Below are 105,326 nucleotides of genomic sequence, written 5' to 3'. Positions count from 1 at the left end.
CCACACGCAGGAAGGGTTTTCCAGTGACGTTTCCTGAGGGAACTCCGCTCAGTGGCTGGAGTCCACGGCCCCTGCTTGTTGGTCCAACGTGCACCCTCGTAGCACAGACATCGGCCCCTGCTTGTTGGTCCAACGTGCACCCTCGTAGCACAGACATCGGCCCCTGCTTGTTGGCCCAACGTGCACCCTCGTAGCACAGACATCGGCCCCTGCTTGTTGGTCCAACGTGCACCCTCGTAGCACAGACATCGGCCCCTGCTTGTTGGTCCAACGTGCACCCTCGTAGCACAGACATCGGCCCCTGCTTGTGCACGCACCTGCGTTTTCTTGAAATTACTTGTTGACTTGCCCCATTAGCAGTGTGAGGGCCAGGTCTCCAATGCACTCCATTTGACTCCAGACCTTAGCAAGTGCCTGGCTCATGGAAGACACTCGGGACACGTTTACTGAGTCCATGTTCAGTTGTATAATTAGTCATGAATGGGAAGGCAGGATGAGGTACCAGGTCAAACACATCTGTAGTTCTCTGCTTCAAACTTGGCTGCTGTGGTCTGTGTGTTTTAGGGTTGGTGAACTCCCATGTAACTCCTCCGTAGTTTAGTATGGTATTCATCAGCCACATGTAGCTATTACATTTTAAAGCTAGATGAATTTAAAAGTCCACTTCCTCAGCCTGACCAGCCCCATTTCTAGTTGCCAGTGACTGTCCTATCAGCCAGTGTGAATATAGAACATTTCCATTATCACGGAAAGTTCTACTGGAAGTGCTGCCATAGGAAAGCATTCTGGACGGTTCCTCTCGCTTTCTCTCTCTCTTGTTCTCACTCTTTCTCTTTCCCTCGCCCCACCGCTACCAAGGGGGTGGTGGTCTCGTTAGCAGTGACTTAAATGGATGCTTTGGAACCAGAAGACGCTGGCTGGTTTTGATGACTAGCCCCGTCCCCTCGTTTTCCTTTGACAATTCTGAGCTCTTGTTTCTTAGCGCATTCTTCTACTCACGTTGTTACTAAGTCTGAATGTTGCTTGGGTGGAAAGTGTAACTACTTTCTTTTCTGGGTCCTTAAACCCTCTGTTGATGTTCCTGTCTGAGCATGCCCAGAGCCAGGGTTCTAGGAGGGTTGGGCGCCTCTGAACAGCTGAACCATGAAATAATGGAGTAGGGCCGGAGGGGGGTGAGCAGCACATTCTGTCGATAAAAGAGCTTTCCGTCTCTACACGCATGGCCAGTTAATTGGCCATTCTGGGAAAGTCCGGATGGGAAGGGGGGCTTCTGAGAATCGCTGGTGACAGTTAAGTGGCCTTTTGTTGACACTGTCTGCTGAACAACTTTGTTGAATTTAGTCTTGCCTTTTTCCCACCTGCTGTGGATTTTCTGTTTAGGTCATCATTTGTCATCCAAGCATCATCTCCAACTTTCTCCTCCTAATACGAATGCTCTGTGTGCTGGCTCTGTTTTCTCCCTACTATTCCCACACCATGAAGGGGGTTGTGTGAGAAAGCAGCTCTGTTCTATGTTGAGACCTGGAATAACTACCAGGGTGGCCTTCCTGTCCAGCAGAAAGTGCGTCGGTTGTCCTAGCCTTTGGTGACTGCCTGGAGACAGAGCCCAGGGCCTCTCAGCTGAACTGCTGCTCACACAGCACATAGTCCCTTCAGTCTTCCCGTCCGCTCTCTTCTTCACCCGATCTGCCCCTTGCGATGGGAGGACTGAGCTAAAATGCAGCGCTGACGAGAGTCAGTGCCTTTGAAATAACGATCTATTACATTTTGCAGGCTTTGTCAAGCCAGTTCACCAAGCTGTCTCATCTACTAGTCCCCAAGCCTTGTGAGGTAGGGAGAGGGTGTATCATCAGCCGGGTAGGCTGAGGTTACAGAGGCTCTGAGCTTCTAGACAGGAATGCGGCATGCGGCTGGCTCTTGGAGGGCAGCGGGCTTTCAGGGATGCCTGTGCCCGGGGACAGGGCTGGGAGACTGGGAGGGAGCTCACTGAGCAGGGAGGAATGGCATGACTTCTTGGAGCCACCAGCCACTCCTCTTCATCTGCAGGCCTGAGGCTGGCTCTGCCAGGGCCCCTACTCCCAATAGGAAGGGAAAGCAGAGGGCCTTGTCCCCCTGCGTCTGCGTTCCTCCAAGAGACGAGAGGGGGAGGCTCTCACTCTCCCAAGGCCTGGTGTGAGGGAGAGCCTGGCCCCTGTCTCAGGCCAGCCCTCCCGGTCTTTAGGTGCTGCGCTGTGTGAGGCCGGGCCATGCCTGAGCGGCAGGGGAGGCCCTGAGCGCCTGCAGGAAGCAGCATGCAGGGCCCTGCCTTGCCTGCCACCGGCCTGGGGCTGCCTCCCGCGCACGCCGTGCCTCTCGTCTGCGGCTTCCTCTTGGCAACAGCTTTGGGCCAAATGAATTTCACAGGGTGAGTGGTGAGGGGGAAGAGGACAGGGCAGCGCGGCCAAGGGGAGAGGCCACTGTGTGGCTGGGGCCTGACCAAGGGGGAGACACAGTGGCTCGGGTTCCCATCCTGTGCCCACTTCCAGCTCTGGAGCTTCCTTCCCGGGTGCTGTGTGGCAGACTAGCTGACTGTTTACAAACCTCTCAAATGCAAGCTCAGGCTGCAGGTCTCCCCGAGTGCCCCCAAACCACTGGCAACTATTTCCAGACATACATTTTTTTGGGGGGGAGTGAAGAGTTCAAACTTCTCCTTAGATTATTAAGGAAGTTGGTAAAGCCTCAACAACTACTTATCCCGGCCAAAAATATTGTCTTCTCTCCAGGAGTAGAAAGTTCTAGAATGACATGCTTCCCCTGGGGAAGGTCCCAGAGCAGAGGTCGACACAGCTTTGAGGGGGTGCTTGCCCTTGGGGTCTGAGCCAGTCAAGGGTCTACCCTGGCCCTCATTCTGCATGGCTCTTGGTTAGACAGGGAAAGGACTCAGCTGCCCTTTGATGAGATGGAGTGGGATTATCTGGTCTCTCCTTCTATGGGGTTTGGACAGAGCATGACCTTGGGGGCCCATGAAGAGCACTTGGGGTCACTGTTGACCCTTCCAGTCCCATGTCTACTCTGTTGTTGCCCTCTTGTACACACACACACACACACACACACACACACACACACACACCTGTTACCCTGCACCACACTCGTTCCCCATCCTCCTCTCCCTGTCCTGGCTTTTGGCTCAGCAGTAGCACCAACAGGCTTTATTTGCTCCCCTGGGTGGTTTGTCCTTGGGGCTCTATCACTCCCAGCCTCTTGGGTCACTCCTGCCTTCCAGAACTTCTTGCCAGTCTTCTCTCCCGAGCCAGCCGGCCTGCCAGGAAGCACCTGCACAGCATCCATGCTTCTCTCTGTGTTTTTCCAGAGACCAGGTTCTTCGAGTCCTGGCCAAAGACGAGAAGGAGCTTTCGCTTCTTCGGGATCTGGAGGGCCTGAAACCCCAAAAGGTGAGGCCTCCCTCGGGTCCCGGGGACCCCCACTTGGCAACTGGAGCTGCTCTTCCCAGCCCCCGACCTCTGCCCTGTTTGTGTCTTCTGCTGAAGCTCACAGAGCTATGGGAAAGCCACACATGGTTCCTCTTCAGGAATGCCCGGAGACACCTGCCGGGGACCCAGGCAGCCTTTCTGGCTGTGTATTTCAGTTTTCTCTGCTGTCCTGGGTAACGGCCCCTGACTGGGAGGCTGCTCTGTAAACAGCAGGAGTGTTCACAAACCACCTGGAGACACGTATGTTCCCGAGTGAGATAGCGTGTGGCTTGTAATGGACTCCCCCGTCCCCTGCTGCAGTGGCTCATCTCATTGTTGGGTTTGTCTCCATCAGCTTGAATGTTTGTTTCCAGGAACATTTTGTTCTCTACAAGTTTCGCAATGGAAAAAAACCATTTTCTCTATTACAATGCGGCGGGGAGGGCAGCAGTGTCTGTGAGAGAGCTGTGGGAATGACCAGGTGTTCTGGACATGGCCTCAGCCCTGACGCTGCTGAGGAGTGTTCCTCACAGAACGCGCACAATTCCTGTAATTCTCTCCTTTTCCCAAACTGGAAAGCTTGGGCAGAGCGAAGGACAGGGTGGGAGCCAGGGCAGTCTTCCCTGCACCTGCTGGGGCTAGGCGAAATGCTGGCAGCTCTTCTTCTTCTGTATTTTTTAATTAATTTTTTATCTGGAAGGCACAGTTAAAGGAGGCAGAGAGACAGCGGTTTTCTCTCTGCTGCTTCACTCCCCAAGTGCCTGCAACAGCCACGGTTAGGCCAGGCTGGTGCCAGGAGTCGGGAACTCTGTCCAGGTCTCCCACAGGGAGACCAAGTACTTGGGCCAGCACCCGCGCTTTCCAAAACTGGTAGCCACAATGAGACGCCAGCACCACCAGGAAGGGCTTGACACGCTGCAGCACAGTGCTGGTCCTGGCATTTGCTCTTGACTTGGTTCTTGTCTGTATTGGCATCTCCGAGGATGAGTGTTCTTCCCTAAGCAACCATGTAAAGAACCTCTGGGGATCCAGGCACTGCCATGTGTGAGTGAGGCAAAAGGTGCCTGACATTAGACAAAGAAATTCCAGGACTGGGCCTGGCACAATGGCTCAGTGGCTAAATCCTCACCTTGAACACACCAGGACCCCAGATGTGCACTGGTCCGTGTCCTGGCAGCTCTGCTTCCCATCCAGCTCCCTGCCTGTGGCCTGGGAAAGTAGCAGAGGACGGCCCAAAGCCTTGGGACCCTGCATTCATGTGGGAGACCCGGAAGAAGCTTCTGGCTCCTGGCTTCAGATTGGCTCAGCTCTGGCTATTGTGGCTGCTTGGAGAGTGAACCAGCAGATGAAGAGCTCTGTCTCTCCTTTTCTCTGCAAATTGACCTTTCCAATAAAAATAAATAAATCTTAAAGGAAGAAAGGAAAGAAGGAAGGAAAAGAGAGAGAGAGAGAGAGAGAGAGAGAGAGAGAAAGAAAGAGAGAGAGAAAGAAAAGCAAGCAGCAGACTGTCTGGTGTTGTGCTTGGCTCTCGGACTGTCAGTCCAGGTCCAGAGCCCTTCTGTGTTTGGAAGAGAAGGTCACTGGCTCTCCCCAGGATTGTGTGTCGGAGTTTGCAACCCAGCTGTTTCTGTTTCTTTCCTTTGTGAATGAGGTGGACTTCTGGCGTGTCCCAGCCAGACCCAGCCTGCCCGTGGACATGAGGGTTCCCTTTTCTGAACTGAAGGACATCAAAGCTTACCTGGAGTCTCACGGCCTTGCCTATGACATCATGATTGAGGACATCCAGGTGAGGCGCCCCACCCCCACCTGCCGTTCTCCCCCCAAGGCTGAGGACCGCCCTCCATATTTCTTCTGGGTGCAACATGGAGGGAAAACACACAGGTCTAAAAACGGGCACTGTGTGGCCTGTATTTGTGAGCATGAAAGCTACGCTTCTCAGAGAATAGTGGGGCCCAGGCCGGAGCTGGTGAGGCAGGAGGCACTCGCACAGTCACGATGGTAAGGAGCCTAATGTGGACTTCCTTTGGCAGGGATTGAGAGCCAACAGCAACGCGGTAGGCCAGGGGGCCAGGGAGGGCGACAGTGCGGCAGCTGCGAAGGGTCTGGGAACCATTCGTGCAAAGGTATAGCAGTAAGCTGTGCAGAGTCCACACTTCAGCACAAAATAAACATGTGTCTCGGAAAGGCAGAGTGACAAGAGACAGGAATAATAAGACAGAGATCTTCCATCTGCTGGTTCACTTCCCAAACGCCCACAACAGCTGGGGCTGGGCCAGGCCGGAGCCAGGAGCCAGGAACTCCATCTGGGTTCTCCCACCTGGGGGGCAGAGACCCCACGGCTCGAGCCATCCTCTGCTGTCTCCCAGCTGCATCAGCCGAATGGCAACAGAGCTGGGACTTACCCAGGCACTGGCAGCTGTCTGTCCCGGAGGGTCCTGATTCGACCCTCTCAGGGAGGCTGCTATCTATGACCCTGTCTGTGTTCAACTGCAACGACTTAACCCTTCCACCTTCTCCAAACACCCTACAGAAAACCTGCAGCCTAAACATCCCAGCCTCCCTGCCCCCACTCTATAAGATACTTTATGGGGTCTTCTCTGAACATCATGGGATTGTACTTTAATCGTTTTGACCCAAAGTGTCTCTGAACCCAAGCCTTCTTCCTCCTTGCTCGTTGGGGACGCCTCTCTCCCAGGATGCTCCTCCTGGCTGGGTACCTGTGGGATTGTGTTCACACGGCCTCATGGCCAACCACGCTGTCCAGCTCCACGCTCCTGCAAGGGCTCAGAGTGTGGGAACACAGTTTTCTGGAGTGCACACTTGACACTGCATGCCAAGGGATAAATGCATTAGGCTGCATTCCTTTCCCAGACGCAAGGGCCGGGCTCCTGGGGCCACTCAGAGGCGGCTGCCCCTCCTGAGGCACAGCTGTTTCCTGCTCAACATGTGGGAGGGGACTGCTTCTCTAATTAAATCCCCCACCAGAAAAAAAGGGGGTAACTCCCACAGACAAAAGAGGCCACCACATCAAAAGAAACAGAACTGAATTCTCCTGTTGAGGCCAGACTTCTAGTTTCCAGTTCACATCTTCTGGCTTCTGCCCCGCCCCGGGGAACCCCCGCAGCATTTGGCAAACAGATTCGCAGAGGTCTGCAAAGCCTTTCTGCCAATCTCCCTGTCAGGGACAGCCCTGGAGTCACCTCTGAGCCCCAGCCCCCACCCTCGCCAGGCTGTCCTCCTTCCTCAAGTCCTCTCCAATGGTGCTCCCAGCCCAGCCCAGCCCAGGAAAACATCCTCTCAACTCTGAGCGCTAACCTGGTCAGGAAGGGCGGTCTCCAATGTGCTCTGCCCTGCCCTGCTCCAGGTGACAGGGCAGGCAGGGGCTCAGGCGCTGCACGGGGCAGAGGCTGTCCTGTGGGGTGGACTTATGGGGTGACGGGGGCCCAGTCCAGAGAGTGGAGCTCAGGCTGCTGGCTTGCAGGTTGGCTAGGGCCTTTGCGCTGCGTGGCCTGTCAGCTGCGGGCTTCTAAATGACACCCAGGCCTGGTTGCCCTGTCCTCTGCTTGCCTCTGTCTTGGCATCTGGCACAGTGAGCTCTCAGTCACTCTGTGGGCGGAGTTCACCTGGTGGCCATCTCAGGACAAGTATGTCCAGGGAGGGACCTTAGTGGACAGTGCTTTTGGCTTCCAGGGGCCCCTGGCTCCAGCAGGGGGTGGGGCCAGGACCTAGTGTGGGGGATTTTAGCATTGGTGGACAGGAGATGAGGAGGGGAGGCTGGCAGGGCGGGCTGGGGGAGCAGGGAAAGCAAGGTAGCTTTCTGCTTGGACGGCGGTGGCGGGGAGGTGATCAGACCATTCATTCCTGGCCCAGTGCAGACACGCCTACTGTGTGCTGCACACGGGAAGCTGCCAGCGACTCAGAGAAAACATCAACACCCCTATCCAGGGCGCCTGGGGGCCTAGTGGGGGATGGGACCGTGGCAGGCAGGAGGAACCGGGAGCTGACAATGGCAGGACGGAGAATGGGGATGGGGGAGAGCGGTTGCCATGGAAGCACATGGAGAAAGCTGAAGAGGGGCCAGGGCTGGGGAGCGCAGCCCTGACTGGCAACAGGCTATCCTCGCGCTGCAGCAAGCTGGGGCTTTGCCACTGACCACCGGCAGGGCCCCCGGCAGAGCCTGGGCACAGTAGGACCTGCATTTCACAAACACCATTCCCACAGTGACAGCACTGAGCTGGCCACGGGACCAGGGAGGCTGACAGGCGGGAGGGCGCTGAGGAAATCGCAGTGGGCCAGGCAAGAAATTATCTGATTTTGAGTGAGTTCTATTTGCATTTCATTTTTCTTTACCTCCTCCTTCTTTGAAGCTCCTTGGTGTTTTTTTTCCCCCTAGGATGAGTCACTATGGAAAAACCTCACTTGAGCAATTAGCTCTGTGGATTTTAATGGCTTTTTTTTCTGATTACAAAATTAATAAATATTCATGTTAGATAATTTGGAAAATAAGGAAAAAGTACAAGAAAAAAAAAAGAAACAAAGAAATCACCCAGGCTCTGGCCATCCTGAGTGGAATACAATTTTGTGTAAATATTGCTTCACCAGCCCCTCTCCCAACTGGCTGTCTCCCACCAGCATGCAGAGGTGTTTACCCCATCATGAAAGTCATACCTGGGTGTCTTCCTGGCCCCCTCTAGCCACCGTCCCTCTGCTTCCCTGAGAGCAGACCTCCACGCAGGACCGACCCACTTGCCATGCCCTCCCGTCCTCTGTGCTAAGTCTGTCTAGCCCTCATTTCACCAGTCAGCTTCCGGAACGTCTGCTCTGGCTTGGTGGTCATCTTTGGCCAGCACAGCTGAGGCACGTGCCCTGTCTGGCGTCCGGGTCACTGCTCTGCCCTGGAGGGTGCTTTGCTTGGTTCCCACGTCCGGCTCAGCCTTGGAATTCTCTTCCTTGCCCTAGCCCAGGATCGCTGTGTTCTGACCCCACACCTGCTGACGACTCTCATCTACGCCTCCATCAGCACCTCCTTCCTGACTCCTGGATTCTTTGGGCTTACCCCTGCGCCGTGTTCCCATGTGGTGCCAGCTGGGCATCTCGGACTCGACAAGTCCCAGCAAGCATGCCCGTCTCCCACGTGCTCCTGCACAGCTGCCCCCAGCTCAAGAACAGCAGTGCCCACCTTTTGCTCAGACAGGAAACTTGTAGCCATTCTTTTATTTTTAAATTTTTAAGAATTACTTATATCGGAAGCAGAGAATCATACATTTTCTAATTCATTTCCCAAATGCCTGTACCAGCCAGGGACTGGACGTGCAAGGCAATCCGCGTCTCCATACAGGCTGCAGGGGCCCCAAAGCCGCTGAAGCCGTCAGCTGCTGTGTCCCAAGCTGGAGTCAGGAGCAGACTTGGGTAGCGAACGAACCTCATCACTCTGACGGGGGACACAGGTGTCCCGGCTGCGGGGAGAGACATCTACTCCTGCTTAATGTTCACACACCTTACATCCCACCCATCAGTAGAGCCCGTGAGGTCCCCTGAGCTCTGCCTTCTCAGCGTACCGAGAGCCATCCGCTGGCCCCGCTCATCTCGCGTACTCCGGCAGCGCTAACTGTCCACCCCCTCCCTGCTCTTGCTTCTGTTTTGTCTGGTTTCAAAACAGCAACCTTGAAAAATATGCAGGTTCACTTAGAGTCACTTCTCTGCTTCAAGACCTCCAGTGGCTTCCATGGCAGGAGTGAAAACTACAGTGCCTGAGATGGCTCTGAGACCTCGTCGCCTGCGCCTTCCCCTCCTCCTCCAAGGCACCAAGCATCCCCTCGCCCTGATCCACTGATCAGGGTCCCTGATCAAGGTCCCTGATCAAGGTCCCTGATCAAGGTCCCTGAGGCGGGACCTGCCTGGCCTGTTCCTGCCTTAGGCCCAGCACTGGATTCCCACGTCCGGGCTTTGGGCTGACTGATCCCTGTTTCTGAAATGCTGTTCCTGTACACGGCCGCATGGCTTGTTTTCTCGCTGCTTTTCCAAGCCACACACATGGCATCTTCCCCTTTGTTTTAAAGTATACTCTCATCTCCTTCACTGACTCAGTTCCTACTTCCCTTTTCCTGCCGGACTTTTCTCCCCAGCATTTGTCATGTTTTAATATCCTCTTCTCTCACTTATTTTCTGCCTTCCCACTAGACTTAAAGCTCCACGTGGACAGGCAGTTTGTTCTGTTGGCTGCTGTATGCTCAGCACCTGGCACATAATGTGTGCTTGACAGTGCTTGCTTGTGGGATAGCAACGGGTTAAACCGGAAGTGCTGTGGACTATGTCTGGCCGGGTGGAAGTTCTAGACAGGAGCCAGGAGAGCAGGCAGGACCAGAGAAGGCTGGGAAGAAAGGGGCGGTCATGGCGAGACGAGGGGCCCACGAGAAGTGGGCACTGCGCTCAGTGTTGTTGCCTGCTGTCCAAGTAGCTGGGATGCCACGCTCTCTCGGGAGGGTTCCTGCAGAGCCTGGAGCATCCCAAGGTTGCTACTGTTAGCATTTACGACCTGCTCAACAATGTTTGAAGTATTTTGGAAGTATTATCCTTCCAACCCTGTGGAAGCACTTTTCAGGGTTGGCTGAAACATGTGATAACGCGGTCCTCACCACTGCGAGGAAGCTGAAGCCTGGGCACGTTAGTAACTTGCCCCAGTTGGTGGCACTATCAGGGTTGGGTCTGAGACCCCAGACCCAGGCTCTCTGCCTTGGTCCCGTCGCCTCCTCAGGGGTCAGCACTGGCTTTTCAGCAATGTTGTACTTTTACTCGGCCCTTCTGAGCAGCGAGCCACGCTGCAGGGGTCAGCCTTGACATTGTAAGGACATTGGTTCTGGGCTGCCTCCGTGTCCAATGGCAGCTGCTGCAAACGTGGGGCCTGGAGGAGAAGGCCTGAGGTGCTGTCCAGAAGAGACCACCTGGTTGCAGAGCTGGCACTGCACCCTGTGTCCCCATGTGGTATGCCTCATACCCATGGCGGGAGTTTGACTGGCTGTCCAGGCCTCAGCTTCACCTGGGGAGGGGTGCAAATTGCCCTTCTTCCCCACCCTGGGGCTGCTGCTCTCTGCCTAATGCCCTCTTCCTTCCTGTAGAAATGATCTCACACAAAGCCTTTACTTCCTCTGTCTGCGGCTTCCAGGGAGGCAGGTGGCTGACTTCTGGGCTGGTTGAGTTTTTCCTGCAAAGCCCTGCATGGCTGTGATGACCCGCTGTGCTTGGGACCACTGTTGCCTTCCTGCTGCCTCTTGGGCCTGAGCCCTGGGAAGGCAGCACACGTGTGTGCTTTTCTGGCCAGAGTAGATGAATGTTCCTGGGCTCGGGGCCCAGCCGTGAGGCCCGAGGCCCCAGTGCGTGAGAAGCTTAAGCACATCCTTGGGGCTCTGAGGGTGTATGGGAAGCTGTCTGCATTGGGGGCTGACTTCCCATTTGCCTCCCAGCTCCTCTTCCTGTGGGGGTCCCTGGGGCTGCGGCTGCGTGGGAAGGACCGTTCTCGGTTTCCTTCCAATTTCTCATCAAACCTTTGGAAACTAGACTTTGGGGCCCTTTCACTTCAGCCTGCCCTGGCTCCCTGTGCCTGGCCCAGCTGCTGTCCCCCTGCAGCTGCTGCCCACAGCTGGTGATATCAACCCCCAGTGGTCACGCTGGACGGCTAAGATTTGGGGCGGTTTTCTGGGAAGAAGACAGATTGCTTTTATTGGAGCCTCCCAGGGTGGTGCTTGCAATCGCTGGTGGGAAGCAGGTCACTTCCAGCCATGTTTGTCTCACCCAGAAATCCCAGCTTTGCAAAGGAATGCTCGCAGTCCAGCCAGTCCGGCTGGAACTCAGTGCATGCACGTAGTCGGAGCTGCTTCCAAGTCCCTCCTCACTGAAGCAGGAGGAACACAGAACTCAAGTGTAAACATTAAGAAACAAAAATTGCTTCAAATCCTAATCTGTGGTATACGTTGGGTGCAGCAGAGGTGCCTACAGGGCGCCTGAGCACCTCACAGAAATTCAAGCTGGGAAAAGGGTCCCAGGGTGTCTGAGCAGTGAGTGACTGACCCAACACCAGGCCTTCCACTGTCCTCCCTGTGGCCTGGGGACGTGTCAGGTGAGGGCTGAGTGCAGACATGCCCAGGGCAGACTTTCAGCACTCCTGTACTTATGTTTAGGAAGCATGTGACTTGATAAATGGGGGGGCCAGCAGCTTAGCATGGTGGGTAAAGCCTCTGCCCGTGATGCCACATGGTGCCAGTTCACGTTCTGGCTGCTCCACTTCTGCTCCAGCTCTCCGCGAACGCTCCTGGGAAAGAAGTGAAAGATGGTCTGCGTGGTTGGGCCCCCCGGGGAGACTCAGATGGTCTGCGTGGTTGGGCCCCCCGGGGAGACTCAGATGCCGCTCCTGGCTAATGGCTTTGGCCTTGCTCTGCACTGGCCAGTGGGGGGCCATCTGGGGAGCAAGCTAACAGAAAGGGGATCTCTCTCTATGTCTTTCCCTCTGTCTCTGTGACTGCCTTTCAAACAAACAAATCTTTAACAAAGGAAATGAATGAGCAGGACTGGCTCTGGCTTGGATGCCAGTTTCTGGGCTACTTCCTGGTAGTGGAGTCGATGCTGCTGTTTGGGCAGCCCTCTGCTCCCAGCCAGGAGCTCTCTCACCCACGTGGTTCCACCTGGCCCTGACTGCACTGTAAGCAGTGTTGGCAGCGGAACCGTGAACATCTTCAAAACACCTTCCCACCTGCTCCTCCCGTTTACTCTAGGCGCTAGCAAGGAAGATGTTGCTTTCCCAGTGTTAAAGCTGAGGAAGCCGCAGGAACAGACATAGGACCTGGCTCTTTGCCCTGCATGCCCCGGGCCCCTGTGGGAAATGGCACCTGTCACCCCGTCTGCTGCAGGGGCTCGTTTTTCTGTGTTGACACTGTGTCTGCACAGCCAGCTGGGGTAGCGTGCAGAAGGGGCTGTGCTGGAGTGCTCCAGCCCTGCCTTGCTGTTCCTGTTCCAGTTCCTGTTCCAGTGCGTGTTCCAGTCTATGTCCCTGTCTCCCAGGTCCTGCTGGATGAGGAGAGAGAAGCCATGGCAAAGTCCCGCCGGCTGGAGCGCAGCACGAGCAGCTTCAGTTACTCCTCTTACCACACCCTGGAGGAGGTGGGTCTTCCTCGACCATGCTCTTTCGTCACTTGCTGTGTGTTCCCTTCAAGTCTCTGGTCTGAGGGAGAGACCAGGGAGGACTCCAGGGTATGGGGGAGCCTGTGGGGGTGAGTGGCAGACAAGAAGTGACATTCGGTTAGAAGGGACTGTGGGTCAACAGTACAAGCCTGAGGCAGGTACAGGACTCAGCAATGCCCTGTGATAGGCCAGCACGGGGCAGCGCGGAGGAGGCCTGCTGACCCAAACCTCTGGCTAGAGACCTAGGGGTCTCAACCTTTCCAGGACCAGGGATGGCGCTCAGTGGCCACAGCTGTGACTGCTTGAGGGTAAAAGGAGCAGGAAGCCAGGAACGCCGGAGAGTAACTCCCATGGAACTAGAATTGTCTTCATTTAGAGAAGTTCGTGGGTATAGTTACAGCCAGCCAGGGAAGGTGAGCAGCTGTGGCTTGTTTACACAGGAGGGCACGGGGACACTCATTCTGAAACAGACCGAAGGCACACTTGATGCATGAAGCAGGACACTCTTGGCACTGTCCACTCTGTGACCCTCACCACGATCCCCCTTTCCTATGACCTGTCCTGGAGGACTCGGTGTCCTCACATAGATTGGAAGACAAGGAGCAGGAGTAAGTCTGTCATTACTTAGTGATGTCTGAAGTCACTAAAGCCCGAATCCTGCTCGTGGGGGACCCTGCCAGCGACAAAAAGGTAAAAATAGATTCAAGGCCTGTGCGCTCAGTCAAGCGGCCTGCATGGGCCAAAGGCTGGAGAGCATTTCCAAGCAGAGGCACTCAGGCAGCGCGTCCTGGCTAGCCGAGCAGACTCAAGGGACACAGAGCCTGGGACTCCAGGCTCACCACACTTGATGCCTTGGACAGCTTGGATTTTGTAATAAATTTTTCTCTTTTTTTTTCAAGGAGTTTGTCTAAACGTTTTTTTAAACTTTATTTGAAGCCCTGGCATGTGGAGGGAGTTGAGGAGACGGGGAGAATGCATGGAAGAGCCATCTCATTCTCTAAATGCCCTCAGCAGCTGGGGCTGAGTCAGGCCGAGGCAGCAGCCCGGAACTTCATCTGAATCTTCTGCGTGGTGGCAGCAACCAACTGTTTGGACCGTCACCTGCTGCCTCCCGGGGCCCACAGCAGCAGGAAGTTGGGATGAGAGTAGATACAGGAGGTGAAGTCAGGCATTCTAATACGACCCACAGGTGTCCCAAGTGGTGGCTTACCGCTGCACCAAATGCCTACCTTGATTTTTAAAATTAAGTAATTAACTTATTATTTTTTAAAATAATGATTACATGGTTCATCAGGGTGGGAAGGATCGAGGTTTAGGGAAAATAGGGGGAATTCATTGCTTCCAAATTTGCTATTTCTTCTTGTTCCCGGGGAAGGGGAGAAACAAAGGGGAAAACCACTCACGACTTTCCACACGTCCAGTGCCCAGGGATGAGGAACCCACCTCATGTCAACCAGAGGCTCCACGTGGACATACTCCGAGGGTTCTGTCCAGGCCGCTTGGATGGTTTTGAAATGCTGCTGATGTCACAGATCCAAGGATGACGTCACCCTCCCAATGTCCACTGGCTCCACTCACCGAGACTTTTTTGCTGTCATTGTTTGTTTAGGATAGTTGTCCATTTAGTTCTGTTCTCCTGCTAGAGCACCAAATGCGCTGCCATATTCTCCTTTTACAACAGGGCCTGGTTGGTTTCTCTTCAGACTGTATAAATCTCTCGCCTGTTACTACCTTGATTTTTGAAATTTTCGATCGCTGTTCTTTCAGACCCGTGGGAGACGGGAGCACGTTGAGTAGCATGCACTGAGGAGAGCATTCAGAGAGGGCTCGGGGCCACTTTTCTCCCTGTTGAATGGCTATGTCACAACAATATCATTGGTTTCAGATATATAACTGGATCGACAATTTTGTCACTGAGCATTCAGACATCATCTCAAAGATTCACATTGGCGACAGCTTTGAAAATCGCTCCATCCTTCTGCTGAAGGTAAAATCTCACTGTCAAGTGGCAGTTCACATGGTGAGAGCCTCTGTGGCAAGGTCAAGCTCCTGGCAGGTGGTGGCCAGGTTGGAGCTGTGGGGAAAGGCAAGGTGCATGTGCAAGCTGTAGGATTGTGGCAGTAAGGGTCCCACCCTTGTTGTGCACGGATAGGTGACAACGGGATTCCCACCAGATTTCTGTGCTCATTGAAGAAGCACTTAATGTGCTTTCAACCCTAGGAAGTGCTGAGCTCCGCCAGGCTCATTCTACCCAGCACGTGTGCCACTGCAGGGCCAAGGGACCTCACATCTAGGCACAACACAGGGTGTGCGGAGGCCCCTGCATGCACACTCTCTCAAGCCAAGCACACTAGGTCTAGTGGTGAGGAAACCCCTGGTCTCCTTATGCTCAGACCCGGACAGACCACTGCTGCCTTGCTTAAACTTCTCTCCTCCAGTTCAGCACGGGAGGTTCTCGGCGTCCGGCCATCTGGATTGACACAGGAATCCACTCCCGGGAGTGGATCACCCATGCCACAGGCATCTGGACTGCCAAGAAGGTCAGGAGGATCTGTAGCAAAAAGCTGAAATGGGGCCGGGGGGGCGAAGGGGTGGGGGGCTGCCTGCTCATGTAAGGGCACTCACTGTCAGCTGAAAGATTAGACTGAAAGGTGAAATGTAGGGCGTTTAGTCCCCTCCTGCCCTTTAGAACAGCCACCACATGCAAGCCCTTCTGCAGCACAGAAGCCACATAGATGCCTTCCAGCTGTTTGACAGCCAAGTCTTTGGACCTGCACAAAGGCTGTACTTGACAGCCTGTTGCTGCGTCTCCTTGGTGCCAGAGGCTGTGCCTGTGTCCTGCTCCGTGTCCGGGGAGAGCCCAGAAGAGCCTCCTATCCCTCAAGCTTTCTTGCAGATTGTCAGTGAATACAGAAGAGAAGGTGTGCTGATGGAGATCCTGAATGCCATGGACATCTTCATAGAGCTTGTTGCCAACCCTGATGGGTTTGCTTTTACCCACAGCATGGTGAGGGCACTGGGATGCATGGTGGGCAGGGGAGGTTCCTGTGTCCTTGTGAGCCAGCTCCTCCAGGGCCTTCTGACAGACAGCCTCCTGAGGGTGGGAGGTCCTGCAGCTGTAGCCTCTTGGCTTCCGGCCCCCTGCCCAGGGAAAACTACCACTAGAGGTCTGTGACACGGTTTCTCCCCAGACCGACTTCAACCAAAAGTACCTGCTCTGCAGCCTGGCTCATTCCCACGCCATCCCCAGCCTGTCTCTAGAGGGTCCTTCCCTGCCCCACCAACCCCTTCATAGGCCAGGCTGTCAGAGGCTCCTAGCCCTCGGAACCAGCCCAGTGGTCACCTGACCTGGGCTTTCTCAGAACCGCTTGTGGCGGAAGAACAAGTCCACCAGCCCTGGCGTCTTCTGCATTGGTGTGGATCTCAACAGGAACTGGAATTCAGGCTTTGGAGGTACAGTGGCTGCTTGTCCTGGGGGCAGGCCTAGAGTTCTTGGTGCTCGGCGGGCTCTCCCACATAGTCAGATCATGTTGACGCATAACTTGGAAGGCACGGGACGAATGTCATCGTTAGCTAATCATGTTTGAGTCATGGCCCAGGACAGGCGAGCACGTTCCTAAGATTGGCGTGGGAGGGGCGGAGAGGCAGCACGTGTGTTCTACATGCAGACTGCGCACCACCTCGAGGGAGCTCCCGGCTCCTGAATCACCACAAGCTGCAAGGGTCAACTCCTAAATTCTGCAGAGTGACGTATAAGGAAGCATAATGCAGTCTTGCCAGTTGTTCAAAACCAGGAGCTTACAGTGCCCCAAAATGCCTCCAGCCCTTCCCTGAAGAGGATACCACATGGAAATGCCTTGCAACTACTTTCCTTTCGGGAAGCTAAACAATCGTTCAGCCTAGAGTGAGTCAAATCCTTACCGTCAAGGCTGCTTTGACTCTAGCTTCCATTACAAATCAGTACGTACTTGAAGGGCTGTGTGAACCCAACGAAGGGCAGGCGGCTTCCTCCTGGGCTCCTCGTGTTCCTTCCTGAGGGTCTCATGCAGGGGGCACAGGACCAGCCGGGAGACTGACAGGTCCATGGGCTCTGGAAATGCAGCAATGTGATGAGTAGATGGGTCCAGCCAGGAGGGAGTGTCCAGAACAGCCACAGCTCCTGCCCAAGAGGTGGTATTCACAGTCCCAAGACCACAGTGCCATTCTTTGGACAAGCAGATCCACAGGAAGGTGGCCAAATCAGGGCAACAGCATCAGAACATTCTAGATCCGGTTGTCCATTGTTTTAAAAATTTGGCTTCTTGGGGCTGGTCTATAAAAAAAAATAAGGATGGTCTGAGGGCATTGGGCGTGAGGCCCTGCTGCAGGGCTGAGTGTGCCCAGTCATGGGAGGGAGACGGGCTGCCTCCACATCACCACCACATCTAAATGGGCCGCTCAGAGCTGACTGCACTGAGTGCCCAGAGGTGTACCAGCTGGCAGAAAGACAAACTACCTCTTAAAGAAAATAACCCTTGTGGACCTTTTCACGGGAAAAAAATCCATGTGCACACACTACATAAAAAACAAATACAGCAACAAACCAAACCAAACAGTAACAGAACAGAAAAGCCCAGAGGGGCCCAAAACGTCCATGCTTCCATTGCAAAGGTCACTGCTTTGAATAAGTCACCATGTCCTTCCAGAGATTTCCCCTTGCTACAAATTACATTTTTAGAGAAGGAAAAAATAAATAGCTAATGAATCCATTAGCAGGTACTTGTGAAAGAGGCAGGCTCAGAGGAAGTTGACTGTGAACGTCAGGGAGCCAGGCAGCTACCTCCCATCTGGTCAGGGGAAGATTAGTTTACTCTGCTTAGCCCGAACCAGAACTAATGGCCTGAAGTGCTTCTCCATATTTGGACAGAGCCACCTGGTCATTGGCAGGGGAGCTGTTTTCTGTGTGTGGGCTGCAAACGCAGACAAAGCTCTCAGCCTTTCCGCTCTGCTCATCTGTTGCTCTCTGTCATGCATCGAGTGTAGCAGGTGCAGAAGCTCCCAGCAGACACAGCAAGCAAGACCACTGTCAGCTCGGCCTACTGCAGCCTGAGGGGCTGCCCACTACCCCGCTCTCTGCAGACACATCCCCTTCAAGCCTGGATCCCCACTGCAGGCAGAGACAGGCAAACCAGGAAGGGGCACTCCTGGTGACAGACTGGCCTCTGGGCCGGCTGACGGCCAGAAGTAGTGTGTGTGTGCCTGGGCTGGCGACTCGACGAGGAAGATTCTGTTTATTGTTTTAATATTGCTTTAATTTAATTGCTGTGAACTTGTGTGTAGCCCATCTTTCTCCTTCATGCCCAGCCTTCTCCTGGGGGAGGCCAGGTTGCTGTGTCCCCTGCAGCAGGAGCTGAGCTGGCCTGTGGAGCAGCCTGCTGTCCAGGCTGGCTGAGGCCAGTGCTCTGGCTTCCTTGGGAGGGGACGCTTCAGAAGTTGGAGTGTTTGGCTTGGCAGTTAGGATGCTTGAGTCCTAGCTCCACTCCAGTTCCAACCTCCTGCTAACACAGGCAGGGAGGCCGTGGCAGCTGGCTCCAGTCTTCCGCGTGGGAGAGCTGGACAGAGTTCCTGGGTTTTGACTGTGGCCTTGGCTGTTGCAGGCTTTGGGGAGTGAACCAGCAGAGGGAAGGTCTTAAAAAGGAGGCAGGCATTTGACACAGTGGTTAAGATGGCACCTAGGTCGCCTACACCATCTATCAGAATGCCCGGGTTCAAGTTTAGCTTCTTGCTAGTGTGTACCCTGGGAGGTGGCAAGTGATGACTCAAGGACTCACGTCCATGCCGCCTACAGAAAAAACCCAGATGGAGTCATCCTGGCCCTTCCCTGGCTGTTGTGGGGATCTGGGGAGCAAACCAATAGACAAAAAAGCTTTCTTTGTCTCTCTGCCTCTCAAATCAACAGTAACAATCAACTGAAGCAGGAGCTGGGGAAAGCCCTGACCTCTGGGCCGGGCTTGGCAAGAGGCAGGAAAGGAGGAGCTGAGATGGCTTCTCCCGCTACTCCTCTCGTCTGAGCAGCCCAGCCCAGCCCTCCATAGCAGGAGAGGCGGGCAGCAGGAGAGCTGAAGAGGCAGAAAGGAGGTGGCAGAAGCAAAGGCTCAAGGAAGAGATAGTGACAAACTGAGCCCGTGCAAGAAAGCAGAAGCCACAGCACCCAGAGCAGGTGCCCAAGAAGAATTGGCACACCTGTCTGCCTTTGTGGCTCCAGGCCAGCATGGAGCAGCCAGGGAGATTTCCCTCTTCTCCTGGTCCCCAAATCCTCGGAGCTCCTGGGACCAGACCTGTGCAAAACCCAAGCAGACACCACATGTGAACACTCGAGTGACAGTGAACCCAGGAAGGTCAGGTCAGTAGGGCTGCTGCTTAGAGGCAGAAGTGGAGACGGGAGAGGCCTCGTCTCCTAGTTCGCCTCCTGGGGCAGGCCTGCCGTTCTACAGAGTCTCAGTGAGGATTTGACTGAAAGAGCAAGCCAAGCAAGCTCCCCCAGCGCTCTGGAGTTGCCGGGCTGTGAGCGGCCGCATGCCTGCAGGGTGTCAGAGTAGAGTATGCAGCAATAACCAGTAGCCTTCCAAACCCAGGGACTTCCCCGTGATAAGAGCTTAGTTTGCATGCATGCAGAGTCCAATGGGCCTGGGTAACTGTCGTGAGCAGCTCTGTTCAGGGACGCCAAGGGGTTCAGGAGGCTGCTTGGACCTAACATGCTCTGCTCCACCCACACAGGGGAGATTGTGCAGAAGTTACCCTTGGTTGTAACAGTCAAAACCCGGCACGACGTCATCATTTCTGCTCACATTTTCTTTTCTTTTTTTCTTTTTTTGAAGATTTATTTATTTTTATTGGAAAGTCAGATATACAGAGAGGAGGAGAGACAGAGAGGAAGATCTTCCGTCCGATGATTCACTCCCCAAGTGACCACAACGGCCAGTGCTGTGCCGATCCGAAGCCAGGAACCTGGAACCTCTTCCAGGTCTCCCACGCAGGTGCAGGGTCCCAAGGCTTTGGGCCGTCCTCGACTGCTTTCCCAGGACACAAGCAGGAAGCTGGATGGGAAGTGTAGCTGCCGGGATTAGAACCGGTGCCCATATGGGGTCCAAAAGCGTTCAAGGTGAGAACTTTAGCCGCTAGGCCACGGCACTGGGCCCATCTGCTCACATTTGTATTGGTCCAAGGTAGTCACATGACCTCTGCAAACTGCAGAGCAGCCTGGGAAACATGGGATCTTTTGTGAGTCCTGAGTGTCTCTGCCACACTCAGGAATTGTGAACTTTTGGGTGGTGTTCTTTTACTTTTAGGAAATGGTTCTAACAGCAACCCCTGCTCAGAGACTTACCGCGGGCCTTTTCCTCAGTCGGAGCCGGAGGTGGCTGCCACTGCGAACTTCATCACCAGCCACGGGAACTTCAAGGCCCTGATCTCCATCCACAGCTACTCGCAGATGCTCATGTACCCTTACGGCCACACTCTGAAACCCGTCGCAAACCAGGAGGAGTTGGTGAGACTTTGTGTTCTGGATCTGGGGGAAAGGAGGCCCCGTCCCTGGAAAATCTGAATGTATCCGAAGCCCAGAGACAGAGGCCAGGGCCCCCAGACATGGCAGAAGGCGGCTGGAGGCTATGGGCCGCATAGCAGGTGTGACGCCAGGGCCCTGGCACATGGAACTCCCAAGGCTCACTCTGAGGGTGTGGGGACGTGGCGCCCCGCCCTGAGCCCATCCTCTCAGCCTCTGGGTGTCTTCTTTGCAGTTTCAGCTTGCCGAGGGCGCAGTGAAGGCCCTGCATGAAGTCCATGGCATCGAGTACATGTTTGGTAGTATCAGCACCACACTGTGTGAGTGAGACTGCCTTCGCAAGTGCTCCAGACCCCACAGGCACCTGGGGCTGGGGGCACGGGGCACATGGAGGACACCTGGGGCAGCTCCAAGCTGCCCGTCAGTTCCCTGAATCTAGCAGGGTGACCAATGCCTTCCACACCCAGATAGAAGGATAGACGATGGCTGTTCTGTGCAGCATGAACTTAAGGCTCCTAGTTCCTGTCTTACTCTAAAATCTATTGGGATGGGGGGGAGAGGCTTTCTTTGCATAGAGTTCCAGGTGATCTGGATGGTCAGGGTGTCATCCATGATGAGATCCGAGCTAGGCAGTGGGGTACAATCTGGGCTGGGGGGTTGGCTCCAGGACCCCCTTACACCATTTGGGGTGCATCTGCGCCTGTAGCTGCGCCCTTTTCTTTCTCTTGGGGGCACCTCTCGGCCCTTTCTAGATGTGGCCAGTGGAATCACCGTGGACTGGGCTTACGACACAGGCATCAAGTACGCCTTCAGCTTTGAGCTACGAGACACCGGGCGCTACGGCTTCCTGCTGCCGGCCTCACAGATCATCCCCACGGCCCAGGAGACGTGGCTGGCGCTCCTCACCATCATGGAGCACACTTGGACCCACCCCTACTAGCAACCCTGCCCAGCCCCGAGCAGGAGGGCTCCTCCTCCCCTCCTCCTCCTTGGGGCAGGACTCCTCCTGAAACCCAAGCTTTACAGCCTCAGCCCACACCCTTGCCTGGACCCCATAGGAAATAAAACACAGTTTGAACATGCTTTCTAACAGCTTGCCATTCCTGTGGGCTTAGAATTGGAAAGGACACCAGGTTGGGCCTCACTCCCCGGACAGCTTGCTGTGCCTGTGGAAAGCACTTCCCATCAACCTTCTCTCCATCTCTGCACTGCCCCCGACCCAGGACAGAAGTTACACCCCAGGGGCTTCCCGGCTGCAGTTGTCCCAGCGGTGAATCATGTTTGCTTTCCACTGGGGGAGCCAGATCCTTTTTGGCAGCCTCCCTTCCTCCTCCGGTCTCCCTCACGAGGGAGGGGCAAGGGTGCATTTCAGGGGGCTGCACTCAGAAGATCCCTCTCCCAGAAGGAATGCAAGCAAGTCACTGGTCCACGAGCTCCTCCTGCAAGGTCCCTCAAAGGCACCCGTGGCCTTGGGAGCACTCATAGCAAGTGGGTATAAGGAGTTATTGGAATCTCCCACCCTGGACACGCGCCACTTCCTCTTCCTCACAGCTCACGAAATTCGCGCCAGTCCAGCTGTCCACCAGTCAGGCGTTTCACCTGAGAATCCCACCCCCAACCCTACAGCCCCTTCCCCAGTTCCGCCCTCTTACTAATCATCCTTAGGCAATCACCTGTGACAGTCCCAGGCACCAATCCCCTGCCCTCAGTCCCTCCCAGTCCCGCCCCCACACCTTGTGGGCGCACCTGAGTGACAAAAAGACCCCCAGGTGCGGCTCTCTCTTCTCCTTCTGGCTTCCCCCACCACCACTTCACCTCCCTTCCTCCTCACCTCCCCACTACCCCATCCTGTTCCTGCCCCGCTGGAATAAACCTCCTAAGATACCTCGTTGCGTCTGGTGTTTTTGGCTCACGGTAAAGAACCAGGCTGTGGGAATTAACTGCGCGTAATAATAACGTAAAACCAGAACTTTAACTTTTTAAAATACCTAGCAGTGGGCGCCAGCACGGCGTGCACCACTGTCCTCTCCCTCCTCTTCATCATGGCGGTCATCACGGCCGTCACTTCCGCAGCCGCTGTCCCAGGCCAGCCCAGGTGCGAAGGGGCAACTTTGCCTAAGAGGGTTAGAGGGTGCCACTCTGAGGGCCAGTGAGGCACCTTGTGGCACTACTGGTTTCCTTGGGCCTTTCATGTTCCCCATCCTTCAGAAGCAGGGGTGTAGATCTTTGCTCTTCCCTTAAAGGTGGGGGCTGGAGGGGTAAGGAGAGAAACTCCTTAAATCCCTAAATGCAAGTTGAGGAGCTTAATGGGCTTGTGCAAGTTTGAGGCACAGTCTTGTAAACAAGTCTTTCCTTGGGCCAGGCTGTGTGTGTGTGTGTGTGTGTGTGTGTGTGTGTGTGCGTGCGCGCGCACACACTCCTGGGCCTGGAGGACACAGCAACAAGAGCAAAAGCAGAGAAGAGGCACCAGCTCCTTTCCGTCGTGACCTATGACAGGAGAACACCGTTGGGCCACTTGACGACGGACAGGCCGGGCAGATGATCCAAACCCCGTCTTCAGCCTGGCACCAAAGCAGCATGATCTAGCACAGGTTGTGTGCTAGCCCGGGCTACAAGGACGCTGGGTGAAGATGAGGACTGGACCAGATACGAGAGGCAGCCTGAAGAGCTGGGATGGTTCTGCCGGCAGGTGAGGAGGCCTAAGGCAGAGGCAAGAAGGCCAGGCAGGTGGTACCCAGGTGTGGGCTAGGCCTGGAACCACACAGGGCTGGCTTCAAGTGCTAAGCATGTGCTGGGGACCAACCCCTGTGGGACTCGGTTCAGCTCCTGGGGAGGCACAGGCAGCGGATCAGAGTTCTGCACTGGTAGGAGTGCTCCCCCAAGAGAGGCCATTTCCTCAGGGCTGGACGTGGTCTGAATGAGCTCTAATTTCCAAGCTGTTAGTGGAAACATGACGTTATGGGCTAAGTTAATATAAGCTATAGACAAATAAAGCAAGTTATGCCTTTGCAAACTATAGTCTGTGATTACAACTTTGATGTCCTCAACGTAAATATTTTCTTTTCATCCTTATGAGGAGGCTATTACTGGCATTATTAAGAAGTTCATTTTTCAAATAAGGCAAACAAGATCTGGTGTTTCTTTTTTAAATGCAAGGGTTTCTTTTCCCTCTTTTTTTTTTTTTTTAAGAAAGTAGTGTGTTTTAAATATTTAGGTTGATTTGTTTATCTAAAAGTCAGGGTGACGAAGTGAGAGACAGTCACTTAACTTACTACACTGCCTGCTCTTGCAGAAGCGCTAAGGGCCACGCAGGGCCAACTTCCATTTGCTTTAACTCCACAGGCATGATGTCTCTGTTCGCTCCGGTGTGGCCTGCGCCCAGCCAGCAGAAGCCATGGACACCTGTGTAACGTGTAGGGTCTGGGCTGCAGCCCAGCCGGAAACAAAACGGCAAGGACCAGTGCCCAGCCGATTCTCTGGCCACAGTGAAAACTGCCTCCCTAGAGGCCCAAGTCCCTGGACTCCTGTGGCCACAGTGAAAACTGCCTCCCTAGAGGCCCAAGTCCTTGGACTCCTGTGGCCACAGTGAAAACTGCCTCCCTAGAGGCCCAAGTCCCTGGACTCCTGTGGCCACAGTGAAAACTGCCTCCCTAGAGGCCCAAGTCCTTGGACTCCTGTGGCCACAGTGAAAACTGCCTCCCTAGAGGCCCAAGTCCTTGGACTCCTGTGGGTTGCCCAGTCCCAGGGACAATGACCTAGGACAGGCTGCGTGCCAGGCTTGTTACTGGCACGATGCAAACCCAGCGCCTCGGCTCTTCTGTCCGAAGTGCTGGACACTCGCTCTCCTTATGGCCGAGGAAGAGGCTCCGGTTCGGAGAACATAAAACCATTGGGTGGCCGCAGCCCGCTGTCTTCCTTTAGACTCCAGGGGCCTCTGGAAGCCTCTGGAAGACTTGATTCATGTGCCCAGTCAAGCTGGCAAGATTGTCTTGTGGCCAGCTGGCCCACAGAAGCTGGGGTGAAACTGTTTCCCACACTGAGGTCTTACTAAAAGGCAATGGCCCTCTAAAGCTTTCCGTGCCTGAAAACTGGGTCCAAGCAACCTGGCGCTGTCTACCAACCCTACTGTGCTTCAGTATCGCTTGCCTTCCGCTCACCAGTTCCAATCTCGGCAGTTCCTTGCACAGTCTAGCTCCTTCACAGCCTTTGCAGATGCTGCTCCGGTCCGTCTGGAACCTTCTTTCCTCCTGTTTCTTCCCCCAACCCCCAACATTTCCTCAATAGTCCTAGGATCACCCAGCAGATGTGGATCTTGAAGTACTTTTTTCCTTTCAGAGCAAAATCAGCAATGACTTAGGTCAGCACTGTGGCACACTGCGTAAAGCTGCTGCCTGAAGTGCCAGGATCCTGCGTGAGCACCAGTTCAAGTCCCAGCTGCTCCAACTCTGATCCAGCTCCATACTTATGGCCCAGGAAAGCACAGGAGGATGGGTCAAGCCCTTGGGACCCTGCACCCACGTGGGAGTCCCGGAAGAAGCCCCTGGCTTCAGCCTGGCCCAGGTCTGGCTGATGCAGCCATCTGGGGAGTGAACCAGCAGATGGAAGAGCTCCAATTCTATGTTGGTCTCCCGGAGCAGTCCAAGTGCCTGACAGGAGGGCAGGGTTCTGCCCAGCGGCTCCCCTCAGACACCCTCCCTCAGCCTCCTGCGCAGCAACGCTGGTCTTGCTGTGTGTGACCCAAGCTCACCTTTCTGTGGTTTACCCGCTCAGGGGGCTGTTGTCAGGCAACAGGGAGAAGCTCACACACTGGTTGGGAACCCTTCTGCAGCCCGATTCTGTCACCTCCCCGCCAGAGAAGGCTGCTCGCCCGCTCTGACTGAATTCCAGGCAGGAAAAGCCACTGGCTGGCAGGACGCTGGGAGATGGCCCTGCCGCCCCCTCGGTGAGCCCAGAGGGAGCATGCATTCTGGGAAGGTGGCCTGCAGTGTTTGAGGGGTGTGCTGGGATGAGGGGGTGTGGTTTGCACTAGTTCATGAAGTGACTTAGAGAGCCAGAGAACTTTCTAGAAGTTTCAGTCCACCGCGTGTGTGTGTGTGTGTGTGCGCGCGCACGCGTGTGTATTCTGCACTAGTTCATGAAGTGACTGGTTTAGAAAGCCAGAGAACTTTGTTCTGGGCTGGCTCTCCTGTCCTCCCGCCCGTGTTTGGGCGGTGCTCCCAGCCAGGCCCCTGGGAGAGCCCTCAGCGCCCTGCTGCTGCCCGAGGCCGAGGGCCAGGCGCCCCCGATGCCAGGGGCAGCACCGGCCGAGGTCTGAGGGCATCCATCAGTAACAGCAGAGACAGCCATGACGCCCCAGGCTGCTGCCCGCCTGGCTACAGCAAAGCTCCAGCCTGAACAGGAGCTCAGCTTCTCTGCATTCTGCCTGGTGGCTGCTTTTTAATTTTCTTTTTCTTTTTCCACACACTGCTCTTTTTAAAATGTTTTTTCAACCATTTCACTAGTAAAATTTATGAGCATTTATTTAAAAGAAAAAAACCCACTGGAAAAACTGAAGAGAAAGAGTGATATTACATATGGAGAGCCATAAAGAACCACAGTGAAGTTTGCTGTGGTTATTGCTTGCTTAAAAAAAACAGAACGCGGCCGGGCGGGGTGGAATGCAGACCTTGGGCCAGGGGCCGCGGCCAGGGAGGCCCCAGCAGCCGCTAGCTGACGGGAAGAACTCCATCCAAGATGCAAGTTTTAAAATACTCTTTTGGGGAAGGAAAAAAAAAAAAAACCCTGAAGATTCAGACCAGGCTGGGAGAAAATCCCGAGGCAGCCCCACCTGGGAACGCTTCATCAGCAGGGCAGAGTCCAGCAATGCAGAGAGCAGGACCGCCGGGGCAGCCCAGCAGCGGGAGAGCAGGGCCAGCGGGGCAGCCCAGCAGAGGGGCTTTGTGTTTGATTCCCAAGGCTTATGCCCCCACTTCTGCCTGGATTTGTTTTTCAGGGTGCTCCCTTGCTTCCCGGCCCCACACACATGCACACCCCCCACCTGATGAAGCTAAGGAGGCTCTCTGTTGGAGAGTGAGCCGGCTCCTGTGCTGTAGCCTTGGCGTCTACCCATGCAGTGACCAAGCTGCCAGCCTCCTCATGCCCCTACCTCGGTGTGGACTGTCAGGCTTGCCCCCATTTCTAGTTTAGATGGCAAATCACAATTTGGGGGTGGGGGACAGATGTGATCTTCAGAAGTTCTTGTCCCTCCCCCTTCCCCTGCACCCATGTTGTTCAGGACAAGCCTTGCACACGGAAACAGGTAAGGCCCTTCTCTCTGGCCTGTCCCTCACCAGCCTCCCGTCCCAGGCTCTGCAGTCTAGCAGCCACCTGCACCAATGCCGCGTCTCCACCCATCCCTACCCCCTCAGCTCACCTCAGCTCAACACCGCAGGGGGTAGCGTGCTGAGGGGCTGCAGAGAGCATTTCTCTAAGTTCTATTTAAGTTCTATTTGGGGAATAGAAGGGAAATTCAACATAGGAGGGTACCTCAGAAAGTTCATGACAAAAATGGAGTTTAAACAAAAGCTTTGGGCCCGGCGGCGTGGCCTAGTGGCTAAAGTCCTCGCTTTGAACGCCCCACCCCTTTTGGGCACCAGTTCTAATCCTGGCTGCTCCACTTCCCATCCAGCTCCCTGCTTGTGGCCTGGGAAAGCAATGGAGGATGGTCCAAAGCTTTGGGACCCTGCACCCACATGGGAGACCTGGAAGAGGTTCCTGGTTCCCGGATCGGCACAGCACCGGCCGTTGTGGCTCACTTGGGGAGTGAATCATCGGACGGAAGATTTTCCTCTCTGTCTCTCCTCCACTGTGTATATCTGACTTTGTAATAAAAATAAATAAATCTTTAAAAAAAAAAAAAGAAAAGCTTGTTTTGGTGCAAAGGAATTAAGTTCATGCGTAGTGTACTCATAATATGCATTTTCTGTAAACTTTTTGGAGGCCCCTCGAGAAGATGGAAAATAACCAGACTTGGATTGTCTCTGGTGTTGGAGGTGGGGGTGTGTGTCCCTTTGCCTTTCTGGCTTCCACAGTGTCCTTGACCTAAAGCAGTGCCCCCCCCCCAGAGGCCCGCTGACCTGCCGGTCCGGGTGCATTCCAGCACACTGTTTTTAGTGAGGGGCCCAGAGTGTTAACCCCACCTGAGATCCAAATTCTTCAGCCACTGGGCTGCCAGTTTCCTGCCAGTGCTGGCTCCAATTTCACCTTGCAACATTGAATTCATTTTTTCAGTTCTTGGAGAAAGCTCTCCCATGGCTCGAGGCCATCCTGGAGAGAGGATGGCTGGAGGCAGAGTCTCTTGGATGGCTGGCACCCTCCTCCAGGCTTGTCCCTTTTCCTGGGAACCTAACTTTCCCAGAAGCCAGTCTGAAGTGTCAATGAAAGGGCCCTCAAAGCAGAAGACTGCCTTATATTTGGAGAAACTTGTTTTGATAACTAAGAGAGGCTCTCCAAAGCTCCTACCCCGGGGGCGAACAGATCAGAGAAGCTGTGGTGCTGCTAAGAGGTGGGAGTGGCTCTTGGCCTGAGGAAACTTGGAGTGTTGTTAGATGAGAAGAACCCTCCAGGGATGGTGGAGAAGTACACGTTTCTGTCCCTGTCTGGCCACTTTCTGGGGAAGGTCTTCCCAGCGCGTCTATTGCTGTGTGCCGTGGTATGTGAATCCAGAGCCCAAAGGAGTTGTTTTCACAGCCCTAATGTCCCCTGCACAGCTGGTCCTGCGGCAGCTTCAGCCTCTTGGAGGACCTGTTGGAGAAGTGACAGATTGGTTCCTTCTGCGTTCCCTGTGGAGCTCTGACCTCCCTGAAGCGATGGGCCAGTCTTCCTTAGGCAGCATGGCAGGTGGAGCCTGGCAGCTGGCCCAGAAGTGTGCACGCGGAAAGGGATGGGCTTTCGGACAAGGAGCAGGCAGGTGGGAAGGGAGGCCGCTGGATGAAGCTGTGGCGGGGAGGGGGACCCCTGCCTGGCTTTGGGCACAGCCGGGGCCTCCAGAGTAGGCACTCTAGGTCCGCTGATGACTGAGTCAAGTTTTCAAGGTCTTCTTAGGGTTGGGCTCAGGAGAACTGTGAGTAAATAGAATGGAATTGTTCTGCCTCGGCATAGGAGGACCTGCCGGGTAAGAATATGAATCAGGAAAGGCCGCCTGGGCTGTCACGCGCGCCAAGCCCACGGCTGACACAGAACAGAGCTCCCATTGCCATGGAGTGTCCATGGCGTCTCGTGGGCCTCCAAGGGTCAGGGTGGTCTTGGGTTGAATGTGCCCTGAGGAGTGCCCAGTGCTAAGCAGGTGTTGCTTGGTGAATTTCAGCTTTGTCTGCCCTCGGGGTAGTCAGACACCCGTTCGTTCAAAGGTGTCTGGTTACAGTTCTCAGCATGGCACCCCGATCCCAGTGAAGTGTAGGGCAGCTTTGCTGTGAACCGTCCCCGGGCACAGTTATTGGTCTTCCAAGACTGGTAGGATTGGTGCTGGAAACTGCCCTTCAGTAACCTGGGCCCAGATGGGGTTGTGGCCTTGCCCAGGGCAGGGCAGCCTGGATAAGCTAGGGCAGTGAGGAACCGGACAGAGGCAGGAACTGGATAAGACAGAGGGCCCCGGCTGGCTCTGTCTGAGGAAGGACAAACTGACCTGCAGGAGTGTGGGAGAGGGGAACACCTTGCATAAGGACCCTGCAGGTGAGGCCACTTGGAGTCCTGGCTTTCACTGCAGGGTCAGTAAACAGGACCTGACACAGGTGACTGGGTGTGTGGGCTGGAAGGCCTGGCTTATCACCCCAGCTGCCCTGTTCCCTTGACGTTATCAGGCAAGGGCGAGAAGGTGGCTGAGTTCAGCACTGCCGCTCCCCTCGCTTTGGGACAGGCCCAGGTGCACAAGCGGAACAATTTCCCAGGCTTAGCTGTGCGATGTCTGTCCCTGGCCAGTTTAAAAAGGCCCCACTTCGGCCCTCTCCCAGTCGGACTGCCGTAGCCAGCTGCAGCATGCTGGTGGTGCTGGTTTTGAGTGTGCTGCTGGGGCCTGCCCTGGGCAGCGAGAACTTTGTGGGGTAGGGAGAGAAGAGAGATGGGGTGCGTGGGGGTCGATGGGGAGGAGCTGAGTGCTGGGGGCGTCTAGAGGCGATACACAGGAACACAGGAAGGAAGGCTGGAGCAGCAGGGCCTCGAGGCAGGGCTGGGGCGGCCATGCTGGGGCAGGGTTGAGTCTCAGAACAGTGACTTGAGCCCTGGAGACAGCTTAGCTTCTCAGGAGAGGCCTGGCTGGCTTGGGAGACAAACAGGGAACAGAAACAGAAGCTACAAGTTTTCCAAAGGAGGCAGGGGCGGGGTGGGTGGTGAGGGGCCTGGGCCTCCCTTTGCTGAGACCCCCTCAGCCTCCGTGGGCTCTGCCCAGAGAACCCAGTCCTCGCCTGGGGAGTGGGCTGGCGCTGTGCTCCCTCCGGTCCCAGGAGTGTCGGGGTCGAGGGCAGGTGCAGCATCAGCCGCTCAGGGCCCCTCTACTCTGCCCAGGCACCAGGTGCTCCGAATCGCTGCTGCCGATGCGGCCCAGGTGCAGAAGGTAGCCGAGCTGCAGGACCTGGAGCACCTGAAGGTTAGAGGCGGGGCGGGGGGAGCGCCTGGGCCCCACGGCACATCCTGAGCCAGCTGGACCCCTACCCAGATCCCTGCCAACCTAAGGCCACCCAGGACCTGCACACTTCCTCCTCAGCCTCCCAGTGTCGGCCCTGAAATGGATCCCTCTTGGGAGGTGACCTCAGCCCTCTCCCTCATACCCTCAGTGCCTTGAGTTTCTGAGTGAAGGGCCAGGGCTGGCCTCTCCGCTGGGCTGCCCCACACTCCCTCTTCTCCACTGCACTGGCCTTGGTCCAGAATCCTTGGGCACCCCTCACACCCAAGTCCCAACCCTGATCCTGTGGGACTTCCAGCAGCATTGCCCGACCCAGGCTGGCCCCGCCGCAGCCTGCTGTCCTGCCTGTAGCTTCGGCTTGTTGTGAACATGCCTGCTCTTGTCCCCAGCTGGACTTCTGGCGGGGTCCTACCCAGCCCGGCTCCCCCATCGATGTCCGAGTGCCCTTCGCCAGTGTCCAGGCCGTCAAAATCTTCCTGGAGGCCCACGGCCTCAGCTACGAGGTCATGATCAAGGACGTGCAGGAGCTGCTGGACGAGGAGCAGGAGCAGATGCTTGCTTTCCGCTCGCGAGCCAGCTCCACGGACACCTTCAACTACGCCACCTACCACACGCTGGAGGAGGTGAGGCCACCTGCACAGCAGGCGGTCAGAGAGCAGACCAGAACCGTGGCCAGCCTGCGTGCGGCTGGCCAGCCTTGAACGGGGTATGCATGGCCGAACCACTGAAGGCAGAGTCCACGTGCCCAGTCCTGAGGCCAGCGTTTCCTTCCCCTCTCAGATCTATGACTTCATGGACAAGCTGGTGGCTGAGCACCCACAGCTCGTCAGCAAGCTCCAGATCGGCAGCACCTATGAAGGCCTTCCCATCCACGTGCTGAAGGTACACATGCATGGGCACAGGTGGGAGGACAGTCCCCGAGGGCACCCACTGGGCACCCACAGATGGGGGTAGGCTCCCTGCAGCAATGGGGGAGGGCTGGCCTTCCATTTTAATCTGGGAGTGTGCACACATATGCACACGTGTTTAAACTCTTAGGTGACCTGTGCGTTCCCAGTCCAGGGTCACATCATGGAAGTGCCATGACGTCCTTGGCAGCCCAGATAAAGCGTTTTGTTTGGGACCGTCCATGGGACACTGTTGAGGCAGCAGGACAGAGCCAGGCCTGAAGTTAGATTGAGTCACTCGGGCCCAAAGCCTGGACTGAGGACAGGAGACCAAGCTCTGTGGGTCCCCATGCTTGCCCCAGCCCCATGCCCTCCTGAGGGGCAGCCTCACAGGCAGGGCCTTGACCAGCAATTACGTGGCCAGCAGGTGTCCTCTGAGCCTATGGGCTCCCCTTTTAGGGTCGTGCGGGGTAGGGTGTGAGGCCCGAGCTGTGCAGTTTCCTGGCCAACCTCCCTCCGTCCTGCTTGTCCCACCCAGTTCAGCACCGGGGGCAGCCAGCGTCCCGCCATCTGGATTGACACCGGCATCCACTCCCGGGAGTGGATCACCCAGGCCAGTGGGGTCTGGTTTGCCAAGAAGGTAAGGCTGAAGAGTTGAGGCGGGCTCTTGCCTGGTGGGATAGTGGTGGTTGGCATTGGCTCTGTTCCATCCAGAGGCCCACTCTGACCCTTTCTTCCCCAGATCACTGAAGATTATGGGCAGGACCCAACTGTCACCTCCATTCTTGATAACTTGGATATCTTCCTGGAGATTGTCACCAACCCTGATGGTTTTGCCTTCACCCACAGCCAGGTAGAGGGGAAGCAGGACAGGCTGCTGGGCTGAGTCCCCAGGCTGCTTACACCCCGCCCCCTCTCAGCCTCCAGGGCCCCTGGGACGCCAGGCAGGAGCTGTCCTGCGCCAAGCTTCCTGCCTGCGCCGTGCACTTTTGGACAGATAGTGCTTTGTGGTTGGGGGCTGTCCTGGGCACATTAACAACCGGGTGCCAGGGGCACCACCACCCCAAACTCTGGACAACCAGAACTGTGTGTGGACATTGGCAGAGAGAGGGGGGGCTAGTGTGTCCCAGCAGCAGCCCTTTCTTCTTTCTGCGTCTGTGACAGCGGCAGCCTCTGACGCGCATCCTCTCTGTGCCCTCAGAACCGCCTGTGGCGCAAGACTAGATCGGCCACGTCCAGCCCCTTGTGTGTTGGGGTGGACGCCAACAGGAACTGGGATGCCGGCTTCGGGAGTAAGGCACAGCTGAGACCCGAGGACAGGCGTGGGGCGCCCGGGGAGGGAGGCTCCCACTGCTTTGTTTTGCCACCCCTTCCCTGCCAGGGCAGTCAAGGGAGGGTGGGGACGCTCTAAGGGAATGTCAATGATGGAGGCAGTGCTCTGAGATGTGGTCTCTTATTCTTGAAAGCGAAGTTCCTCTCAAGTGGCACTGAGATCTGCCATCCTACGCAGGGTTTCTTTTCACTTGCTTACTTACTCCTTGATTGAACGCTAAGCCTCATCTCTTTCCCTCCTTGGCCATGTCCCTGTAAGAACCGTTCTTGATTTTAGCTCCCCTCTGCCTTCTGTGGCCATGACCTTTAGCTCTGTGCATGCAGGCTGGGGAGGAGACTCCAGGTGGTGAGAGGCCTCCCACGATTTCCTAATCCATGCTGGGACTCAGCCCTCCTCCTGCCTGCCACCCCACTCCTAAATCTGTGTGAAGAACGGGGGGCTGTGGATGTTGCAGATCGCCGCCCCCACATGGGCATAGGAAGGGCCAGCTCTGTCCTCTGTCCTCCTGCAGAAGCCGGGGCCAGCAGCAGCCCCTGCTCAGACACATACCATGGCAAGTCCGCCAACTCCGAAGTGGAGGTCCAGGCCATCGTGAACTTCGTCAAGAATCATGGGAACATCAAGGCCTTCATCTCCATTCACAGCTACTCCCAGCTCCTCCTCTACCCCTACGGCTACACCTCACAACCTGCCCCCGACCAGACTGAGCTGGTGAGCATTCACCCTCCAAGGCAGCCCCGGTCGACTTCAGATTTCATGCAGCAGATTTGCGTTAAGGCCCAAGAACCCCCGTTTTGTTCCTGGACAGTGGAGGGTGGCTGAGTCACTTGTGTCCCATGACAGCGCAAGGGCAGGTTGCGTTTGGAATTTGTGACGCCATATTTGGAACTTGTGGTGTGAGCCAGGGCAGGGAATACAAAGCAGCCACCCATCAGGAGACCATGTGCTGCCAAGCCCCAGGCTGGCCCTGCAGCGTCCAGCAGGCTTGGGCTCCTCCTGCAGCGTGCCTGCCCCTGGGCCACCCTCCCAGCCCCTCTCCTCACTGCCCTCACTGCTGCTGTTCCACCCCTGGCCTCCTTTGCCATCTTCTCCAGCATCAGGTGGCCAAGTCTGCTGTGACGGCCCTGGCCTCGCTGTATGGGACCGAGTACCAGTATGGCAGCATCATCGACACAATTTGTAAGTAGTCGTGTGGTCTCTTGGGGTGGTCCAGGACCAACAGCTAGCTTTTTCCGCAGAGGGAGCATCCCTCTAAAAGAAAGTAATGAAGATGATATACAAGTTCCACCCCCACAAGCAGGGCCTGGAAACTGCTGGCCAGGGCCATTGTGAGGACGGTAGTACCTTCCCCCAGTGTGAACACTGCCTGCCTTGATGGTTCCAGACAGACATGTGAGCTCCACTGGGAATCCTCATCCCTTATTTTGGGTTAAGTCTGGCACTGCGGATGAGCAGGGTGGAGGACCGTACTGGGATGTGTCTGTCGCTAGGAGGTTCTACTTAAGCAAACACTTCTCCAGTTCCCTTTAATGTCAGAGAAGCTTCCAGATCTCTCTCCTGCTTTCTTGCTCTGCACCTGCCGTGCCCCAGAAGAGCATTGCAACATCCGAGTAGAACAACGTCACCAAGTGTTTCCTGAGCGCCTTCCCTAGACAAAATGAGCCAAGATCAGGAGCTTACCTGCCAGGCAGGTGACCAACAGTGAGCTTCCATAAGGAAATACTAAAGCATGCGGGGGAGAAAAAACAAAAATGCAACGGCTGAGGGGAATCAGGAATCTAGGAGGGTGGGGCAGGTGGATGGAAGGACAGGCCTCACTGCGAGAGAAAAATTGGGGCAAGAGTTGAAGGAGATGGGTGGGGAGTCAGGAAGCTAGCTAAGAAGACCCAGACAGAGGAACTTTCTAGAACATAGGCTTGGGGTGTTGAGGGGATAACCAGGAGAGCAGTGTCGTGGCCTAGAGAACTAGGACAAGAACCAGAAGCGGAGGATGGCCCAGATACCTCGTGTCCTTCCTGTCCCAAGGGCCCAGGGCTTGAAGGAAGAACTCAGTGTCTCACCCAGGAAAAGTTTTAACTTTTTGCTGCATTCATTGTGGTCAAGTTGGACTCTGTAATGTGGCCCACTTCCTTCTCCAACCCACTCTGATGTGGCTCCTGGGGTTGGCTGACAGACCTGCGCAGTTTCCCCATTAAAGGCAGACCAGGGGCTCCAGCACTGATGGTGCATCTACCCCACAGACCAGAGCCTCCAGCAGGGGCCTCTGTGGGGCTCAGAGGCCTCCCTGGAGCGACTCAGCACAGTTTTCAGACGGGTTTTTGCAATGGCGGAAGCTCGTGCATTCCAGCTGCTGGTCTCCACTTCGGGCCTGGTGGGCTCAGAGCCTTTCTTGGGAGGTTCTTGGAAGCCAGGCTGCTTGGGCAACAGCAAGTCCTTGTAGACACAGACTCCACCTGGCTTCGCATGAGGCTCTGGGCCTTGAACCATTCACCTGGTCCGTGGAGCTCTTTCCAAAGGCACTGACCCTTGCTCTGCTGATTTTGCTTTTGCCTCAGATCAAGCCAGCGGCAGCTCTATTGACTGGGCCTATAATCAGGGCATCAAGTACGCCTTCACCTTTGAGCTGCGTGACACCGGGCGCTACGGCTTCCTGCTGCCGGCCTCACAGATCATCCCCACGGCCCAGGAGACGTGGCTGGGGCTCCTCACCATCATGGAGCACACCCAGACTCACCCCTACTAGCACACCCCGTGGCATGCTCCCCTACTTCCCCTCCCTCACCCCAATACAATCTGAGCACATGAAGACTGGACTCGTGGGGCGTGAATGTCTGGTGCATGTGGCTTGTCTGCCTCCCGGGCTGGGCAAGCAGCTATTGAATTCCTCCTGCAGGCCTCGCTGGGAGTGTGAGTGTGGACTAGATGACCCCTGCATCCGGAGGGCCTGAGAGCGTCTAATTGGACCACCCCAGGTTCGGCTCTGCAGTGGGGGTGATGTATTCATACACTGTAGCAAGCTGCTAACCAAATGCCCAGCACCCTGCGGGGCAGTGATGGAGCAACATGCCTCTGCTCACGTTCACCCACGCTCACCTCCTCTGTTCACCTCCAGGCAACCCGCATGCAGGGTCAAACAATCGTTCTGGCGGCCACTGATGTCCAAGATAAACAGTAGCACCAAGCGAAACAGACTTTTATTTATTTTTGTTTGAAAAGCAGAACTGTCAGATTATCTTCCATCTGCTGGTTTAGCCCCCAAATATCTACAGCAGTCAGGGCCACAGCCAGGAGCTCTAACTGGGGCTCCCACGCGGGAAGCAGGGATCCAAGTAGCTAAGCCATCAGTGCTCCTACGCACGTGCACGGTACAGGGGCCGAGTCTCGGACCCATGCATGCGACTATGGGGTGTGGACTTCCCGAGAGCACTTTAACCCTGGACGCCTGCAAAGCCAAGTGCAGCGTCCCACTCCGCAACTGCAGCAAGTGGGACCATTCACTGGATGCTGAGGGGAACAGTTTCTCCCTGTGTCCCCCGAGCCAGGTTTCCAGCTGGATCCAGACCCTAGGACCCAAATCTTGGCTGAAGGTCAAAACACTTAAAATATTTTTAAAAATATTTTAATTTGAAAGGCAGTTTTACAGAGACAAGGAGAGACACAAAGAGGGAGACAGAGATCTTCCACCTGCTGATTCACTTCCCAAATAGCTCCGATGGCCAGGGCTGAACCAACCTGAAGCCAGGAGCCAGGAACTTCTGTAGGTCTCCCATGCTGCTCTCTCAGGCTGTGAGCAGGGAGCTGGATGGGAAGTGGAGCAGTTGGGACACAAGTGGGGAGCCATATGGGAGCCAGGGCCACAGGCAGAGGATTAGCTTGCTGTACCACCACATCAACCCCTCAAAATGCCTTTTTTTTTAAGGCACGCAAAAAGAATTTTTACCTTGGTGTATTTATTTCATTCCCTTTGCTACCAATTAAAATTTTATTTAAAAGACAAAGTTACCCAGACGAAGAGGAAAAGACAGAGACAGCTTTCACCTGTCAGTTCATTCTCCAAATGTGTCCATGACAGCTAGCGTTGGCCCAAAACAGGGGTCAGGAATTCCATCTTGGCCTTCCCGTAGGTGGCAGGGGAGCAGGAACCAAGTGTTTGAGCCTTCATCTGCTGCCTCCTGGGGTGCCTGTTGGCAGGGGCTGGACTTGAACCTGACGGCCGGCAGCATGGGCTGGTGGTGTCCCAGCGCTCCTTAACCCGCGGCAGCAAACGATCAAACGAGCACGAAAGAACAAAGAGGAGGAAGCTATTCATGTGGCAGACATAAACTCGGATATAGGAGTAAAACAGCGCCGTGGTGTTCGCGGAGAGGTGACCTAAAGATCTGATTACACTCCGTTTATCCTGTGAAAACCACTTCCCTTCAAGCCATGTAACAACAGATTGTAGATAAACTGAAACCATTTTAATGCTCAGTTCGAGAAAATAGGGAGCTCATTTTGTTTTTAACAGACCGATAACAGAAAAAATATTACACTGGCAAGATAAGGAATAATTTTACAGAACTGGATTATCGAGCCCCCGGTGGTGGAATTGCTTTCCCGAGCGCAGGGCTGCCTTGTCTGGCGATCTCCAACACCATCAGCAGTGCTTGACACGGAAGCCAGACGAGCACAGGTGCAGGGAGTGTGCTTTGCTTTTATTAATGAACACAGTTTATAATCTGCATATTGTAGGCTTGCTGAAATGATCAATAGGCAAGTTATCTTGGATTCTCAGAGGAGCAGAACATCACTCAGTGAGGAAGGGCCCGGAGAAGGCTGGCAAGCCAAGGCAGCAGCAGCCTGCGGGTCCCTGAGGTCCCGGCCTGGGCTGTCGGTGCCCACGGACCCTTCCCTGCCTGGTGCGCAGTCCTATCACACTTGCACCAAAAAGCAGCAATGCTTGTTCAAGGGAGCCATGGGCACACTGAGCCTTGCATTTTCATAAGATGCTTCTATGAATCCATGGGTAAAATGCTTCTAGGTATATAAATAAAAACAAAAATAAGAGGCAATAACTTTAAATTTTTTTCTGACAATAATTCTAAAAGGCAACTTAAAGAAGTGTCAATAATAACATTAAAGAATTAAAGCAGAAGTGAGTAAATGGGGTTAAAGTGGAAGACTCACATTTCAAGGGGGAAAATGTAATTCCCCAAAGGAAAAACGCAAAAAGCTGGTACGTGGACGAATTGTGATCCTCGGAATTTCTTGAACACTAAAGGAAAACAAAGGTGCCATTTTTGTGTCATCAGATTGGCAAAGGGTGCCAACGCGGTGTCATCAAAGGGCAGTGTGAAGAAGGCAGGCTGTCACGGGCTGCGCAGGGCGGACAGTCCCACCACCTCCTGGAAGGCAACCTTGGCCATACAAACCAAAAAACCTCACACACTGCTTCTCTGACCCAGCAAATCCACTTGAGAGAATTTACTTTTTAGAAACATTTGGACAAGTTAAAAAAAACGTTATCATTGAGACTAGGACAGTAAAAAAGAACCTAAGCAATGAGCAGTATTGGCACAGACTGGCCATCTCCCTGTGACTGGCCATCTCCCTGCGACTGGCCATCTCCCTGCGACTGGCCATCTCCCTGTGACTGGCATCATGGGGCCATCAGGGTCTGTGTGGATGGAGAACTGTTCACCAGTGCCCGACACACACACACACACACACACACACACACACACACACACACACGTGTGCCCTAGGAATAACTGTGGTGACCCCAGGTAGTGGTGCTGGTGCCCCTCTGAGCGCTTTCCACAATTTCTCGCCATGAACTTTCACAGCCAGCCAGCAGTCACATATGCAAGCCAGCTCCGTCAACGGCAGGACTACCTTCTGCTGCCGGCCGGGGGCACACACTAGCAGGCAGTGGACAGTGGAGTCTGAAGCGGAAGTCAGGCACCCCGACACAGAATGTGGGCATCCCCCATGCCCAAGGCCCACCCTTTAAATGAACTGCTTTTTTAAAAATATTTATTTTTATTACAAACTCAGATATACAGAGTGAGGAGGAGAGACAGAGAGGAAGATCTTCCGTCCCATGACTCACTCCCCAAGTGAGCCGCAACGGGCCGGTGCACGCCGATCCGAAGCCGGGAACCTGGAACCTCCTCCAGGTCTCCCACGCAGGGTCCCAAAGCTTTGGGCCGTCCTCAACTGCTTTCCCAGGCCACAAGCAGGGAGCTGGATGGGAAGTAGAGTTGCTGGGATTAGAACCGGCGCCCATATGGGATCCTGGGGCCGTTCAAGGCGAGGACTCTAGCCGCTAGGCCACGGCGCCGGGCCCATGAACTGCTTCTTTACTGCCGATGCCTCTCGGTGTGGCCGGAGGGGCCGCTGCAGGAGCACCAGAATCCTTTGGGTCATCTCTTGCATTAACGCTCAGATTTGCATGCCTAGCTTTCTGGCTTTGGCCTGAAGTTAAAGCTGAAATGTCACTGAGTTTGATCCAGGTGTGACCTCACCGTCCCTCAGCCAGGGCTGCACGGCTCACCACCCTGGAACTTGTTCCTTAAAGCCGAGTAGGACCAGGTGGATCTGAAGATGACAGGGCCTCTCGCTCGAAGGGATGCAGAGATGTCATTGTGGAAGCATGCTGGACCCAAACACTACTTGGGAAGCCAACATGCCCTACTGTAACAGCCTGACCGGCTGGCCCAAGAACAGGGCTTGGAGCAATGCAAGTGGCTCCCGTAAAAGGGGCATGAATTCTCTCCTGAAGCCTTTAGGAGCCACATTAATTTGGCAATTCAAACTGTGAGCATTATCTAACAACCCCAGAGGCGAGACGGCCAACACTTATTGTCAAAGTGAAAGCAGAGAAGCCAAAGTCTTCCGAGGAGCCACAGTGGTGGCATCAGCTCCGCAGCAGACGGTGGCAGTGCTGGTCTGAGCTGGAGCAGAGGTGGGCAGCCCCACAGCGGACGGCGGTAGTGCTGGCCTGAGCTGGAGCAGAGGTGGGCAGCCCCACAGCGGGCACTAACTAGTCCAGCTCAAGGGCCACAGTGCTAGAGCTGGTGATCTGTGGCCCCCAGGAGCCAGCTCACAGTCGAAGTAATGTCAGAGGGAAGACGCATCACTTAATAGCCTCTGACAGATGGAGCCCATCCGTCCAGACTTCCCTGGCTCCCTTGGGGCCACACATTTTACTAGCTGACTCAGGATGTCACCGGGTGCACTCAGAACAAAGAGAAATGAAGTGCAGAATGAGGCCGTAAGGGCTTCCCAGCGTGACCAGCCCAGCACTGGGAGTCCACCGGAAGTCACAGCCCGACTTCCACTGTCAGCACTCAAGGCCCACGCATTTCCCGTGATGCTGCCGCTCTGTAACTGACCTGTGAGCCAATTCTAGGATGTCACATTCACCATTTCAAGAATGATCACTCCCCAAATGTACTCTCAGTACTCTGGAAGCACAGCGTGCCTTGCTTATTGCTTTAATAGGAAAAATGTTTGTTAATTAAAAAAAATAATTGAACTATATATAAGCACTCAACATGCTCACACATAACTAAACTGATGCATTATAATCTATACATTTCTGATGTTTCTTGGGTAAAAAGTATTATGAGAGTTAGTTGTATCTGTGAAAGAACCGTGAGGAAAATGAGTGTGCCTGGACGACACTAAGAACACTTGGGAAGAGTGTTCTTGATCAGAGCACAGCAAGAAGGTACTCAGAGATTTCAATCTAGGTGGACAGAAATTAATTATCTCCCCAAAGTCAGATAACATAAAAAGCAGAACCTAACCCATAAACAACACGGCAGAAAACAAATCCAACACAAGAAAAATTACCTACATATGTCTCTCCAGCCTAGCACTCTGATTTTATTTATATTCCACAAGGGGATTAAAGAAAAGAAGGTTTTTGTTGTGTTCTGTTTTCTTGGTGAGTAGCTTAAAGTCTCAGAGTTTTGGGTACAATCTACATGGCGCCGCAGGAAAAGCCCTGAGCAACTAACGAACATGGCTTGTTCTCATTTACACTGAGCCTAACGTGATTGTCTGGATTCTGGCTTTCTAGTAAAGGTAAAAAAATAATTTTAAAATGGCTTTCAGGCTGTTTGAACGCTAGACTTTGCAGACTAGGGTGGTCTCCTTGTTTCGGAGCATGACTTGGTTTTCTTCTCCCTTCCTTCCTTCTCTGCTGCCCCCGCCCCATCTGTTCCCGCCCTTGCTTCCTGTCTTGAACACTGCACACAGCATTCCCACTTGGGCCACCGGAGCCGCACGGGGGGTTGCAGCGGTACAGAAGGCAAGCCTTCCACCTCCTGGGTCCTAGGTCTCCAGGCGAGGGCAGTCCACCGACTCCAGGACACAACCGCCTATGGTGGCCGCCAACCCCAGCCTGGGCACGCAAGGAGACGAAGGCCGTCTAACCAGGGGGCTCTGATGCAAGTCTTTTTCTGTAATAGGAACAATTCCCTGGTTCACGACTAAAAGCAAAATGCCTTTTGGGGAGAAGCAGTGAGGAAAGGATCTCTTTGGGATCACACCAGTCTCCTGGGGCAGCCCCAGGTCAGCTGACAAAGTGGCAGGTTCTCAGCATACCAAGAGCAGACGATACATCAAGGACTAAGTACTTTAATCTTCAATACTTGTAATTGCACAAAGCACAGCTGATCATTCAAGTAATACATGTTAGGTTATCTAATGATGAGCCCAGTGTCATGGAGCTGGAAAAGTAACACATCAGGTGTGTAAGAAAAGGTCCGACAGTAACATTTGACACACAGTGAACAACCAGAACGGGTCTTTTGAGGAGTAAAGATTTAAAATTGTCACCGAGAGGGCACAGCACTATGGAGAAACTCAGCTAAAAGGTTTGGCTAAAGCGACGCTGCGAGTACAGACAGCAGTGGGGTCTGACACCCTGCCGCTCAAAGTTGGGGTGCTGAACAGGAAACAAAGGGGGACTATCTAACCCCTGGCCAGTCTACTTTCAAATGGTGTAACCAAAACTTTGTTACAGGGAAAAATATTTTTTTTCCCTCTAAGAATATATATGCATCAAAACTGGCTGAAAATTTTGTATATACTAGGGGAGAGTTGAGTGTGGAAAAATCTGCATTTTTTTTTTCTATCTAGGCTGAAAACAAAATAAAAGCCAGAGCATTCTGGCATTAGCAAAAGGCTGAATAAGTTCTCAGGCAATAAATTTATGGGGAAACATGACAGGCTCCTCATTAACGCTATGTGTACATTGGCTGAATTTTATACACGATTCTTCAATCCTGTGGAAAATTGGGCACAGCTTGACATCTGAACAATGTCCCTGGTCTGTTTGATTTCTAAAGCATTGGAGAATGTTGCGCTTTGGAAACCAAGTGGAGAAGAATAAACACAGCCTAGAACAGAACTGGGCTGAGTCTGATAGTTAGTTTTCCATATGTCTCTATGAGATATTTATTACTTTTACTTCTCTTACAAACACAGCCCCCATACTAAAAATACTGTGGCGCCTTTTTTCTGTTTTTTGGGGTGGTGAGAAAATGGTACTTGTAAGGCAAACCCTCCCCAGCAGCGTGCCCAGCCAAAGAAAGGCAATTTTTCAGTTGGCTTTTCAGACGCTGGTTGCCATGACAAAGAGCACGATGTATTCCTTAGCCCCTTATCCCAGCTCCGATCACAGTAGTGTCTGGGTTTCTGGAGGATTCCACAGGGGCTCCTCCTCCCCTGAGGTCTTCTGCTCTCCGAGTGAATGAACCACCACAGCCTAGAATCACACCTCCCTAACCACACCTCGGCCCGAAGGCGGCAGAGGCAGCAGGACACTGCATTCATGACTCAGTTTGACAGACGCTGTGTTTAGCAGCAAGGGCTCAAGAGGTGGGCGGCCCTGACAAAGCGCTCCTCACCTGGCTGTGTCCCGTGCTGCCCACTGGAGGGGATGTTTCCGAGTGGCCATAATTTCAACCCAGTTGCACATGGACGGAACTCCATCAGGAAAATTGGAAATTTACTGGAAATTTACAACTGAGGCGGCCAACCCCAAGGAATAGCTCTTGTGCCTCCAAGGCTTGCCTCTCACGGGCTGTGCCAGGGCCAGGCGTTCCTGGGAGGTGGCTTACAGCTGCAGTGGAGGGCAAGCCTTTCTGGCCCCAGGGAGATGTGCCAGGAGGCAGGGAGCCTTCAGCACACACACAGCGGCACTAGGTTTTGACAGTGAGCACTGTTCACAGGCAGGGGAGCTGCTGCTGGGCACAGAGTAGCTGATACAGGGCTCCCCGCCCAGGGCCAGGCATCCCCTGGCACACCTGCTCATGCCAAGCCTACCTGGGGAATTCTGCCTGCACTCAAGAATGGTGAATGGGAAAAACAAACAAACAAAAAACCAGTCAGGAAGCACAGACCAAACGATGTGACCCAAGTACTTAAAAGTAGCAGGATTTAGATCCTGACAAGCTGGACGCCATAAAAAGGCAGAGCCCTTTTTTCTGTATTCAGCTTCCAAGTATTGTATCCACAGACTGAGTATTCCAAACACCGCAGGGAGGACACCAGAGCCTTCTGTGGTCACCTGTGCCTCTGCTCCCCCAAGCTGGCTGTGGGACAGGACAGGCTGCAAAGCCAATCCCACAGGCTTGCTGCTTCCTCCATGGCAGTTTCTGAAAATGACCAATGTGGGAAGGGCTCGGGGCTCCGAAAGGAGAGAAAACATTTATTTGACTAAGCAGGACAAAGTCTTTACTTCCAGGGTTTGCCTTGGGGGTGGCCACTGCTGACTGAGCGCGAGTTGGGCTGGCCAGTGGCGTTCCCGGCAGGCAGGTTCTGGCTGTTGCGGACACCAGGCACCTTGGAGTCTCTTCCGGACAAGTGGGCTTGGTTCGATCGGCCTGAAGAGAGCAAGAAAGAAGGGCAGAGCTGCAGGAACCAGTGCAGGGACAACGCGCCAAGTATACTTTTAAGCTGATAAAGTCTTTGCCTCTAACTCCTTTGAAGCTAATGGAGCGCTTTGCAGCATCCACTGAAAGCCAGTGCTGACTCCCTCATCCCGAGCTCAGCCTGCGCCGGGGGAGGGCACGGTGGAGGGAAGCCCGGAGAGCTATTCTGTCTTCCTCTCTCTATCCCCAGCACCTCCAGTCTGGCCTTCATTCCTTCCGCAGGTGCGATTTGAGGGAAGGTAGGTAATGAGCCAAACAGGGCAGAAAGGCCGACGGTGCCGGCTCTTGCTAGCAGCACAAATGCGCGTAGAAGCAGCACAGGGCAATGGAGCGTGCCCAGAAGGAACGCACATGCCTTATGTTCTGCTTTTCAATGCCCCGAGATGCACACTTTGGTAAATTCTCCTCCGTCTGCGCTCAGTGCCTGGTTCTTGCTACCGTCTGGGATCCCCTTCCTCCCCCCACCCCCACAGCACCTGTAAACAGTGCAGGAATCTAGATACAAGAAGTGAAACTTATCATATGATGAAGGGTGTTCAAAGCTGCATGGAAAACAGGAGGTCAAACATCTTACTCGGATGGTCTGCAGGCCCCTGATCCTCTGCCAGATAATATTCTATTTTTTTCAAGTCTTCTGCAGTAAATCTCCACTTATTCTCAGCTGGGGAGGGTGGCACTTTGGGACTGGATCGTTTCCGAGCAGAACCAAGAGGAAGGGCCTGCTGGCAAGATGCTGGCAGGGACCCGGTAATCAGTCCTTCTGGGAATTTCTGAGCTAAGACTTTCAGACCTAGGCATATAAGACATCAGAAAAAAGCAGCATTAACAAGGGGAGGGGAGGCCAAAACCCAGGGACAAGCTTGCCTGTCTTCTCATCTTGGTCACCAATTTGAAGCCAAGCCAAGCACATGAACTCTTCCTTCACCGTTTCACCATCAAGCAAATTACAACAGCTGTTGTGTGGGATTTGACCCAGGTCTTCAGCATCCATCGGAGTCATGAAGCAACACCACTCAACACCTGTGCTACATGGGGTGCTGGGGGCCGCACATAGGGCCTGACCTGGCAGGCAGTGAGTCTGCATGTCCTTCTAGAACACTACATTCTGGACAGCGTGAAGGGAGAGGGGTCGGTGGCACAGACAACTCTGAGTCCTCAGCAGAGGGCAGCTCTGCTTACCTCCGGAAAGCATGAAGAGGTTTTCAAACCCCCGCTCACACATGGTGGTGGCCGCCTGGCTGGCCAACCTCTCGTCGTCATCGTATAGGATGATGATCTTGCCGTGGGCGTTCTTCTAAGGATCAGATGAGTTAAGGTTCCCAGATTCAAAGACATTCTCCAGAACAAAGCACCAGCCAGGCTCACCCTTCTGAGATGTCCCCTGGCTCCCCGTCCTGCCAGCAGTTAGTAGGCTGCTTCTCCTACCGGCAAGACCAGCTGGTATTCTTTCCTTTCACAGAGTCTGCGATTTAAGACGGCACTAGTGACACTGTTCGACCTTTAGCTCTTGTATCCTTACAATCTTGGAAAGTAAATGTTCTAATTCCCACATTTTATAGACACGATAAAAAAACCTTTTACATCCAACCCCAGTATATTTGCATTTTTTAAAGAAAAGTGGAAACCACCTAAAAATCCAACATAGAAGAATGATGGGTGGACATCTGGTGCAGTGGTTAGGCCATCACGTGGACTATCCTGCCCCCTCTCCTGGTAGAGCCTGGGTCTGAGTTCTGGCCCTACTGCTGAGCCTGGCCTCCATGCAGGAGGCAGCACATGATGGGTCAAATAGTTTGGTCCTTACTTTCCACTTAAGACCCGGATGGAGTTCTTGGCTCCCAATTTTGAACTTGACCAGCCCTGGTTGTTCTAGAAATCTGGGGAGCATACCAATAGATGAGCTCTCTCTCTATCTTTGTTTCTCCATTCTTCAAATAAATTCAGTAAGTAAATTATGTAAAAAGAAGGGGACATTGTGGTGGAATGGGTTAAGCCACCACTTGATTCACCTGTACGCCACATCAAGCGCCTGGGTTCAAACACCTTCTCCTTGTCCAATCCAGCTTCCTGATAATACACCTGAGAGGCAGCACAAAGTTCAAGTACTTGGGTTCCCATCACCCATGTGGGAGTCCCGGATGGAGTTCCTGGCTCCTGGCTTCAGCCCTGCCCAGTCCTGGATACTGCAGGCATTTGGGAAGTGACAGGCAGTGGAAGATCTGTGTGTTAGTGTGTGTGTAAGTGTATGATATTCTGCTTTTAAGTAGATAAAACATTTAAAAAGCACACAGAAATAGAGGAATATCTTCATAAATTATAGTAATGTGGAGTGTTATATAACATTAACACCTCCAGTTGCACCAGCACATTATAGGTACTGGGGTGATGGTACAGCAAGTTAAGCTAGCATCATTTCATGTTGTACCGCTAATCTGAGTTCCAGCGGCTTCATTTCTGATCCAGCTCCCTACCACTGTGCCAACGGAAGATGGCCCAAGTCCGTGCAACCCTGCCACCCCTGTAGGAGATCCTCTTCCTGTGGCTGGTTTGTGTCTGGCCCAGCCCTGCCCACCTCGGGAGTGAAAGAGCAGGGAGGTCCATTGGTCTCTCTGTCACTATGCCTTTCACTTCAAAAAAAATTTAATACATATAAAATATGATTTAACTTTGTTAAAAATACATAGGAGATGGCCTAAAATAAAAATACACTGAAGATATAGCAGGTGTTTGTTCAACTGTGTGATCTATTATACTTTCTTGCTAAATATTTTCCAACATTTGAATTATTTGCTATCTATATGACTTTCATGAATGGAAAAATTACTTTTAAGAAGAAAAATTAGAAAGAAAAGAATTTATTCAGTCTTCTTACGGGAAGACTTATTTCAGAACTCTCACTGGATCACACCCCTTAGCCCTGACTCAGTCAACATGATTTGGAAGCCTGTGCCTACACAGCCAGGTTTCTCAGTAACAGCTCGGGAGCTACATTCTAAACTACGCTAAGTTGCAGTTATCAGAGTCCCTTCAGTTTTCTTAAAATCTGGATCTTATAAGTCTCATAACACCCACTTCCTTAAAATGCAACAAAGGATACATATTCAAGAATATCATTGGAATAAGGGTTCATTGTTCTAGACAGAGTTGCAATTGGGTAACTGTAAGCTGCAAAGAAAACGTTTAGAAAATGTTTAGCTCCCTTAGTACAACATGGCTGTATGTCCTAGCCAAGAGTTAAACATATTTCCAAATTCAATGAGCCATAAACCCAAATACTCTTGTGAATAAAAAAAGCAATGGATCGCGATGAACAAAGCACAAGGCTTCATTATGCTGTTTATGAAGCTCCTGTTTCAAACTCCTGAGCCACCTGCGAACACAAACAGCCTGTCGGGATCATCACGGTGCAGGCACCTCTCCGGGTTTCCCTAACAGACCCAGCTAACAGGTGGGTTCCCGACTGCGCTCCCGGACACTCAAGGACAGGCTCTGTGGAGGAGCGGGGCACCACAGAGCCTCCTCCCGCTTACCTCCAACAATGTGGCACTGCTGGTAAGAATCTCTGTCACGCACGTCCAGCAGCAGGAAGGGGCAGTCAGGGTAAGGTCTGTCTTTGAAGCTGGGTTCCGTTTTCTTCACTGGCCCTTTGTCCAGATCCAGTTCCCCCACACCACTAATGACGCTGCCAAAGTTGACAAAGTGGGTCAGTAGACGCTGGTCCGGGGCGGCTGCTTAGAGGGTAAATGGACTTCTCATGAACAGTAAGGTGAGTGTCTTTTTAAAGATACGTGAAAGGGAAGTGCACAGAGCAGCTCCATGCCCATCTGGATGCAGGATCCCGCTGCCAAGAGGGGATGCCAGCGTGCAGGCGGCCCTACTGCAATGCAAGGGGCAGAGACTGCCAGGCTCCTGCTGCCTCCAGGATCAGGGACAGCCACCGGTGAGAGAAAAAGGGCAGGAGTCAAGCCAATGTTATTTTGTGGAGTCTGAGCAAAGCAAAGAAAGCGGGAGAATAAGGTTCATGGGACAGGAAAAATCAAAGGAAATAATAACCCTATGTCCATCAGTACAGTGACCAGTCCAGTACGGACACTGAACCTTTGTGCCTTCAACAGCTAGCAGCACTTACTCCATCTCACAGGTGACAACACTGTGGTTGAAGAGGCTGATTGGACAGCATTCATACAATGAGACAGACGAAGAACTGGGGTTAAGATGGCAGACTTCATCCCAGAGATTTTGTTTCTAAGACTAAAATTATATCACTGTCACTGGTCAAAGTTAACATTAAAGGAAAAACATGGTGAAAAGATGAACCCAAGCAATGGGACTAGGTGTTACGAACAAAGAGGTGAGTAGTGACATAACGGGACAAGGTGGCGGCTGCTTTCCTAGAAAACAGAAAGGCGCTTAGGCCAACCTGCAGGTCAGTAACACAGTTCCTTTCCCATCTCAGCAAGTCCAATTCTGAGTGTAAATCTCAGAACGGCATCGCGTATATCACATCAGACCACAGGACAGGAAATTTACACGAACCCCACCCTCAGTGAAAGCCCTGCTTGCCCGTCTCTTCTTCAACGCAAACTAGTGTCCTTCCACAAAAGCAGGTGCAAAAAAATAATTACAGTATTGATGATAGCCCGTCCTTTCATTAGTGCAACCATTTGGGGTGGCAGGTCAGCACAGATTCACAACATGGAATGAATCTGTGCCAGGAGGCACAGCACGGAGTAACATCCGCCCAGAGCACGGCGCTTCCTGCCCTGCCCACCTGTTCACGACCAGAGAACCAGGGATGGCACTGTGCCTGATTCTGTGTTTTTTTAAATGACTGGTTATCTTCAATGACTTGAAAGGCTGAGATGGGGAGAGAGAGAGAGAAAGAGAAAAGAGAGAAAAAGGCATCGTCCATCCGTCACTTTACCCCCAGATACACGCAGCAGCCGAGGTCGGCCCAGGCTAAAGCCGGGTGCTTGGCACCTCGTCTAGGCCCCACACGGGCGACAGAGGCCTAAGCACCGGAGTGTTCTATTGTCCCCCGGATGCGTTAGCGGAAAAGTCGGTCAGAAGCAAAGGGGTTGGGACCTGAAGCACAGCACTTTGCCGCCTGCCCGTTATGGACAGCACACAGAAAGCAAGAGGGAGGGAAATCAAACTCTGACTCCAAGGACAGTAGCTGTAAACTAAGCCCTAACACAAACTTACGTGTGGGAGAGCCGAGAAGACTGGAGCTAGGAGTGAAAATTAATAGTCTATGAATATATTCTTACACTCAGAATGTTATGCAAAAGATTTAGAAGGTGGCATTTACAGGCAGAGAAAATGGAAGGGCTGGGATTAAAACGTGAGGCTTCATTACTGCTAGTTCTATTTCTACAGTGATGAATTCACCGAAATTGGCCTGTAGCTTAACCCAAGGCAGACGAATCGGGGGACAGTACCTCTGCAGCGTCGAGCGGCCGGCGTCTCCGGCTCCCACACTGCTGGGGAGCTGCACGGGGCTCGAGGACTGCTCACTCGGGCTCCCTTTCCCATTGGTCCTGGCAGCAGCTTCAGCCTCGGGCTCTGGCGTTGCAGAATCATCATCTTCAATTTTCAAGCAACAAAATAATTAAATTTAACCTTAGGACATGCATTTACTTATTAGACAGTTCCAAGGATATTAAGTCCAGAGAAGGAAATCTTATCATTATTAAATTATTGTGAAGTTCTTAATGCACACGTTTCCCAAAGATGGCAGACCCTTCTGGAGGACCTGGAAGGCCAATACTACTTTTGTAAGATGCTATTTGTGACTTTTACTTAATGCTGATAGTATAAGAAGAAATAGCAGACAAAACTCATAGCCCTTAGTAAACACAAGCACAGCAGCACCAAACTTTCTTAGCAATCATTGCATTTGTGTGTATGCCTGTGCACACACCCACACCCAGTTCTGGCCATCATGTACTGTCACAGTCAACACGGTGCTCTCACGGCCCGTGGGGCGCAGCCAACAGCCCCACACACCCAAGGCCACTATCCGGCAAAGCACCGTGAACTCAGCGAACAGGGCTGGTTCAGCAGCCTTGGTCAGGATTACCATTTTACAGCAACAACAGACCAGACAGCAAAAGTATGGTTGTGTATTTGGCATTTTCTCAAATAAAAATAAATAACCTGAAGTGAAACAAAACCAAAAAACTGCTCTTTTGGAAATGGAATTACTAACAGAGGCTGAAATATGTGCAGCTGCTCCCCCAAACTTAATGACTTTTCTGATGAGATAAATGGCTAAAACAAATGGGACACTTCTGAAAGTATGCAATGAAATTCATCAGTGTTTGGAAGATCTTCGTAACTCACAGGAGCAGTACTTTCCCAAAAGACCAATGCAATGTATTAAAAAAATATATATCATTAGAATTTGGGATAGACCAATGGAGTTAAATGCAAGCGTAAGCAAGGTTCCCTGATACATTTGAGATTCCACCTTACAGCTGAAGCAACCACTTGTCAAGTTTTGATGTAGTATCAAAAACAAAACAAAAACAACACCCTCCCCCCACCCCACAAAAGCAAGCAAACAAACAAAACCCCATGATTCTCTGTAAGGCCTGTTAAAAGATTCCTGTCTTTCCCAGTTCTTGGCTTTCCTTCACTTCCTTCAACCCGGAGAGCGCGGCAAGCGCAGCGAAGGCAGAAGCTGCCTTGGATTAAGCCAGGCACTCTACAAACGCTCTATAAAATAGGTCAAACAACGCCATTTCCAGCAAAACGTGCTCTGGAAACTCAGATGCTTTTCATAATAAATGTTTTTATGTTGGTAAGGAGTGCAGTATTGTGATTTTAAGTAAAGTAATCATTTGTTTTCAATTTAAAGTTTTAACGAACTGTTAATAGACATAATCCACATAAATCAAAGCTCCTTAGGGTCTTCAATAATTCTTAGAGTGGGAGGGAGACTAAAGTCAAAAAGCCTGGGAATTTGGTGCTCTAGCCAATATAATGACAGCAGAAATAAAAATAAGAGGCCTAATAAACATTACATTAAAACTGAGTTTGCACATGACGTAACAATATATCTACAAATTTTGAGAGAATAATATTAGGATGAGGGCAATAAATGAACAGATTTTTAAAAAGCTAACAAATGACATATTTTTTTTAAATAGCAACTAGAAAATAATATGAGAAAAACCCTCATTTTTAGTAACTGAAGCAATCTAACACAGCCTCCCAGTAATAAACTGAAAACAAATGTAAAGGACTCGTTAAAATTTGCAAGCCCTTTAAAAGACTCCGTATTTTACTTTACTTTATTTATCTTATTTTGGGGATTTAAAGAGAGTAAGACACTTTGTGTGTTCCTCCTTGGGTGAATAAAAATGAAATGAGATTCATCCTTTTCAGAATTATTTTTAGCCTTAAAACTAATTCAAATGGGATTAAAAAAGGATTATTAAAGATAAGGAGAGTAAATAAACACACATTAAAAAAATTAAGGGTAATTTGTAGAACTTGCCTTATCAAAACTGTGCAGAACTAAACTAGAATAATTTATCTAATACAGAACATGGAAACAAATCCCAGAATATGCAGAAACTTCATACCCCCACAACACAAATCAGTAGGCAGAGGAATAGATGATCCCCCACATCATAAATCAAACAGGATTACAGATACAGCTTAAAACAATACTACCAAAAGCAGAGAAAATAGCGAAATAATTTATCATGTTTCCAAATTAATGAGTCTAGAGCAGTAAAAGAAAACCCAGCAGTAAAGACTAATCCATCCGACATGGGAACATGCCAACCACAGGCACAGATGATGTGGCACGGTAGATAAATCAGGTGCCGTACCAGCACGCCAGCTGCTCTGCCTCGCATACAGCTGCCTGCTCACACACCCCGGAAGGTAGCAGAGGACGGCCCAGGCACAGAACCCATGTGGTAAAATCAGATGGAGTTTCCTGTCACCGGCCTGCCTGGCTCAGTCCACGCTGTCCTGGCCACATGGGGGATAAGCCAGTGAATGGAAGGTGTCTCTCTCTTTCTCTCTAATGGAAAGCTTCTCTCTCTTTCATTCTGCTTTTCAAACAAGTAAATCTTAAAGAAAAAAGGTTAAAATCACAAAGAAAGGTGAAAAAAATCTGCAACACACGAATGACAAAAGATGGATTACATTTAATTTATAGCTTTTAAAAAAATCAATAATCAAAAAAGCATGTTCACTGGGGTAAAAATGTAAGTAAGGTGAAATGTTTTAACTCATAAATACAGAAGCGAAACCGTTCTCCCGTCCACATGTGCAGGTCCCTGCCTCTAGCCAGACTCACCGTTACATACATGTCTCTCCCGTCCACATGCACAGGTCCTGGGCCTCTAGCCGGACTCACTGTTACATACATGTCTCTCCCGTCCACATGCACAGGTCCTGGGCCTCTAGCCAGACTCACCGTTACATACATGTCTCTCCCGTCCACATGCACAGGTCCTGGGCCTCTAGCTGGACTCACCGTTACATACATGTCTCTCCCGTCCACTGCACAGGTCCTGGGCCTCTAGCCAGACTCACCGTTACATACATGTCTCTCCCCTCCACATGCACAGGTCCTGGGCCTCTAGCCGGACTCACTGTTACATACATGTCTCTCCTGTCCACATGTGCAGGTCCTGGGCCTCTAGCCAGACTCACCGTTACATACATGTCTCTCCCGTCCACATGTGCAGGTCCCTGCCTCTAGCCAGACTCACCGTTACATACATGTCTCTCCCGTCCACTGCACAGGTCCTGGGCCTCTAGCCAGACTCACCGTTACATACATGTCTCTCCCGTCCACATGCACAGGTCCCTGCCTCTAGCCGGACTCACCGTTACATACATGTCTCTCCCGTCCACATGTGCAGGTCCTGGGCCTCTAGCCGGACTCACTGTTACATACATGTCTCTCCTGTCCACATGTGCAGGTCCTGGGCCTCTAGCCGGACTCAGCGTTACATACATGTCTCTCCCGTCCACATGTGCAGGTCCCTGCCTCTAGCCGGACTCACCGTTACATACATGTCTCTCCCGTCCACATGTGCAGGTCCCTGCCTCTAGCCGGACTCACTGTTACATGCATGTGTCTCTCCAGAAACCCAAGCACTCATACTTGAGCACACTGACTTCCTGTTTAAATATCAGAATTCCACTCATGTCGTTCCATAGTTTGTGCTGCACCATACTGCTATTGTTTCATTTTTACCAAAAACATGGAAACTGGTTTAGTTTCCATTTTACAAAGATTTGGTTATTTAGTACTCTTACAAATTAATAAGAAAAAGACAAACATCCTATCAGAAAAATAAAGGAAATGGGATATGAAGTTCTTAGAAGAAGGAATATGTAATGACCAAGCAACACAACACACAGAGACGTGCACAGCTCAGCATCACTACCAAATACAAATGTGTGACACCATTTTTCATCTACCAAATTGATCAATATTTATAACAATGACAGCAGCATGGGCTGCTCCCACGGCTGCTCTGAGCATCCTCAGGGAGTAATCAGAATTATACACCCATCTGTCTAGATTGCAGAATTATTTTACAAAAATGAAAAATCAGGGGAAAAAGGGTAATGTCCTAAACATTATAATTGAATTTGTGGTATATCCAAGTGACAGACTTACGACAGCGCAGCCTCCACAACCCTGCTTTTGAAGTTTATTTAATGACAAAGGAAAGTATGCGTGGAAAAATGTTAATTGAAAACAGCATAATATCAAGCTATACAGACACAGTGTGGACTTGATTCGAGTAAGGAGTGAGATAAGGGGGAAACAGACCAAGTGTTAACAGTGATTCTTATATTTTCTTCTTTATATATTTTTGTAGTTTTTCTAATTTACTAAAAAACATACTTTTATGTCAAGAAGAAGCAATAAACACTGTAGCAAGAGATTTTCATATTCCCTGAAAGATAGCCAATCTACATAGAGACACAATCTGTCCCACAGGCACTCCCGAGTGAATTATTATCTGTGTAGAGCACTAGAAAAACACGAATATTACTCACACATTATGGTGTCCCACTTTACAAGAGCCTATTTCGCTGTGCAAATTTATCTCAGAAGAGAAAATTGCATGTGCCCATATGTTCTGGTGCTGCAATCACAATGATGAATTAAAGGACCAATCTAGGTGCTTATATAACCCGGCTAAAATTGGGAGCACTTGGGCGAGCGGACTCAGTTATCCCCGTTACAAAGAGCCCTTCTTCCTGCGCTGTGTGAGAAGCATCTGTCAAAGATGGATTCCTGCCTGTTTCAGATTCTCTTTAACCTCTCTAACAAAAACCAGCCAGGGGAAGTGATCGTTGAGTTGCACAAAACCAGTGTTCAGTGCTCAGGCTTCCTGAGAAACTTGCCATGCCATCAGAAGTTAAATTCCTGACCTACATTAACCTTAACAAAACATATCCCTTTTGGATAAACAGCCCCATGTTGACCAGAGGAGACTTGGGGGTGAAATAAAGGCCTTAATTCTGTGAGTTCTTTTGTGAGTGTATGAGGGAGCAGCTTTCTTTTGCAACTCTATTTCAGAACCTGCTCTGGAGCTGCCCCGGCTGCCCCTGTACCACTCCAGAGCAGGTGTCTCCAGCTCGCTCCCGCGGTGTCCTGCAGCTCGAGGCACCTGCCTACTCCTCAGCTTCTAGCAGCCTTCGCCTTTGAGCAGAACTTCTCACAGTCTCCAGCCCTTCCTGAGAAAGGCTGCCCTCATGACTGCAAAGCTCCACTCCTCCCTTGGGACTCTGCAACGGCCCTTAAGGATGCTGTGTACGCAGTGGGAAGAAGCCGGCTGCGGCCAGAGACATGTAAGCCTTGCGTCTCAGACCTGTGCTGTCCCACTGAATCACCTTAAGCAAGAAATGTGGCAACTGAAGGTTGGGCTTCTCACGTGGAAGCTCTCTCCTTCCAGGGCTTTCGGAAAGACCTGATAAGAAACCTCACACAAAGAACCTGGACACAGAAATTAAAAAAAAAAAAAAGTGTCCTCCCAGTCCTCCATCACGACAGTCTGCCAACATTAGCAATTTTGTGGTGTCGAATCATTCTCCTCACGGGACACACACACACACACACACACACACACACGACTAAAAATTCTGGCAACATAGCTGCGTGTATCACTCATCTCTGTAGTCTCATAGTGTCTGCGAACTGTGTGTACCAGAAGGCACTAAACACCTGTGGACAAAGTAACTCATTAATAAACACACCCATGACATTGAGAGCTATAAGCAGTAGAGGCAGTAGCCACATTTTTTTTAAAGAAATGAGAACTGACCATTAAAGGACCTACTGGCATCCTTTGAGAGGGACAACCTGATTACGAATTGGGGCTTTCCAGCCCCAGGACCCCGTGAGCGCAACGCTCGATGTGCACAGGTGAGTGAGTGCTTTGGTTTATTCCCCACACCCTCGGCTCTCATTACCTTCTTCTAGCCTTTGAATCTCCTCGGCTGTCACTTCCAGGGTCTGATCAGACTGATCGGAAAGGGAAGCAACCTGGATGACCTGAGAGAAACGATACGAGTGGAAGGTGTGGAAGGTGTGGACGGTGCTTGCCTGCTTGCTCTCAAACAGAGGCACTTCTGTCTCTTACAAGACAGGCAGACACCCACATCAAGGGAGTCTCGTTTCAGGAGGCTGCTGGCTGTCTCTGCTGGAACTGCATCCCAGGCCTCCTTCCTTTTGTGCGTGGTAATTACACTGTGGATGATCATTTGAGAAGCAAAGATTCATTTGAAATACAACACAATAAACTCAGAAGACAAGTCGGGACAATAAACATGAAGAGTTTAAAACTATGCCTTTTTATATATTTTGGTCCTAATGCAACACAGCATGTTTTGAAAATGCAATGCTGACCCATAATAACATAGAATGGTATCCTCAGTTCTCTCCACAACACGGAAATCAATGTGATTATGAATATACCGATTATAGCATTTTACAGTAAAGTAAGTCTTCATTTTCAAAGCACAACATTTTTAAAGTTCCAGCATGAGTTACACAGACGGAACACATGTTTGGGGAGAGACTTAGTGCCCGTAAGTTTCTAATGAAAGGACAAAGTGACTTGCCTAAACTAACAAAACAGCCTTTGGGAGGATAATTTGGCCAAGAACTCAGTCATAGTAAAAAGGAAATCACTTGATTTCCACGGAGAAAAATGCCCAAACTGTCCAGAACACAGGCTTCTGAGTTCTAAATGTAAAACTTCACAAAGCAAAAAAACATAAACCATAAATCTGATCAATGAAAAGTAGAGTATACATGTATGTTACACAATTTTTACCAAAGGCAAGGGGAAAATGTCTCACCATCGATGTGAACACACCTAGCAGAAACCCTCCTCATGTTCCTGTAGGTGGAACACATTAGGTTGAGGAAGCCTCCCCAGCCCGGGACGAACGAGGCAGCCTAGGCTCCGATGGGAAGACGGTCCGACTTACCAGCTGCGCAAAAGTAGTGACTTTCAGTCTCTTGAAAAGCTCGTCTTTTTTGTATCTGTAATCTGAAAAGCAGGATGAGAAAAACACACATCTGGATTAATTCTGCTTTCTTAGAGTCAACACTCTACTTGTCAAGTCACACGGTCTAGGTCTGCCACATGCTTAACAGACGTTCATCTCATTTGACCTCTTTCTCCATCTTCAGCTGGAGTACAGCCATCTTCCTTCTTCCTCTCTGCTTGCTTTGCCCCTTGGGAAACTTAGTCCATCCTATTCCTTTTGCTGTCTTTACCTTGGCCACAAAGTGCAGCAGGCTTCCTGCAGGAGACGTCCAATCCTGACTAAAACAGGGGGGAAGCATCTGCACTTTACAATGAGGACAGACTAGGGACGTTGAGCTGCCCCAGGCCAGAGTGGGAAAGACTCTGCTGTTCCAACAAACTGTGCTGGAGACACAGGACAAAACGTGTGTGTGTGTGTGTGTGTGTGCACGCACCAGGCAGAAGGGGACGCTTAGCTGTGACAATGTGCTGTTGTCAATTTGTCTGCAACCCTATTTCAGTAAAAACCACCATTTGCACTCAGTTTTGCCAGATGAAAACGGAGTTCAGCTGCACAATGGTGTGAAGATAGTTAACATCACTAAAACGTCTACTTAACAATGGTTTGGGGGTAGATTTTATGCATAGTTTTTCAATCACAATAGAAAAAATACAGCATTCACATTTATCTAACAGCTGTGAGATACAATTCAAGCATGGATACTTCTTTACTTGAGGTAGTCATTATTTACATCAAATAAGCATTGACTAGAAACTGAGCCAATCCCACTTTCTCCAACATCCCTCCCTGTCCCACCTGCAGGACGCGAGGATCCAACCCTGAGGGTGGACTGGGAATGCCGGGCTGCTGGCCCAAAAACACACGGATGCACAGACTTGGTGGAAAAGAGTGCCTCCCTCTTTATTTTACTCCTCATATATGTACCTTCTTCTCTGGGGAGGGGTGGAGGGGAGGGGGTTCCTGGAAGTAATTATCTTCCTTGAAGCAGGGGAGGAACTAATCATCTATATTGAAACAGGGAGGAACTAATCATGTGAACAGGAACAAGGGTGGAGGTTCTGTTCCGCTGGCTTTACACGGGATGTTCTGGCCTAATATCCTGCTTTCCGTGGCCCTGCTTGCCCAAGGCAGGCTTGGCAATGCAACAGGCTGTCGGGCAGGCCAAGTCTGTGGCTCCTAACACCTCCCAGAGGCACACATTTAAACACTTAGTTTCTGCCAGTTTTTCTGAGCATGACTGTCAGTTCTGGGGAATCTTCAGTGCTGAGCTTGGCCAGCCCTTGTCCTTCCCTCCTTCTCTGGGCTTCCATATTGGTGCCCCTGTTCCTTAGATACTGCCTCGTTATTTCAGCATGACTAAAGATCAGAGGCAACACTGCTATGGCCTTCACAGCATGAATATCTCATAAACCAAGAGTCCGAGCCACAAAGAGATAGCAGGGGTTGCCAATCATGTACATTAGGCTTATAAAATCGGCAGAGACCAAATGGTTAGCGGGTCACACAGCTTGATTTGCAGAACACCTTGACAGAGCTGGGAAATGACACTGTTACACACAAGCTCAATATAAACGTGTCAAAGCTTTTTCTTACAGGGAATTAAAGCTTCTCTTTTCTAAAATGCCCTAAAGAGAGCAAGTTAGCAAACAAACTATTATTTCTAGAAAATTCTTAGTAGAGTTCTTCTGGACATAACAAATCCTCCAATGAAGTTGCCGTGGAGTGTGCGGAGCCCGCCCGGATCGGGTTGAGAAGTGCGGCTGAGCAACCACACTGCTCCTGTCACTACAGGCCGCCTGAAGTCATTTATGCAAATCCAAGCCAGCTGATGCTGACTGCTTCAGCAACAGCTCCCAAGCAGTTCACTCTGACATGCACGGACACTCCTGGTAGTTCTGTCGACTGAAATACTGCTAAATGCAGAATGTATAAAATCCCTTTAACCAATAGACATTCCCGTAGACAAAAAGGCGTCCCTGCCCTGTCCCGGGCACTGGTGTTCCCACCCCTGCTGCCAGGCCCACTGCAAGTCCCCGGCCTCCTGGGCTCCGAACTCCACGTACCTGGTTCTGGTTTGGGAGGGCAGCCGTCGGCAGGACTTTCTGACATGACTGCTCCGAGATAACAGAACAAACCAGATGTCTTGCAGTCAGTTTTAAACTAAAAAAGGAAGGCTCGGTCCGTCCTTGCAAGGGTGAGCAGAGCTTCGAGAACGGAGCTTCTGCTCCCGTGGCCCACTCCGGTCACACTGTGTGGACCACAAAGAATTCTGGCTTCTGATACGTTTATCAAGGATTGCTCCTCCAGTAAGTCTGGAGCCCAAGTCTGTCTGTCTCTCGAGTTACTGGAAGGACAGAGACCTGACTATCTAGGATGGCTCGGCTGGGCCCATCCAGTGTCATCTAACCACCAGACTCCAAGAATAGGCTTTGTCGGCCATCAACAGACGCGGTGTCCGCTTTCCCGGGGCACAGCTGAGTGAATGTTCAGATTACAAGGGTTCTGTTACAGTGTGCTGTTAGCAAAGGGAAGTTGGACTCGCAGGGGAAGACAAATCAAAGGAAGTCGCAGAGCAAGGTTTGTGATTTCACAGAAAGCCACGGCATCTGAGGTAACTCGAGCAAAGTGATCGGTCTAGGTTGAGCCAGGACAATGCTCTCCTCCCTCCTGACCCAAAAGAACACCTGGAGCAGGAGGTAGGAGCGGAAAAGGAAAGGCCTTCCACAATGCAGATGCTGGGGCAGAGCCTAAAGTAACTCCAGGGAGTCGGTGGAGCCTGTAAAACCAGGTGAGGGAGCCTCTGCGTGCCTGCAGAGCACCCTGCTGCTCCCTCCCGGTGAGGGAGCCTCTGCCTGGGGAGCACCCCGGTGTTCCCTCCAGGTGAGGGAGCCTCCCCCTGCCTGCGGAGCACCTGCTGCTCCTGGTAATGCACTCCGCCGCACCGGGCCCTCCTTCGGGAAACCACTTCCACTGCACAACTCGCATGGTTTTAAACACTGCTACTCGGTTTAGGACTTAATTGAAGAAACCAGTATCTTTACTGAATTTTACAAGTCACAAGCCTAGTCTACCTTTTATTCTTAGCTCCTTTAAATTTTTTTTTATGTGCCCGATGGTTTTTCCTTTTTTTTTTTTTTAACATTAATTTGGTAAAACACACTTATTGATTTTAAACTGTTAAAAACATTTTATACCTCTAATAAATCCTACTTGTTTAAAAAACATACATAGGCACACACACAGATTTAAATCTTAATGTAACCATGCTGTGCTTTTGGGGAATGTCAGACAAGGCTTTGCCAGTCTGGGGAGGAAGGGGACATTTTTATGGGACAAATTCCTGGTGACAGCATGTGATCTGACACTCAGCGACAGAGGAGGGCAGACTCCAGCCCCAACCAGCGGCAGGCCAGTGGCTCTGCCGGCCTCGGGAGGAGTCAGCAAGACAACGAAGAAGTGTAGGTAAGTAAACACAATTTTTTTCCTATAGTTTGAAAGCTTAATATACATTTTTACACATCTACAGCATACATACTTATATAATGATATAAAATATATAAGAAGAGCAGGAGATTGTGACATTATACATTTTACAACAAATGCCTGTAACACTACCCTTATGGTTGAACATGACATAAAAGAAAACAACAAAAAACCAAAACAGAGCCAGCGCAAAGCTGCTCCTAAGTTCATGTTTACCGTCTAGTTTTCCAATACTGCAGCAATTCAAAAGGGACATTATCATCTTACGTTAAAAGCTCTGCTGTGTTTAAAGAAAAAAACCACAGTTCTGGCATATTCTGGATTTGTAATTTTCTCTTCCAAGAAGATGTATATTCCCAGAGCCAAGTTCTGAAGTGTGATCTATCAGAGTGCTTCACTGCCATTAGCTAAACATCTCCCTAACACAGGCCTCTCCTACGGAAGGTATGAACAAATTCATCTTCAAAAAGAGATGCTTCTATTTTTTTAAAAAATATTCTAGCCACTGTGTACATTTTGCATCCGTTTTTAGACACAGATTGAAAAACGGTGACCCTGAACAAGGGCAATGCAGTCGATGATTCGCAAGCAGCGTATTTTTGCAGATTAGTTTTTAAAAAGGATGTGCATGAAATAAACTTTTTAATTAAAAGAAAACAGACTGTAAGGAGTTGATAATGCATAACATTTTATGAGTAAGCCTTCTTTCTCATACCTCTACGTCTTTCTTGAATGACTTTCTAATTCTGTACTCTCAAGAATGAGATAAAGGAAACACCCTTATGCCCGTCTCAGGTACAGACAAAAGAGGAAGACGGGACATTGAACACCTTCCCCAAGCCCGTGATGCCTGCAGTGTAGTGAACCTAGAACCTGGCTCCACATTGCTCCAGCAGAGCCACCCACCAAGCCTCACTCCACATTTCCACGTCAGGTTTGCCTCTGGGATGCAAGCCACAGGCCATGGTCTTAGGAGCTAAACTGGCTGCTGCCCACTGCCCACTGTCTTGCATGTTCTGTGCCCACTAGGCTCACTTGATTCTGTCCGTGTGTGTCAGCTGTGGAGTGCTGAACTTAAGGACCAACTTAGAGAACAACTACCGAGTTCTATTTTCCCCAAACATCAATAGTATATTGGTACTCTACATCAGTAGTATATTGGTACTCTACATCAATAGTATATTGGTACTCTGCATCAATAGTATATTGGTACTCACTTTACGTCAACAGTAGATTGGTACTCACTTTACATCAACAGTAGATTGGTACTCACTTTACACCAACAGTATATTGGTACTCTGCATCAATACTATATTGGTACTCACTTTACGTCAACAGTAGATTGGTACTCACTTTACATCAACAGTATATTGGTACTCTGCATCAATAGTATATTGGTACTCACTTTACATCAACAGTAGATTGGTACTCACTTTTTTTGATCTCCTCTAGCTTCTCAATGTACTTAGTCATACTGTTACCTGAAAAGAACATAAGGACTTTTAGATTCGCCTTCAGTGAAGGAAGTGAGTGAACACAGAACACACACTCCTAAGTTCTGTCCTCTTTACAGGCGTCTGGAGAGCAGCAAACAGGCCACACACAGTAGTAACCGGTTTTTTGGATCACACAGCATCCTTAAAGATGATGACCAGACAAGGGTTTGGTCAAATGTGTTTGGGCTGGGGTGCATGCCCAGGGATAACTTTGAACTCCCAGCCAATAGAAACGGTCATTTTATACCAACTTGCCTTTTCAGTCAAGGCTTTCTTCCTGCTTTTAGCTCCCATAATCTTTGTGGGGAAAACAGAGAAGGCAAAGGAAAGCAGAAATGTTCTCTGAATGTCTCCGATCTGTCCTTGTGGCCACTTGGGCAACACTTTCCTCTCCACTGCCTTCGTGGTTCCCTCCTCTTTGCTGAACTTGGGTGTTGTACCGCTGGTGTAGCGATGCGGTCCGAGCAGACCACACAGCCCGGACGCCAGCACGCACACGCCTGGGCTTTGCTGGGAAATGGCAGCAGACGCCCGCAGCCGTGGCGAGTCCCCAGCTCGGGGCTGCAATGCCAGATTCTGGCCAAGGTGCTTTGGAGTTTTCTTACTTTAAAAATGGTTTGGGCCTGGTGCCGTGGCCTAGCGGCTAAAGTCCTCGCCTTGAACGCCCCGGGATCCCATATGGGCGCCGGTTCTAATCCCGGAAGCTCCACTTCCCATCCAGCTCCCTGCTTGTGGCCTGGGAAAGCAGTCAAGGATGGCCCAAAGCCTTGGACCCTGCACCTGCATGGGAGACCTGGAGAAAGTTCCTGGCTCCTGGCTTTGGATCGGCACAGCACCGGCCGTTGCGGTCAATTGGGGAGTGAATCATCGGACGGAAGATCTTCCTCTCTCTCTCTCTCCTCCTCTCTGTATATCTGACTTTGTAATAAATAAATAAATAAATAAATAAATAAATAAATAAATAAATCTTTTTAAAAAATGGGTCAGAATCATTCTGGTTTCCAAATGAATTATGAATTAAATTCTAGCCCTTGAGCCAGAGCTTTCTCTCTCTTTCTTTCCCATTGGGAATATTTCAGTTTCATTCAATTCAACACAGCAAGCTATCTCAGGCACTTAAAAAGTATGGCAAAAGGAAAACATCCAAAAACAATCTCTCATTTCTAAAAAAGAGAACTTCTCACTTCTTAGGTCTGCAGGACCTAGTCAGATGGAGGAACTATTTAACGGCATCTACTGATTTTTTAAAAAGATTTATTTATTTATTTTTTATTGGAAAGGCAAATATACAGAGAAGACGGAGAGATCTTCTGACACTCTTCAAGTGGCTGCAATGGCTGCAGATGAGTCAATAAGAAGCCAGGAACCAGGAGCTTCCTCTGGGTCTCCCATGCAGGTACAGTGTCCCAAGGCTTTGGGCCATCCTTGATTGCTTTCCCAGACCACAAGCAGGGAGCTGGATGGGAAGTGGAGCAGCCAGGAGATTTGGGATCCTGGCGCATGCAAGATGAGGACTTTAGCCACCGTGCTGGGCCCTTCTACGGAGGTCTTAGGACACACTATGCAGCTCAGGCTCAGAAAGGGCTCAGCGCAGTCCTGGATTGCGACACTGTCCTTGCAGGAGCAGCTGGGGCTGCTGGGAACACCTGAGTCTCGGAGAACGCCCCAGCGTCACTCAGAAACACGCCGAGAGCCCCTGTGGGTTCTTGTCACCACAGCTGAGCACAGCAGAAGCCACAAGCCTCCTCCTAGTTCAAGGCCGACCTGAGGGTCAGAGGGAAGGGGACAGCATGGGTGGCCGAGCTTCCTGCAGGCCTGTTCCTAACATATTTTACGTCGTAGCTCTTGGTGACGTAGCCTGAGTCCCTGGCTGCTGTGTGCTGTTGACACAGTGGTCAGTGTCTTTTGGTAGGGAATCTTCAAGCTGTCTAGTTAGAAAACTAAGAAACAAAGAGCATTATTGATTTCTCCAGTGACGCAGCAAGTTGATGACTAAGCCAGGATTTGCTCTCCCCACCTCCTGGTTTCTAATATGGCTTTTCTAGTTGCTGAAAACATAACCCATCTGGAGATGTATCTGTAGCAAGTGTTGCTTCTTCAATAGTGACAGGTGGGGACCATTTTCTGCTACAAATGCCCCCAGGGGAAAACAGCAGCCAACTTTATAAAGTTTGTATTATTAAAACATCACATTTCTAAACGGTAGCAGTTTCTACTAACAAAGGGTCTGAAGCGGATTTCCTTATGAATGGCACATGTCTTCCAGGGTGCCCATGGGCAGCCCCTCACAACAGTGCTGTCTTACCTGTTGTGCAGAAGGCCGAGAAACGAAATCTTTTGCAGTTACAAAAATATTTGGCAAATATAGAACATATCCCAGAGGCTATTAATAAGCAGCTCTTTTCATTTTAGATATTCACTTTGACCAGGAATGGGGGAAAAGAATGATTTCTGTTCTGCTGCAAGTGGAGAAATAAGGGCTGCCATTCCTACAAAGATCCCCAGAGATGATGTCAGCAAGAAAAGGACATCTTGCCCACTGCGCAGATCTACGTGGCTATTGTACTGTTATCTAGTTGCACTTGAAACTGATTATACTACTTTTTTAAATGCCTGGAAATCAATCAATTTCATAATTCATATATTTAAAAATATTTCTGTGTCTTAAGGCCATCAGAAAGCCAAGAAGAAAACAAGGGGAAGGCACTCAGCCTTTCAAGTTTCAATACAGATGACTTCATCCCTGGCTGCTTGATGCCCTGCCCCAGCTCCTGGCCCCAGCTCTACCCTCCAGCTCCTTCCCTAGCTCCTGGCCCCCAGCTCCTTCCCTAGCTCCTGGCCCCCAGCCCCTGCCCCCAGCTCCTGCCCCAGCTCCTGTCCCAGCTCCTTCCCTAGCTCCTGTCCCAGCTCCTGCCCCAGCTCCTTCCCTAGCTCCTGTCCCAGCTCCTGCCCCCAGCTCCTGCCCCAGCCCCTGCCCCCAGCCCCTGCCCCCAGCTCCTGCCCCAGCTCCTGCCCCCAGCTCCTGCCCCAGCCCCTGCCCCCAGCTCCTGCCCCAGCCCCTGCCCCCAGCTCCTGCCCCCAGCTCCTTCCCTAGCTCCTGCCCCAGCTCCTGCCCCAGCTCCTGTCCCAGCTCCTGCCCCCAGCTCCTGCCCCCAGCTCCTGCCTCCAGCTCCACCCTCCAGCTCCTGCCCTAGCTCGTGGCCCCCCCCCCCTCCACCCTCCAGCTCCTGCCCCCAGCTCCTGCCTCCAGCATCCAGCCATCTAGACCAGGCTTTGATGAGACGAAAACAGGAGAGTCTGGCCTAGCGGTTGGCTGGGACACCTGTGTGCCCCACTGGAGTGCTTGGGTTCCACGATGGTCTCCGTCGGGATCCTTATCCTAGCTTCCTGTTAAGGGCACCTCGGCAGGTAGCAGGTGACAGCTCAAGGAGTGATTCCTGCCCCCACATACACCACCTGGGTTGAGCTCCCAGTTCCAGGCTTTAGCCTGGCCCCGTCTTGGCCACTGTAAGCATTTGGGGAATGACTGAAAACATGGGTACTTTGTCTCTTTGCCTCTCAAATAGATAAGCAAAAAGAAAAACCACTGCTTACCGAATAAAATGTAAGCTCCCTGTTCTATTAATGGAAAGTGCAAGCAGCTAACCTACCCCATCTCTTCAACACTGTCTTAACTGCTGTATGACAAACCTCTGTAGTGCTAGGCTCTTTACTGCGTTGGCTTCTCCCACTGCTGAAACTTACACCACTCAGCTGACCACTCCCAGCATTTTTCACTGGTTAAGACATCATCTGCCTTACCTACACCTTATCAGATGGAATGCTCAAGGCCCTCCCCCCTTTATTCTTTCACTAATATAGGACATGGTCAAAGCTATTTAATGAAGTACACTGTGGAAATGTAGCTGAAAAATCCTTGTGAGTTACTAAGGTAAGTCATCATATCCTGATTTAGTCTGAGTTCTTTTGCACACTTAGTGTTCTTTAGACTATGCACAACTTGATTTATACACGGTATGTATCAGCTACTATTTATGTGATCTATATTGTGCAGAGTTGGGAGCAGTGTGAAGCCTATGTTTAGCTCCTGCTTGTCTGCAACCTGCTCTGCATATAACAGAAGCTGCAACGGAAACCAGAGCAAGAACCCAACTATACAAAGAGCGCTGTGCAAGGACCTACAACTGCTCGAGTGACTCATTCATTAGATTTTTCCCCATTGTTTTCCTACACTTCAATAACATTATTTGTCCTGAGCCAGTAAGGGAAGCAGTGATCACGAGCAACAGTAATCTAAACTGGGTAAGATTTACAAGGCACGAGCTCTGTTGCTACGATACAACTCTATGGCTTTATTTTTCTTTAATATTTTCCTCCTCCACAGCGCAGTTCTTTTGGCTGGAAGGAGCAGAAGGCCTGAGAAGAGGCACAGTGCGCCTTTGTTCATCTCAGTACCTTACACGTGTGCATAGCGCCTTCTTGCCTGTCACAGCTTTCATACACGTTCCTTCCTGTGACGCAAAAACAGAATTAAAAATCAAATTAAAAAATGAAGAGTCCCTAGCCTGAAATGGGTTTGAGTGTAAGATCAAGGCCATTAGCACGTAAGCACTAACAGGAAGAAGGGAGTAGGGAAGACAGAAGGCAAGCCAATTGTACAAAATGAAAAGCAAGGCCACAGAAGCCTGAGAGTAAAAGGTCCGCGGAATGTTTGGGCGCCTGGAACCATCTGACACGAGCCTGACTAGCTCCCGGTGAGGCAGAGTGCAGCCTGAGCGGGAGGCCTGAGGAGGCAAAGGTCCGGGCCTGGCCCCTCGCCGGGCGGATAGTGCCACAGCGTGTGTACCCAGAGGGCCGCGAGAAGACGCAAGGGCCCTGCACGGGGACAGCACACATGCCACCAGGGGATTCACCAGAAGCACAGTCCGCTCATGGCATAGTCTGGCAACGCTGCGGAGCTGGGAGACACACTCAGGCACCTATGGAACAAAAGAAATACTGGAAGTTCAAATAATTCTGCGACTTCTAGCCAGGGCTGGACTTCAGAGTGTGGGTGTCAAGTTTAGAAGCAGCAAGCCTTGAGCCTGGAGGAGGGGTCCGTCCACAAGCTCAGCAGGAGACGTGGGCGAAAAAGGAGATTCCTTGTGGCTAACCGCACCGCTCACTGTTTCCAGAACACATCAAGGACCTTCTACTTAGCCCAGGCGTGAGGATCGCTCACTCACCGCTCTGCCTATTTCCATTGCTTTGATTGCAAACCTGAAAAACACACCTCTGATGGGAACTCCTTCCTTACGTGGGTTAGAAGACGCCCCTTGCTTTCTTAATCAGAACTACCCACCACCTTTTTCACCTCACAGCACACACAGAAATGATAATATTTGAACAAAATGCTGGGTTTGGAGAAGCCCTTGGGTCCTGCAGACGACCTAAAAGGCTGCCAATGATTATTATCTGCGTATAACCCAAATCCTGCACATCAGGTGCAAAACTTCTCTGCACAGAGAGGTAAGCCACACATTCACACTGCAGATAAAAAAAATTGTTTTAAAGCATCTCTTCCCTAAGTTGACTTTAAAATAATTTAAAATTTGAGGGGCTGGCACCAGGGCGTAGTACGCTACTCCTCTGCCTTTGTAGCCAACATTCCATACGAGAACCACTCTACTTCCCATCCAGCTCTCTGCTTATGGCCTGGGAAAGCAGTGGAGGATGGCTCAAGTTCGTGGCTCCCTGTATCAATGTGGGAGACCCGGAAGAAGCCCCTAGCTCCTGGCTTCGGATTGGCTCAGCTCTAGCTGTTGCAGTCATTTGCAGAGTGAACCAGTGGACTGGAGATCTCTGCCTCTCCTCTCTCTGTAACTACCTTTCCAAGAAAGAGTGACTAAATCTTAAAATAATTAAACTTTGAAATAAAATGAACCCACTAGAATAAGATTTCTCAACCACGCTGACTTGAGCATGCCCGGGCTTAACCATGGGGTGTGCCTTGGCTCTTCCAAAAGCAATTTCAAAGCTAGTGGGCAACTTCCGCCTCCAGGACAGGGTACAAGGACTTTCTCCATTCCTCCAGCTAAGTGCAATCAAAATCTTGGGGAGCTCACACAATGGGAGAAAATACTTGCAAATCATATTTCTGATAAGAGTCTAGCATTTAGAATATATAAAATAACTCTAATAAGCCAGCAATAAGAAGTAAAATAACACAGTTTGAAAACAGGCAAATGGTTTTAACGGATATTTCTCCATAGGAGAAAAACTACAGCCAATAAACACACGGAAGGGTGCTCAACATTAGTCATAGAAACATGCAAATTCAAGCCACAATGAGATACCACGTCACGCCCACAACAATGGCTAATATCAAAATGATGGACAGCAATGAGCAGTGTCAAGGATGTGGAGAAATAGAACCCTCCTACACTGCTCGCGGGAAGGTCAAGGGCAATGGCTGCTTTGGAAAACAGTTTGGCAATTCTCCAAAGGAGTAAACACAGCATTACACTGTGACCAGCAGCACCCAGGAAAACTGGTGTACGAGCACATACAAACTGTATACACTGATGTCCAGGCCAGCCGCCAGGGCCGGAGAGCATCAGCCCCTGATGGCAGCAGAGCCACGACACAGGCTGGTTATCCACAGTACGTCACATTACAGGTCAGCCTTAAACCATCCCACAAAGGGAAGAAGCCAGTCACAAAAGACTACAGACTGTATGATTCCAGCACATGAAATGTTCAGAATAGGCAATGCCACAGAAACTGAAACAAAATTATTGCTTACTCAAGCGTAGTAAAAATGTCAATTTTTTGGGCCCAGCACAGTAGCCTAGCAGCTAAAGTCCTTGCCTTACATGCGCCAGGATCCCATATAGGTGGTGGTTCTAATCCCGGCAGCTCCACTTCCCATCCAGTTCTCTGCCTGTGGCCTGGGAAAGCAGTTGAGGACGGCCCAAAGCCTTGGGACCCTGCACCCGCGTGGGAGACCTAGAAGAGGTTCCTGACTCCTGGCTTTGGATTGGTGCAGCTCCAGCTGTTGCGGCTGCTTGGGGAGTAAATCAGTGGATGGAAGATCTTCCTCTCTGCTTCTCCTCCTCTCTGTATATCTGCCTTTCCAATAAAAATAAAATAAATCTTTAAAAAATGTCAATTTTTCCCAAGTTGATAAGCACGCTTAATCCCACTCCTACAGAAATCTCAGGAATGGTTTAATAAATGTCATTAAGACTATTCTAAAATTCATATGCAAGTAACAGAATACCTAAAATAACTCTGCCGAGAGGAAGTATTCAGTTTGCCACATGGTTACGATAATCAGGCCCAGGTGACATCAGCAGAGGGCAGGCACACAGGCTAAGGGGACAGAATGGACACTCCAACACTGAGCCATGCAGACAGGCCCAGTTAGCTCTGAAAAAGGGCAACATGCAGTTCCAGGGAGGACACAGTGCAAAGTTAAGCCTGATCCAAGTCACATGTGCCTAGCGTCAACATTATGTCCCAATGTATCCTTGACCTCAAATGGTAAAACTCTGAGAAAACCATGATAGAAAAAAATATTGGGATTTAAGTGAATAAAAGAATTGACAGAAAAACCATGATCAGTGAAATGAAAAATTGATAAAAACAGACATCAACATGAAAAGACAAATGGCAAGGACCAGAGACTATAATATGTAAGGAACTCTAAAATGCAACAGTTAAAAGAGCAAACAATTAGAAAGAGGTGAAAGTCATGAGGAGACATACAGAAAACAAGCCAACGGGAGAACACACACATCAGCCATTACGGAAATTAAACCGCACCACGCACCTGCCAGAAGGCTGAGACAAGAGCAGGTGCCGCAAACGCTGGTGAGAACGGGCAGCAGGTGAGGCGGTGCCTCACTCCGAGAAAGGCTGGCTAGTGTCATATATACAGAGAAAAGTGTGTGCATCTATATATTGTTTGCATGCATTTACATACGTACATGTATGTACATATATGGACACACACAAACTACATCACAGTCTAGCAGTAGTACTCCTGGGCATTTATTCCAGAGAACTCAAGATTTAGGTTCACATAAAAGCACACACATAAACATTCATACATTTTTATTGTAACAGCCAAAAAACATCAGGATGAGTGAAAAAAAAAACTCAACCAAATGGTTTTATACTTTTTGCCTCCATTTATACAGTGTTTGTGAAATGACCAACTTACAGACCTGGAGAGTGATGAATGGCTTTTAGTGAGGGCTTAAGGAAGTAGACAGTGGGCGCGGCTGTGGAGGGCTGAGCTTTGACTGCCATGTGGACATCAACATCAGAGCTGTGAGAACGCAGAGCAGTTTAAGACGCCATCACCGTGGGACACAGTACAGAGCGTGTAACGGACTTCCTGTATTCTTTCTTACAAAATGCACACAATCTACAATTATGCCAAAATAAAGAATTTAACAACAGCCACAAACCCTTCCTGAAAGCTCTCAGCCTACGAAAGGCTAAAGGCGTTGAACATTATCACAAAAAGCAAATAGAAGCATTTGAATGCAAAAACAAAAGTGCAGTCAATTTCAGTTTGGTTCAGAATCTCAGACTGAAAAGAAAACTCCACAATCACGCACCACTTTCACTTTTTAGGGGAAAAAACGAGACGTGCTGACAGATCTACATACACATGAAATAAATCACTCAAAACTTTAAAGAAGAAATAAAGATTCCAAAAGAAATTTATTTATAGCAGCCTTTAAGATTAAAATTAAACCCGGCCTTGGCAAATTCATGGCACTTTGCGTGTGGGTGCTCCGCTCGAAGGTGAGTTCAGAAGGACGGCTCTCAGCTGTACTGCCTGCGCATGGCAGAAGAGCTGAGCGGGGAGACGCAGAGGCCGTGGCCCAAGAGATGCCAAGCCAGGCGTGGTGGAGGTCGCTCTGCACACAATCACACATCTATCGCCATCATTACACTCCGAATAAACCACACAAGCACCACGCCACAATTCCATCTTCCTCTGAAACCTGCCCATCACACAGGACACTGGCAAGGGAGCTGTCCGTACAGCATGGACATACTGGACAGAAAGGTGCTAACAAACAGATTGATCATCTAGTGCATTTAACATTCAGTTTAAGTTTATTTTATATGAGGAAAACGTATAATAGAAGGTAATGATTTTGAAAGAGACTAGAGAAAAGTGAAAGACAAAATAAACGAGATGATTTAAACAAAGTCGACAGCTCCCTCCCCGCCCCACATCCCACGCTCCGGCTCCTTCCTCATTGTCTTCAGACACCAGTGGGAAATTCAGTATTGCCCAAGACAGCCAGTACCTCAACCCACTAGCAAAGCCATCTTAATCAGGTGCTTTCCACAGCAGGCTTTGAAAGGCTGAAAATAAATAAACAACTCAAACCTCACAAGGCTGCAAATCCACTAGGATCAGGCAGCAGACCCTGTGTCCCTCAGGCAGATGGGAGAAGCTTGGGAAGCCACTGCACTGAACCTGCTCTGCAGCACTAATTAAATTGGGTATTTTTGTTTCTCATTCAAGTCTGTCTGCCTCCACTTGAATTTGAGGTCTCTGCAGAAGCCACAAGTCACCCTGGTCTTTGTATCCCAAAGAGGTCACAGCTCGTGTGCAGTCAGCACTCAGCAAGTGCAGGACTGGATGCACAGGGTGGGATGGCTGAGCAGCGCCCATTCCAAGGAACAGACACAAAACACAGGTGATCGCCCAAGCGCTACCTGCCTTCAGCCTTGCAATTTGTTGAAAAAAATGGCTCCAACTGCTAGGATTTCATTTTTTAAATTTATGCTTATAGTTCTTACATGGTAAGAAATAATAAGGTAAATTATGTGAATGTAACCCTTTATTGATAATTTGAAAAATGGCTCTCAAAGATAAACCCTTGTCCCAGAAAGACACCAAACCAAGCAGGTGAGCAAACTCCAGCTGTGAGTTAAAGCAGGCAACAGTGAGCTGCTTCGTTAATAATCACCCAATGGGTTTGTGGCTTGTTCTGTTTTGTCTTCAGTTCTAATTTTTCATCTCTACTCACCAGTATCCAGTCTTGACTTGACATGCTGGTACCTTGGGTTCTGTGGTATCCTTCTGGTCAAATACTAAGAGAGAAGAGAATTCCCAGTCAATGGGGTTACTGGTAAGGACGGGGTGCCGAGGTCAGGGAAGGATCAGATATGTGACAGAAACAGGGACTGGTGCTTGGCCTGGAATGAAGACCCTGCTCCCAGCACTGGAACGCTTGGGTTTGACTCCAGCTCCAGGTCCTGGCTCCAGGTCCTGGCTCCAGGTCCTGGCTCCAGGTCCTGCTCAGGTGGACCCGGGCAGTTAGCAGTCATGTCTCTGTGACTGTCCGCCTGGCATTGTGGTGGGGACTCAGGTGGCGTTCCCAGCAAGACTGAACCAGCAGACAGGAACACTTTCATAGGTCTCGCTCTAATAAGTAAAAACGGAAGAAATGCTAACACTGTTGTAGACTGTAAAGACAGCAAGAGTTCTCGAGGTCCAACTGTGGGGAGCGGGATGCTGAAGCCGCTCCTGGGATTGGTAGGGACCGTTGCAAGATGGCGGCTGGCCCAGGGCCAGGAGGCGGAGTTGGTCTCGCCAGCAGGTAAACCAGAAGTCACAGGGCTAGGCTAATGCCCTGGCTGCAATTATGTCATTGCTACTGGCCTATCACGTAGTGCCAAGTGGACCCACGGGGAAAAGTGATTGGTGGAGAATGATATAAAAGTAGCCAGTAAAAGCTAGGTGGGGACGGACGGACGGACTGGGACAACAACAGTGACGACGACCAGAAAGACGGAGGACGAGCGGCAAGAAGGGTGGGAGAACGAGGGCTGGAATGAGAAGAACAGGGCGGGGGAAGACGGACAGGAACGGAGAGAGGGCTGGAGCAAGAGAGGAGGGACAATCGGGAAAGAGAGGAGGAGGAGGAGGACGGGCAGCGGGGAGAGGGGTTTAAACGCAGCCGTGTTTGGCAGTGAAGGGTCCGGTTGCGCTTCTGGCTTTTCCCAGACCCTCAGAGTATGCCTTAGTGTCACTGCAGGGCGGCGGCAGCCAACTGTGCCTTTAACACTGGGCTTGTCACTACAGAATCTCCTGAGGCGAAGGGTGGAGGTGGCTAATCCTGCTTCTGTCAGGGCCCTTAAACACTATATATGGCCAAATAATCTGAGTAACTACACAAGAAAAAAAATCTCCGAAAATGTGTCCCTTCCATTAAACAAAAAATATCAGGCTCCAACTTCCACCCGCTCTGCCCCGTGGCCTGTCGTCCATCCCTGCCTCGAGAAGTCTGTTAAGAAAGCGGAAGGCAGCATCTCAACTCCCCGCTCTTCACGCCACTCCGAGGGACAGACTCGGCACCAACTTCTCTGGAAACTCAGGATTTGGTCCACGTCTCCCTCAAGTTTGCAGGAGGGATCCGACCAGGGTGCATCCTGGCAGGCTGCCCCGCTGCTTCCCGTGACATCCGCTCTCGTGGCAGGGGGCACTCAGCTCCAGCCTAGGGGGTTTACACTCAGCCAAGATGTCTAGAGCAAGTCTCCTCCGTGCTGTCCTCTGGCAGTGAACTCTGACTCCAAGCACAGACATCAGCTGCCCTCCCTGCCCACTGCTTCCAACGGCAGGCAGGGAAAGATGCCGTGCGGGCAGGCTAATGAACAGGAGGTCAGAACACAGCTCTCCCACAGGGCCTTTTGTGGTCCACAAGTATGAGCATCCTGTTCAGCAACAGGCAGCTGTGGAACACGAATTCAAAGCTGGGTGCTTGGGTTCTGGCTTCAAACTGTGCCCGTCGCCCACAGGCTGCCTTGACCAAGCTGTTGGGAGCGCCTCTGGGACGCGCCACCACTCACTAGGTCTCCTGACTTGACTGCTTCTTAACCCAGCTTTCTGCAAAACTACTTCTCTCTGTACCGCTGCCCAGGGCGCAACTGACCCTTTGTCCACGGCCAGTGCTGAGGGCCAGCGTTTGCACCTCCGTTTCTTCTCTGACTCAGGTGCTCATATTGCACTTGCCCTCGTGCACAGGGGCGACTTTCAGCTCGAAATGACTCTCCAGAGCAGGGACTGAATCATGTCCTCCCTCGAGGAGGACCTCAAACTCACAGGGACCTTATCGCTTGCTTTTGAAAACATGCGAACTGCGTCCTATTCATTTATTTACCAAAATAGCTCTTCCAAACACCCACAAAGCATCAAAACAATACAGTATACTTTACTATCTCACCGAGTATCAGCTGCTCAGATTTCAGAGCCCAAAGGGGATTTTTTTTTTAACAACTAATAGCATCCACACAGAGGTGTTAATTTTAATGTTGCCAAGTAAGGAAGGACCTAAAAAGCAAAACTGAAGCGAAATTTCATGACCACCATTTGCTGTCTTAACAGCTAGAAGGAAAAACAACAACAACAACAACAAACAAAAACAAAAAAGTCTTGGGCCCAGTGCAGTAGCCTAGCGGCTCAAGTCCTCGCCTTACACACACTGGGATCCCATATGCCGGTTTCTAATCCCGGCAGCCCCACTTCCCATCCAGCTCCCTGCTGTGGCCTGGGAAGGCAGTGGAGGACAGCCCAAAGCCTTGGGACCCTGCACCTAGGTGGGAGACTTGGAAAAAAGTTCCTGGCTCCTGGCTTCAAATTGGCTCAGCTCTGGCCATTGTGGCCGCTTGGAGAGTGAACCATCGGACGGAAGATCTTCCTCTCTGTCTCTCCTCCTCTCTATTTGCCTTCAATAAAAATAAATAAATCTTAAAAAAAAATTTTTCCCTTTAAAAAAATGTCTTTTAATGTTACTTTTTAAAAAAAACAGTTATTTTTATAGGAAGGTCAGATATAAAGAGGAGAGACAGAGAAAGACCCTCCGTTCACTGGTTTACTTCCTAAGTGGCTGCAACAGCCACAGCTCAGCTGAGCTGATCCGAAGCCAGGAGCCTTGTGGTTCTCCCATGTGGCCTGTCCTCTACTGCTTTCCCAGGACACAAGCAGGGAGCTGGATGGGAAAAACAGCAACTAGGATAGGAATTGGTGCCCATATGGGATCCTGGCACACGCAAGGAGAGAATTTCGACACTAGGCTACCGCGCCGGGCCCTTTATTGTTACTTTAAAAATGCATGACGTATGTGTGGCCTCTGCTCCTCACGTCCTTCCAAGTAAGATCTGTGCCCTGAATGCTGGTTCTCGCGCGGCGCCAGGGACCCTGAGTGCTGGTCCTCGCGCGGCACCAGGGGCCCTGAGTGCTGGTCCTCGCGCGGCGCCAGGGGCTCTGAGTGCTGGTCCTCGTGCGGTGCCAGGGATCACAGGACAGCGGGGCGGCTGGCTTCTTAGATCAGTGACCTGCCACCCCAGCACCAGCGCTCATTTCTTTTCTAAATGAATCTGGAGAAGACTCTTAACCAAGAGAAGAAAAACGAAGACTGAAAACAGCCTCTATGATGAGTGCCCCAGAGGCAGAGACAGTGCCAGAGCAAAGAAACTAACCAGGCAGAGAGGTACAGGGTAAACCGAGTCAGGTTGATCCACTCTCGGGCTGAGCACTGTTCTCATTTTGTGCTCTGTATTTTTAGTATTTCTATAGCTCCAACCTTGGGCTTCATTTTGTTTGTTTCCTGCGCTAGTTTCCTAGCAAAACTTTCTTTTTGAGCAATTCCAGGCTAGGTCCTGCTGAAGCAGGGCGATTTCTCCACACTTCAGCCAAAATAGCTCGGCAGTGAGGCGCCCCGGGGCCAGGTGTGGTGGCGGCTGACTGATGGCGGAGTGCGGACAGCTGGGCGCTGAGCCCTGGCCGCCCCCGCTTTTCCCTTACAGGCACTAATGAGAAATCCATATGCTGCAGGGGAAAAATGCAGGCTTTCTTTTCCACGTCCCCATTTTAGCCCAACTTGTGCGTCCATGGCTTTCCAGCACTAACCACAACGCAAAACTATGTGTGCTCGCTGCCAACAGAGCACCACAGAATTTCTGGAAAGGCCACACTTTTTTTTTTTCCAAAATTCTTGCTTTTGGGATAACTGCTTTTTGACCCACTGACCGACTGGCTTTCTTTCCATGACATAAACAGGATGCAGTGGTGGACAGCGAGGCGGCTGAGTATAGCACGGTTCCAAGGCTGACTATCCCTCTGCTCAACAAGGGTGGAACACCCATTCACTCCTGTGAGGGGCCTGTGCGAGGGGCCAGAGGCCAGACAAGCACAGTCTCTGCCATGTGGCTCTCACCGACAGACGGGAGAGGGAAGCGGGCTGCTTAGGCGGGACTGCCTGGCACCTGGTCCCGATCGGGAGGTAGGCATCCCTTCCCCAAGGATGTCTTCTCTGAACTCAGGGTGCCAAGAAGGTTCACCAAGTGGAAGGAGCTGTGGTTTGGAGCCTCAGGCTGAGCAGAGGGCACCAGACGGGCACCGCATAGGGACTGGACAGAACAGACAGTTCTGGGAGACCGCTCTGAGCTATCTGATAGAAACTGGCAGCCGCGGAGCCGCCAGGGGCACGCCAAGGAACCTGAATTTTATTTGACATAGGAGCCTGCTTTGCTGCTTCTGTCCCCAGGGATAGCTGTCAGTCTGGAAACATTTCTTATGGGCACAGCTGGAGTGCTACAGGCATCTCATGGGTGCAGGCCAAGGCTGCTGAACACCCTCAGATGCAAGAACAGTCCCCAAGATCAAGAACTGGCTCAGCTGCCAACGGCACTTGGCCGAGAAACCCTACAGACCGTGTACACCGGGAGTCGCCCAAGGTGTGGGGAAGAGTGATAGATTCTATTTTGGTCCAAGAAGGATTACTCTGGTGGAGATGTGAATATGCCAACTGAAAACTGTTGCAACGAGAGGAGGACACTGATTTTATCTCACACAAAAGTGGGGACTGAGGAGGAAGCATACTGAAAGAGATGAGGTGCTCATTTGGGGGCCACTTCTTTCCAGGTTTGTGTGGGTTTTCCAAATGGCGCTGTCTACTTCGCGATGTGGGTCCAGGAGAGAAATACGGCACTGAAAATCATGGGTGTGGAGACCGTCAGCATAGAGGCCACAGGTGAAGCCTCGGAGCGGATGAAGTTACCCTGGGAGACAGGCAAGACTGCAGAGAAAAATGCCAACATTTATCCGAGGGGGAAGAGGCAGGTTGGTTGAAATTCCGAAGAAACTAAGCTCCAAGGATGAATACACTCCTTTATTCATTCAGTAAGTATTAATGGGATGATCACTGCGGCCAGGCAATGGGACAGTGCAGACCAAGATCCTAGCTTATGCTTTTGTAAGTAGGCCTCAAGACGAATAGTTACAGGTGGCGATCTACCAGGTGAAGTTAGCGAACCATCTACAGGGAACACGTGGGAAAGGCAGCTCTGGCCGGAGGGCAGTCAGGGACACCAGAGCAGGCAGCGAGTGAGGCAAGTGGGCGTCTCAGGGCTCAGGCACCCTGGCAGTGCAGGATTAACACAAGGGGCTGCACTACGGGCTGGCTTCAAGGCTGTGAAGCCCTGGGGTCTCCCACCCTCTCCGTCAGTGCCAACCGGCAGACTTGAACAGACGCACTCACTCCTGGGAAAAGGGCTTCTCCAGCGGGAGGTCTCCACCCAGGGAAGGCAGCGCCTGCGTTTCTGACAGCACTACTGCTGATTCAGCCTCCAGCCCTAATCCTCTCAGGAGACCCCGGAGTTCTCTGGGGAAATGGCCAGTCTGTGCATGAAGCACAGCTTTGAGAAGGGCCCTTGCAAGGTTATTCAATAATAAAGTCCACTGTCACCAAGCCCGTTCTAAATACAGAGATCCTGGTCACCCTTTAGGTGTCCCTGACCCCGCGGCATTAGCAGGCGTCCTACAGAGTCACTGCAAAGTCCCTCCCCCATCTCCAAGGACACAGAGGCGATGAGGGAGTTCTGAAACAGACAGCAGTGATGGCGACTTCGCTAACGCCGCACAAACAGCAAACTCTGCGCGAGTTTACACCGTGAAAATCCTATCTCCATAAAACTTCTCAAAATGTTTTTTAAAAATTTAAATGAAAAACTCTTGTTGCTCGATCAAAGCTCTCCTAAAAGGACGAGAAGGCAAGCAAGGGAGCGGGAGAGACACGGGCAAACCCCCACCTGGCAACAGAGCAGCATCTCAGGGAAAAAAGTCCTCAAAACTCAACAGTGAAAAATGTTCATGGCATCAGGCCTTATAACAGCAATTAGTCAGAATCAGACAAAACGGCCACCATGGGGCAGGTGATAAAGAAAATGGAGCCGACTACATACCTGACTGCTATCCAGCTGTTACCAGGAATAAACCCGACACATCCATCGATGTAGGATCTCAAACACGCTTTACACAATCAAACAAAGTTGTGCAGACATACATCGTGGTGCTATCTTTATAAAGTGTGGAAGTTCATAAAATAATGTCATGTCACGTAAGAAAAATATGGCAAGCGAACTAGAAAGACACACACTCATCTCATGGGAGCAGCTACCTACGGTAAAGACAGAATAGTGAGGGGAAGGCGACAGAGCCAAAATCGGCTAGTCCTGAAGAACACGAAGAATCAAGCCATGTTAATCCATTTCACAACTCAGGTCTAAACACAAGTGGGAAACCAACCAACCAACCAAGCAAATGAACAAAACCGAAAGAACCTCCCCAGCACCTGCATGAGAATTAAAACACCGCCGTGGAACTCTACTTTTCTGACACGCCAAGCTCTCCATGATGCACCAAGGGGCAAAGTCCAGAGTCACTCGCGACACTCGAACGCTTGCTGAATACTCCCCTCCACACACACACACACACACACACACACACACACTGAAGTTGTCTGTGGAAAAGGTCTACACAAATGTATACAGAAAATGTTAGAAGGGATAACTATAGGTAATTACAGGAAAATATGAAAATATTCCACATTATTTATAAAAATCTTTTGAAGTAACAGGCAAACTGAGAGAAGAAAGAAGCTGTTAAGAAATACAACCACAGCTTCTGTAATAAACAATATTGACACAGTCACCACCATGCAACCAAAAAGGAAATAAACCGCTCTCGACAGCAAAACAAAAAACAACGAAACACGCAAAAGACAAAGAGATATTTTAAGGACAACACGTGAATAGCAAATACACAGATGAGCAGACGGTCGCCACAGCATTTATGAGGGAAGCGCAAATTGAAAGCAGCGCGAGACAGCGCTACGCATCTACCAAAACAGCTTCAACAAGAACACGGCAAACAATCCCTCCTGTACTGTTGGCAGGGCTGAAATGGACACAGCTTGCGTGGGAACACTGGCCGTTTCTAACAAAAACAAACATACATTTACCATACAAGCTGGCAACGGAACTCCTGGTGTCTATGCTGAGACTAGCGAACCCACAACACCGCACAAGCAGGGTGCTACCCCAGCACTCCTACCTTTACCTGTGACAGCCCCAAACAAAAAACAACCAGAATTCCTCCATTGGCTGAGACAGGAATGCTGCACACTGTCAGTCAGCAGAGATGGAAGGACTGGGCCACACACAACCTGGATGTCCCAAGGACACTGCCCTGAAGAAAGGCCACGTACCCTACGCGCACGTCAGTAACATTCTCAGAATGATCAAAGTACAAGGGAGAAAGGGGAGACATTTGTGACTGCTGGGGTCAGGACAGGGAGAGGCAAGGAGGTGATGCAGGCAGGGTGAGGAGGTGACTGTGGTGATGGACTCCCTGCCTGTACCGACTGCAACAAAACGTGTGCTACGTCTCAATCTGCATTTTGAATAACCGTGTACATGGGGAAGGCTCTAGAACCACACACACACACGCACCCAACTTCCACACTCCGTGCTACACTTGCAGGAAAGCTACTGCAAATCTCTATCTCAAAATAAAGTTTTTAAAAAAGATGTCAGCTCTTAAGATTAAAAAAAACAAGATAGGAGAAACTTAGAGCAAGACGGGAAGATACATCTCCTCAAGAAAGTGAAGGACGGAGGAGGCCAAGGACGGAGGAGGCCAGGTGCGGTGGAGGCCAAGGACAGAGGAGGCCAAGGACGGAGGAGGCCAAGGACGGAGGAGGACAGGTGCGGAGGCACAGACGCTCGGAACAGTGCGTCCACGAGGCCGGGGAAGCCAGGAGGCAGAAAGGCAGCCACACAACAACCGAAACACTGTGCGAAGATCTGCCCATGAAAGGATGGAGGGGAAAAGGCGCAAAGCAACGTGTGGCTCTGGACTCCCCACAGCAACACTGAACCCCTACCATCCGACCGCTTCCAAGAGACCGAGGATTTCCAAGCAAGAACTCCAGACTGCCCAACTCTGCAGCAGATAACCATCACGGTCGAACACTAGTGTTTTAAAACACAGCTACCGTTTTCAACAGAAAGCAAGCATCTTTCCTGTGCACGTTCTTAGGAAACTGCTCCAAGTTGTGCTTCACCCAAGTAAGAGTAGGGCGGCCTCTGCCTTGGATCCAACCGCCTGAGCACACTGGCACCCCTGCCCCTGCCCCTCCACTGCCAGGAAGAAACGGCAGTCATCCAGTGCCCTCCCACCTCTCAAACTTCCTCATGGAATCAAGATTTTTTACTCTCTTAATATTTCTCCTTAAATCTACAATTCATTTCATGGCTCAAGTTCACAGATTGAACTCAAACAATAAGTTGACATTCTCCCTATCACTCAAATCCATTCCGCCCCATGGCACTACGGCCACCTGCCAACACGTGAATCTGACATCACTTCCTTACTCTAATTTTTCAATGAAATCGTCTCAAAGCCTCCACCTTCCACACCCACGCCTCCAGCGCCACGCCAGCTAGTGCAAACTTGTAGGATCATTAAATTGGCACACCAGAATTGAGACCTTTGGGGATTACAGACACAACGTGGAACCGTACCATGCTGCTGACTCACACACTCAGCATTCCACTTACTATCTTCTGTGGCCAGAAATGGAACATTTATTTACACTAGCATTTTGAAATGTTGTTACAAACGACAGTCACCCTGCTGTGAACGGGGTCTCAAAAATGTATTCCTGCTGGCTGCCTGGGACTTAGACGCCTTTGGGTCCCACATCTCCCCATTCCCGCCCTGCTGCTTCCTGCTTCTGGGAGCCAAGGTGCTACCTGCTAAGTCCATGCAAGTGAGGGGGTGAGTTCAGACATTACTAACGGGTCCTGCGGCTCTCTCCCAGCGGGTCAGCTACAGCAGCACCAGGCAGTCACCCTGGAACCCAGTCGGCTCCCTCGCAGCTGGACTCCTGCCTGACACAGCCTTGCCCTGTCCGGTCACCCCCTTCCCTTCTCTCCCTCCCTCAGCTGCACCCCAGTTTCCCCTGAACCAGGGGAGGAGTCAGTCCCGCTTCGGTGTGCCAAGCACCCACTGCTTGTCTATCTGTGGCACTAAAGGGATGCGCGAACGCTCGTGTCTGGCATGGGAAGCACTCTGAAGGCCGGGGCCGTGTCACGTTCTTCGGGCAGACAGTACTTGGGGCGCAGCGGCCAGCGTGGGCAGGCACCTGCCCTGCCCCCACCGGGCGCCGGCCTCGCCCGACCCCTCCTCAGCGCCTCTTCCCGCCTTCCGGGCGGCGGAAGTCGCTGGCGCTTGTCCCTGCCCACGAGGAGCCTTTTCCGGTGCCTTTTCCGCCCCCTCCGGCTGCGCGGCCCGGACCTGGCCCTCACCTCAGGATTCCCAATGTGCCTCCGGACAGACATACTGGCTCCAAGCGACCTCTCTCAGCCTTCTAGCCTCCCCGGCTGCCTTTAACCCTAGCTTCCTACCCGCAGCCCCCGCCGGCCGCGCTTGGCAGCCTCCCTATAATCTCCTCTCCGATTGGCATGGCTGCCCCAGTCAGCCAATGGGAACCCCGTTTGCTATAGCCTCGTAAGGTCAGAGCAGAGCCAGGCTCGGCTCCGTGGTTTCCAGGGGCAACGAGGGACGCCGGAGAGTCGGGCTTCCCGCTGCCGGCGGCGGGCTGCGGGCGGAGCGCGCGCGAGGGGCGCGGGGAGGCGGCCGGTGGCTGGCGGCCCGCGCTCTGCCGCTCGCCTGAGGCCGCGTGGCCCAGACACCTGGGCTGCTGCACGCTGGGGACTACGATAGGACTCGGGGTTGTTCGGCAAGTACGAAAATGCACGCTGGTGCGCGCGCGCACACGTATTTACTATTTTCAAGTTAATAGGCAAATTACTCAAACTCTCCTGTGTAGATACAGTAATTATTGTTGCTCTAAAAGCTTTTAGGCTAGCTAGAGACCGGCAGCCTTAATTACAAAAAACACGCACCATTCTGTGATTCATCATTCATTTAACAAACATTTAATAGGCACCTTAGGAAAGCTGCAGCAGGGTTTTGTGGAGGATGGGAAGATGACTAAGACCCAATAACGTCGTCATGGCAACCATTGTGACTCCTGCCACCAGCCACCACCTGTTCTATACAGATCTGAAAATTAGGTCCTAACACCTCTGCGAAACAATTACACACACAGTTTGACCTGACTCCTAAATGTCCCACCAAATCCATCACAATTCTTTCTTTTTACCCGGGAGGGACAACATAGTAACCCCTTTGTGCTTGGCTCCAAGTAATTTTTCCAGGCATGGAGAAGGGTTACGCTGCTGGCTCTGTTTGTGAATAATAGCATAAATCAAAGGTACTTCACGACTTGCGTGGTTGACTAGTCAGCAGCCCACCCGGAGCAGCCCACCTCTGGAACGGTGTGGTCACTCAGCGGCTTGGTCTTGAGCCATCTTCAGCTCTAACCACGGTTACAACTCCACTTCACAAATCCGTCCACACCGAGTGTAGTGCTAATTTGGAAGGTGTTCGCCAGTCATGGCTCCTGTAAAATCTCTAGGCTTTCACCCCTCCCCTGGAGTAAGGAAGGGTTTGGGGTTACAAAAAGTTGAAAGTGGGGAAGGGCTGTGGAGGTTACCCCCTCAAGGCAGGCAGAAGCTTCCAGACACATTCATCCTTAAAATGGATGCTGCCCTACGGCTTCAGGATGAGGTCATTATAAATTTTGGGTAGAACAAAATGGAGAAAGGAGAGAAAAATAGGACCTAAACTAAGAGAAAGTGAAGCAGAGGAGAGATTTAAAGACTTTGTACAAAAATTTACATACATAAGAAGCAGAGAGAAGGGGTTCGAGAAGTGCAAGGCAGCAGGAAGAACTGTGATGTTTGTACCTTGGGAGACGGAATAGTTGGTGATAATGTGTTAAGTTTTTAAAAATGGGCCTGCGTTGTAATGTAGGAGTTAATGCTGCTGCCCGTGATGCCGGCAGCCCATACGGGAGCTGAAGTGAGTCCTGGCTGCTCCACTTCCACCCCAACTGCCACCTAATGGCCTAGAGAAGCAGCAGAAGGTGGCCCAAGTCCTCGGCCCGTGCACCCACATGGGAGACTGCATGAAACTCTTGCTTGGTTTTGCGCTGGTCCTGACCCATTCCTGGCCGTAGCAGCTGTATGGGGAGTGCAGTAGCTAATGCAAGCTCTGCCTTTTCTCTCTCTGCCTTTCAAATAAATATATCTGATTTGCTTATTTGCCCTTTAAATAGATAACTGGTAAGGAAGGAAGGAAAAAAGAAAAAAGAGGAAGGAAGGAAGAGAGAAGGAAAGATGATAGGAAGGCGAACAACCAGCAGATGCAGCTGGCATTGCTGAGCATCTGGGCCCGGTGCTGCCTGTGGCCACGTCCCGCAGGGTGTGGGAACTGCTGGATTATTTGCCCCCGTAGTTACGGTCGGTGTTTGTCAGATTTGGGCTGTAAACGAAGCATATGGAGAGAAGATAAAAATTTGGGTTCTTAAATCTAGTGCCAACTGCCAGTCTGGAGTGAAGCCACTGAAACTCCTGTTGCGCCTCTGCCCCTTGATCCTGCTTCAGGGGACAGAGAGGCCCGAGACAGTCGGCCCTGGAGGACCGCTCCGTTTCCTTCACCGTTCACCTTAATGAAGTCCTTGGAAAGCTGAAGGCTGTTGAGTCAAGTCTTTAAACACTGTGAGTTTCTCTTTAGGATTCCTTTTGGATCTTCTTATGCCACAGATAAAATTCAAGGTGCTTACCCTCCCTATGAAACACACATAAATGATACAAATGGGAGAAGAAAGCATTTCATAAGTGTATGGAAAAATGTCCAATGAAGAATTCAGTTCAAAAACAGCCAGACTCCATTTTCGAGTATATACTGACAAAGGTTTTTATTTTCCTTATTTTTTAATAATGTTGACTGTTGGCTAATAATTTATGAAACAGCATCTTTATACATTGTTAGTGAGGCTTTAAAGAAGGGTAGCTATTTTGAAAAGTATCAGAATGAGATCAAATCTTAAGATTCTAACAATTCCTACTAAGGAAATAATCCATGAGAGGTACAGGACCACATCCGTTAATGTGTGCTGAAATCATATTTAAAAATGAAATCTAACTGCTCCCCAAACAGAAAACGGTTAAAATGAATAGTGACATTCATAAAATGTAATTTTATGGAACAGTAAAGTGCATGTTTTAAGGAATAATTGAGGCAATGAAAACCTATTCCCGATGAAATAAATGAAAAGAACAAGAAGCAACTTTTTGTTTAATATCATGATTTTCATGAGAAAATTATGGAGAGCCCTAGAATTTAAAAAATATATATATTTAAAATGTAAGCCATTTCTAGATTATAAAATATGCACGTTTGCCTCTGTTATAGTTTGCTGTATTTCACAGCTCTTCAGGGACTGTGGGTTACTTTGATATTTTGAAAGCCACATGCTCTCTGCTTCTGACTGCGGCCTGAGCAGCTGTGGCTGTTGTGTGGTGCTGCTCAGCAGAAGTGGCACTCCCAGCGGTTCCTCCCGCGGAAGCACAGGACAGCCTCTCCAGGCACTAGAGGGGGGCTCACAATCAGGCCTGATTGCCCCAGGCTTGAGTTCTGTTTGTAAGAGAAGAAGTTCTGATTCTTTTCTTTAAAACTTCCTGCTGCCACTGATTAATCTTATTTTTCTTGAAGTTAGAAGTACTCTTGTGAACTTTTGTGGTTTGATATCTTGCTTTTAACCCTGCATGTGTCCCAAAATGCTATCGGTCACTGATGGAAGCCCAGGATAGGGACAAACGGCTAGTTGAAAGCTACTTTGGCTTTCAGGTGTTCCTGAGCGGAGTCAGGTCCCAGCCTGGCTTCCCGAGGCACTATGTGTCAGGTAGGCTGGCCTTGTCCCCTGGAGCAGAATCGCCTCACAGCGTTCCCTTGGGGTCTTGTCTTCCACTTAGAGCCCAGCACTCTGCCTTCCCACCTGTCTCCTGATGTTTCTCTTTCATACAGGCCTGGGATCCTTTCCCCAGGCATCCTTCATCCTTATTGCTTTAATGACATGCTCTTCCAGGTGCTTAAGAAGACTTCTGCTGAAACCAGTCTGGTACTGGAGTCCTTCCCTGGTGCCGTGGATGGAGCCAGGACAGGGAGCCCGCAGAACCACAGGCTGCACTCTCCCCCAAACATGGTCAGGTCCCTGAGGTTATGATAACAGCTTGATGCTGTTCAACCACTGGGTGTTGGAATTGTCCAAGAAAGGAATATACCGGTCTCCTGGTAAAGGGAAGACCCTTCCTGCCTCTGGCTTAGACTAGAGCGCTGCTTGGCCTGGGCCCAAAGGTTTCAACTATCCTTGCAGGAGAGTGGACATTCTATGAAGGAAGGACGAAACTGACATGCTCTTCGTTCACCTGAAGGGCTAAGGGGCTGGCCTCCACCTGCCGCATCCTGTACCTGTGCATTTCCATTAAAATGCAACAGTATAATGCAAACTCACTTCAGATATTAGCAAAGGGATTGAGTAGACAGTTTTCCAAAAATAGAGGAATAGACAAGCACGTGACAAGTTGGTCAACTTTGTAGTTGTAGAGAGATGCCAATCAAAACTACAGTGAAATATCACATTGAGATGGCTATTATCAAAAAAGAGAAAATCAATTTTAGTGAAAATGTGGAGATACTAGACTCCTTGTGCATTGCTGGTGAGAACACAAAATGGTGTCGCCGCTGTGGAGAAAAACATGGTTCTCCACCGACTTAAACACAGATTTAGTCCATGTCCCAGCCAGCCCCTGCGAGGTACACACTCAGGTCAACTGAAACAGACCAAAGTGGAGGCTTGTGCACTGATGTTGACAGCCGCGCTATCCACATTCGCTAAGAGTGGGGAAGTTCCACAGTGCACCTGCTGTGTGGATTATCAAGGTTCAGTGTGCTACATAGCATGGAACATTGTTCCGAGATAAACAGGAATGAAGTTCTGAAACAAGCTGCAGTAAGGGTGAATCTTCAACACCGGAGTCATGATGAAAGCCAGACAGAGAAGGCGAACTGCCCTGTGAGGTCTGTACCCTGAGGTCCCTGAGGGTAAATGCAGAATGCAGATTGTGGGGGCAGAGGGGAGTTATGGCTTAAACCACTTTGTTTTGGGTGATGATTGTGTTTCGGAAACATGGTTATGCACCGTTTTGAATGGACTTCAAGCTGCTGAATTGCAGATTCAAAAATGATTAAAATGATAAACATTCGCGTTATGCACATTTTGCTGCAGCAAAACAAAACAAAACGAAGCTGTGCTGGCACATTAATTTCAGGCCAAGTAGACGTGAGTGCCCTTCAGTAGTTCCCCGGAATGAGGCATTTGGCATAAATGCCCTCTGCTGACAGCTTCTTCCCACTCTCGCGGCATCCATCGTGCTCCAGACACATTGCCGCCGAGTCTCTTTCTGCCTCTGTTCATTTGGCTGCCTTCTACTGCTCTGTTAGCAAACGGGACTCACCTCCCCCTGGGAGCCTTCCATGACTGCCCCTCTGCCCAGCCTTTGGAAGGTACCCTTTTCCAATGTCTTTCAAGCTCCTTGTCTGTCCTACTCTGCTGTGTCTGTCTGCCTCAGTGTCCCCCAGGCTCCTTAAAGGCAAAGATGCTCTATTCACTTTACATTCTTATTGCTTGATGTGCTTTCTGGCACATGGTGGATCTTCAGTGAATAGGAAGTGTCCCTTTTGTGCCACCATGGTCTTTATCCTTTTTTTCTGCCATCTAGTGTATCAGCATATAGGGCAGACTGGCACCGTATCTCTCAGATTGGCAAATGATACGCTGTTTGACATGAATACACACACACACAAACACACACACACACACGCTGGTTGTCAGTCCTCTGTGTATGTCATCCTTGGGAACAGGATGCAATGGGGCCTGGAAATCTAATCAAGGTGTGGCGGAGCGGGAGGGCAGCTGTAACCTGGCGGATGGCCATAACAGCTGAAGAGTGTGTGAGCAGGAGAGGGTGGTCTGCAGGGAGTGCTGTGAAGTGAAGCTAAGGGAGAAGCATCTGTCATTGTGTCTCAGCCCTGTCAAAAGGAAGAGTTGTGTCTTGGCCATAAGTCACAAATATGCGGTCCATCCTGTATCTCTGTGGACGCCACACAGCTCTTCCAGTACCCTTCCTTGCTCCTGATTCCACACTCACAATCTCCTGGTTATCATCTGGCTTCCTGTGTAGAGTTTCCAGCAGGAGAGAATGCGCTGACCAGTCAACAGGAACATCTGGTCCGCTTGGCAAGGAGCATTCTCTTTGTATATGAATGCATTGGTGTTCCGGTTTATGCAGCAGTCAGTTGATCGCCCCCGGGCTGCAGAGCTGCTCTTGCTCCCAGCGCTCACTCGGACTGACAGAAAGGTCTTGTACCCCTTTGTTTGTACCCTCACTCAGCCCTGGGCTAAAGACAAACTCTCTCAGCTCAAGCCAGAACTTCATGTTCAAGATCACCTTGCTGTAGGCTTACCTCTTCCTCAGCAGCAGATTCCCCGTGGACTCCCATCAGGGCTGAAATGTAGGATCCTTTCTCCAAGCCGTCCCTCTGCTTTAGAAATCTGGGCTTGGGTCCGGCACAGTAGCCTAGTGGTTAAAGTCCTTGCCTTGCACACTCCTGGATCCCATATGGCTGCTGATTCATGTCCTGACTGTCCCACTTCCCATCCAGCTCTCTGCTCGTGGCCTGGGAAAGCAGTCGAGGATGACCCAAAGCCTTGGGACCTTGCACCTGCGTGGGAGACCTGGAGGAGGTTCCAGGTTCCTGGCTTCGGATCGGCACAGCACCGGCCATTGCGCTCACTTGGGGAGTGAATCATCAGACGGAAGATCTTCCTCTCTGTCTCTCCTCCTCTTTGTGTATCTAACTTTCCAATAAAAATAAATAAATCTTAAAAAAAGAAAAGAAATCTGGTCTTTGCTCATGATACCGCTCTCATCTTCCTGGCCAATCGATTTGTTCATGTCAGGATTTTCAGCAGTCAGGGAGTTGAAGCCCACTTCTAGGTCACGTGGGTGGAGTGGAGAGGAGTCTCACCTCACATGGTAAGGCTCAGGCACGACGGAATGGAGGAAGCAGAAGGAGCCCACTGTCTCTTTGAGTTAATCTTGTTGGCAAGAACCTAAGGCCCCCAAGAATAGTTCTGGGAGTCCTATGGCTGTGCTTTGTCTTGGTGGGGTGTTTTGACTTCTAAGAAAAGTTTAAGAAGTAAGTCAATGGGATTGCTGGCAGTAAATGCCAGTTGGATCAAAGCTGGGCTGGAGAGGGGCCTTGTATACATTTTCAGGTTGAAATGAAGATCCACAGAAAGCAGGGACAAGGAACACAGGACTGGTTAGTGCTAGGCTAAGAAATAAACCACTGGAAACATAATTAAATGGAAGGAATTAGACATTTATCTTTCCTGTCTGGTAGGAACTGATTTCAGGATAAGCAAACAGCCCCAACTGGTGCAGAAAGACTGTGCTAGGACAGCAAATAAACGCGGGAGGAGACAACAGCGCCTGGGAGATCCTAACGCGGCCGTTGACTGAGGCACGGAACTGCAATCAGTGTTAAAACAAAGCAACACATCACAGTCTTTCAATGGCGAGGGGAAACGCAAAGCTTATACAACAAAGGAATCCGACTCCCATCCTCTCAAATCCCACTTTTTTTTTTAAGATTTATTTATTATTTTTATTACAAAGTCAGATATACAGAAAGGAGGAGAGACAGAGAGGAAGATCTTCCGTCCGATGATTCACTCTCCAAGTGACCACAACGGCCGGTGCTACGCTGATCCAAAGCCGGGAACCAGGAACCTCCTCCGGGTCTCCCACACGGGTGCAGTGTCCCAAGGCTTTGGGCCGTCCTCAACTGCTTTCCCAGGCCACAAGCAGGGAGCTGGATGGGAAGTGGAGCTGCTGGGATTAGAACCGGCACCCATATGGGATCCCGGTGCGTTCAAGGTGAGGACTTTAGCTGCTAGGCCACGCCGCCGGGCCCTCAAATCCCACTCTTAATCTTAGTGCTACCAATGGACAGTCGCTGCCATATTGACTATACCGGGATGTGATGTTAAGAAGTGTATGTTCTAACCTACGGTGTGCTTAACTAGAACATATAGTGTTGATTTTATACGACAAAGGGAGGTGGTGGAATAAGCTGCGTAATAGTGGGAGAAAGAAATCAGAAAAATCCAGATGGTAGAGTAGTCTGCAGGATAACTGACCCGGGCTCTGCCGCAGATCAAACCGTGGGAAACAAACCGAGTTATCGTCAAAACAAGATGTGATGGATGGTCCTGGAATGGACAAAGATTTGAGAAAATTAGCTATAAAGCACATTTTTCAAGTTAATGGAGAAATTTGAACATGGCCTGGGTGGTAGATGAAATGCAAACTTACAGAAAACTGACTGAGAAAAAAGGTTTCAAATAATATATTTGGTAATATATCATTTGGCTAAAACATTACACATCACATGTAAGCACAGAGAAGGATTTGAAAAGTTATGAACGTAGGCCTTAGTGACATTTTACATTGCTATCAGCAGGGTATGAGGATATGTTTTCTTTTTTATTGCGCTATAATTCATATCCCAGAAGATTCATCCCTTCAGAGTGTACAATTCTGAAGACTTTATTATATTTACCAAGTTGTGCCACCATTTCCACTGTATGCTCATAATTCAAGAACATTTTCATCACTCAGAAAACCAAGTCTCATATCCCTCTCTCCCGCGCCCACCCCCACCCTTGGCCAAGGATAATCTGCTGTCTCGCTCCGTGGATGTGCCTGCAGGAGACACTGCATCCGCGTGGAGTACCACAGTGGGCGATTCTTCTGTCCAGGACACTCTTGTCCAAGTCACCCAGGTTGCAGCCTGTCTGGTTCCTTCACATGATCGGACAAGAGCCTCTGTAGGGAAACGCCACATCTTGATTAGCCATTCTCCAGCTGGGGTCAGAATTCATGCTTCTGTGAACATGGTGGTACAGGTTTCCGTGGAGCCACATATTTTCAACCCATACATGTACTTACGTGTGGAATTCTTTGTCATATGAAGATTTTCTGTCTCACTTTGTGAGGAAATGCTGAACTGTTTTTCGTAGAAGCTCTGCCATTTCGCATCGCTACAGTGTGTGAGGCTTCCGTTTGTCCTTGTGCTTGTCAATGCTTGCTGCATTCTACAGCAGATGAGAGAGAGTCTGACTGTGGCTTTGACTTCCGTTTTATGGCCAGTGATCTTCAGCATTTGCTCATGTGTTTATCGGTAATTTTTATATTTCTTTGAATAAATATTAATTTCATCAACAATTTTAAATCCAGGTTATTCCATTTGTATTGTTGAGCTAAATTATTTACATCTTTTCTGTTCTGGATACTAGACTCTTATTAGAAATATTATTTGCAAACATTTTCTCCTGGTCTGTGATTTATTTTTCACTTTCTTGATGGTATCCTTGATATAAAAACTTTCAGTTTTGATGTAGTCTAATTAAAAAAATTTTTTAAATGTTGCATGTGCTTTTGGTGTAGGCTCCAAGAAGCTGTCTAAACTAATTTTATGAAAGAGTACCTTCAGGTTTTCTGGTAAGAGTAGTATAGTTTTAGCTCTTACAGTTAGGTTTTTGATCATGTTAATGTTCTTCTATGATATTAAGTAAGATCCAACTTTTTCTCCCAGAAATGTTTGTGGAAAGGATTGCTCATCCTCCATTGAGTTATCCTGACACCCTTGTCAAAGATCAATTGGCTATAAACTATCTTAGGCTTCTTTTCTAGCTTCCAAGGCTGTTGTGTTTATCAAAGTGTCTACCCTCCACCAGAACCACGTAGTGTGGAATACTGCCAGGTTGGGAAGCACAACAGTGAAGCCTCTAACCTTGTTCTCCTTTTTCAGGATTGCTGTGCTGTTCTGTGTCCCTGGCATTTTCATTGGAATTTTAGGATCAGCTTCTCAGATTACTTTAAAATGACTTTTGGGATTTTGATATGGATCCCATTCAATTGAAAGATAAATTTGTTGAGTATTGCCATCTTAAGAATAGTAAGTCTTCCAATCTGTGAGCTTAGGTATTGGCATTTGCTTAGTTTTCTTTCACTTATTTAAACAATGTTTTACAATGCAAATATTGTGCTTCTTTGTGTCAGTAGAAGTGAGCTGCTAGGGTCTTCGCTGATGGATCATACCACAGCTGTGAATGCGTGTGCATTTCTCAAGTCCTGGGAGCATGCAGAGCTTTGGAAATTTCATCTCTAGGAACGCTTGATTCCCAGATTTTTCTTTTGTGATTTATTTATTTTTATTACAAAGTCAGATATACAGAAAGGAGGAGAGACAGAGAGGAAGATCTTCCGTCCGATGATTTACTCCCCAAGTGAGTGCAGCGGCTGGTTCTGTGCCGATCCAAAGCCAGGAGCCAGGAACTTCTCCCAGGTCTCCCATGTGGGTGCAGGGTCCCAAGGCTTTGAGCCGTCCTCCACTGCTTTCCCAGGCCACAAGCAGGGAGCTGGATGGGAAGTGGAGCTTCCGGGATTAGAACCGGCGACCATATGGGATCCCGGTGCATTCAAGGTGAGGACTTTAGCCGCTAGGCCACGCCGCCGCGCACCAAATTTTTCTTGTAAGCCATTTTGTTAGTCTATTATTTGTACCAACTGTTTCTCATTGACTCAGGCAATGTGACGTTAAACAGTTATCTCTAATTGTTTTTGACAAACATCCTAGGGAAGTTTTTATTTTTATTTTTTTGCTATTAAGTGGCATCTCCCAGGAAAACATAAAACAGGTAAAATAATGTGATGGCTCAGTGGCTAAATCCTCACTTTGCAGGTGCTGGGATCATGTTCCCATGTTCATGTCCTGGCAGCTCCACTTCCCTTCCAGCTCGCTGCTTGTGGCCTGGGAGAGCAGTGGAGGACGGCCCAGAGCCATGGGACCCTGCACCTGTGTGGGAGACCCAGAGGAGGCTCCTGGCTCCTGGCTTCAGTTCCATTTTACAGCCATTTGAGGAGTGAACCAGCAGATAGGGAGTCTTTCTCTCTGTCTCTCCTTCTTTGTAAATCGAATCTGCCATTCCAATAAAAATAAATAGATCTTTAAGGAAAAAGGTAAACCGTTGGGGTGGAGAGGTTATGATGACTGTAAATCTGATTGGTCATCAAGAAAAAACTCCAGCCTAGACCTGTAATCGGTGTTCTCTGGAAAGGATACTGGTTTGTACGGCCGATACCAGCAGGAGCTAAGGAAGCTGTCGGGTAACTCATGTTCTGTTGTAGCACTGGCAATGTTGGGGGTCAGGGCTCTCCAGAGCAGGAATGCACAGTTAAAAGGGCTGAGTGAGGCTCCCCACCAAAGCACAGAGGCTTCTTCGCACCCTCGTGGGGAGCAGTTCTTAACTCGAGTTCATTCCTCCCGCGCTACCACAGGGCAATCCCTGAGTCCTCCTTCCACCTGCTCAGACTGAGGAAGCCTGCAGTGTCCGGCCTCTTGCAGAGCGTTCGGAGCAGCCGGCGAGTGGCCCTCTCTGGGCTCCCGGGCCTCCTGGGTGAGATTCCTCGTGCTGCGGCCTCTGGTCGGAGAAGTGGCTGTGTTGGCTGTTTCGGGTGCTGGCTGCTTGCCTGAATCTTCCTTGGAGGTGTGGGTAAAGAGGCTTATTTTGGCTTTTAAGACTTATAGGCAAGTGGCCAGGGTGAGAAGGATCCGAGGTTGCATTTGGCTACCTAGAAATGGGGGAAGAGTAGGCCCTCAGGTTTGAAGGTGACTTAAATGCAAGATGTGGCCTCCCTCCAGATCCTCCCTCTGGATTCCTCTGGGTTGTGAGCAGGGGGCACTTTTGCTGTAGCTTCTTAAAAGCTGCGGGAAATGAGCCTGAGCCTGGAATTCTCCTTGTTTGGGGCAAATATCTGGGTGTTGTTCTTTGAGAAAATAAAATGCTACGAATTCCCAAATCTGATCATTAGGCATGAGGCAAATCGTCTGGGTTCGTCAAGCCACTCACGTGGCCTCGGCATCTGTTGCACTGGGTGCAGCTGCAGAGACTTGTTGAAGAGGTGTTACAAGAGTTCCTACAAAGTTGTGTGCTTCATTTATGCTTTTTTCCCCATTTATTCCATTAATGCCAATTTAAAAACATTGACCCAATCTTCCATTCTTAATATATATCCTCATTTGGACATGATGAATATAAATTTTCAATATTATTGCTTTCAATTTATGAATGTTGTATCTTATGTTAATGAAAGAGATTGGCATGGAGTTGTGTTTTTCTGCAGTGTCTGGTTTCAGGAACAGGTGTTGCTAGTCTCATAAAGTGAATTGAGAAGTGTTTCCCTCTTCCGTTTTCAGAGTTTGCATAAAATTAATATTATTTCATCCTTTACTGTTTGCCAGAAACCAGTGAAAACATCTGGACCCGGAGTTTTTCTCATAAGAGGAGTGCTTACGTTAAAATTACTTGAGTTATTATTTTATTTTAAAATTTATTTCTTTATACTGGAAAGGCAGATTTACAGAGAGAAGAGGGAAAGAGGAAGATCCTCCATCCGCTGGTTTGCTCCTCAAGTGGCTGCAATGGCTGGAGTTGAGTGGATCTGAAACCAGGAGCCAGGAGCCTGAGTGTTTCCCACACGGGTCCCAAGGTTTTGGACCAGCCTGTTCTGCTTTCCCAGGCCGTAAGTGGGGAGCTGGATGGGAAAGTGGAGCAACTGGAACATGAACCAGCAGCCATATGGGATGCTAATGCTTGGAAATAAGTGGTTAGCCAATTCAGGCGTCATGGCAGTCCCTTGAGTTATCATTTACATGCAACGAAATGCACAATTTTAAGCATATAATTCGGTGAGTTTTGACCAATGTATGCACATGTCTGCAGTCAGTCTGAGACCCCTTAGGCTTCCATACGCCCGGGTCCGGACAACACAGCTCACTCCAGTCCCAGGCCACCGCCGGGCTGCTCCTAGCAGATGATCCATTTGCTTTTTCTACACTTTCAGTTCCATGGAATCATGTGGCGGGTCATTCTCCGTCCTGTTTTAGCACTCCTCCGTGTTCTCGTAGCTGTTATATGTGGCTCCTTTTCGCTGGAGAGTGTGGCTGCGTCACACTTTAGGATTCCATGCAGTCATCAATTGTTTCCCCCACCCCCATCCCCAGCAATTGGAATAAAATTGCTCTAACATTCATATACAAACTTTTATTTGGACTTCTGAAAAATTAAATAATTCATTAATCCAAGAGGCAGTGACACAGGAACAGAATGCTTGCATCGAATTCCTGCCGTGGCTGGGGTCTGAGAGCAAGGAACTCAGCCCAGGTCTCCCTGGGTGCTGGGGACTCAACCCAGGCCCCCCTGGGTGCTGGGGACTCAGTTATGGAGCCCTTCCTGCTGCGTTCCAGCAGAGCAGGAAGCTGTGGTTGGGAATGCAGTGGCAGGGCTCTGTGTCTTAACCGGCACCTTAGCCTGGTGCCTGCTCTGGACGTGTCGTTTCTCTTGCATCAATAAAGAGAGAATTGCTAACTGGCTTCTGAAGGGTTGTGCCGTCTTTACAGTCCCACTGGTATTGTGGGAGTTTCTCTGTGGCTCCAGAAGTTAGCACTCTCACTTTTTAGAGCTGTAGCTGTTCTGCTGGGAGTGTGATGGCGATTCACCATGAGGACTGACACTGTGTCGCTCTCTGTGTGTGCATCTTGCTGTGAAAATCTCTATATTCTTTGCCTCGTTTTAAATGGTATAGTGATTTTGCTCTAATGAGTTTTAGCAGTTCCATATATTGGTAGAAAAGGAGAAAAAAATTGGTAGAAAAGGAGAATTCAAAGTTTATTTTTTACAAAAAAATTTTGAAGTCTATGCAATTTTTCCATAATGCACATTTTATGTAAATATTTTTGAAGTCCTCTATATTCTGTTTATAAATCTTGTCTAATATATGTGTTTTGACTACTTTATTATTATTATTATTATTTTTAATTATTTATTATTTAACTTCATTAATTACATTGTATTATGTGACACAGTTACATAGATACTTGGGTTCTCCCCACCCCTCCCCAAACCCTCCCACCATGGTGGATTCCTCCACCTTGTTGCATAACCACAGCTCAAGTTCAGTTGAGATTCCCCCATTGCAAGCATATACCAAACATAGAGTCCAGCATCTTATTGTCCAGTCAAGTTCAACGGCTTCTTAGGTATACCCTCTCTGGTCTGAAGACAGAGCCAGCAGAGTATCATCCTAGTCAATTGAAAGCTCCAACATACCATCAGCAATATTATTATTTTTATCATTTTATGATACAGTCCCATAGGCCCTGGGATTTCCCTTTCCCCCTCCCAAATCCCCTCCCCCCTCACTGAGTTCCCCTATATCATTACTACAGTATAGTTCTTCATACACAGTCATATGTCCATCTTTGCGGGCATGGACAATGGCAGAGAGTCCAGCATCCTATTGTCAAGATGTGGCAAACAGTTTCAGTGAGAGTCCATCTTTGTCTGGAAGTAGAGATGCCTACTGCATTGTATCCTCACATCTGGATATGACAGTCTCCATTACACAGTTACTGTACATCCCCTTAAATGAAAAGCCACAATACAAAATCAACAACAGCAAGAAAAAAGAAATTAACAATGTCATGAAGTTAAATAACAAGGTACTGAATGACGAAAGACTGAAGAAATGATAAAGAAAATAATCTTCTTGAAGAAAATGATGCTACTGTATGATTTATGACTCACTAAAGAATTTAATGAGAGTTTTGAAGAGATCAAACTAAAAAAAAAAAAGCAAAATTTGTTAGATAATGTTTTTGCTTTGTTGGTGAGATATGTTTCCTGTAGGCAACAAATAGATGAGTTTTGTTATTTTAATCCAGTCTATGAATCTATGATATTTGATGGATGAGTTTAAGTCATTTACATTCAGGGTTAATATGAATGGGTGGTAATTTGGTCCTGTCATTTTAGTAATTGGTTGTTCATTGATTTAGTCTTTCATTGTTATTTTATTGGGATGTTCTTTGCATTTGCCGTTGGTTTTGGTGGGTGCTATTCCTCTTCTCTGTCAAGAGAACATCTTAAATATCCTTCGTAGGGCAGATTTGGAAGAGGCATATTCTTTTTTCTTTACTGGCTTCGGATCAGCTCAGCTCCACTGTTGCGGCCACTTGGGGAGTGAACCAGTGGATGGGGGGGGTCTTCCTCTGTCTCTCCTTTTTTTTGCAAATCTGCCTTTGCAATAAAAACAAATAAATCTTAAAAAAAAGTGAGTAGAAAAATAAACTAAAATCTCAGTTTATTTTGATGCAAAACATTTTAAAATTCATGTATGAATAGTTTTTTTATAATACATTTTTCATCAAATTTTTTCTTGATTTATTTTTATTGGAAAGTCAATATACAGAGAGGAGGAGGGACAGAGAGGGAGATCCTCTGTCTGCTGGAGCTGAGCCAATCTGAAGCCAGGAGCCAGGAGCCTCTTCCAGGTCTCCCCAGGCTTTAGGCTGTTCTCCACTGCTTTCCCAGGCCGCAGGCGGGGAGCTGGATGGGAAGTGGAGCAGACAGGACTCAAGCTGTTGTTCATATGGGATAATGGCACCACAGATGGAAGATCAGCCTGATACGCTAATGTGCTGGCCCCGTAATAGTTAATAAATCAGATAATGTGTTACTTTCTTTTCTGAATTATTTAGTGATTCTAATTTCTTTGCACTTTTTATATACATTTTTAAATGACTCATAAAACTAGCAAAAGGCTGACTGGGATTTTGATAGGAACCTCATCGAATCTATAGACTGCATTTGTTGACTTGACATCTTAACAACAATGTGTCTTCCGATCCCTGAGCACCGTTTATCCCTGCATTTATTTAGCTCTTCTGCGACTTTAGTAAATCTACTTTCATTTTCCATGAATAGATCTTGGAAGCATTTTGTTAGATTTACTCTGTCTATTTTGCATTCATTTTAGTTTTTGTGGTGGAAGGGGTAGCATTATAAAGTAGTACCTAAATCAATTCATTTGAAAAGGGGAGGGGGAGGAGAGAGAGAAACTGCATTTACTAAATCACACCCTAAGTGTTTGCAACAGGTAAGGGTTGAACCATTCGCAATTCAAGAGCTGGAAAGGAACTTGACATGCCCCACACAGGTGTCAGGGCCGGAAGGCCTGGCCTGGCACCGGCTGCCACTCACTGTGCACACAGCACTGGCAGCAGGAGCCGCCCTGGGAACTGAGCCCAGATGCTCCAGCGAGTGATGTGGCATCATAACTACTACGCCACACACCTACTCCGAGGGAACATTTGGAAGCACTAATTTAATTTCTTTAGTAAATACAGAGTTGTCAGAACTGTTCTTATATTTTCCTTCTATAACATGTTTTGATAGTTTGTGTCTTTGAAAGAATTATTCCACTTTATCAAAGGTTTTGAATTTGGAGATACAGGGATGTATATATTAACATTGCCTTGCCATCTTTTTAATATCTGTGACATGGTCCATCTTTCATTCCATGTATTGGTAAGTTGTTTCTTCTTCCTTTTGTTTCAGTAACACTAGTCCTTTTTCTTTTTTTTAACACAAATGGGGGGCTTTGAGAGAACACTACCTTAGTTATAACCCATGTGACACGTGGTGACCTCGTGTTGGTCTGAGGACACTTGTGAGCTTTTGACTCCCATCAAAAAATTAGATTTCTTGCTATTTGGAAGGCCAGCCCTATTGATTCTGCCAGAGATTCATAAATACAAATGGAGAATGAATTTATAATCAAGCACAATTCTGCAACACTTTTAAGACAGATTTTTAAGGTATTTTGTTTGTGAGAGAGGCAGAGAGAGAGCTGGTCAGGGGTCCGGGGCTGTGACAGAGAGAGAGAACAATTGATCCTCCATCTGTTGCTTCACCAAATTCCTGCAAGAACCAGAGCAGGGACAGGCTCAACCCAGCAACTGGGATTTAATCTGGGTCTGCCATGCGGCTGGCAGGGGCCCAGCTACTTGAATCATCTCTGCTAACTGCCAAGCGCACAATAGCAGGAAACTGGACTAGGAAGTAGAGCTGGGATTTAAATCCACTCTGATAAACATTCTGGACATGCCACACAGCATCTGAAACACTGTGGCATCAGTAGGCATGTCCCCATAGGCGCTGACCGGGCTTTCACAGCAGGGGATTCATTAACCCCTTGAAAATTCCTTAAGAGCTCATTCTTCTTGAGATGGTTAAAAGTTGGTTGTTTGGCAACACCAATAAAGTTGATCAATGATGATCAGCAAGAAAAGAGGCAAAATTTTAATATTAGAAATGACTAAGGGGGTGTCACTGAAGTTCTGCAGATATTACAATGATAACAAAGCTTATGGAAAGAAATGTATGCCACTGATTTGACAATGACAAATCTACCAAAGCTTAGTCAAGAACAAACATATTAGTTGAATCATCCTGTATCTATTGAAGAAAATGAAATTGGAGACTCCCCCCACAAAAGTAACCAACCAAGCCTGGCACAATGACTCTGTGGCTAATTCCTCACCTTGCACAGACCAGGATCCCATATGGACGCTGGTTCAGGTCCCAGCTTCTTCACTTCTGATTCAGTTCTCTGCTTGTGGCCTGGGAAAGCAGCGGAGGATGGCCCAAGTGTTTATCACTCCGCACCCATGTGGGAGACCCTGAAGAAGCTCCTGGCTCCTGGCTTTACATCAGCTCTTTTCTGGCCATTGTAGCCATTTGGGGAGTGAGCCAACAGATAGATCTTTCTTCTCACTGTAAACCTGCCTTCCCAATGGAAATAAACAACTTTTTTTTTTAAAGAAAGTAACCAACCAATCACAAAACCTCACTGACAAATTCTAGCAAAAGTTTAAGCAAAGAATAATGCCATTCTATATAATTCTTTTTCCAGAAAGTGCAAGAAGGTAAAATATTCCCCAACTCATCTTATTAGATAAATATTATCTTAATACCAGGACTGGAGAATGGCACTAAGAGCAAACAAAACCACATGCCAGTGCCTGTCATGAAAGTAGACATAAATTCTTCAGGAAAGATCAACAAATCTGATCAAGATCAAATAATATATTGTCAGTATTTATCTAAACTAAATAAGTCTACATAAGCTTGTACGTGAATTCCGTAATAGCTTTGTTTATAATAACCCAAAATGGAAACATTACACAAATGAATAGATAAATGAACTGTAGATGACTATAAGTTGATTCCACACAATGGAACTATTACTTGGCAATCCAAAGAATTAAGTCTCTGCACACACAATACGGGTGGATCTCAAAATCACTGAGGGAAAGAAACCACGGTATTGCATTGGCTCTGTTTGTGTAAAATTCTAGGAAACGAGCTTAAAACTGACAGAAATCAGATCAGTGAGTGGCTAGGGTTGGAGGTAGAAGCTTGGGGGAGCAGAGGAAGCAAGAGAGGTGGACGACAGAGGAGCCTGAGGAAATTTTGGGGAGCGGTGGGGTGTTATTTATCCTGATTACAGTGATGATTTTCAGGGCACATACATATGCCAAAAATCCATGAAATTACACACTTCAAGTATTTGTGATTTACTGTACACAATTATAAGGTTCTTCAAGTAGTTTGTGGAAAATATGTATTAGCATAAATTTCAAAACCTTTTGTACCCAAATAAACTGATTTGCTAATTCAGTTTTCCACAAACATTTTAAAGTACTCTCTTGTTGCTCAAAAAAGCTGTTAAAAAATAAAAGTAATCACCCATCTTTGGGCCTGCACTGTGGCATAGTAGGCTGAGCTTTGGGTGGGTGCCAGTTCATGTCCTGGCTGCTCCGTTTCCCCTCTGGCTCCAGGCTTGTGGCCTAGGAAAGTAGCGGAAGATGAACTCAAGTCCTTGGGACCCCTGCACCCTTGTGGGAGGCCTGGGAGAAGCTTCTGGCTCCTGGCTTTGGATTGGCTCAGCTCCAGCTGTTTCAGCTGTGTGGGAAATGAACCAGCAGACGGAAGATCTCGCCGTCTTTCCTTCTCTTTGTAAAATCTGTCATTTTAAAATAACTAACTAACTAACTAACTAACTAACTAACTCACTCTATGGAAGCCACTCTCCGAAAAGGTGGAATGAGAGGGGCTGAGGAGCTCTGAAGGCAATTGGCTCGGAGTGACCACCTGTTGTGTGACCACCTCTTGTGTGACCACCTCTTGTGTGACCACCTCTTGTGTGACCACCTCTTGAGTGACCACCTCTTGTGGGCCCCACTTGCCTACTTGTTCTCGGATTTCCTGGCACCTGGATCTCCCTCACTGTGGTGCCATATCTTAGCTTCTATTTCCCTCTGCTGTGTCAGCAGCATATGGGGTTAGAGCTTGGGGGCTGGAGGTCGGAGTTGCAGTATAGTGGTTAAGCCACTTCCTGTAAGCTGGACACTGGTTCATTCAATGGCTAATGGCCTAGAAAAAGCAGTGGAAGATGCTGCTACACACATGAAAGATTTGGCTGAAACTCCTGGTTCCTGGCTTTGGTTTGGCTCAGTGCTAGCTGTTGGGGCCATCTGTGGGGTGAACCATCAGATGGAAGCTCTCTCTCTCATTCAAACTATCTATCTATCTATCTATCTATCTATCTATCAATCATCCACCCATCCATCTATCGAAAGGACTTGGGGAAGGTTCTGAATCTCTTCACTCTTTTCCTAAGCACTTGTTACTCATCTGCTCTTAGTTAGCCTTCTGTCATTACCAGAGCTAAGATCATTTCAAAAGCCATAGTTTGTGTTCCCGCTGCATCTTGTTCTCACCCCTCTAGACGGAGGCACGTGCACTACCTCATATATGATCCAAAATTTAATGGCATCAAGACTTAAGAGTTCATTTCTTTCTCCTGCCCTTAACTTTTAAAACATGTACTCATTAATTTGAAAGGAAAAATTACACAGAGAGGGAGAAAGAGTGAGAGAGAAGGCTTCTATTTGCTGGTTCACTTCCCACATGGCCACAATGACTGGGTGGAACCAGGCTGGAGCCAGGAGCTTCTTTTGGGTCTCTCCCATGTGTGCCAGGAGTCCAGGCACTTGGGCCACCCTCTGCTGCATTCCCAGATGCACTAACAGGGAGCTGGAATGGACAGGGAGAAGCCAGGACTTGAACTGGTGCCCACATGGGATGCCGTCCCTGCTGGCGGTGCCTTTGCCTGCTGCGTCACAGCGCTGGCCCCATGCCCTGTAGTTTTTAGCTGCGAAGGTCTATCCTTGGAGCATGGTGTCAAAGTCAGTCTCCTCTCTGAAGGATGGTCCAAGGCCCTGCACCAAGGGCTTTGGACTCCAGCTCTTAGGTTTCATATACAGTTGTCTTTGGTGTCCCAGGAATCCTTTTAACCAGTTCCACCGCCGCCAGCTGCTTCATCTGGAGAGCAGAGAGTGCTGTGCTAAGAGCAGGCAGTTCTCCCAGTGCAATTTATGGCTTCGCAGCTCTGAAAATTACAGTCATTTACAGTGTTCCCCATTAGTGCCCTGACCCTGTCCCATTATGTCTGCGAGTTTTCAGTTCCTGGTGCCTGAAGCTTCTTGATGCTGTCCTACCTGAGCTTTCCAAGCTGGAAAAGGCTCCTTTTTCGTTTCTCACAGGCCTTCTGGTCAGTAGACCTGCTCAGTGAGAAGAGTAGAGGGTCATCTTTGTTTTCTGTTACCAAGTTCACTAATTCAGCCATTACGGACCTGGAGTTTTCCAGAACAAGATGTACTGTAGGGGAAAGATGACCAGTGAGCTCTGACCCCTCGCAGAGCTCTCTTACTGACATCAATCCTGTCTGTGTCTCTCCCGTGAGCTGAGGAATCTTACTTCGGTCTCTCACTATTGGTCCAACGCCTGTTTCCGGTTGCTGTCTTCAGGGAGCTCTGCCGTGTGCTCACCTGTGCCGGACTGACAGTTGCAAGGGGACATACTTGACTCAACGTGAGTGCCTGGCTCCTTTGTCTTCTCTTGAGTGTCCCAACCACCTCTTAGCCAACCCAGAAGCCTGCTGCTCATCATTCCTCTAGACATTATCATGTCGTTGTCACCAGACGGGCCAGTTGAATCCATGTGTTTTGTTCTCATCGCCCTGGCCTTGCCCCGCGGAGCTCTGGCAGCCCAGAATGCTGGCGCAGGTACCTGGCAGAGGAAGCTCTGGGAGTTCGTTTCTGCTCTGCCTTCTCCATCAACAGCTCTCAGAAGACTCTGAGGCGCAGAAGCAGCGAGATGGGTATCCCCAACTCCTGTTCCTAATCCTCCTCCCTCCTCTCCGGTGGCATTTCTCCAGGGTCTGGTCACCCAGAGTAATTACTAAATAGAAACCACGAAAAATAACTTGCTTTCCATATCCCTTTTTTTTTTCAAAGCTGTTAAATCTGGTCTACGGCCATACCACCCTGAACGCGCCTGATCTCGTCTGATCTCGGAAGCTGTTAAATCTGTATTTGTCCTTTTAAATACCTTTCTTTCATGCAGTCTAGTCTGGTTTCTGAGATTTCAACCACCCTAAGTAGTGCCTTTTCTTCCCCATTCTTTCTCCCTTAAGCTCGAATTATTTTCCTTTTTGCCATCTCCAAGCTAAGGCTGTCTCCAGGGCAACCGGCCTCTGCCTGCTGCGAACCCTCAGCCCCTGCACGCCTCAGCTCTTCCACTCTCTATGTGCAAATTGGATTTGCAGAAGCCGGTGCTCTGGGTGAGGCTGGTTGTCTTCACTCTGTTCTCCCTTGGACTTGGGGCTTGTCATTATTTCTTTTCTTTTTTTTTTTTTACAGCCAGTGCTCTTGAAAAAGCTCTACTACCGATCTAATTGTCCCATTCCACTTTACCCCCTCCCCAGCCTCTGTCCTTTGAAATCCACAGAGATAATGAGGACTTATTGATGACCATTTACAGAGGGCCTCCGACCGAGAGAGACAGCAACAGCGGTGGCCTGGACAGCTTGTGCTCAGGCTGAGGCCCACGAGCTGGCTGCTCATCCTGTGTCTGAATAGTCTTCCTGAGGAATGTTCCTATCATGCCGGATGCAGGAAGAGAGGCCGCAGCCTGGCGGAGCGGGGTCAGTGGTGCCCAGCCCCCTGAAGTTGTTTTCCTGTCCTGTGCTGAAATAAAGCACAATAACGGGCAGGTGTTTGGCGCAGTGGTTAAGGTGCTCTCTGGGTGCCCAGCCCCCTCTCAGGGTGCTTTCCTGCAGTGGTTAAGGTGCTCCCTGGGTGCCCGGTCCCCTCTCAGGATGCCTTCCTGCAGTGGTTAAGGTGCTCCCTGCGTACCCAGCCCCTCTCAGGATGCCTTCCTGCAGTGGTTAAGGTGCTCCCTGGGTGCCTGCACCCCTTATCAGGATGCCTTCCTGCAGTGGTTAAGGTGCTCCCTGCGTACCCAGCCCCTCTCAGGGTGCCTTTCTGCAGTGGTTAAGGTGCTCCCTGGGTGCCTGCACCCCTTATCAGGATGCCTTCCTGCAGTGGTTAAGGTGCTCCCTGGGTGCCTGCACCGCCTCTCAGGATGCCTTCCTGCAGTGGTTAAGGTGCTCCCTGGGTGCCCGGTCCCCTCTCAGGATGCCTTCCTGCAGTGGTTAAGGTGCTCCCTGCGTACCCAGCCCCTCTCAGGATGCCTTCCTGCAGTGGTTAAGGTGCTCCCTGGGTGCCCGGTCCCCTCTCAGGATGCCTTCCTGCAGTGGTTAAGGTGCTCCCTGCGTACCCAGCCCCTCTCAGGGTGCCTTTCTGCAGTGGTTAAGGTGCTCCCTGGGTGCCTGCACCCCTTATCAGGATGCCTTCCTGCAGTGGTTAAGGTGCTCCCTGGGTGCCTGCACCCCCTCTCAGGGTGCCTTTCTGCAGTGGTTAAGGTGCTCCCTGGGTACCCAGCCCCTCTCAGGGTGCCTTCCTGCAGTGGTTACAGGATGCCTTCCTGCAGTGGTTAAGGTGCTCCCTGCGTACCCAGCCCCTCTCAGGATGCCTTCCTGCAGTGGTTAAGGTGCTCCCTGGGTGCCTGCACCCCTTATCAGGATGCCTTCCTGCAGTGGTTAAGGTGCTCCCTGCGTACCCAGCCCCTCTCAGGGTGCCTTTCTGCAGTGGTTAAGGTGCTCCCTGGGTGCCTGCACCCCTTATCAGGATGCCTTCCTGCAGTGGTTAAGGTGCTCCCTGGGTGCCTGCACCGCCTCTCAGGATGCCTTCCTGCAGTGGTTAAGGTGCTCCCTGGGTGCCCGGTCCCCTCTCAGGATGCCTTCCTGCAGTGGTTAAGGTGCTCCCTGCGTACCCAGCCCCTCTCAGGATGCCTTCCTGCAGTGGTTAAGGTGCTCCCTGGGTGCCCGGTCCCCTCTCAGGATGCCTTCCTGCAGTGGTTAAGGTGCTCCCTGCGTACCCAGCCCCTCTCAGGGTGCCTTTCTGCAGTGGTTAAGGTGCTCCCTGGGTGCCTGCACCCCTTATCAGGATGCCTTCCTGCAGTGGTTAAGGTGCTCCCTGGGTGCCTGCACCCCCTCTCAGGGTGCCTTTCTGCAGTGGTTAAGGTGCTCCCTGGGTACCCAGCCCCTCTCAGGGTGCCTTCCTGCAGTGGTTACAGGATGCCTTCCTGCAGTGGTTAAGGTGCTCCCTGCGTACCCAGCCCCTCTCAGGATGCCTTCCTGCAGTGGTTAAGGTGCTCCCTGGGTGCCTGCACCCCTTATCAGGATGCCTTCCTGCAGTGGTTAAGGTGCTCCCTGCGTACCCAGCCCCTCTCAGGGTGCCTTTCTGCAGTGGTTAAGGTGCTCCCTGGGTGCCTGCACCCCTTATCAGGATGCCTTCCTGCAGTGGTTAAGGTGCTCCCTGGGTGCCTGCACCGCCTCTCAGGATGCCTTCCTGCAGTGGTTAAGGTGCTCCCTGGGTGCCCGGTCCCCTCTCAGGATGCCTTCCTGCAGTGGTTAAGGTGCTCCCTGCGTACCCAGCCCCTCTCAGGATGCCTTCCTGCAGTGGTTAAGGTGCTCCCTGGGTGCCCGGTCCCCTCTCAGGATGCCTTCCTGCAGTGGTTAAGGTGCTCCCTGCGTACCCAGCCCCTCTCAGGGTGCCTTTCTGCAGTGGTTAAGGTGCTCCCTGGGTGCCTGCACCCCTTATCAGGATGCCTTCCTGCAGTGGTTAAGGTGCTCCCTGGGTGCCTGCACCCCCTCTCAGGGTGCCTTTCTGCAGTGGTTAAGGTGCTCCCTGGGTACCCAGCCCCTCTCAGGGTGCCTTCCTGCAGTGGTTACAGGATGCCTTCCTGCAGTGGTTAAGGTGCTCCCTGCGTACCCAGCCCCTCTCAGGGTGCCTTGCTTTGATTCTCAGCTTCCTGCTAACGCACACTCTGGGAGGGGGCAGGTGCTGGCTCAAGAAGCCAGATGGATTTCTGCGCTCCTGGTTTCACCGTGACCAAGCCCTCCCGCTTGCATGCTTTTGGGCAGTGACTCAGTGGATGAAATCGCTGACTCTCAGCCTTTCAAAATTAATTAATTAATTCATTAGTAAAATAAAACTCAGTAGAAGCCAACGACATTGCTTTCTGGAGGAGAGGCTTTCATGTTGTCCTTGTTACTTTTGGGCTTTTAAAATGTCTTTTTATGGCTTTTGTGGCGTTCCCATAGTTTATGAATCCTACAAACTCAGAAACCTCTGGGCTTTGTCCTTCTCTCTTGCCAATTCTGAAACCAAAAGCCCACTGGCTAGAGCTCGGTTTCAAAATGAACTTCCCCTGACCTCTCCAAGAACACCAGATTCCCTGCTCCCCACCAAGAGGCGCGGATGCGGACCGAAGCCAGGGTAAGACTGCACACTGTCCACAGAGATGTTACCCAGGAATGCAGCTGCTGTGCCACCCCTGCCCAGGCTGCCATCAGTCCTGCCAACCCTGCCAGCTGTTGGCCCGGTTTCCCAAATCCCAAACCTCTCCTTTTGGAATCCCTGCCTACTTTCCTCTTCTGGCGAAGTGTCTGGGTGTTGTAAAAAAAAAAAAATACCCTGAAGGACATCCCTTATCCCCAGCTCAGTTTCTTAAAGAAGTACTTCTTAACTTTTTCCACCGAAGTATTCTAACTGGCAGAGGAGAGTTGTTCTAAATTTACAGAAAGGGGACAGTGAAGGGCAGCAGAAGGAGTTGTTTCAAGCGAGATGTTTGTTCTTGATCTTAAAGCTATATGAAATGTCTACAGTCTACTATATGATATATCTCCATAATATATTCCTGTTTGTTTTGATATGAAACTTTTCAAAATGATTTGCCCTCGTGTCCGGCACGGTAGCCTAGGGGCTAAAGTCCTTGCCTTGCACATGCTGGGATCCCATATAGGTGCCAGTTAGTGTCCCGGAGGCTCCTCTTCCCTTCAGCTCCCTGCCTGTGGCCTGGGAAAGCAGTCGAGGATGGCCCAAAGCCTCAGGACCCTACAACCATCTGGGAGACCTGGAAGAAGCTCCTGGCTCCTGGCTTTGGATCAGCTCAGCTCTGACCCTTGTGGCCACTTGGAGAATGAATCATTGGATGGAAGATCTTCCTCTCTGTCTCTCCTGTCCGTATATCTGACTTTCCAATAAAAATAAATAAATCTTAG

The 105,326-nt window shown here is 50.3% G+C and overlaps 3 protein-coding genes across 4 annotated transcripts; 2 read left to right on the top strand and 1 right to left on the bottom strand.

Annotated features, from left to right (window-relative positions):
- Positions 1-939: 939 nt before the first annotated feature.
- Positions 940-21,154, top strand: CPA5 (carboxypeptidase A5). Its single transcript, XM_004592566.4, has 13 exons — positions 940-1,248; positions 1,774-1,830; positions 2,222-2,404; positions 3,350-3,431; positions 5,101-5,235; positions 12,501-12,599; positions 14,506-14,607; positions 15,059-15,160; positions 15,517-15,627; positions 15,983-16,073; positions 19,949-20,148; positions 20,399-20,483; positions 20,916-21,154. Exons 3-13 carry the CDS (start codon positions 2,292-2,294, stop codon positions 21,101-21,103), a joined length of 1,308 nt encoding a protein of 435 aa, XP_004592623.3. The 5' UTR covers positions 940-1,248; positions 1,774-1,830; positions 2,222-2,291; the 3' UTR covers positions 21,104-21,154.
- An 8,021-nt stretch (positions 21,155-29,175) lies between these two features.
- Positions 29,176-34,781, top strand: CPA1 (carboxypeptidase A1). Its single transcript, XM_004592533.2, has 10 exons — positions 29,176-29,240; positions 29,701-29,782; positions 30,208-30,441; positions 30,599-30,700; positions 31,244-31,345; positions 31,448-31,558; positions 31,907-31,997; positions 32,550-32,749; positions 33,133-33,217; positions 34,594-34,781. The coding sequence occupies exons 1-10, from the start codon at positions 29,176-29,178 to the stop codon at positions 34,779-34,781; spliced, it is 1,260 nt and encodes a 419-aa protein (XP_004592590.2).
- A 7,935-nt stretch (positions 34,782-42,716) lies between these two features.
- On the bottom strand, positions 42,717-80,349 carry CEP41 (centrosomal protein 41). Of its 2 annotated transcripts, none has more exons than XM_058654983.1 (11): positions 80,160-80,349; positions 70,538-70,601; positions 60,432-60,479; positions 55,453-55,514; positions 54,430-54,511; positions 48,408-48,552; positions 46,497-46,648; positions 46,064-46,131; positions 44,146-44,257; positions 43,541-43,756; positions 42,717-42,918 (listed from the first exon to the last, which is right to left on the bottom strand). In XM_058654983.1, the coding sequence occupies exons 1-11, from the start codon at positions 80,190-80,192 to the stop codon at positions 42,770-42,772; spliced, it is 1,131 nt and encodes a 376-aa protein (XP_058510966.1). In that variant the 5' UTR covers positions 80,193-80,349; the 3' UTR covers positions 42,717-42,769. The 2 variants fall into 2 exon arrangements, with proteins under 2 accessions (XP_058510966.1, XP_004592591.2); XM_004592534.3 differs by having other exon boundaries at positions 44,146-44,260; positions 80,160-80,341.
- Positions 80,350-105,326: the final 24,977 nt, after the last annotated feature.

This window comes from Ochotona princeps, chromosome 25 (assembly GCF_030435755.1).
Source record: "Ochotona princeps isolate mOchPri1 chromosome 25, mOchPri1.hap1, whole genome shotgun sequence".
Lineage (NCBI taxonomy): Eukaryota > Metazoa > Chordata > Mammalia > Lagomorpha > Ochotonidae > Ochotona > Ochotona princeps.
The sequence above is the reverse complement of the archived record's forward strand: the minus strand, read 5'-3'. Positions and strand labels throughout refer to the sequence as shown.

Coding starts and splice junctions, on each gene's coding strand:
- CPA5 (XM_004592566.4), top strand. CDS start 2,292: ATGCAGGGCCCTGCCTTGCCTGCCACCGGCCTGGGGCTGCCTCCCGCG. Junction 12,600..14,505: donor CTTACCACACCCTGGAGGAG/GTGGGTCTTCCT, acceptor CATTGGTTTCAG/ATATATAACTGGATCGACAA. Junction 15,161..15,516: donor GCATCTGGACTGCCAAGAAG/GTCAGGAGGATC, acceptor GCTTTCTTGCAG/ATTGTCAGTGAATACAGAAG.
- CPA1 (XM_004592533.2), top strand. CDS start 29,176: ATGCTGGTGGTGCTGGTTTTGAGTGTGCTGCTGGGGCCTGCCCTGGGC. Junction 29,783..30,207: donor AGGACCTGGAGCACCTGAAG/GTTAGAGGCGGG, acceptor TCTTGTCCCCAG/CTGGACTTCTGGCGGGGTCC. Junction 31,346..31,447: donor GGGTCTGGTTTGCCAAGAAG/GTAAGGCTGAAG, acceptor TTTCTTCCCCAG/ATCACTGAAGATTATGGGCA.
- CEP41 (XM_004592534.3), bottom strand. CDS start 80,192: ATGTCTGTCCGGAGGCACATTGGGAATCCTGAG. Junction 46,649..48,407: donor GGCCGCTCGACGCTGCAGAG/GTACTGTCCCCC, acceptor CAACTTTGGCAG/CGTCATTAGTGGTGTGGGGG. Junction 44,261..46,063: donor CCAATGATATTCTTGAATAT/GTATCCTTTGTT, acceptor TCTGATCCTTAG/AAGAACGCCCACGGCAAGAT.